The sequence below is a fragment of the Haliotis rubra genome, unplaced genomic scaffold (genome assembly GCF_003918875.1).
Source record: "Haliotis rubra isolate DU_JTF1 unplaced genomic scaffold, ASM391887v1 Scf150, whole genome shotgun sequence".
Lineage (NCBI taxonomy): Eukaryota > Metazoa > Mollusca > Gastropoda > Lepetellida > Haliotidae > Haliotis > Haliotis rubra.
The window spans coordinates 400,104-535,334 of NW_025765448.1; the positions used below are offsets into that span (position 1 = coordinate 400,104).

The following is a 135,231-nucleotide window of genomic DNA, read 5'->3' on the forward strand; positions in this document are numbered from 1 at the left end:
AAAGAAAGTTAAACTCCACGTCTGACAGATTCTCCTATTAATGAAGGTAATATTTGACAAGTTTACAAAATTATTGATGTTCAATTTTAACAGTCACATAAACATGGTTTGTGTGAAGTGCGACTGTTGGAAGATAGATGTGAGGAAGAAGGTAAAGATATTGCTGGTATAGAGAACTGTTATGTTGCTTTTAAGGTTACGCAGATATACTTTTGCGCTTCAGCCATTTTATCCAAGTTGGTGATTTAGGAAGCCGGCATGAAGTAATGGCAGGATGCCGTCGGGTTAACATCAAGATATTGTTCAATAATGAAAGGAAACCAGTCGACAATTCTGAAAAAGTCGGAATCAAAGGATTCTCCTTTCTTTAATTGACTAGATATGAGCATAGTCCATACAACACGAATCCATCCCTTAGAGAATAGAAAACAGTTCAAGGACTGACACTAAAAGTAATCTCCCTCCCTCACCATTCTCCTCTAGGTAAGGGTAAGTAGTTGGGGGTGGGGGGTGTTAAAAAAGGTTGGCGAACGACGTGACAAAGCCGGCTAGGGTGAACAGATTTTACGAGCGCATCAGTAGGTTGATTTGCATCACGACCAATAACTGGTTTCTTCCATGGGTTGGGTTTTCTATTTAAAGCCGTTCCCAGCAGTATTCCAGTTATATGGCTGCCGACTGTAAATAAATGAGTTTAGACCGGACTATTCAGTGACTGACATCATGAGCATCGATCTACACAACTGGATACGGTGACATGTGTCAACCAAGTCAGGAACCTGACTACCCGAACCCGATAGTCGCCTCTAACGACAAGCATAATGTTGCTGAAGATCAATTCTAACCCGGATCTTCACTGGTTGATAGCTCATGGGAGGTTTCTGAAGTACTGTGTTTGCAACCCATTATGTAAAACAAGTTATTAAGTAGAATTTGTGAACAGTTTGAAATACACTGGTACAACTTACAACACACCCAGTATATAAATGATGATTCTCACTCAGATTCTCACTCAGATTTTGATGCATTGCTGGCACCGATTCTCCACGGAGTTTTCGAAGACGGTTGTAACCTACCTGACAAGACTTTCCAACGTTCATAATCCCACCTCGTACTAGCGCTAGGTTGACACGCTGAAGGGGGGCTTCATGAGGTTAGTTTGATTTAGTGCCCGATTCCCATTAAATATCCGTTCTACTAGCCAACAAATACACGTCAATACAGACTTGCACACCGTCAAAAGTGTCACACTTCGAAGAGAATTGCATCCCTAAGCGCACCGGGATCGAGACTCGCATTGTGTGTTTGGTAGCATAACGCTAAAGGCTCATCTCTGTGTACTCTCCTCCCACTTTAAACTGAAGAGTCAGTTTTAACTGTACTATTAAATGTTCTAATCCCCACCCACTCTACTTACAACAGCAGTCCGCCCTGTTGGTGATGGTGATGGAGTTGAGGAGGGTGTTGCTGCCCAGGTCAATGTCCATGTAGGGCATTCTATCTCCGACAGCCGAAGCGAACGTAGTGTTGTCAGCGATGAAGTCGGTGCCAAATCCACCATCTACGGCAAACTGTGGACCGTAGGTTACGGAGCCGAAGGTGAAGGCTGATGAAGAAGAGACCTGTGACGGGAGGACGGGGATCACCACACCTGGGGACAAACAGTTACAAGTAAACCACTAGTCTGTCTCACAGCCCCTGAACCACATTGTTTTCCTTTCCGCCCAACCCTTTCTGCACTGCAAGACCTCTGTAGAAGAGTGAAGCAAGTCTAGATTTCACGGGGTTCTGATCCTCCGAGTTGACTGGTGAACCACCTTTATTACCTTGCACCCAAACCCCTTCTGCAATGCAAAAAATCTAAGTGAAGTAAGTCTTTATTTTACGAGGTTCAGATCCTCCGAGTTGACTGGGGATCCTGTTCAATTTAATTGGAATTAATTGTTTCTATCATAAATATATTTTTACAGAGGCTGAGCGTCAGTCTAGTATGCTGGGGTGACTAACATCCACACTTTCACAAAGACTTACGATTGCTTTGCAGAGCAGGGCTTTAGAAACAATTCTGCTATTCGAATTTTGCAATTATACATGTAGAAATTGCTGAGTAAAAACTATCTATCAGTATCTAGTATCTGTATGGAAAGACGAAATATCAGTTGCAATTACAGGAGATGAACACCTTAATTACGTACATAAATGGAAACACTTACAGATAACATTAAACATATCAACAGTCATATATAATGATAGTCTACAATTGTCATATACTGAACAAGATTAGAAACGCACCACACTACAATGCACCGACGATCCTCAGATATGATGGATACATTTCAGCCTGACGGGGCTATTTCGTATTATAAGGGTGGTGAGTTTCTAATGTTGTTCAGTATATACCCTCATTTAATGTCCACTGTTCATTTAAAGCTGTTTCGCTTGTTATAAAACCGTACATTTATCATCCAGTGTAGAATATGAATTTTCAATATGGCCACCAAATTTACAGTCTGGTCGGAATTTTGTGAGCATTGATTATAGTGACGCGCTACCTAAGATCATACGAAGTTTCGTTTTGTAATCTACGCCTTGAAGTTAGAAAGGAGATGTTGAACGTGTTAAATGTAACAGAGGACCGACAATAACAGCCTTCTGTCTTGCCCACCGAATGAGATGTTTGGAGATCAACACACTGATAGATATATGTTTTGTGAAATGTCGTCGAATTTGGAAAATCTTCGAATTTAAATATGTGCGCGACTTGTACCAGATATAACCGAGCCAGCTCTTATTCAAATCAACAATATGTTCATGTTGAATAGATAATATGCAGAAATGTATCTAAATTATACTTTATGTTGTAAAATAAGTCAGAAACATCGTTTGTATGTGTGCAAGTAAGGAAGGGAGCTTCTGTAAGCAATATTCCAGCGACATCAAGCCTTTCTCGGTGTGAACAGCGCATCCTTTAAACACACAGCTACCTCACCACAATATAAGTGTGTTAAACTTTAACATGTGCATTTTATCACACACAGCCAACCTCCCCATATGATAAAGACTACCATACAATGATTATCTTCAGCAAATGGAGAATGAGTTAGTGTGTGGGTGTGGATTTACGTCGCTTTTTGCACTATTCCAACAATATCACGGTGATGGACACCAGAAATGAGAATTGGAAAATCGTATCCCGGTCTGCGGCGAGACAAGCGAACACTTCAACCACAAGGCTACCTCGCCCTCCCCTTTATCAAACGGGAATTAGCGTTTGAAAAATAATTTACCACCAGGGCCTAGATTTTCGAAGCTCTCTTAGCGATAAGATAGTCGTAAGTGCCATACATTAACAGTAACTTACGACTATCTTAGCGCTAAGAGGGCTTCGAAAATCTAGGCCCAGCTGAGCATTATCTTAAGACGATACTTTTAATGCTGCATCTTCATCTAATGGAGATTCATGTGATATACATGTACATACCTTGTATCTCAGCCATCACAAAGAAACCCCGAACAGAGAAACCGGCAACATTGTAGAAGAACGAGTGAAAGCACGTCTGTCAGTTAGCATAACCACGGGTGAATCTATACTTATACTGACGTCTAATCTTAGTCCGGGATCTCCACGGAACGGATTACTCAAGGCTGAACGGGTGTAACCTCTATTTACCTGACTGATTCGTGTGATAGTCAGGTGAAATTAAGCTATTATGAATTATCCTAGTCCACGTTGCTCCAGGGATGCGACGGATTATATTTTAAGGTCACATTTTTATGACGGGTTAGATAAAAAAATGTTTACATGTACATTGTACACCCTTTTGTCGCACATATCTTCTCTGTTTGTTCTGAAACTAATCGTTGATAGTCATCGCAATGACCTTGTGCGTTCATCCATTAACCGTCTGTAGACATGGCAATTAAACGAAAAGTTATTCCAGTGAATGTTTTCCTCGCTTTTAGTACCGTATATCTGAACTCTAGTTGACGTGGATTTGTGATTCTTACTTTGATGACATATTAAATCTAGTCATGGTGGATGTTTGTTAGTTATATATGTTACTTGTGATGTGTAGTGCGTCCCCGGTACTTCCGTCAACTGCCATTTCCTCCTTCAAAACAGAAAAACCTTTCCAATAAATGTTTTTGATATGTTAATATTGCACCCTGAACGCCCATTTGACAAAGAAAATCTTGGCTTTAAACTTTATTATCAGGCCTGTATAGGTGCCGGTAAGAATTTAAACTGAGGAAAACGGGGAATTGTGGCGGACTTATTTCATTGATTCCTCTGCGGTAAGTTCTCAGTCAAGACAAGTAGACTTTCATCAATCGTAAAACTTAAACTAAAATCCGAAACAGCATTAATCAACATTTTAATGATTGAAACATGCTTTCCATGACCTGTGTAAAACAGCCGTAAAATATCTCGTACTGTCGCACGTGAACTTGAACAGAACAAAATAATTAAGTAATTAATAATCCACTAAAATATTGAGAAGTAGTTAGTCGTTTAATTTTACATCACCCCTCTCGTGAACACTATATTTAAAATCCTTACATAGTGACTATCCATGGGACGGAGGGACTACAGGTATAATGTCCCTGGGAGAGAGACTTTTCATTGAATGTAAGGACTAAGGGACTAGAATAGAATGCCCCATGGCACAGATTTTGTGGGGCAAATTCTATAGGAAAGTAAACACTGCTCATTATATTTTGACATAAATACTATAATGATTCTCTCTTCATCTTCATCGAAACACATTTGTAATTTGTTCACGAAGTGGCAAATGTGTACTAATTAGTGCTAGGGAGATTCATGGAATATCTGCCAATCGATCGATCTCGCTTGCGCCGGCGATTATGAATGAGCTGGGGAGACTAATCGATATTCATTAAAAAAAAAGGAAACGAACCATCACATTGAACTTCAGAAAGTATGTTTTATTGTTATGTTTGTTAAATCAAAACATAAACAACTGATGCAGTTTCCTGACTCGTAAAACTGACAAACTCTGCAAGTGTGTGAAAGCAGGAAATACATGGTTTGGTTCACAGCGGAACTGTATCAGAACCATGGATGTTAAGACTACAGATATCTGCCTTACTAGAGTTTGTGTTCGAAAAAAGGAAGCACGGCTAACAAACATAAATATATTCTCCGTGTAATAGCATTAATCTTGTTTCTGATCACTTGTCCCTATAAAGTGAGTGAGTTTAGTTTTACGCCGCACTCATCAATATTCCAGCCATATGGCGGCGGTCTTTAAATAATCGAGTCTAGACCAGACAATCCAGTGATCAACAGCATGAGCATCCATCTACGCAATTGGGATACGATGACATGTCAACCAAGTCAGCGAGCCTGACAACCCGATCCCGTTAGTCGCCTCTTATACGACAAAGCATTGGCTGCTGTCTGAAGATTGCTGGACTTCATGACATATGTGCACCTAACTTCGCCAAAATCCTGGATCCGCCCATCATGGGTTACTGAAAATCGATTCTAACCCGGATCTTCACGGGTGCCCCCTATTATGACTCCCCGTATAGGCGCACTTGATACATCATTATGAGAAGCCTCTCTCAAGGTATGTCCCTTTTTTTACAGCGTTTGTTTGGTTTTTGTTTCACGCTGCATGCATTCAGAAGAATTGAAGCCGCGTGACGGCGGACAGTACATCATGGAGTCTTGAGCGGCTAATCCAGTGATTGACACAATGAGAATCAATCCACGCACCTTGGATGCGATGACATGCAATATCAGGGCCTGATATCTCCTGATCCAATCAGTCGCCACCCAACACTACAAACACCGCTGTCGAATTACCGTTTGCCTGGAAGTAATAACTTGGTCACTCCGTATTCCTCCTTTAGTCGTCAATTCCGTTTTTGTCGAACCTTGGGTAAGTCGAAGTCGGTAGGTACCTACAAGTGAGTGTGAGTGAGTTAATATCTAACGTCACATCGGCAATGTTTCAGCCATATCGTGACGAAAACTATTTAATTTATATCAACATTAAAATATATATGTTTAGAATATAAAATATCTGTCATCGAAGAACAGTAAAACTACTAGAGTATCAGAGCTCTTGATTTAAAACTTGTACGCTATCATAAAGAGATATCACTATAAAAAACAATACAATACGAAAACGACCTGTAGATCACCAGCAACTGAAGGCTGATCACCATACTTAGGAACCATGGGGACTTATAGTGCTTTTGCTACCTGCATGGACCCTAGCTGGATTTATATCACCCCTTCAACCGCTGGCGATTGTAGTCGAATTTAGCCATAAGTTAAAAGCACAAAAATACTACGTTTAAAGAATCTGGTAAGTTGAGATTGACTTTAAATGTTTCGGGACTTACGTACCTTCTGAGGAGGACAATAATTTTACGGTACTTTAACCCCGTTGATGGTTTTTCTAAGTCATTAATATCGCATTCTAAGTTACTAATCTAAACTACCAATCATCAAAATACATCTATCTACAGAACATATTATTCACAATTCATCTATTAAATCAATTTCTTTAAAAAAAATATTAAATAAAAATTAACAGTGTTAAAAAGATCCTAAACTGTTTTCACATTGAAATATTTATCCCTTATGATGGAGAATTCAACACAGTCAAGCAGGATATGCTTGACAAATAGTCTAGGAAGCATAGTCTACAAAAGGCCTTACAAATATTAGACGACTATGCTTCCTTTTCCGGTCTGAGAATGAATGTAAACAAAACAAGAATCATTTGGATAGGATCTCTCCAAGGATCACCCAATATTTTGTGCAAAAAATGGAAACTTAACTGGTCCTAAGCTGATTTTGCTATTCTCGGTATTGTATTCTCTCCTGACCTAGCTGAGATGGTTGAAAAGAACTATAAAGACAAACTTAAAAAAATTAAAAGACAAATGCAAATATGGACAGCTCGAAACCTTACACCCCTCGGTAGGATTACAATCCTGAAATCATTAATTCTACCAACAATAAACCACTTATTTTCCGCCCTACCCAATCCATCAAATGACATTATTAATGACCTAGAAAAATTATGTTTCTCCTTTGTATGGTATAACAAACCTGATAAGATTAAACGTGATATCATAAAACAAAAATATGAGGATGTCGGTTTAAGAATGCCCGACATAAAACAGACTATCAATGCTCAAAAAAATTGCATGGCTTAAAAGAATATGTTTAAAAGACTCTAAATTGACTGCCATCTTTTTCTATAATGTTTCACAAAACATACCAGATATCCTGCTGAAGGGGGAAACATTATAAAACAAAGAGTTATAAATAAAAACAAACTGTTTTTAGAAAGACGCACTTTTACCATGGGGTTTCTATACGTCATTGAAAAATAAAAACGTTGTTCAGGGTAATGATATTTTATCGCAATGTTTATGGCACAATGAACAAATTCTCTTGGATAAAAAACACATTCGTGTACCAACACTACGCTAAAATAGGCATAACATATGTAAATGACTTGATAGATACTGATGGAACAATCTATACATATCAAAAGTTTTACGAGCAAACTAGAAACTACTTAAAAACGAACTTCTTAGAATATGCAAGCCTAGTAAGATCAGTCAAACAATATCATAAAACACACAACATATCATTTGGAGAAAAACTTGAATTACCATTTATTCCTTGTTACATACAGGACATCTTTAAAACTAAGAAAGGCTGTAGGACATATTATGATATAGTTCTTCCAATTTCAGACTCTGCTATGTATAGCTATAAAAAGAAATGGGAAGATGAACTTGAAACAGATATAAGTGAAAAAGAATGAAAATCCCATCAAAAGATTATATTTCGAGCTCACACAAACTCAGACTTTAGATGGTTCCAATATTCTCTAGTGCATAGAATCTTGTCTATAAACCTACTTTTGTTTAAGATGGGGTATGTAGAGGGTAAGTTATGCTCATTTTGTAAAAATGCACCAGAAAGCGGAATCCATCTCTTTTACGAATGTCCAAAATCTAAACACATATGGAATCAATTTTCCAATTGGATAAAAACAAAAACAGGTATCACATTGAATATCGATAAGAAGAAAATCCTATTTGGATTCTCTGATAAAAGGAACGATGTCCTTAATCTCCTGATAACAGTTGTCAAATTTACTCTTTTTAAAATACGAACATATACTTGTACACCAAGTTTCGATACGATCAGAAATAAAATAAGTAAAGTTTACAATATCGAGAGAACACATGCCATCTCTTCTTGTAATTTTATCAAATTTGTTGGATTTTGGTCTGATTGTCACCAATTGTTTGATCAATACTAACGGACAACCGACCCATTTCCCTACAATGTCATTTGTTATAATATGCTTGCCATACTCTGTATACAAACGCATGGTTATATTTGACTGTTACTTGATGTCACGGTTTTGTACCTAAAAAAATGATGAATGAAAAAAAAAAGGATATGCTTGACGGTGACTCTCTCATCACAAGGGAGGTACCTACAACTACGACAGAGGGGTGCTTGACTGTGTATGGATTCCAGGCTCGGGACCTGGAGGATTACTGTTGCTATACTAATTTGAGTGAGTTTAGTTTCAGGCCGCTTTTAGCAATATTCCAGCAATATCAGCAACACCAGAAATGGACTTCAAACATTGTACCCATGTGGGGAATCCGGTCTTCGCCATGACCAGCAAACCCTTTACCCACCAGGCTGCCCCGCCGTCCCACTATAATTTGAAGTAGACGTGGATAGTGCATGTGTTGCTGATGGTGTTTGTATACACGGATTTGTTGATGCTGATTGTGGGCTTAGTCTCAGTGAGTGAGTGAGTGAGTAAATAGCACAATATAAAAGCATCAGCCATATTGCAATTTTTGCAACAGCACTTATTTTTCTCCTGTGGAGGTCTCATTGATCCCTACAGCACTGAACCAAAACTATTCATTCATTCCAACATCTGAGGCAGACTTTGATGTGTTCAGCAGTACCTGTCTATGTTGTCCTGAAAATGTATATGGGTCAGGTAAATACTGTTCAACTGGGTGAAGAGTAAATTAGGACATAAATCTACTGTGTTTCGGAATTAAAGGAGCCTGTATGGCATTATGTCGTCATTGTGATTAAAACACTTTTCACCCAGCAGTGGATGGGTACCCAGTAGGGTGAGATGGTAATGTGACTGTCAGACTTCTAACATCTCTCACACAGCTTGGTTTTGTATATACCCCTTGGTGTTGAGACTGAAAACTGTGTGGACACTCAAAAGTTGACCAAGGTAATAATTCTCTGTGCACTTTGAACATAGACAAAAACACCATTTAAATGGATCATTACTGTTGTTGTTGTACTGACTGAGTTTGGTTTTACGCCGCTTTTAGCAATATTCCAGCAACATCACGGCAGGGGACACCAGAAATGGGCTTCACACATTTTACCCATGTGGGGATTCGAACCCGGGTTTTCGGCATGACGAGCCAACGCTTTAACCACTAGGCTACCCCACCGTTGTAAGGGTGGTGTTGTTTTGACTATTTCTATCATTATTCACAATGCTTTGAATCATAGGTCAGTCACATCACTGGTCATGTTGGAGCAGGTCATGCAGATCTTTATTCACATGCAGACTATTTCTACCATTATTCACAATGCTTTGAATCATAGGTCAGTCACATCACTGAGTCCATGTTGGAGCAGGTCATGCAGATCTTTATTCACATGCAGACTATTTTTACCATTATTCACAATGCTTTGAATCATAGGTCAGTCACATCACTGAGTCCATGTTGGAGCAGGTCATGCAGATCTTTATTCACATGCAGACTATTTTTACCATTATTCACAATGCTTTGAATCATAGGTCAGTCACATCACTGAGTCCATGTTGGAGCAGGTCATGCAGATCTTTATTCACATGCAGACTATACCATTATTCACAATGCTTTGAATCATAGGTCAGTCACATCACTGAGTCCATGTTGGAGCAGGTCATGCAGATCTTTATTCACATGCAGACTATATTTACCATTATTCACAATGCTTTGAATCATAGGTCAGTCACATCACTGAGTCCATGTTGGAGCAGGTCATGCAGATCTTTATTCACATGCAGACTATATTTACCATTATTCACAATGCTTTGAATCATAGGTCAGTCACATCACTGAGTCCATGTTGGAGCAGGTCATGCAGATCTTTATTCACATGCAGACTATATTTACCATTATTCACAATGCTTTGAATCATAGGTCAGTCACATCACTGAGTCAATGTCAGGTCATGCAGATCTTTATTCACATGCAGACTATTTTTACCACTCATAGGAGAGTCCATGTTGGAGCAGGTCATGCAGATCTTTGTTCACATGCAGACTTTTACCATTATTCACAATGCTTTGAATCACCATGTTCCATGCAGATCTTTGTTGGCACCATGTTCCTGCTAACATAAGCTGGCTGCTACTGACAAGCCTATGATGATGATCCTAACACTGCACAAAGGGGACAACTTTGTACCTGGTCCAGTAACTAGGCTGTTTGGCCCATGCTGAATTTGACATGGGGATACGAGACATGATACAAAGCTTACAGAAACTACAAACTACTGGACTTGTCAAGATCATTTATTTCCACAATCATCCAGTTATACATTCAAACATGAGTGAGACTGTTATGTTTAACATCACATTTGGAACAGTACTGTGTAACATCTTGCCATGTTAGCTTGACGTGGGGCACAAACTACGGCAGTTCCATGAGGTTTGGTTCAGATTGGGTACAGATTGGGTATTGCTTCAATAAACTGGGACACATATACAGGCCAAATGTGGGGTTAGAACTCAGCATCATGGGTTTCTGGCCAGTCTTGGGCACATATCTGCACTGCAAATTGTGTTGCCTTCAATACCCAAACACCCGTACTTTCAGACAGAACAAACACGCTCCAGTTAAAAAGTGGCTTCTGTAATCAGCCCATGATGTCAAAGTCATCTCTCTGTAAAACAAAACAAAATCATACATTAAAACATTTTCTTAAAATTATCATAAAGTGTAACATATATTTTTTCAGGTTCCTAGCATAATAGCAAAAGCTTCAAGACAATTCTGTTTTGTCTTTGTTTAATGCCGCACTCAGCAATATTCCAGCCATATGGCAGCATTCTGTAAATAAATCTACACGACTGGGATACGATGACATGTGTCTGACCACCGAGTCTGACTACCTGATCTCATCAGTCCTCTCTTACAAGCATGGGTTCTAACTCAGATCTTCATGGGTTTAACTGTAAAGTAGTTCACTCACGATATCGTTGTAGTCCAGGACGTGTTTCCTGATAGCGGAGGTGTCTGTCCATGTGATGAAATCCTCCATGTTCCTGCAACAGTGATGGAATCAGTGTAGCACTGTTTACATCACATGACAGCATGTTACTTACTGTAAGCGTCAATATCTACCACTGTCCCAGGTCCAGGACACTGTCTACCTACCAGCATGATGAAGAGCATGTCACTTACTGTAGCGTCAATATCTACCACTGTCCCAGGTCCAGGTCACTGTCTACCTACCAGCATGATGATGAACATGTCACTTACTGTAGCGTGAATATCTACCATGTCCAGGTCTTCTACTGTGATGCATGTCCATGTCCCAGGTCCAGGACACTGTCTACCTACCAGCATGATGATGAACATGTCACTTACTGTAGCGTCAATATCTACCACTGTCCCAGGTCCAGGACACTGTCTACCTACCAGCATGATGATGAGCATGTCACTTACTGTAGAGTCAATAGCTACCACTGTCCCAGGTCCACGTCACTGTCTACCTACCAGCATGATGATGAACATGTCACTTACTGTAGCGTCAATATCTACCACTGTCCCAGGTCCAGGTCACTGTCTACCTACCAGCATGATGATGAGCATGTCACTTACTGTAGCGTCAATATCTACCACTGTCCCAGGTCCAGGTCACTGTCTACCTACCAGCATGATGATGAGCATGTCACTTACTGTAGCGACAATATCTACCACTGTCCCAGGTCCAGGTCACTGTCTACCTACCAGCATGATGATGAACATGTCACTTACTGTAGCGTCAATATCTACCACTGTCCCAGGTCCAGGTCACTGTCTACCTACCAGCATGATGATGAACATGTCACTTACTGTAGCGTCAATATCTACCACTGTCCCAGGTCCAGGACACTGTCTACCTACCAGCATGATGATGAACATGTCACTTACTGTAGCGTCAATATCTACCACTGTCCCAGGTCCACGTCACTGTCTACCTACCAGCATGATGATGACACTGTAGCGCCAATATCTACCACTGTCCCAGGTCCAGGTCACTGTCTACCTACCAGCATGATGATGAACATGTCACTTACTGTAGCGTCAATATCTACCACTGTCCCAGGTCCAGGACACTGTCTACCTACCAGCATGATGATGAACATGTCACTTACTGTAGCGTCAATATCTACCACTGTCCCAGGTCCAGGTCACTGTCTACCTACCAGCATGATGATGAGCATGTCGCTATACACCAAGCATCACAATCAAACCAAATCTAGCTTCTGAACCAACAATCACTGGATGCTGCCGCACCTGGGTGAAACTAAACAGGTGTTGAATAATGCAATAACATTCTCGCCACATGCATAGTCTTTCTTCTTATAATATCCAGCTGTTTTAAGTTCGCAAAAAGAATTGTGATGTGTTGTAGAAGTTTACAGGTGATACTGAAGACCTTTTGATTACTGACAGTTTAGCTGGACAACATGCTCATCCCAGAGGGAATGTTTGCGCCAATAATTAGTGTCCTTATCCATAAATCCTTGATAGCATTATGAACAACGCCCAACATGACATAACCTTATTTTAAAAAATACTTAAACAATCAAAGAAGCTATCTTTGTGAAAATATCACGCAAATCTCAGAGAGTCATTTCATTTGAAGATGTCAACTTAACACTTGCTTGGCTCATATTAAGAAGAAAACCAAATTTATTTCCACTTCCATCAAAGGAGAGCAACAACAGTTGTTGGTGATAATGATCAAGAGACACTGAACTTACAAATAGATAAAGAATGCTTCAAGAGTTGGTTGTAGATAATAGTAGTAAGTACTGCTTTGAGTGAGTATGGTTTTATGACGCTTTTAGCAATATCACGGCAGGGACACCAGAAATGGACTTCACACACTGTACCCATGTGTGGAATCCAACCCACGTCTTCGGCATGAAGAGCTAACGCTTTAACCATAAGGCTACCCCATCGCCCCCAAATACTGTTTTTGAATTATCACACATCTCAAAAGAACAATTCTATATTTATGCCAAAATAAAGTAATCTTTAGATTATCATCAAAAAACATTTAACATAATGTTCAGGGGCAGTTTTTACACACAATTTATTTTTTTAAACTATAGGTCAATGGTATCAGTGTGCATGCCCTGTATGCATGGCCCTCTGATACACATGTACCCACCTGGTGACAAGAAAGGCAGGATCACTGATCACTTCTGGTCCGACACGGATGTCTGAACTGTGTTAAGGAACAAGCTGTTAACAGTTCAATGCTGTTACTCTCTTACTTCAAGTTCTCAACAACTTCTGCATGCAGGATGGTGGTTAGATTACTAGTCTGTCATACAGACCCTGAAACAAATATACCTCATACAGCCCATGCAAGTCTGCATGATGTGGCACTTTTAGATTTCCACAGTTTCAGGAATGAAAATGAAGAGTCTCTGGGCTCCTTTATATTATATTTTGTGAATATAATTTAGGAACCATTGTCTGTAAAATATGTCCATTTCAGAGACAAGATGTCAACCTCTGTCGTTACCACAAGACATTAAAATAAGGTAGCTGTTGTTGCCCTGCCTGGGGGTGAAGCTCCAAGTCAGTATACTTTTAATGAGTTGGGTCGGAGTGACCTGCCAAAGCTCACAATGACCCCAAACAATTGATCATGGCATTCATAGCATGTAACCTCATAAATCTGACAAAGAAACTCTTTGATACTCAGAAGGATACGTCCTTGTTCAATGAATGTTGTGGCTGCACGCAGATTCTCGGCCATGTGACTTCTCACCATCACAATCGGAAGTCGCCTCCTACAACAAAATAGAATAGTTTGAATAAATCCTTAAATGTATCAAACATCTATGAAAATGTGCTCAAGAGATCTCCAATGTACAACTGCAAGGATGGACTTCTTTGATGAATATTTCTCCAGAAATTGTTGAAATGTCTGAGCTTAGCAAAAAACACACTATAGACAAAAGCCACATCACACAAAACTATCTCAAGTCTATGTGAAAATACAATCATCCCCAGCATATGATCACCCCATCCTTTGGGATCACTAAAACAGTCGAAGGATTTTACAGTCAAAGGAGTATCATTGCATGAGTTACCTCCCCTGGACCATGGCTTCAACAGCAAGGGTAATTCTGTCCTGACCATTGTACACAATGTGAGAGAGTGAGTTGGACTTAACCTCATTTTGAACAGCATCTAAGTTACATCTTGGTGTTACATCCTGATCTGGAAGGACAGCTTGTGGCCCGAGTGGCAATGGAGGTCTTAGACGCAATCGCACAATATTTTCTCACCTACAAAATGCTGATGCAGTCACCTTCGACACAAGCTGCAAACTGCCTTTTGTTGGAATCAACCCCATGCTGTGTCTGTAAAAAGTAAACACAATACCATGAACATATTTCCACCATCGGCAGAAAAGTCCTTTTTCATCCTGAGGACATCAACTTACAGATAAAATGCAATTAAAGATAATGGTTTGATGAGCCAGTATTATCGAATCTAATGACCAGCAATTGGTGGTAAGGGACACAGTCTACCCTGAGTCCTCTACAGATCTCTTGAGTGAGTGAGTTTAGTTTTATGCGACCCTTAGCATATTCCAGCAATATCATGGCGGGGGACCCCAGAAATGGGCTTCAAACATTGTGCCCATGTGGGGAATCAAACTCGGATCTTCGGCGTGATGAGTATACCCTTTAACCACTAGGCTGGCCCACTGCCCTGTGGCAAATCATAAAATAGTCTTATGTCTGTGATTGTTGTTTATTTGTAATCAAATTATACACCTGTGATCAACTCATGTACCTTTGCTCTGGAATCAAGTAATATATATCTGTGATCAAGTTTTATATCTGTGATTGTCGTATCTGTAATTACAGAATATATCTGTGATCAAGTTTTATATCTGTGATTGTCGTATCTGTAATTACAGAATTTATCTGTGATCAAGTTTTATATCTGTGATTGTCGTAATCTGTAATTACAGAATATATCTGTGATCAAGTTTTATATCTGTGATTGTCGTATATCTGTAACTACAGAATATATCTGTGATCAAGTTTTATATCTGTGATTGTCGTATCTGTAATTACAGAATATATCTGTGATCAAGTTTTATATCTGTGATTGTCGTATCTGTAATTACAGAATATATCTGTGATCAAGTTTTATATCTGTGATTGTCGTATCTGTAATTACAGAATATATCTGTGATCAAGTTTTATATGTGATTGTCGTATCTGTAATTACAGAATATATCTGTGATCAAGTTTTATATGTGATTGTCGTATCTGTAATTACAGAATATATCTGTGATCAAGTTTTATATCTGTGATCAACTCAGGTACTTTTGATCACATTTTCTACCTGTATCATGATCAAATGTGAATCTAACTCAACACTGTGACTGTGTAAGATTGATATCTAGATAATCACCTCAGGACAGAGTCTGTCATACAGACCCTGGAACAAATATACCTAAGAAAGTCCAGGTCTTAATTACTACAGTTTCAGAAAATGAAGAAAGTCTCTGCCTCCTTTTCATTATATTTTATGATGATAATTTTGGAACTGTTTTTCAGTAAAATATGTTCATTTCAGAGTCTAGATGTGAGTCCACATAGGATACACAGTACTTGCTTGTAACTCCTAATTCTCCGTCAACTTACACGAGAGATTGTATCTCTGTGTGAATCGGATTCGCAGAGGACATTGCCACCTCTCATTTGGAACACTTCATTTAGAAACGCAAGTCTATTAGCCAGTAAAGTGAAGACAGATACGATCAGCTACACAACTACCATTAATGTAATCTGGTATTCTTCACTGCAGTGATTGCAAAACAGCTTGTATACTCTTGCTTCTTAATTCATGAAAGTTCTGTGGTATATTATAATGGGCTTATAATGGCATGATGACTAATGTTTAGTCTCTATAAATATATTTCTGATACATTTAGTTTGCAAAGGAGGAGCCCCAGTGAGATGTGGGAGTTTCAGAACTGAACTTCTACATTCAGGGCACAGAATTGTAGTGAGGGCTGGACGGAAGGAAAATAATATGGTTGATGGACTGCGATGATGGGTGACCAGACAGACTTATGGCACGTGAGTGAGTGAGTGAGTTTAGTTTCACACTGCTTTTAGCAATATTCCAGCAATATCCCAGCAGGGGACACCAGAAATGGGCTCCACAAATTGAACCCATGTGGTGAATCAAACCTGGGTCTCTGTCATGACAAGGAAATGCTTTTAGCACTAGGCTACCCCACCGCCCCTAAAAAACCTAAGATTTTTTATTTATGAAATTAGATCAGAGTAAATTTAAATTCTGTTAAGTTGATTCTTACAACAAGCAGTGTGTACTTATAATCAATAGTGCCCTTGAATGAGACAATCTTCACTGAGGATCATCAACAGATCTTTTGCAACATCATCATGAGGCACATCCAGAAACAGCCTGTCATGGTGACAATCTTGCGCAGGTTTGGTGACTATCACAGAGGCTCGTGTCAACTTATCTTGTTCGTCAGTGTATATACAAGACAGCTATATCACTGCAGCTTATCACCCATGGACAACTCTCTCCCTCCTCTGTCCAGACTTGTGAAGCAGAAACAGGATGATGCAACAAGTTTGGGAACAAAAACCGATAAACAAAGCCATTGAGGATCTAGGTTATCACGCCACCTTCATCAGGAGAGATGGCAGCTGAGTGTGTCAGGTGACAGTCATTGTGGCCAAGGATAAGACCGGTTCTAGATTGTTGACATGTGATGTAGTCATATATTGTTTTCTTTTTGAGTCATCGAACTCTCATATCAGCAATATCTCAGAGTGAGTGAGTTTAACACCACTTTTAGCAATATCACAGTGGGGGACACCAGAAATGGGCTTCACACATTATACCCATGAGGGGAATCAAACCCAGATCTTCGGCGTGACGAGGGGACACTTTAACCACTAGGCTACCCCACTGCCCCTAATATCTCAGAACAATATTTGAGAAGAAACATCAAGGAAGAACAATAACTATCACCATAGAAATATTGAGTGTAATAACACTTACTTTTCTTGGCTGCATTTTCGCGATTGAAGGTGTTGATTTTTCTGTGTGGAAGGAAGTACAGGGTGTTGGGGGCCTATTCTACCCTGAAACTCCCCATACGGAAGCTGACTCTGACCACAATCCATGGTGCCACTCAAGGGGTTAAAGTCCCCCTGACAGTGGAACATAAGTCCACATTAATTGAGGTATATAACATCAAGTAGTGCTAAAATTGCTCTGTTGTAGTTAACTTCTAATATTGGTTAGTCTTGCGTACAACCACTAGTGGCCAAAGTGATGCCATAAATCCTCCTGGGAATAATGCAGGAAGCAGAGGCACCCTGCTCCCCAGGAAAGTTCTAAGTCTTGCTTTGGGCACTGGTGGTCTATAGCCTAGTGTTAAATCTATACTAAATAATAGTCTGAGGAAGTAATAGTTTTAATACAGAATTGGTTTGTTTTATACTTAAACTGTGACACTGAACTTTCTGTTTTATTGTTATTCACAGACAGACTTTAACATCATTGAACTTGTTTTCATTGCTATATGGTTGCAATATTGCCTATGAGATTGAAAATTCAACCCATTCACACACAATCCACCTACAGAACCAGCATAGCTTGTGAGACACCTACTCTATATCACCACACAGTTAACACACATAGTGCTGTTATCACCTAGACACCTTCTCTATATCACCACACAGTTAACACGCATAGTGCTGTTATCATGTAGACACCTACTCTATATCACCACACAGTTAACACACATAGTGCTGTTATCACCTAGACACCTTCTCTATATCACCACACAGTTAACACGCATAGTGCTGTTATCACCTAGACACCTTCTCTATATCACCACACAGTTAACACACATCGTGCGTTATCACCTAATGCTGTTATCACCTAGACACCTACTCTATATCACCACACAGTTAACACACATCGTGCGTTATCACCTAGACACCTACTCTATATCACCACACAGTTAACACGCATAGTGCTGTTATCACCTAGACACCTAAGTAACTCTATATCACCACACAGTTAACACGCATAGTGCTGTTATCACCTAGACACCTACTCTATATCACCACACAGTTAACACGCATAGTACTGTTATCACCTAGACACCTACTCTATATCACCACACAGTTAACACACATAGTGCTGTTATCACCTAGACACCTACTCTATATCACCACACAGTTAACACGCATAGTGCTGTTATCACTTAGACACCTACTCTATATCACCACACAGTTAACACACATAGTGCTGTTATCACCTAGACACCTACTCTATATCACCACACAGTTAACACACATAGTGCTGTTATCACCTAGACACCTACTCTATATCACCACACAGTTAACACACATAGTGCTGTTATCACCTAGACACCTACTCTATATCACCACACAGTTAACACACATAGTGCTGTTATCACCTAGACACCTACTCTATATCACCACACAGTTAACACACATCACTTAGAGTGCTGTTATCACCTAGACACCTACTCTATATCACCACACAGTTAACACGCATAGTGCTGTTATCACCTAGACACCTTCTCTATATCACCACACAGTTAACACACATAGTGCTGTTATCACCTAGACACCTTCTCTATATCACCACACAGTTAACACGCATAGTGCTGTTATCACCTAGACACCTTCTCTATATCACCACACAGTTAACACACATAGTGCTGTTATCACCTAGACACCTTCTCTATATCACCACACAGTTAACACACATAGTGCTGTTATCACCTAGACACCTACTCTATATCACCACCCAGTTAACACGCATAGTGCTGTTATCACCTAGACACCTACTCTATATCACCACACAGTTAACACACATAGTGCTGTTATCACCTAGAACCCTTAAATCACAGACCAGGACTCCATGTTGTCAATAACTACACCTTGTATGTTCCTTGCCATGATATGGCACCACCCATAGATTTAGTCCCTTTGTACACAGATACATAAATACATAAATATATAGACAGCGGTTATCAAACTAAACATCTCTTTAATTGAAATGAGGTAGACATAGGTGAATAGATACTTCATCTTGTGAATAAATGTGTTAGCACAACAAAACCAACAGCCATGAACATTATTTTCGCATCATTGAATCAACATAGAAATCAATAGGGAAGTGATAAAATTACTAATGGCTGTCTTAGCACCGAAGATCCTTTTGGAAGTCATACCGACTCATATTGTCCGAACACTATGGACAGTTTACTAAGCAGATGAATGAATTATTTAGACTGGACATTCCCTGGAAGGGCAATGGCTGTGGCTAATGTGGCGTGATAGCACACTGTCAACAAGCAAATCTATTCATTGATAGTTTATCACATTTACAAGGCCGACACTTATGACAAGCAAGGAGAACCATATGCATGCCCTTCAACCTGATCCCCTACATAAAAGCATATAAACAGAACATTCAGGTTTATCTGCACAAGTAACCTACTTTTATCTACAGAGAGAGTGAGTGAGTATGGTTTTAGATAACTTTTAGCAATATTCCAGCAATATCACAGCGGGGAACACCAGAAATGGGCTTCACACATAGTACCCATGTGGGGAATCAAACCCCGGTCTTCAGAGCATGATGAGTGGGCGCATTAACCACAAGGCTACCCCACCTCCCCTTATCTTCATAACAGCGTTGACCTACATTGACCTAAACTGAACAGAAGTGACCCAAATTCACTCAAAGAATCGATCTAAATTTATCATAATAACAGAAGTAACTTTGATTATCTACAGAAGAGAAGTGATCTATATTTATCTACAGAAGTGACCTACATTAATCTACAGAAGTGACCTATATTAATCTACAAACAGAAGTGAACTACATTTATCTACAGAAGTGACCTATATTAATCTACAAACAGAAGTGAACTACATTTATCTACAGAAGTGACCTATATTAATCTACAAACAGAAGTGAACTACATTTTTCTACAAAAGTGACCTATATTAATCTACAAACAGAAGTGAACTACATTTATCTACAGAAGTGACCTATATTAATCTACAAACAGAAGTGAACTACATTTTTCTACAAAAGTGACCTATATTAATCTACAAACAGAAGTGAACTACATTTTTCTACAAAAGTGACCTATATTAATCTACAAACAAAAGTGAACTACATTTATCTACAGAAGTGACCTATATTATCTACAGAAGTGACCTATATTAATCTACAAACAGAAGTGAACTACATTCATCTACAGGTGACCTACATTATTCTACAGAAGTGACCTATATTAATCTACAAACAAAAGTGAACTACATTCATCTACAGGTGACCTACATTAATCTACAGAAGTGACCTATAATAATCTACAAACAGAAGTGTTCTACACTTCACCATCATCATCATCAGTCGCTATATGGCCGAAACAATACCAATGCCCCATTAAATTTTAACTCATCATCATCAGTGTAAGTTGTTTACTGGACAAGTCAACAAATACTCTGAGCATAGGGGTCCTTAACATATATCCATTTATACATGAAGACGATCTCAATTTATTTCAGCCAAAACAAATACATTGCGGAACAAACAAAGCCAAAGTTTCTTCCCATGATGTATTACAAGGCAGAAAGCAGCGGTGATATCCATGCTTGTGTTTGTATGTCTGAAGTAGCAGTCACTATCAGAGTCGTGTGTCTGAAGGGCAGTCACAGATATCACCATTGTTCTTGGTGACACCAGGTCAACCTCACCACACAGATAGCTGCTATCACTGATGAGCCCACCCATCCGAGCCACTGGAATAACACCTCACAATATAGAAATTAGGTATCTCAGTATCTCATTAACTTCTACTAAGAAGATGAAGAAGATCTCTTTGTCCCTGTGACAGCAATGTGATTGATAAGATTCACAGAAATCAAAATCAATATGCATTTTTATTTTCATAATTAAGCACTGATAAATATTCATGAATCATATATATTACTAGAACTGCTGCTACTGCTACTACTACTACTATTATTACTACTACTACTACTACTACTATGACGACGACGACAACCGCCTCCGTGGTGTAGTGGTTAGAATGTCCGCCCAGAGAGCGGAAGGTCGTGGGTTCGATCCCCGACCGCATCATACCAACAGACGTTAAAATATGGTACTTGTTGGTCCCTGCTTGGCGCTCGGCATTAATGGGTACAACAAGGACTGGTCGGCTCGGAGTCAGTATAATGTGTCTGAGTGGGGGGTATTCATGCTTCACTGCGGCATGGTATCTCAGTGGGCTAGCACTATAAAACCAGCTTTAGTCTGGGCTAGTACAAGCAGCTGCACACACACATACACACGCATGCACGTCGTCATATGAGCGAAATATTCTAAGGTAAAGCCAATTTCACCTCACCTCACCTACTACTACTACTACTACTACTACTACTACTACTACTACTACTACTACTACTACTACTACTACGATTCAGGAAATGTATGCTAATATGCGAACCTTGCCTTTAAAATGTGTCATTTGCCTCCCAAGTACACTGTGGTCAGGTTTGGTGTCTCCTGATCTATTAGATAAGGTCAGGAGTATGCATAGGTTCTCTACCACAGTCCTTCTGACACTCTGGGTAAAGCAGAAGGCTGCAGTGACGGTCAGTCTCTATATTTCTGGACAGTTCTTGGTGGGTGACTAGGCAGCAGTCCCTAGGAAAAGTCCCATTTGCTGTCTGGGCTGTGTGTAGAGAGGCAAAGGACCTGAGCTGATGATGTGCCTGTGATCAGGATCACCCAAACCCTCTTTGTTGCATTTATATATTAAAATCTGTATGTGCAGCATGCTACTTTATCATTACCCTGATTAATCTATTAGTGTTTGCTTGACTTTTCATTCTCAACTCCTATACAAACTCTGCCTGTGAGATGTTGAAGGTCAACAGTTCTTTACTATCACTCCCTTCTGGGTACCATTATTAACCACTGTGCCAAGTTCAAGAACTGGTGACAATCTTGCTTGTCCAACATATAAATATCCCTGTTCTCATACAATGAGCAATAGCAGTTAATAACACGACCTAAATTGAGAAAGACATCTCTTATCTATGCAACATAATTTCTTGAAAGCACTAACAATTTAGACTCACACCACTGACCTCCAATTAAATCCAAGATAAGATCTCACTCATCATTTCAGATCCTTCTCCATTACTTGGCCAGTAACAAGCTGCCTTGAGGCTCCTCATAGGGTTTTGATTTTAACAAATATGTTTGTAGATGAAGTAAATGTAAGAACAGTTAAATCTTTATCATAAGAGATTCAAGTAAAATGTTTTCAAAAGTCAAAATTGACATAAGTTAAAACTTTACTGTTTATCATAATTGAGGTATAATCTCGTAAAATTCATATCAAACTAGACCTAATGAAATTACAAAACTCCCCATCAGTGTTTGGTACTTGCAATAAAACATGAATTACAGTAATGAAACGGAACCAGTTCTCCCCATGTTTGTGTGACCCACTGACAATCAGAATTCTCACAGAAATGACTCCCCATTTTAGATTTCAGTTTGTGATGTATTTCCTCACAAAATATCATGTGTAAAGCCTGTTCACAACAATTTTTCTTTTGAAAATATACAGACTTTAAACACATGGTTCAAAATTTGACTGGTTTCAGACTTGTGACACGCCCTCTCAAGATCCTCCTTCAGTAACCTGGCATTAAAGGGGATGTATTCCAAGCAAAATCAGCAGTCCCAAGAAGTTCAATTCAAGTCATCCAAAAAACATCTTGTACGTCCAATTCAAACCTAATTATGCCTATCATCCTAACAACTAATCTCAAAGACACGGTTCATACAAGACACTATTTACACCATCAAGAACAAGAGTGGAAATTGACAAGTGACCATGGGGTCCCTCTTTAAGACACCTACTCCACACAATCTACCATCAGGGTCTTACACCAGATGCCAGCTTCATTTCCCCTCGCCTCCTAAATTAATTGATTCAATTTCTGAAAGATAAGATAAGGTGTTAATTATAGCGTTCTTCCACCTTTCCCATGGTGTCAAGTGTCCCATCAATATCAAGCCAAGGTGTGAACGGCTTCCTGCCTCAACAATGGACCGAAGCTTGTGGTATTTTTTCACTTTGACCACAGGGTAACAATAAGATTAAATCAGAGTTGTAAATCAAGATGAGATATATCAATGACGCCTGAATAATCTTCATCATGTCCCTGGGGACCACTGGAGACAGAAAACAAGAATAACACACGTTATGATTTATCTTTTAGTTCCCAAGAGCCCAAGAAGGCTTTCATAATCATGACTAACTAGTTACTTGTGTAAAATGGCTGTCAGCAGTGTCTAGCTAACTCAGAGACGAAAGTGACTGAATCTTGACTAGACAAAGCAGTGATTCATATTAGGAACAATGTCACAAGATGTTGAAGTAAAAATACATGCAAGCAAATAAGTTGGTTGGTCTGTTGTTTAATGCAGCACATATTCCAGCTATATGGCGGCAGTCTGTAAATAATTGAGTCTGGACCAGACAATCCTGTGATCAACAACATGGACATCGATCTACACGATTGGGATACAATGACATGACCAGTCTGACCAACTGATCCCGTTAGTCTCCTCTTGCGACAAAAGCAAGGATAGCTGAAGACCAGTTTTAACCCAGACCTTCACTGGTCAGCTGTTGGGGAAAAGGACATGCAAGCAACCAAGTCTGTAAATAATGGGGTCCGACAAACCAGTGGTCGATGTTATGAGCTATGTCATAACGTTTGGGGTAAAGGTCATGCTAGCAAACAAGTCTGTAAATAATGGGGTCTAACAAACCAGTGGTTGATGTTATGAGCTATGTCATAACGTTTGGGGTAAAGGTCATGCAAGCAACCAAGTCTGTAAATAATGGGGTCTAACTAACTAGTGGTTGATGTTATGAGCTATGTCACAAACGCTTGGGGTAAAGGACATGCAAGCAAACAAGCATGTAAATAATGGGGTCCTAACAAACTAGTGGTTGATGTTATGAGCTATGTCACAAACGTTTGGGGTAAAGGACATGCAAGCAACCAAGTCTGTAAATAATGGGGTCTAACAAACCAGTGGTTGATGTTATGAGCTATGTCATAACGTTTGGGGTAAAGGTCATGCAAGCAAACAAGTCTGTAAATAATGGGGTCTAACAAACCAGTGGTTGATGTTATGAGCTATGTCATAACGTTTGGGGTAAAGGTCATGCAAGCAACCAAGTCTGTAAATAATGGGGTCCGACAAACCAGTGGTTGATGTTATGAGCTATGTCATAACGTTTGGGGTAAAGGTCATGCTAGCAAACAAGCCTGTAAATAATGGGGTCCGACAAACCAGTGGTTGATGTTATGAGCTATGTCATAACGTTTGGGGTAAAGGTCATGCTAGCAAACAAGTCTGTAAATAATGGGGTCTAACAAAGCAATGGTTGATACTTTGAACAATCTCCCACAGTGGTGAGTTGTAATGACAGATAACAGCGGTGTTAGACAGCTGGAATTGTCAAACTGAGAGTCACATTGCCTCCACAGGATCCAAATTGCCCAAAGAATGGCAAGTATAGTTACACCTATATATTAATTATTGCTTCATCTGCCATTGTATCTACCATATCTACCATAGTATCTACTGCATCTACCACATCTACTGTATCTACCACATCTACATCTACCATTGTATCTATCATATCTACCATTTCTACCACATCTACCATATCTACCACCTCTATCTCTACCATATCTACCATGTCTACCTCTACCACATCTACCATTGTATCTACCATATCTACCACTACAAGGGTCAGTCATGTCCATAGGTTTTCTGAGACTTGTGAGATGTCAATATTTGAAAACAAGGCTATCGTGTTACGTACCTAATCACAGAAATATATCAATTATGTTGTTTCATTAAAGAGAAGCATGATATTAATCAGCTTTGTTTGATAATCACAGGCTTTGATGGAAGTACAATCATTTATTTGTCAAATTGCATAATGGATTCATTATGTATTTTTGTCGAAGGACGCAAGATACTGATCTCACACGTCTGTAGGGTATTTGTGTCAATGCATGTTATAAGTCAATCAAAACAACCAACTTGATTTGTTAAATTGCTAAACGGGACAATTTATGTTGATCTGCTGATATTTGATAACAAGTTATTGCATATAATTAATCGTAGAAACAAGCTTATAAATGGTGGCATGTTGGGTGTACATGGCATGATTGTTCTATGTGCGATATCGCAGAGAAAATGCAGCTGAATCATGAAAAGAGGAAGAGACTCTATAAAAGACCTTAAATAACCGGATAAGAGACCGCATCCTAATACCTTAACCATATCAGTGAACATGTGCCTGACCTCACAACACACCGCCTACACCATGTGTCCGACCACCGCCTACACCATGTGTCCGACCCCCACAACAACCATCTTAAACATGTGCCTGACCCCCACAACACACCACTTTCACCATGTGCCTGATCCCCACAACATACCACCTTCACCATATGCCGGACCCCCCAAACACCACCTTCACCATGTGCCTGAACCCCACAACACACCACATTCACCATGTATCTGACACCCACTGTACCACCTCACCATGAGCCTGACCCCACAACATACCACCTTTCACCATGTATCTGACCCCCACAACATACCACCTTCACCATGAGCCTGACCCCCACAACACACCACTTCCATGTGCCTGATCCCCACAACATACCACCTTCACCATGTGCCTTGGCCCAACAACACATCACCCTTTACCTCACCTCCCTGGACAAATAGCCTGTCCCCATGTGTTATCTGACCATATCTAACCGTCAGCAGCCGAAGCTGTTTGTAGTAATTAGCCAGAAGGAAAGGCAGGTCTTTGAGGTAAGCTGATGAGGTCCCGCCATGTGCTGTGTCAAAGCCACATAAATCCGGCCCCCTGAACCCTATCTCCATGGGAAGCTGACCATGCAGACACATTATAGCTCAAGACATCATTAACCTTTTAGATACTGCTGGGATAAGACTGGGTTCAATCATAAACGAAATGTTTCAAGTCCTGCACTAAGTTCAGGGTGTCTATGCCTCTGATGGTGTCAGAAAGGAATGGGATTATTAGACTGGTTGCCAAAAGGGTCAGTGTTGGAAGTTCTTGCAGGAACTCCTGACATTTGGCTAAAAAACAGATGACTGAAAGGGTTGTTGTCGGCACAGACACCACAGATCTGTACCCCAGGTACGTTTCTGCATTCAGAAAAGTACCATACCCAAAATCAGAATACAGAAACATACCATAGAATAATTCCATTCCAAACTGTGTCGTATTCTTCATCGGAACTGTGCTACTGTTGTATTAAATGCATTTGATTGCGTTATTTAAGAAGCGATCATGCACAGTAACAAATATTTCGCCACCTGCTAAATACCACCTGCAATCAGTTAAACGGGAACAACTACATACGGTTTCGTTTTTTGGTTGCGGAATATGGACTCATCCGCCATTAGGGTACTGGGTACGTTTCTGTATTTTGGCTTTATTTAGGGTACATTTCTGTACACAGTAGTACCTGTGCCGACAAGAAAAATGTTTATATCTATTTATGTGATATCGGAAATGAGAGTCTCGGGACCTGCCACATTGTCCTCCAAAACAGTTTCCTCTTTCAGTTCATTTTCCATAAATAATGTGAGTGAGTGAGTGAGTGAGTAAGGGAGTGAGTGAGTGAGGGAGAGAGCTAGCGAGGACAAACTTTATTTCAGCTGCATCATGGTGGGAAGAAAGCCCAAAGCGATGTAGGGTTTGATATTTGCCACTTCACACTTACACTGTCCAAAATCCCTGGAAGTGAAAAGTCAAGAAGGTCAAAGTTCCATCAACATGTCCTCACAGAGAGGGAATTAGCAAGGAGGTTCACTTGGAGAGATTACATTCCATACCCTCGTGTTTACAGGGGAAGTAGAATCTGAGTGTCCGTGACAGATGTAAAGATCTACTCCTGATGTCCTGATGTGTGGTGATGGCTGCGGTGGGAATGTTTTTGTTAGGGTCTTCTCAACATCTACATGTAACTGGAGATGGGTATTTAGTTCTGTGCATTTCTGAGTACTGATTTCAAATTCCATATCTAAAATACTACTGAGGTAAAAACCAATTGTGTGGATTACAGCGTGGACTATGTAACAACAAGGACAACACACTATAGAGCAAACAATAAACAATAATTATCCGAAATTGTGCTAATTGTTTCCTTGACGACAACTGGGAGAGCTACCGTGCAATATTTTGGCTTTAAACTGTCTTCAACCTTTAGAAACTGGGGAAGACCCAAGCAATATTTTGGCTTTAAACTGTCTTCAACCTTTAGAAACTGGGGAAGACCCAAGCAATATTTTGGCTTTAAACTGTCTTCAACCTTTAGAAACTGGGGAAGACCCAAGCAATAATAAGCTTTAAATCGCTACACATACGTGAATTATGGGACTTATTGGAGATCGTGCTAGGTTATGACCTGTGACAAAATGTCACTTGTCAGTGATTTGACTTGCATTACATGATGGCACAAAAAGATGGAAAAAAGTAATTTTATATATACGTTTGACAACTTGACAACATCAATGCAGTTGTTGATTTTATTCATTAGTTTATTCTATTTATTTAATCATTTCCTCAAAACATCGTTACTTTGCTCTTTGACAATGTTATTGTGGACCCGCTCCCGAAGCATGTGTCCGAGAATCGTTGTTTTCAATTACATTGCGAAAAATAGTTTATAATTTTAATTCTGCTGATAATATATGATCAATTGAAATTTAATAAGTGTTTCCAGACATTGTGAAATGTGATGGATTTAATATATGAATCATAAGTCAGGTAAGTTCCTAAAATTATGTCTCATTTTGACGTGACTACTGCCTGGCCCCTTAAGTGGCCTCCGGTGTCTGGGGACTCATAACGTTGTGGCCGCTTAAGCGGCCTGCGGTGTTGAAAGGGTTAAACTGTCTTCAACCTTTAGAAACTGGGGAAGACCCAAGCAATATTTTGGTTTTAACCTGTCTTCAACCTTTAGAAACTGGGAAGACCTAAGCAATATTTAGGAGATAAACCTACTGTGTGGGAAAATCAGAGTATATAATCTGAGATTATAATAGCTCTAAATTTAATTTAAAACCGAGGCAGCGTGGCGTGAGGTTTTAAATGAACAATTAGAGCTATTATAATTTCGCTATATACCTCTGATTTTCCCACACAGTAGGTTTATCTCCATTCTATGACAATTTTATGAACAATTTCAGGTGGAGCTCTTTCTTTGGTAACGAGTCAATCATTGAAGCCGCCTCGCATTCCAATCTCAAGTGGTATCGCCCTCAAGCGGGTGTTTGGTGGCAAAACCGTCAATGACTAACAAACTACAGATTCAGTAATAACAAATCACGTTTTGATTTTTCAATGCATCACTCACCAATCATTAACTGATAAGTTGGAAAACATATATCAAATAAGTTTAAAAGCTTGGTTCACATTTGAAAATTCCAATCGTAGACCCTTTCCCCACCAGAAAAGTGCGTGGTAGCAACCTCATGGCCTTGACCTTTTCTCCGAAGTCATTGTTTACATTTACGTGCAAATTTGGAAAGATGCGACAGGAGAGCCTCTGACAGTTTGTGCAAGGTTAACCTGATTGTATGACTGAGATAGTCTTTGATATCTAATTACTGGTACTGGGTACAAAATTTAAGAGTAGGGGCTTTTTGCTGTAACGAGGAAGTCCGTGTTGTACGAATTTAGAGCTGTTGAATTTTTCTGCCCTGTCAACTTGACGATTTCACGCGACCTCTACGTCTGCGCGACAGCTGTGGTGACTCTTACACACTCATGTGTGTACTTTGTGCTCAAATTCGATTCTACGGATATTATTTTCTCTACATTTTGGAAAGTGTTTTGTGACCTAGTGGCTTCAAAGTGTAGTGAATTCAAATTGAATCGGATTCGCTGGCATGTTCGCGAGTCTGTTGACAAAGAGCCAGATTTGTGGTGATATTTCCGAAAGGATGGATCAGGACACGAGGGTGTGCCTCTGGCATAAACACGGTAAGGTAATTAATTATACTTTAATAGACTACATTAGATCAAGCAGTGTAATGGATAAGAGGGATCATGACTAAGCTAAATAACTTTTTCAACGATATTATACATTTAGAAAAAAAATATGTTGGGCTAAACAGAACGGTTTGCAGATTCTGTAGATCTAATTGTGTTTTACTACCGCTAAATTTGAAACAGTACAAATTTCAAAATATCATTTTGTTTGATTGATAACCCAACTGTTTATTTATGTGGACGGAAGGCATTAAAATTTCTTCGCCTCGATGTTAATGCATCCTCCGTTACGGATCAAGATCAGTGGCGATATCGCTGACGAAAGCTGATAATAAATTTAACACGGAAATTTTGTAGCAGTCTATTGCTGGATCTATTCTGACATAACATAGAATCAACGTAAACATATTTGTTTTGCTGAATTTTTATTCGGAAAGCAGACGATGTTTTGATCTTGTTCGACTGAATATTTGTTTCCATGCTTTTCGAAGTACTTTTGTATGTATAAACACCTATTGCTGTGATTTCACGCAAGTAGTGAGTCGCGGCCCGCCATCGCTAAATCCATCTTTAAAGACATATGTGTAATTTCCGACAGTAAAATCGCCGTAATTTATCGATGCATCGGTAGGTTGTTTGGTGTCCGCCATGTTAGTGGGCAGACAAAAATAGTGCATTACCGTGAAATCATGTATGATTGCGCGACGGGAAAACAGAGACCTGTATAACGTGATTATATACCTCTGAATGACTTTAATTAACCAATCACAATCCAGTGTTTACTGAAGTCATGGTAGAATTTGGTTTTAACCTGTCTTCAACCTTTAGAAACTGGGGAGACCCATGCACAATGAAGGGCTAAAACCTAAGGCACGATAAAAATAATTAAAATACAAGTTTAAATTGTGTTTATAAACCGGTATTATATGAGTTTTTGGTACCAGGCCTGTTTGGTGTTGGTGCATGCATGTGGAATATTGAAGATTAGGAATGTAATACAAGATGTATATTTCACAACAAAATGCTTCCCATTTCCTTGTCTGGATGCAAAACAGTGTACTGAACAAAATGACATTGAGGTTTATATCTATATATATGGTACTGGAAATGAGACTCTCAGGGCTGCCACATTGTCCTTCAAAACAGTTTCCTCTTTCAGTTCAGATTCCATAAAATACTGTCGATATTGCGGTCACAAGCTGTCACTTTCTGTAATCACATCTCAGCATTTAGTTGACAAGGAAATATTGTATACACCTTATAACCTACAGAATATATAGCAGGGCTCCAGATAAGGGCCATATCGGCGTATGTACAGCTAAAAAATATGCACGATACGGTAGGGAATAATTTAGAAAACGTATCAGATACGCACCACAGCAATGGTGTACGGTCTTAGAATCATTTACAGACGTATTTATCTGAAACAAATCAATCTGATTTCAAGCAGTGTCCCATCTTTGATAGTGACACATTGGGGTTTCGCTTGTCATGTTCTGGGAATCCCCACTGCAAACATAACCGTGTACCGCAGTGAATCACCTCAGATAAATTTGATTGGTCAAAATTGTGCACGTAAACATGGCAGCACAGAAACAAAGACTGTGTCTCGATGACTTGTAAACAGTCTAGTAATCAAATTGTTGTACAAATAATGAACGAACTGCTTTCTACTGTAGTATCACTCATTCATCTTGTCGTAGTCATACAGGCAGTTCAAATTTCTAAACTACAATGAAAAAGATTTGGTGAATATGAAGAAAATCCAGCAAATGGTTCTTGAGATATCTCGCTGACAAGGGTAAAACGTTAAAGTCCCCTTGTGACCTTGAAATGAAGGTCAAGGTCACCAAACCTGACTGGGACCTTTCTTATACTGTGATGAACCTAAGTACCAAATATGAAAAGAATCTACTCAACGGTTCTTAAGATATTCCAATTCATATGGACGAACGGAGCCTAATACTATATCCCCCGCTTCGCGCTGAACGCACGGTGGGGGATAACAAGGATTACGAAGTTACTAGTATTAGACTTGAAATCAGATTTGCTTGTTCAGTGTCACTGAGACTTTAACAGTGAGCGAAACACTCATGTACTGATTCCAATTGTTGAAATGTGTGGTATGATTATAATGATGGTGGAGATGTTATTCACTCTTTCTTAACTTTGATTCCAGGACTGAGATGAATAGTTTATGGAATTAACGTTGTAGCATAAACCTCACTACAAATGCCATTTAACTTTAAACATTTCAGTCTTTCAATTTCAGTTAGAAATGACCAGTCCTTCTGACCACTGTAACATTTTGAATAAACATTTTTATAACAAAACCATGATAACACAAACAACAAAGTATTGTTTTATTGTATTGTATTGTTTATTGTATTGTATTGTTTTATTGTATTGTATTGTATTGTTTTATTGTATTGTATTGTATTGTATTGTATTGTATTGTTTTATTGTATTGTATTGTATTGTATTGTATTGTATTGTATTGTATTGTATTGTATTGTATTGTATTGTATTGTATTGTTTTATTTTACTTGTTCATTGACCTGTTTACGCAAGAGTAGCAATGTTGTGGTGCATATATTGAAACAAAACACAAGATTACTGATACTCCATTAAATTCCACTCAGTACTCTAAATGTACTAAGTTTTTCCAGTGCTCCTATATTGAACAAATAAGGAGTACATACACCTGATGTTGAAAAATGATCTGAAGCCCTGTATATAGTATATTGCGTATGACTATGGTATACACAATACATGGTATACATATATGGCAAGTAATAAAACATGTAAAATTATACACCGCTATAATGTGTACAGTATGTGTCACAGAGTGCATAATAATCTAGAGTGTACATACCACAAATATAACATACAGCCACAGCCTAAACAGTATCAGGTCGTGCTGGTTATCGCTCTTAAGAATCAAAGCGATAAACGGAGCTCAGTAATTGATCAATAATCAATTGTAATCTCTTCTTTGAGTGGCATTTTACATTTTAGAAATTGGAAAGAACAATATTGAACATGGTATGCAGGTATGGATAACAACTTAAAAGACTTAAAAGACGAAAGAAAAGTTGCTATCCATACAGTTTGTTCAATATTATCAATTGTAATCGCAAACCCCACCACACAACTCATGAGGGCAAAACGAGACACAATCATAACACTGTACAATCGAAACAGGCACCGATTAATAAACATAACATAACCTACTCTCTACAGTTTAATTCTCTGTTTAATGTTTTATGAATGTCGATTACTGTCCTGACCTCATCGATAATTGTTGACGAGACCGGGATCAATTGACTGACCGATTATTCAATCAACTGCTCCAGAACTTGTATCAGGCATATTGTACATACATATGTAACATACAGCCATAGCCTAAATTGTATAAGGTGAGGTTAGGTGAAATTGGGTTTTAACGTGGTGCTTGAGAATATTTCGCTCATATGACGTGCATGCGTGTGTGTGTGTATGTGCGGCTGCTTGTACTAGCCCAGACTGAAGCTGGGTTTATAGTGCTAGCCCACTGAGACACCATGCCGCAGTGAAGCATGAATACCCCACTCAGACACACTATACTGACTCCGAGCCGAACAGTCCTTGTTGTACCCATTAATGCCGAACGCCAGACAGGGACCAACAAGTACCATATTTTAATGTCTTTTGGTATGACGCGGTCGGGGATCGAACCCACGACCTTCCTCTCTCCAGGCGGACGCTCTAACAACTACACCACGGAGGCGGTCAAATTGTATAAGGCATACTGAGTGTACTATATAACTAGACTTGCACAAGTCTCTAAGGTAATAATTAATAGTTTAAACGAAAATTTCTAAAAAAATATAAACAACAGACTGGCATCCTAGTCCCCTTATTTAATACTCTTCCCTCTTTAAAGGATAGAATTACTATATACCCATGGGCTCAGCATTCAGTACAGCCTTGGAGCAGGGCTAGTATATAACATATGGTCTTCAATGTACAGAGAATACTGTAACTGTATATAGCAGTTGTTTACTGGATATCTTACATCTTACCCACACAATAGTGTTTAGTATTTAACATTCAGAATACAGCCAATATGACATTAGTGGTGTTCCGATTGATTGAAATAATCAAAGATTGATCGCAGCAATTAAACAACCAAGCAATTGATTATGTATTTTCACGACATAACACAACCAATTTGGAACACTTGTTCACATTAACGATATTTTTCACAAGGTTCTTTTTGTCTGTGTTGTTAAGTTTACATTTCATAAGCACTACAAGCTCATTCCGTGATTGAATTTATCTCAAAGACCCCAGGAATTTTATGTTCCTAATATGTCACTCGGCCTTCAAAGATGCAAGATGCATCATTTTAAGTTGGATGTGAAATTTGCAAATAAAAACAAAGAAGTGCATGTTTTTTCTTTATTTTTATGTGCATTAACAACCACAACAGGAAAATTTGATAAATGGCTCCAATCAATTATTTTAGAAAATTAAACAGTTGAACGAACCAATCATCAATCATCAATTTTGAGATTTTAACCAATTCCCAACACTATATGACATAGAGAAGTGGGCTGCAAATCCCTCTGTATATATAACCGAGATTCCAGCAGGTAACACCCAAGCCAGTGTAGAACAATGTAAACCAACACAGAACAAATGAAGGGCCAAGTAATCAACATCAAGAATCCATCAACCATCATTATGTGCCGTCTGTGCCAAACCTGTGTAAATATATATCATCAGAATGATGATAATCGCCAAACGTATCTCTGTTTATTGACAAACAACCAAACATCCACAAGCAAGGAACCTCCTTTGAACCATTCCCACGCGTCTTGCAAGTAGATCTGAATTCTTCCTCATACCACAGAGATGAAGCATCGCTACTTCCAGTATCGGTTACACCTGTAGCCACTGAGTAATCCACAGGTTTAGTCTGCGAGCTGTGAGAACTACGACCCTCGGTGATTGACTGCCACAATAATATTTATTTATACACAGAAATGGCCACAAAGACGCACTGTGTCAGAAGTAAAGTTAGGTTTTGCAAAACGTCTGTAACATTCATGGCGTGGCTGTGACATGACAGGTCCAACCTCAATGTCGTCTTTTTATTCTCTGCAATGTTATCAGAATCTTGAAGGTACATACAAAGCTATCTGTCGTCTGGTAAGGAGTAATTTTTAAAGGAAAAAATAACTAAACTGTTTACCTTTCATTTCAAACTGAAGAGGAATACAGGCCTCTTTTAGAATCGGGAATTCTTTTCTTGCCAGGATTCTTTACTCATGAGGAAGTTGCATTCCCTGGAGTACTTTATTTCAATATAGAGATTGAAAACTCAAGCAGATTCTCATAAACATGTGTCTGATAAGAAATATCATCCAAATCTGCAAATGATAACTATTAACACAAATTATTTGCTTGGGGTTACTTATTTCTGTAGTAGATGGTGGAAGAGTTATCAGAACATTATCGGAACATGATGTACTGCTGAAAAAACACAATGTGACACAAAACCTACCTGTCTTGGTTATTTACGCGTGATCCAACGTCTCACTTTACACACACATTAATATAAGTATAAACATGATCATAAATATCACAGATACTGGACCTCAAAATTCCCATTAGTGAGTGAGTGGGTTTGGTTTTACACCGCTTTTAGCAATATTCCAGAAATACCACGGTAGGGAACGCCAGAAATGGACTTCACAGATTGTACCCATGTGGGGAATCAAACCTGGGTCCTCGGCATGACAAGCAAGCGCATTAACCATTAGGCTACCCTATCGCCCCAAAAATTCCCATTCACAGAGCCACTGCCTCATGTCACAAGACATCATGACCACAGTGACTTGACTTGTCTGCAACCTAACTGTATTCTCAGCTTCCTGGGGAGTATACAACCCAAACAACCTGCAAGCTGCTGGAAGGTATGCCATATAGTCATACATATAGATACTAACTTTACAAATTGCTATTCAACAATTGCCTGAATGGTGGTGGGGAAAAAATATAATTCATTAAAAAAGCTAAACTTGCCAGACAGTACTACTACTTGCCCAATCTTACACTATTTTCTTGTGAAAAATACTAACTTACTTAAGTGGACTAAATATTAGCTTTCTTAGTTGTGTCCGGCTGTTAGAGGGATCTGTAGTAAGAAGGATGTTTGATGTTCAATCACCAAGATGATGTTTGCCAGTAAAATAACAGAGCCTGGAGCAGGCAATCCAGTGATTGATATAGTGAACGATCCACAACGTCAGATACATGACATGCCATCATCCAAGTCAGCAATTCTAACCATCCAATCCACGTACCTGACATAGACTATTGTACACCTATTCTAACCTAGAATGTCCAGGGCTTTCTGCATGTGCTTCACGTAGTGATCTTCTTGTTGTTTAACACAACACTGAGCAATGTTCCAGCTGTATGACAAGGGTATCTGGATAATCAAGTCTGGGCCAGACAATCCAGTGACTGACATCATGAACATCAATCTATGAAATTGAGAACTTCTACCATGCATGAACAAATCAGGAGCCTGACCACCTAATTCTAATAGTCTCCTCCTACAACAAGCATGGATTGCTGAAGACCATTTCTAACCCACAATTTCACAGGATGCTTTTCTTAGTAAAGAAGAGGGAACAAATATAGTTCTAGTAGGGGTGGGTATTGCAGAGAATTTTGATATTGCGATATATTGCGATGTGAAAGCACATATTGTGATATGTATTGCAATATAATGCAAGAACGTGTTTTTTTTAAACAAAATACTGCTTATAATCTAGTTAATGCTTGATTTATAAAGCAAAAACACAGCAAAATCACTACGCTTGATTAAGCTTTAAAAAAACCTTTTAATCATGACAAAAAATGGGAAAAAATGTGAATAATATTTGGCACAAATAAAACAAGGAAATATCCGAAGCTTTCTGAGTGTTACGAAGTTTTCCGAATGCATGTCAAAATACCTTTTTTCGATCAGTGTATCGCAATACCTATCGTTTTCACGTCTGATCCGGTTATATTGCGCAGCCCTAGATCTAAGTATCCAAATAAATGTCATCATTGTAGATGTGGACTGGGAAAACAAGGCTTACATGTTGTGAATTACCTACGTCTGTTTGTGTGTCACAGTAAGAAGTATGCCGTTATAAGCAAACACCATGCTACAACACGTCACCTAAACCAAAATGGCTTTTCTTTCCTACCTTTTTGTGCTTTTCCAACCTATATTTGAGATTACTAACAGGTGCAAGCAGTCTACGATGCATGTAAAATCACAACAGAACGGTGCATGCAACACAGATGCATAACACATTCTACCCTCTTTTATCTGACTGCCACAAAATGGAAGTTAAATATTGATGACCTTTCTGGTTTCACCCAAAACATGTCTTCCATAAGACAAGATGACGTATGTCAGAAAATTCAGATGTTCCTCAACTTCTTTTGCGTGGTATATCTGTACGAAGTCTCAAAAGCCCTGTTGCAGGAGAACTAGCAATGTTATCATGTATCACTTGCAGATCCTTGGTACAGTAGTAAAGTTTCAAATGACGATGCTGTCATGCTTCCTTGTACATGTTTTGTGTTAAGTACGGTAAAATACCACATGACTATCTCTTTATTGTCCACAGGAAGGATACAAAGACTATCTGTGCTCTAGGCCTCTTTTATACTACTTGGTTTACGGATCTGCCTACCCGAAATGTGAAGAAAGAGGGAAAAAAAATGTTTTTACAAATTTTGCCATTATATGCTGTCGACCTGATAAAAAACAAATAAAGTGAAAAAAATATTATTAAAAAAAGAAGAAATAGCAAATTATACCTTTCAAATATTGCGTGAAACAGAGTGGAACAGAGAGAACGGTAATGCCACCGGCTGCTCAGCTGGCATGCTGCACCTGCATTCAACTCTTTATTCCATTACGGAAGAGGCCACAGGCCTATAGTACAAAGTATGACAACAATAATGGCATACAATCACAATGTTTGCAAACGTTGTTTTCTATGTTCAAAAACATGGTGGATATACATACCAAGTTTTCGAATATAAATTGTATTATTAGAGTTCATTAACAAATTAAATCTAAACATGGTAGGATGTGAATAGTAATATTGTGGTAGATATTTTGTCCTTAAATCAGTATAGTAAGGACATACCAGCAAAGAGTGGAACTCATCTTCAATTACATTTAGTGCACAAAATTTTCACAATCTGTTTTCTCTTGGAATATTATAATATCTGCCCTTCTCAATCATAAGATCATGTGAAGAGCATCTAAATCTGGATAATGAGACGTGGAATTTTCTAAGATTAATATCGTGTAGGTATTGCTCTGTATGGAAAAAAGATTTTGTAAAAAGTGGATTTGGTCGACTGTATTAACCCCCTGGCTGCCGAGTTTTTTTTCCGGCGCACATTTTCATACGCTTTGAAAAGTGAACGTTGTGCGAGAATTGCTCTCGCGTGGTCCTGGATCTACGTAAGGCTATAAAATTACACAGAAATGTAGAATATTAAATTTCCTATCCGTTGGTATAAATATAAGTGCAACTGCCTTGGAGGTTTGAGAAATAGACCTTGCTAATTGTTGTCCAAATTGTTGTTATGCGTTAAAAAACAGTAAATTTCTCCGCTTTTTATCGCGCACTGATAAAAGCACTGTGCTACGAATTTTTTAATGGGGCATCTTTACGGAAAGTGTGAGCGAAGAAAATACAGCCTGATATCTGAGCGACATAAGTGTATATGAATTGGGTTTATGTGCTTGTGCATAGCGTTATCACGCTCAACATTAAAAATGACTCACAATAAATGTCAAAATTTATTTTTCTTCTATGGCGTCAAAGCGAAGACAGAGAGGTCATACCGCGATAATGATAAGGGGGCATAACTCCGTTATCGTAACACTAGGTCAATGTAACTCAGATCACTTGGAGAGAATTTGTTGTGGATACGGACGCTATATTTTCGTTATTTTATATTCATGGTGAACCACACTAATCCAATTCAAAGTTCCCCAATGTGAACGGATGCGCTTTGGTAGTTTCACAATTTATAAGAAAAGATGACAACGTATTACATGTGAAAGCACGTAATAGCGATTTGAATGGCCCTATCCGATATATAAGTTAGTTCTCAGATTCCCATATTCTCCAGTTTGTGTAGATGTAATTTGACTAATTTTGCATCGTTATTACCAGAGTACTAGCCATATCTTCAAATGTAACGAAATTGCTGAAAATAACATTTTAGTTGACGTCATCGCTTGTTTTATACATTTTGCGACGTCAGAAAAAGACGACATTGGTATGCTGATTAGTATATATCTCACTTAATTTCTATTAATTGTATCAAAGGTCTAGACTTCTATGTCAGAATTTTACACTCTTTAGACAAAACATAAAATGACTGATTTTTCCATTTAAATAGTGTCCTGAATATATCAACAATTAGACAGTTTGACAGCGTATCTTATTGTGAAAAACATGCACACCTGTTTGGCATCAATTTAACGTAAATAAAAATAATATTTCCCAACACCCGAATATTTTGTTTGGGATAAGAATTTTGTTTGTTTATGATTATGAAGCTATTTCTCTTCATACGTATGCAATGAAAGATGCATAAGGATAGCTTTTTATATATGGAACTATATATTAGAATATGGATACAAGATTTGTCCGAATTAACACATGAGATGGTATATATATTTTTCAACAATTTTCCTATAAGTAGTTAGAGTTTGATATCATGTCATCACAATATTATTTAATCGAATATGAATTGAATATATTATCGAAAACAATGATGGAGAATCATAAAACGTTTCCAACAAACGCGCACCTTGCCGATCTATATGCATCATTCTTTTCTCTATAAAACGACACAAAATTATGCAATGAACAAGACAATTCCTTTAAATATGTGTGCATATACATTTCATACCATATATAAATCATTGTCATTAATATTATCAGTTTTGCATATAAGGTTGAATTATATCACCGTTCATTAACCTGTTCATATGAAATTGCAATATTAGTCCAAATAAATTGAATATTGTACATCATAGGAACTAAAGTAGATGCAGTTATGGCCACGTTTGATCTTCTAACACTTGTGTAAAGGTTTAGAATATGGTGTATTGCAATAAATATGTCAATTTCTTATGTAAATATGATTCAAACAATCAAAAACTTTCAAAGAATAAAACACCGTAAACCCCATATGCACGTATGATATGATATTGAACAAGGCTAAATGTAGATACTGAAGTCAGTTTCATGAAAAGCATCCTAACTATCCGCAAAATATACATCATAATACTGACAGTGTAATCGGAAGGATATGGCGATTGTGTTTACTCTTGTTCGACCGACCTTCACCTCAAAGAAATTGCCTAATATGTAGAACAATGTTGACGTATGACATCACTACCGCTGACCGATTTCTTACAAAATGGCGGCTTTGCTGACAAGGGTACACAGGATTTTGCGAGGACCCTTCCACTGATTCAGGGATCGTTTGTACATAAATATGAGATGTAAGTAGTCAGAATGATTCTGACTATCTGTGTATTGTTATATGTTTTTATCGTTTTCACTATATGTAAGAGAAAAGGACAGAAATGCAGATAATTACCGTTGTCGTTCTCTGCGTGATTTAAAGCGTCAGTCATGGCGTCACGCTGCCGGAAACTTTGACAATTTCTTATGAATTATCAAATCATTGCATTGTATCCATTTATAATTTCCTATTTCTTGCTACGATACTCTTTCCATGTATATTCTAAAGGTATCGAGCCATTGCAAGCAATGAATAGGCGGATGAATGTTGAAAAATTTCAGAAAATGCTACGCCAGTGTAAAATCGGATTTGTCTTTGTTTACATTTCACACAAGCGCAGTCTTTCAAGCACAGCGTTAGTTTTCACATCCAATATGTTTAGATCTCATTTTATCTAGACAGTTAATATTGGTGACACAGACCAGTTTCAAATTGATTCTAAAATGTATGGGGAATTCAGTGATGCATTTTTGAAGCTGAATATGAGATATACATTGATGTAATAGGCGTCTCAATACCGGCCTTTGCTTGAAGCGTGATTTTGTAAACACTATCAATATATGCGGGAAAGCTCTCTACGGTGTTAGATGTAAGTGCATTTTGAAAACATCCCAACCGATTCTAGATTCATCGACAGCGTTTCAGAATTATAATTAGCGATTTCATGTAAAACTGATATCAGTGATCATGAATAGGTTATTTTTTAAATTCAATACTCCCAGGAATTACCCGATTTTCACATTTCAAAACATACAGCAAATAACGCTGTGAATCGCGATTTCATACTGTGTCAAAAATGTCGCAATTTTCGATGAAGCCTATTTTAAAAGGTCATTTTCAGCACTTGAGCTTTGTCTAAAATAATACTGGATGGTATCAAGAAACAGGAAATTTCCCTCAGAATTCGAAACTGTGAAGTGTATTTGTGTGCGTGGGATATTTTGATTTTTATTCGACTTCAAATTGAGGGTTGAAGGGGAAGGACATATATGTCCCTGTGGCATCCAGGGGGTTAAAGATGAATTCCAGGTCTGAATGTACATATCTTTTAATCTTTGCGACAAAGCATTATAAAATGACTTTGCTCAGGTAATCTATTGTGACAAATATACATCACTAAAACCACAATGATTTAGTAAATTTCTAACATTCGTTACCCAATTTGATTTTCCGTTGGTGTCGAACAAACACATCATGTTATAACATTTCTTGGGAAATCTTGATGCAGGCATATTCAAGAGTTTTACCCAGTATTTGATAACTTTTATCTGTGCTTCTAGATAAAGTGGGAAGCGACCGCATTCACCTGGCATATATGATATACTCGAGTGTGAAATTAACATCTCCATATTCCCTTTCTTTTTCTTTTTTCCCTCCCTATCAACCAAATACTTATTTTTACAAATCTGTAACCCAAGTAATGAAGACAGGAGTCACCAGAAGATGACATATCCCCCAGCGCCCACATATTTAGAAAGAACAAATCATCTGACAGTTAAAGTCCAGCTTGATTTTTTTTTTTAGACTAAGTCCAAATTGTTTCCATGGAAATCATGAAAAATATAAATGCCAAAAATCTGTAGTGAGTGAGTTAAAATTTAACGTCACATCGGCAATATTTCAGCCATATCGTGACGAGAACAATTAATTTTATACATAGTACCAAAAATCTGTAAATAGCAAAAGGCACCAGTTTCGAGTTGTGCTCCGGAAACGAAGACCACCCCTCCCTTTTGAGACTAAGTCCAAATCGTTTTCATGAAAACTGGGGAAATAGAAATGCCCAAAATCTGCAAATAGCAAAAGGCACCACTTTGGGATCTACCTCACATATCTGCCAAGTTTTTCGGAAAGATATTAAGAACTTTTTGAGTTGTGCTCCGGAAACGAAGCACACACACCCCTTTTGAGACTAAGTCCAAATCGTTTCCATGGAACACCGAGAAAATAATAAATCACAAAAATCTGTAAATAGCAAAAGACACCACTTTAGGTTCTGTTTGATAAATCTGCTAAGTTCTGTTGAAAGAGACCGCCTCCGTGGTGTAGTGGTTAGAGCGTCCGCCCGGAGAGCGGAAGGTCGCGGGTTCGATCCCCCAGTTCGAGTTGTGCTCAGGAAACGAAGCCCATCACTCCTTTTTGAGACTAAGTCCAACACGTTTCCATGGAAACCGAGAAAAATAAAAATGACAAAAGTCTGTAAATAACAAAAGGCACCACTTTGGGATCTGCCTCAACTATCTGCCAAGTTTTACTGAAAGGTAAACAGTTTTCGAGTTGTGCTCCAGAACGAAGCCCACCCCTCCTTATTCCCTATTGAGACTAAGTCTGAATCGTTTCCAAAAATCTGTAAATAGCAAAAGGCACCAGTTTAGGTTCTGTTTGATACATATACCAATTTTTGTTGAAAAATATTGAACGGTTTTGGAGTTATGTTCTTGAAACAAAATGATTACGGACAGACAGACAGACGAGGCGTCAACTATATCCCCCCGCAGTATATCATATTTTGATTTGGCATTTTGTATGAGGGAGTTATACATTGTGCACCAGTGTGTCAACTGTTATACATTGTACCTGAACTCAAAATAAGTGAAGGAAGGTTCATAACAGGAAGGCTATATGGTGCAATACCAAACAGACATGACAGATCAACTACAACGATAGGTAAAACTTGGAGACAGTGAGTGAGTTGAGTTTTACGCCACACTCAGCAATATTCCAGCTATATGGCGGCGGTCTGTAAATAATTGAGTCTGGGCCAGACAATCCAGTGATCAACAGCATGAGCATCGATCTACGCATTTGGGAACCAATGACATGTGTCAACCAAGTCAGCAAGCCTGACCACACGATCCCATTAGTTGCCTCTTACAACAAGCATGGGTTACTGAAGAACAATTCTAACCCGGAACTTCAAGGGTCTGAAAAACTTGGATTTTCTCTAACTTGTTTTGAATACCGTTTATGATGCCATGAAAAGCAAGTCATGCACTTTATATCAAATTTCTGGTGTCGTCATGGAAATCTTGTATATACTGCGGGAGTATTATTACATGACGTATTTCTCCTTATCGTATATATGTTTAGGTCTACAATCACGTGTATAATAAACCTTGTATGCTTGTTGCCACGTTTAGACTGTTTGGATAAACAATTTCTTAGAAATTTAAACATAAATTAAAAGTAAGTCTGAGAATATGTAAACTTTCCCTCTGATCAAACTGGGTCATTTCCGATAGTACAGGCACAGACCTGACATCTGAACCAGTAGAGTGTGTGGACGAAGAACATTCAGAAACTGAACAGAAAAGTTAATTTTTGTACAAACATTTTATGACTGTTTCAGTTAAAATTGTCAGTTGAGATACATGCAAATATCTCATTGCAATGAAATAAGAGAATATACAAACAGTTGGTACAAACATCTTACAAGTCCCAGGATGAAACTGTAGGTATACTGGCCAATGAACCCTGACAAGAGAACAGTTGGTACAAACATCTTACAAGTCCCAGGATGAAACTGTAGGTATACTGGCCGATGTACCCTGACAAGAGAACAGTTGGTACAAACATCTTACAAGTCCCAGGATGAAACTGTAGGTATACTGGCCGATGTACCCTGACAAGAGAACAGTTGGTGCAAACATCTTACAAGTCCCAGGATGAAACTGTAGGTATACTGGCCAGTGTACCCTGACAAGAGAACAGTTGGTACAAACATCTTACAAGTCCCAGGATGAAACTGTAGGTTTACTGGCCAATGCACCCTGACAAGAGAACAGTTGGTACAAACATCTTACAAGTCCCAGGATGAAACTGTAGGTATACTGGCCAGTGTACCCTGACAAGAGAACAGTTGGTACAAACATCTTACAAGTCCCAGGATGAAACTGTAGGTAAACTGGCCGATGCATCCTGACAAGAGAACAGTTGGTACAAACATCTTACAAGTCCCAGGATGAAACTGTAGGTATACTGGCCAGTGGACCCTGACAAGAGAACAGTTGGTACAAACATCTTACAAGTCCAAGGATGAAACTGTAGGTATACTGGCCAATGCACCCTGACAAGAGAACAGTTGGTACAAACATCTTACAAGTCCCAGGATGAAACAGTAGGTATACTGGCCAATGCACCCTGACAAGAGAACAGTTGGTACAAACATCTTACAAGACCCAGGATGAAACTGTAGGTATACTGGCCAATGCACCCTGACAAGAGAACAGTTGGTACAAACATCATACAAGTCCAAGGGTGAAACTGTAGGTATACTGGCCAATGCACCCTGACAAGAGAACGGTTGGTACAATCATCTTACAAGTCCCAGGATGAAACTGTAGGTATACTGGCCAATGCACCCTGACAAGAGAACAGTTGGTACAAACATCTTACAAGTCCCAGGATGAAACAGTAGGTATACTGGCCAATGCACCCTGACAAGAGAACAGTTGGTACAAACATCTTACAAGTCCAAGGATGAAACTGTAGGTATACTGGCCAATGCACCCTGACAAGAGAACAGTTGGTACAAACATCTTACAAGTCCCAGGATGAAACTGTAGGTATACTGGCCAATGAACCCTGACAAGAGAACAGTTGGTACAAACATCTTACAAGTCCCAGGATGAAACTGTAGGTATACTGGCCAATGAACCCTGACAAGAGAACAGTTGGTACAAACATCTTACAAGTCCAAGGATGAAACTGTAGGTATACTGGCCAATGCACCCTGACAAGAGAACAGTTGGTACAAACATCTTACAAGTCCCAGGATGAAACTGTAGGTATACTGGCCGATGCACCCTGACAAGAGAACAGTTGGTACAAACATCTTACAAGTCCCAGGATGAAACTGTAGGTGTACTGGCCAATGTGGCCTCTTATCAAAAGAAACAATAATTCCCAATAATCGTATGTTTTTGGTTGTTGCCCTGGTGACTGATATCATGAGCATCAGTCGACAAACAAATTATGATGACTAAATTAATGATCTTAATGATCTTGATTATATTCCCGTCTGCTCAGCCCTTTCTGCAATGCTAGATGAAGCAAGTCTAGATTTCCCAAACTTCTGAATCTTCCATCTCACTGGGGATCCTTTCCATTTAAAAGGGATTATTTGTTTCTACCAAAATTATATACAGTCCAATTCCGATGAGTCGAATGCTGGTGTCTCAAATATTATGCATAACTCGAAGTACTGGTGAGTTAAACGAATTCGTCTCATAAATACACACGATGACTCGAGAAGGAAATTTGGTCCCATGAGATTCAAACAACAGCAATCTTGTATGTATTATACATAAGCCGAAGTCAGTCAATGAGAAATTGATTGGTGTAGCAAACTGATCCAATTAACAAACCAGCTCGACTCACACCTTTCCGCCATTGACAGGTGAGTTCAAAAGTCAGATTAGTGATTTTACGGAAATCACTGTCTGTGCTCATCAGACTGGAACTGATAAGGTGCCCCTATTAGTGATATGGAAATCATTAGATAAACAAATGCTTAGGCGGAGGAATTAGGACTGGATCATCTTTTTTTCTACCCTCATCGACATACCTATGTCTTGAATACATCGATAAGTCGAATTTATTACTTGGTCCCCAGCGATTCGACTCATCGGGATTTGACTGTATATTCAAAAACGAAGCATTAGTCTAGCGGTACTATATTCTAACCCAGAATTCCCTTAAGGAACATTCTTCGTAAAGTACACAGATGTTTCATATGTGACAGGCAGGGTTCAAATATCCCAGTAAGGCAGGGCTGTGGTTTCACAACATCGACCACCAGGTTGTCAGGCTCAGACCAGTGTTTCTACAGCCTTTTATTATGTAAATCTTTGAAAGGCATTAAGAAGTGATACCTATAACCTTGACTCTCTGATGAAGGAGTTAGCATATACTGTGCAAGTGATAAATTTACATCCATTTTAAGTTTCTCCCTTTTGCTGTCATATAGCTGGAATATTACTGGGTGTGACATTAAACCAGAAACAAACAAATGAAACAAGTAACTAGTCAACAGGGCTGTTATGATTCACTTGAATATTTGGTGAATTGATCTGTCATGAATTCATGATTTTTGTCATGAATGTTCATGATTTTTGTAAAAAAGGAGTCTCTTTACTTTATTTGACCCTCATGTGGCCACTGGTCATTGTCATAACACTGTCAACATGGTCAAAACATGTCCAATATATATCTTGTTATAGTTTCACCGAATACAATAAATGACATCAACTGCAGACTTGTTATTGTATTTGTTACCCAGTATCTGTGATATGTCACATTGGCCTCATGGTGGAGTCCTTGCAGCCCAACAAGTCAACAACAACAATTTGATAGTCACTTGTTGCAGAAATGCTTGAGGCTCTGTCAGAGCTTAACTTACATCATCAACATCAACATGGTGAGAAAATGTGTTCCATTACAATTCCCGACAATCTTAAAGGTAAAGTCATCAATGCATTCTATCATAAATGCCCACATATTTTGAAGATAAAGTCATCAATGCATTCTATCATAGATGCTGACATATTTTGAAGGTAAAGTCATCAATGCATTCTATCATAGATGCTGACATATTTTGAAGGTAAAGTCATCAATGCATTCTATCATAGATGCCGACATATTTTGAAGGTAAAGTCATCAATGCATTCAATCATAGATGCCGACATATTTTGAAGGTAAAGTCATCAATGCATTCAATCATAGATGCCGACATATTTTGAAGGTAAAGTCATCAATGCATTCTATCATAGATGCCGACATATTTTGAAGGTAAAGTCATCAATGCATTCAATCATAGATGCCGACATATTTTGAAGGTAAAGTCATCAATGCATTCTATCATAGATGCCGACATATTTTGAAGGTAAAGTCATCAATGCTTTCTATCACAGGTGTCGACATATTTTGAAGGTAAAGTCATCAAAGCATTCTATCATAGATGCCGACATATTGTGGGGATCGAGCCTGGGTCTTCAACGCGACAAGCAAACGCCTTAACCACTAGGCTACCCAACTGCCCTTTCCTTTCTGTGAAGACATTTGTGTGATGAGGAAGAGACTAAAAAAATATTTAACTTAAACAAAAGTCCCAGGTCCCTCCCTGAAAACCTGTGAAGATCCGGGTTAGAATTGATCTTCAGCAACCCCTGATCTGGACAGCAACTAACGGGATCGGGTGGTCAGGCTCGCTGACTTGGTTGACACATGTCATCGTATCCCAATTGCATAGATCAATGCTCATGCTGTTGATCACTGGATTGTCTGGTCTAGACTCAATTATTTACAGACCGCTGCCATATAGCTGGTATATTGCTGAGTGCAGTCAAAAATTATCTGGCCGTCCCCAGTTTCACAAAGTAATCTTAGCACTAAGACTTGAGTAAGCCTGTTTTAAGACATTGGAGTTACAACCACCTCAGCCCTACAATCAGTTTGTGAAACAGGATCCTGGCTCATTAAAGTGGATACATTCTAAACTCAGTTTGATGTCATAAGCCACATGACATTTTCCTGTGATGTGCTTGATATTAAAGGTGTGTGCTTGATATAAAGGGGCATGTTTCTAATATTCATTATTTTATTACTCTTCTCTGAAGTTCATTTCTCAGAACTTTGGGCGTAGACCCTGATTAAGGTCTAAATTAACTTTAGATAAAGGCAGAGCACTGAATGACACCACCCATTCAAACATGTTAATATGTTCAAAAACAAACAATCTGCTTGATGTTTCCTCAGAAACTATCACCATGGTTGTAGGAACTGGACATTTTCCCACAATCCCCAGAACATTAAGTATAGCCTTATGAACTAGCACCAGAACTGCAGGTAGAGCTTTGTCAACTACAAAGTTTGAAATTAAATTATTCAGACAGAAACAAGAAATCACATTCAAACTAACAAGAAGCCTAAGTGAGACTGAAGTTACCTGTCAAAGATCTAGACTCACATCACTATTATTGCCACAATTTACAGTAAGGGCTGGACAGAAGCTAAACTAATGCTTAGTGAGACAGACTGTACAGAAGTGGAATTAATATGGTTCAGGGACTGTGAGACAGACTATACAGAAGTGGAATTAATATGGTTCAGGGACTGTGAGACAAACTATACAGATGTGGAATTAATATGGTTCAGGGACTGTGAGACAGACTATACAGAAGTGGAATTAATATGGTTCAGGGACTGTGAGACAGACTATACAGAAGTGGAATTAATATGGTTCAGGGACTGTGAGACAGACTGTACAGAAGGGGAATTAATATGGTTCAGGGACTGTGAGACAGACTATACAGAAGTGGAATTAATATGGTTCAGGGACTGTGAGACAGACTATACAGAAGTGGAATTAATATGGTTCAGGGACTGTGAGACAGACTGTACAGAAGTGGAATTAATATGGTTCAGGGACTGTGAGACAGACTATACAGAAGTGGAATTAATATGGTTCAGGGACTGTGAGACAGACAATACAGAAGTGGAATTAATATGGTTCAGGGACTGTGAGACAGACTATACAGAAGTGGAATTAATATGGTTCAGGGACTGTGAGATAAACCAGCTAATTACCCTGAAGTACAGCAATACTGAATTTAAGTCAGAGATTAGGACACAACAGAATAATCATCTTCATAGGACATATCTTTTTTTCATCATCATCATCATCATCATCTATAAAGGACTCCCTGACTTTCACATGCTAACCACAAGAATCAATAACAATGAGTTGGGCATGACTCATGTCATTCTGATTTTCAGTGAATGTTTCACACTTTCACCAACATTTTGCCTTTCACTTATTTCACTACTATTTTGCTTATGTAATCTGTTTTGATGGCTATTTTCAGGCACTGATGTTACATATTTTCACATTGTATTTGAAAACTGTATAACCATGACATGAATAAAAGCCTGGTATGACAAGTGAACAAGTAAACACAAAGCCCACTCCACCATCCCACTGTTCATCTGACAACAGTTCTCCTCCGTCTACACAATCTTATCAGTGAACATTATCTCCATCAAAGCACCATGAGGAAATATCTACTAAACCACAGTCTATAGATCTTTCCAGCAGCTGTTTTCAACACCATGCAAAGTGCCACAACTAAATATGTCCTTAACTCAGGCAAACTACCACCCATAACTGATTCACCATCCAGACTCTAGATCAAAACCAAACACTCAAATTTTCCCAACAAAGATATTAAGGAAATGGTTCTTCTTCACAAAGAATTTGAAATGGCCTGATGTTCTCCTGAATGTTGACAGGAACCCTGGACAGTGGAGAAGCGCCAATGTCAGGCAGATAATTGCTTCAGCATGCCTGGGTCTTCATCAAGCGTGCACACTGTCATGAAGGAGGTTTTGTACGATGCTGTTAAAACTTTGAGAACAAAACCACATGTAGATATATGACCATAAAAACATCATCTGAAGTTTTATCACTCAAACAAAAAAGCAGTAGAGCAGAGTGATAATTTTTTTTATTTTTTAAATCAACTCCTCATAATTTTAAACAATAAACGATAGAGCATTTCTCTCATACTTGTTTCTGAAAGAAAGTTTAAAAGAAATTTGAATTTGAGCCATATCAGCTTATTATGGGCGGAGAAGTACAGCAAATCCCAATCAACACTAATACATACAATAAGATAATTAACTTACATGAATGTAACCATACAGGTGTAGGTATTTATAACAACATTGATGAGTGGGTAAATACAAACACAAGTATTATGTGTAGAACACGAGCTTTATGCTTCAGGTTTACTGATATTTATAATCTTAAGTTTTTAGTCCTCTTCAAAACTGCAAAATTGGGTTTGATATCTCAAGCTATTGGTTTGCATCACACACAGTGATTTACTACCAAGTAAGTTAACATTTGAATGTCTTTTCCTAATTTATGAATGTGCGATATTTTGGTTATAATGATGTCTGTTGTCTCTGTTCAATACTGAGCAAAATAACTTAAGGATCAGGAATATTTTGGACGGTATGTTTATGAAACTTTGTGCTCAGTCTGAACAACAAAATCCACAAAAAATATTCATAATCTCCAACTTCTTTAGTTCAATGAATTTAACCTATAATCAGAGCATTGTAATATAACATCATAATCATTATGTATCTTTCAGACATTTACTGTCCAACCATTTTGAGTCAACCAGCCTGAAAGCAAAATCAAATCATGTGATGCATTGCATGCATTATATTATGTAATAATTCACTACGATATTTGAATCTATCACGATTTAGTTGGTTCTGAATGCATCTCTTAAGCATCAGAAAATAATACCATCATATTCAATGTACACTCCATATTTCCATCTGCACTGAATTTCAATAGTTAATCCTCAAAGCATGATTAACTTGAGCATAACAAATGATTTGTTGACATGCTATTTCTGATGACTTGAATAAGTGTGATCACTGGGGACCTTTCTATATGATAGCCACTGATTACCTCACAGTTCAACAAAGACCACGGTATCGCAAAGGGCATTATTACGACGGATGATTGTATTATTTTTCCATGACTGTGAACCAAAGTAGGCCTGATGAAGGCGTAAGAATATACTCCACAACGTCATGTCCCTCACAATAAAGAAGCTGACATTTAGAAATTTTCACGTTTTATGTGCATCACTTCTAACTGCATTTCAAAGACTTCGGAACAGGCTAATTCAATGTAATAACAAAACTCTTCAAAAGATCATACAAACTCATACATTATTAACACAAAAATGCATTGTTCCAAAGATGCAGATTGATTGATTGAGTTTATTTTTACGCCACACTCGGCAATATTCCAGCCATATGGTGGCGGTCTGTAAATAATCGAGTCTGGACCAGACAATCCAGTGATCCACATTATGAGCATCAATCTACAGTTATGATACGATGACGTGTCTACCAAGTCAGTGAGCCTGACCACCCGATCCCGTTAGTCAGCTTTTTTGACAAGCATGGGTTACTGAAGAACAATTCTAACCCGGATCTTCACGGGTCAACAATGCAGAGCTGTTCCAAGTCATCACTCCAGTTCCAGTCCCTCCATCGTCAGGATGACATGGGGAGGCAGCAGCAGCAGCTTCTGTTGTCTACAACCTGTGTACCTCCACAAGGTGAACTCCTGCTGACACAACAGCCATAAACACACCATCGCCGACAGCAACTGCAGCGCTTCACACAGTGTATCTCGAAATTTATCTCTCAAATTCTCTCCTGTAATTACCAATACATTTTAGAACACTGTTTCAACATTCATGTATATTTTATCATCTACTTTATTTATTCTTTATCTCTATTTTTCTGCATTCAATTTATGACTTTTTGAAGGAATAAAATTTGCATCAACGTTCTCTGCTGGTCAGTGTTTTTTCTGTGAATCTGGTCCTGGGATCCGGTTTTAAATGTCAAATATATCATTCTCATAGTCACCAGCTAATCCAGTCAGTCTTACCCAAAATAGCCATTTCTATTCGATGATAATTTATTCTGTCACTGATAAATTATTGAAAGAAGTGCCATTTCTTTAAACTACTTCATTGATTAGTCTCTCAGAATTGCCTAGATATGCCAGTCATAAAAAACATAAAGCAGATATCAAACGTACATCTCCTTTTTAAGGAATATTTCTGAACAAAAAAACATGGCTTAAAATACATAAGTAAATTAATTATTCACTGAAAGATACTTTAACAATATCATGTTAACAAGAGGACAAAGTCATCAATATCCCCCTCAATGGCAAAATACTCTTCATGATTATGTCTACGAGTTATGATTATGTCAAATATTTAGGTGTGTATATAGAAAAGTGGAAGGAGAGTATTGAAAGGTTTTTAAAGTTCTGCTCCAGAAAGGAGCACTATCACCAATTTCAGTCTAAGTCAAACTTGTTGCCATGGAAATGCCAAAAATATTTTATTCAGAAATTCAAAACTACCAAAAGGCACCAGTACACCACCAGACCAATCTATGTGCCAAGTTTGGTGAAGAAACATTGAACGGTTTTAGAGTTCTGCTCCGGAAAAGAGCACTACCACCAATTTCAGTCTAAGTCGAACTTGTTGCCATGGAAACGCCAAAAATATTTTATTCAGAATTCCAAAACTACCAAAAGGCACCAGTACACCACCAGATTTATCTATGTGCCAAGTTTGGTGAAGAAATAGTGAACGGTTTTAGAGTTCTGCTCCCGAATAAGAGCACTTCCACTAATTTCAGTCTAAGTCGAACTTGTTGCCATCGAAACGCCAAAAATATTTTATTCAGAATTTCAAAACTACCAAAAGGCACCAGTACACCACCAGATCTATCTATGTGCCAAGTTTGGTGAAGAAATATTGAACGGTTTTGCTCTGGAAAAGACAAATGTGCACGGACGGACGCACGCACGGACAGAGTCCATTTTAATAACCCCCGCAAAACGCGTTGCGCCGGGGAATAAAAAAATCACCCAGGTCATAAAATGACAGCACCCAATCCTAAAACATCAGCTGTTGTGACAAGTCCGAGAACGTGTAACAAATCTCAAGCCACTTTACAACCAAGGTTAATACAACCAATTTCATGAAACCTATAAAAACATGACAACCATGTATATATAACCAATATCACATGCCTGTGTACAACAAGACAACCAGGGCGATACAACAAATATCACATGCTCTATACACACCATGACATCACTGAAGGGCCCTAGGACTAGGACAAGCAGGTCCTATCAATCAATCATACAAGCTAAGTGAAAGAAAGTGAGTAAACTGAGACGTCTGCAGAGCGCAGCTTTACAATTCAAACGTCACTCAGGTTTCCTATAGGATGTTTTCTGCCCAGTTTTTCCTATTTCTCTGGTCTGCTCTTTGTGCTAGGTATCTCAAACATATGATGTAACTGAGTCCATCGACATTTCAACAATAAACAATAAGACAACCATAAAACTGCTAAAACATCACCATTATAATCATAACAGGAGCAGGCTTACTGAGCCCGGGTTATGCTGAGTCAGCGATATTCCACCACCAGACAGTTGAGACCCTCCTGTCACAGACAATGGGTTTATCTGGGTACAATCAGATACAAAGTCAACCATGATTCTATCTTATGATTATGTTCAATCTTATCATACAACAGATGAGAGTTACAACATTTTCGGAGAGCGAATATTGTTCAATGCTGTAAACAGCAAACCATTCGTCATATTAAGGCAGGCCGTAAATAATGAAATCTGCATAAGGCAAAGCAATGGTTTATTTAGTCTGTCATACAGACACTGAAACAAATATATCCAAAAAAGCCCATGCTTCATTGACAATGAAGTGTTGATTTCAGGGAAAAACCCTCCATAAAGACACTACAGATGACTTTAAAAATAAGACTTCACTTCAATATCACTACCTACAAGACACCACGAAACAACTCGTAAAGATCCTGATAGAATCTGCAACCCATGCTTCTGGTAAGAGGCGAATAACAATTTCAGGCCCACTGACTTGGTTGACCACATGCTATCGTGTCCCAGTTGCGTAGATGGATGCTCATGCTGTTGATCACTGGATTATTATTTTCAGCCCCCTGTGGTATAAATGGCATATTGCTGAGAGCAGCATTACACAACAACAAACAAAACCCCAGGAAACACTAAATGCACCACTTCAGCAATACTGGAAACACAAGCCAATTAGATCAAATGTGTACATTTTTGTAATTCTAACTTAACATGAAATTTCTACCTTTCCACATAATCATCCAGTCTGTCTTTTGAAAGCCTTACAGCAGAGATGCCTACATTCTCCTCCAAGAGAGCACCACCCAAAAGTTGGGTGAGAAAGACTGTCTGTGGATTACGCAACACAGTGACTCACAAGTCTATAGCTGAGCTGTACGAGAACAAGAAGTTTCTTTGTCAAACACGTCCTGCAGCCAAACTGTCAACAACCAAACAGTTTCTTTGTAATCGGGTTGAGTTTCCACTCTACCATACAGCCTTCTGAGGCATTTGTTCAGATGTGAGATATCGTTATTTTGTAAGTTTTTTTAAACTTTAAGGAAGACATAACACAGCTGGGAATTGAAATAAAACATGGCGATATATTTTCTATCAATATCCATCTCATTTCAAGGTTGTATATGTGCTAAAGAATGGCTCCAAATTACAGAGAGGGTGGTGAAAAAAATAACTTTGGTTTTTTCTCACTGTGACGAGGCCAAAACAAGTTAAAAGAATAAATGTAAACTGTTGATGGTGCATACAATAGATGAAGTATGTTTTAGCTTGACAAACAGGTGCTCTATTGGATATGTGGTTAGTAGGATGGGCATGTGTCTCGTTGGTGTGCTTAGCTTGACAAACAGGTGCTCTATTGGACATGTGGTTAGTAGGATGGGCATGTATCTAGTTGGTGTGCTTAGCGTGACAAACAGGTGCTCTATTGGATATGTGGTTAGTAGGATGGGCATGTATCTAGTTGGTGTGCTTAGCATGACAAACAGGTGCTCTATTGGATATGTGGTTAGTAGGATGGGCATGTGTCTCGTTGGTGTGCTTAGCTTGACAAACAGGTGCTCTATTGGACATGTGGTTAGTAGGATGGGCATGTATTTAGTTGGTGTGCTTAGCTTGACAAACAGGTGCTCTATTGGATATGTGGTTAGTAGGATGGGCATGTGTCTCGTTGGTGTGCTTAGCATGACAAACAGGTGCTCTATTGGATATGTGGTTAGTAGGATGGACATGTATTTAGTTGGTGTGCTTAGCTTGACAAACAGGTGCTCTATTGGATATGTGGTTAGTAGGATGGGCATGTGTCTAGTTGGTGTGCTTAGCGTGACAAACAGGTGCTCTATTGGATATGTGGTTAGTAGGATGGGCATGTATCTAGTTGGTGTGCTTAGCATGACAAACAGGTGCTCTATTGGATATGTGGTTAGTAGGATGGGCATGTGTCTCGTTGGTGTGCTTAGCTTGACAAACAGGTGCTCTATTGGACATGTGGTTAGTAGGATGGGCATGTATTTAGTTGGTGTGCTTAAGCGTGACAAACAGGTGCTCTATTGGATATGTGGTTAGTAGGATGGGCATGTGTCTGTTGGTGTGCTTAGCATGACAAACAGGTGCTCTATTGGATATGTGGTTAGTAGGATGGACATGTATTTAGTTGGTGTGCTTAGCTTGACAAACAGGTGCTCTATTGGATATGTGGTTAGTAGGATGGGCATGTGTCTAGTTGGTGTGCTTAAGCGTGACAAACAGGTGCTCTATTGGATATGTGGTTAGTAGGATGGGCATGTATCTAGTTGGTCTGCTTTAGGATGACAAACAGGTGCTCTATTGTATGTAGGATGGGCATGTGTCTGCTGTGCTTAGCTTGACAAACAGGTGCTCTATTGGACATGTGGTTAGTAGGATGGGCATGTGTCTAGTGACAAACAGGTGCTCTATTGGATATGTGGTTAGTAGGATGGGCATGTGACAAAACAGGTGCTCTGACAAACAGGTGCTCTATTGGATATGTGGTTAGTAGGACAAACAGGTGCTCTATTGGCATGTGGTTAGTAGGATGGGCATGTATCTAGTTGGTGCTTAAGCGTGACAAACAGGTGCTCTATTGGACATGTGGTTAGTAGGATGGGCATGTGTCTAGTTGGTGTGCTTAGCTTGACAAACAGGTGCTCTATTGGATATGTGGTTAGTAGGATGGGCATGTGTCTCGGTGTGCTCTTAGCAAACAGGTGCTCTATTGGACATGTGGTTAGTAGGATGGGCATGTATCTAGTTGGTGTGCTTAGCATGACAAACAGGTGCTCTATTGGACATGTGGTTAGTAGGATGGGCATGTATCTAGTTGGTGTGCTTAGCATGACAAACAGGTGCTCTATTGGACATGTGGTTAGTAGGATGGGCATGTATCTAGTTGGTGTGCTTAGCTTGACAAACAGGTGCTCTATTGGACATGTGGTTAGTAGGATGGGCATGTATCTAGTTGGTGTGCTTAGCTTGACAAACAGGTGCTCTATTGGACATGTGGTTAGTATGATGGGCATGTGTCTCGGTGTCCTTAGCGTGACAAACAGGTGCTCTATTGGACATGTGGTTAGTAGGATGGGCATGTATCTAGTTGGTGTGCTTAGCATGACAAACAGGTGCTCTATTGGATATGTGGTTAGTAGGATGGGCATGTATCTAGTTGGTGTGCTTAGCATGACAAACAGGTGCTCTATTGGATATGTGGTTAGTTGGATGGGCATGTATCTAGTTGGTGTGCTTAGCGTGACAAACAGGTGCTATATTGGACATGTGGTAAGTTGGATCGGCATGTGTCTCGTTGGTGTGCTTAGCTTGACAAACAGGTGCTCTATTGGATATGTGGTTAGTAGGATGGGCATGTGTCTCGGTGTGCTTAGCGTGACAAACAGGTGCTCTAATGGACATGTGGTTAGTAGGATGGGCATGTATCTAGTTGGTGTGCTTAGCATGACAAACATGTGCTCTGTTGGATATGTGGTTAGTAGGATGGGCATGTATCTAGTTGGTGTGCTTAGCTTGACAAACAGGTGCTCTATTGGACATGTGGTTAGTAGGATGGGCATGTGTCTAGTTGGTGTGCTTAGCATGACAAACAGGTGCTCTATTGGATATGTGGTTAGTAGGATGGGCATGTATTTAGTTGGTGTGCTTAGTGTGACAAACAGGTGCTCTATTGGATATGTGGTTAGTAGGATGGGCATGTGTCTAGTTGGTGTGCTTAGCGTGACAAACAGGTGCTCTATTGGATATGTGGTTAGGAGGATGGGCATGTATCTAGTTGGTGTGCTTAGCGTGACAAACAGGTGCTATATTGGACATGTGGTTAGTAGGATGGGCATGTGTCTAGTTGGTGTGCTTAGCTTGACAAACAGGTGCTCTATTGGATATGTGGTTAGTAGGATGGGCATGTGTCTCGGTGTGCTCAGCTTGACAAACAGGTGCTCTATTGGACATGTGGTTAGTAGGATGGGCATGTGTCTCGGTGTGCTCAGCGTGACAAACAGGTGCTCTATTGGACATGTGGTTAGTAGGATGGGCATGTTATTAGTTGGTGTGCTTAGCATGACAAACAGGTGCTCTATTGGACATGTGGTTAGTAGGATGGGCATGTATCTAGTTGGTGTGCTTAGCATGACAAACAGGTGCTCTATTGGACATGTGGTTAGTAGGATGGGCATGTATTTAGTTGGTGTGCTTAGCTTGACAAACAGGTGCCCTATTGGACATGTGGTTAGTAGGACGGGCATGTATCTAGTTGGTGTGCTTAGCTTTACAAACAGGTGCTCTATTGGACATGTGGTTAGTAGGATGGGCATGTATCTAGTTGGTGTGCTTAGCATTACAAACAGGTGCTCTATTGGATATGTGGTTAGTAGGATGGGCATGTGTCTCGTTGGTGTGCTTAGCATGACAAACAGGTGCTCTATTGGATATGTGGTTAGTAGGATGGGCATGTATTTAGTTGGTGTGCTTAGCTTGACAAACAGGTGCTCTATTGGATATGTGGTTAGTAGGATGGGCATGTGTCTAGTTGGTGTGCTTAGCGTGACAAACAGGTGCTCTATTGGATATGTGGTTAGTAGGATGGGCATGTATTAGTTGGTGTGCTTAGCTTGACAAACAGGTGCTCTATTGGACAGGTTAGTAGGATGGGCATGTATCTAGTTGGTGTGCTTAGCGTGACAAACAGGTGCTCTATTTGACATGTGGTTAGTTGGATGGGCATGTATCTAGTTGGTGTGCTTAGCGTGACAAACAGGTGCTCTATTGGACATGTGGTTAGTAGGATGGGCATTTGTCTCGTTGGTGTGCTTAGCTTGACAAACAGGTGCTCTATTGGATATGTGGTTAGTAGGATGGGCATGTGTCTCGGTGTGCTTAGCGTGACAAACAGGTGCTCCATTGGACATGTGGTTAGTAGGATGGGCATGTATCTAGTTGGTGTGCTTAGCGTGAAAAACAGGTGCTCTATTGGACATCTGGTTAGTAGGATGGGCATGTATCTAGTTGGTGTGCTTAGCTTGACAAACAGGTGCTCTATTGGATATGTGGTTAGTAGGATGGGCATGTATTTAGTTGGTGTGCTTAGCTTGACAAACAGGTGCTCTATTGGATATGTGGTTAGTAGGATGGGCATTTGTCTAGTTGGTGTGCTTAGCATGACAAACAGGTGCTCCATTGTACATGTGGCTAGTCTGAAATGACATGGCTTTCCATTGTTCTAAAATTTGTGAAAACAGATACACATCTAAAACATCAACAATTATTTTCGGAGGGAATCCAGGACTCAAACTGGGGTACATAAACTGGGCCATGCTGTTGGTTGCTACCATACACAGCAAACTGGAGTGAATGAGTGGGCTTCACACATTGTACCCATGTGCTGACCCAAACTTGGGTCTTCGGCATAACGAGCAAACTCTTTAACCACAAGACTCAGCCCACTGTCCGATCAAACCTGAACCTCTTACTAGTCTTTGAAGATTGGGGCACATATACCCCGTACACAGAAGAAAATAAGGGCGCAAAATGTTCATTTGTACAAGTGGTATACATCTTACTGTATTTACCCTCAAGAAGTTCTTTTCCCGGTTTGGCTGGCTGGCAATTGTGCTCCTTTTGTAAAAGACATAAATCAACTGAAGCTGCAGCAAACGATCACAAAAAATTTCCCAAATAACAGAAAATCAATTGCCATGAATCTTTAAGAACCTTCATTGTCTTCTTATTTTGCTGAGATTTATCTCAAATATGGCATTAACTATTCATCAAACTCGGAAATACACATTACAGATATATCCTTGAGTGGTTTCATGGGAATTGAAACAGCTGACTTATTTCTGACCAACCTAAGATTATCGGTACCCGATTTCTCTGTCGATGAAAATCAACACTGAAAGAACATTAGCTTATCTTGAAAACATAATGTTACCTTTGCAAGCATATAGTTTACATTATGTATGAACATTTAGTATCTCCTTGCCTCCAGTGGCCTGTTTTACACAGTGATCGTAGTGCAACACTGGGTTCCTACCGGTATTCGCTAGACATCTTTTCAATTGCCCAAAACCTAAATTTATTTTCTACATGGTTTTTGGGGGGGGATTTGGGACTTCATTTAAAGTTGCAGCAGTTATTATTACACATACCAAGCTGGAATTTTCACATAAAAGTCTGGAAACCAAGAAATGAAAAATATTGTCAGTGTGTGGAATTACTCCTATGAAAATCATTAAAAATGTGAAAATTAAACAATCTAATACCCACAGTTTAGCCAGAGCCGGTAAATAATCGAGTCTGGACCAGATAATCCTGTGATTAAGAGCATGAGCATCGATCTATGCAATTGCGATACGATGGCATGTGTCAACCAGGTCAGAGAGCCTGACAACCCAATCCCGTTAGTCGCATCTTACGACAAGCATGGGTTGCAGAAGACCAATTCTAACCCGGATCTTCACAGGATAGGTTCATTGGGTAATATTTCAGAAATATAACAACTGGCACAGATAATACATTTACATTATACAAGTAACTGTCAACCATATAATAATAGCAATATATCACAGATATTCTTCAAAACATATTTTAAGAAAATAAACTTTAAAAACCCCAAAACTGTTGAGGATTTATAAGTTCATTAAAATCATGAGTTCACACACCCAAAATATTTATTATGCCAGAATTCTTTTCAATTATACGTATTACGCAATCCATTGCCTTTGAAACAAGGAAACAATTCCTTCTGCCTGAAATTGATCCTCCAGAAAGACCTCAAGTCCTTCATGTATTTGTCAACAGAATGGTGACCAAGCATTATGGCAGATGCCTGTCAAAAAACTGTCAAGTTATGCACAGGGCTCATACAGCCTCTCTTCCACACAAAGAGAACTTGGTCATTCTGGAGAAAAACGTGTTGACAAGTTATGTAACAGCTACCATGTGCTGATCACGTCATCTGCTTGTGGGAGTGCAATTAGAAAACATTCTGGAGCTTCAGAATGAGAAACTGTAACTGTTCTCAAGCAACTGCTGTCGATAAATAATTATTCAATGATAAACACTGAAGCTCAGCTGAACACAAACATAGCCAGGAAAATGTTAAACTAACATCTTGTCTCTGAAATAATATTTCACAGAAAAAAAATACATTATCTACAAAAAATATTGTAAAGAGCCCTGTTCCCTTCCAGACAATACAGTAATATAGATTTGCCAACAATCGAATGAGTGAGTGAGTGAGTGAGTGAGTGGAGTGAGTGAGTGAGTGAGTGAGTGAGTGAGTGAGTGAGTGAGTGAGTTAGTTTGAGCAATAGGCACAGCCATTAGACCACCCTGCAACAACTAGGCTATGTAGGATATATTGTTTCATGGTCTGTGTGACAGATCTAGACATGTGTGTGGAAGTACAGTCCTCTCTTGGTTATACTGCGATCATGGTCATAAAAATCATCTTATTTTGAAACTTATACCTGTAAATTAAACAGACAGATCTAAATGGAGCAAACAAGCTTAATTTCCTGGAATTTAGGTAATCTAGAATGGCCAAATCATTCACTTGAACTGATCAGTTGTCTTAATGCATTCCTTGGGTCTCAAAGACTATTTGCACTTACATTGTTAAAACTTAGTTAGCTGAACTTAAGTCAAACTTTGCTGAGCATTATGTTTTTGTCTGAAGTATTCCTAACCCGAGAGTGAAGTAACTTATGTTCAGACTTGAGTATGTGATAATTAGTAGTTGTAAGTCAGCTACCTAACCAACACATGGCTTGGGAGGAGATTGAGAGGGCAATGTGATACCACTAATGTCACTTGGAATCTCTTTCATCATGGCCACTTACCACATCAACAAATCCAGCTAGAGTTACATCCCTTCCCGGGAAGAAGAGCTCTTTTGTTTGGGAGACAGACTTGGAGGCAACAGCCATGCCTGATGTTGTCAACATTATCATCAAAATAAACAAAAGAAAGGAACTGTTTCACTAATCACAAACTTTGATTTCAACAGTTGTCACTGACAAGCTGAAATTTGTGAATTTTGTCAGACTAGACAAGGAGCAATGGCTGTGTTCTTTGTACTCAAGATACTTCATGAAAACTGAAATACATAAAAATGTATATTGTAAAGGATTGCTCATTTTTGAACCATGGGTCCTCCAAAATCAAAGAGCCTTGAACACTCAATCCATTTTGTGACCTATTTCAGCAATTAAGGTTAGTAAGGATCAGACAATCCTGTGATTGATAGATTAGGCAATAGACTAACGCTTAGTTTCTGAATACAGAGCAGTTTGACTGTAACAAATAAAGACATTTAACTTGAAAAGGAGCCACAGGGGAAAATCCTCTCTCTCTAGATTTCCTCAGATTGTTAATCTCCCACCTCTACAGTCACTGGCCCGACTGGCTAGTGAATTTTCATGGGTTCATTTTGTAAATATATCACTCTCTCTGACTTGTTAAGTTATAATACACATTTATTATTATGCCAGATTATGACCTGATAAAAATTTCATCATATTAGCAGCTTAATGATGACTTATTTAAGATATTTGAGCATAAACAATATTCTGACATTTCAGAAATTCTGACATGTGTTTTCTTATTTGTTTTTGATGGTATTTTACCATTTAGTAATCTTTTGCTCAGTTTTTTTACATTCAAATTTCGGGTTAGTGAATTATTTTGTTGGCTAGTTTCTTTCAGGCATTGCTTGCCTGACTGGCTAGCAAACTTTGGAAACTATTTGGCACACTGACGACCACTAGTCCTTTAACCCCTTGAGAGCAGCATCTACTCTTGACACCAAATACCCGTAAGATCCGGGTTAGAATTGGACTTCAGTAACCCATGCTTGTCATAAGAGGCCACTAACTGGCTTGGGTGGTCAGGCTCGCTGACTTGGTTGACACATGTCATCGTATCCCAATTGCGTAGATCGATGCTCATGCTGTTGATCACTGGATTGTCCGGTCCAGACTCGATTATTTACAGACTACCGTCATTTGGTTGGAATATTGCTGAGTGCAGCATTAAACAACACACCAACCTTACACCAAATGCTACGACAATTACAAAGGAGGCTGTTTAACCTGACCACGGTCATGTTCGAGCTGATTATATATACAATTACCCTTGAAAATGTTTAAGGTTAAAACACATGAAAATCACAAATAGTTCACGAAGGTCTTGAGACAGCAGAGAAGCCCATAAAGTTTACTTTTTAAAAACATGTTTCTCAAAATGGCAGCCATGCATAAACACCCCAGTATAGTAAGTTGTCAATATTTACACAGAAGCTAATCTGAACCAGCAGTTCATCAAAGGAATCTGACATTTTCATTGAGGGATGTTCTTTAAATGGGGCTCACACTGTACAACACATGCTGTACTCTATAGTTCAACACAAACAGTGCAGCTCCCATCAATAAACTAACGCCAGGAGGTACCACACTTGTATGTGGATGGAAAACACTGCAGATGGGCTGTGACTTGACCTTGGATCTTTGAGGTCAGGGGGTCATGGAACGAAAAGCTTCGAAAGCTTAAATCTGACCAATATCATTTGACACCTGTGTAAAGTCAACATAAATTAATTGTATGATTTTCATCCCCACCCAACTCATCACTAAACACCACGCCTCACGTTATTGTATTGTCCCAAACAACCTGGAGATGAAAAAATTCCCCAACTTACTTGACAATACACCACGTATGAAATCCTACCAAACCTCCTGCCTCAAGCACATCGCACTAACGGAACACAGATGCAGAGGACAATGTGTTAAAAAAGGAAATAATAAATATGATAATACAGAGCCTCCAATTTTAGCAAATGTAGAAGAAATCTAATGCTCGATTTATTTGGCCAAAGACACTTTGAACAAACATTCAATTTCCAAGCAAATTATCATTATTTACCACATTAACCAAATGATGAAAATTTGTCTGAGCTCCTCAATATCATTACATGCTTGTACGAGAATGTGAGCGGTTGAGTATAGTCTGTCTTACACTCCCTGAACCACATTATTTTCCCTACTGCCAAGCCCTCTCTGCAGTACTAAAGTCGTAAATAAAGCAAGTCTAGATTTCCTCAGGTTCTGAATCTCTGGTCTCCCTGAGGCTACTTTTCAATTTAAATGGGCTTGTTTGTTACTATCAAAATTATATATATTCAGAGACTAAGCATTAGTCTAGGTTGAGTAGTACAGTGGTTGAGTGAGTGGTTGAGTGGTTGAGTGAGTCAATCAGTCAGTCAGTCAGGGAGTTTGGTTTATTGCCACTTTGATCAGTTTAACAGTTATATCTCAGTACGTCACCAATATGACCAAAGTCAAGCAGGTGTTTGATCATCAGTGTTAAATCCACCAAACAGAAACTACAGATATCACACAACATAATCACGGCAAATTGAGGATTCTAACCCCTCCTCCTTGGTTTCTGGCGCCACTGAAAGGCACAGTCATCAAACTGAGGTGGCTTTGCCGACTGAGCCACCATTTCCCCTCCAGAAACCACAGAAGCTTGTCCTATGGACACTAGCCCCAGATGATCAAACACTCAATAAGTAGAGTCAACCCTTGGCGAAGAGCTTGCTGCCAATTAAAGTTAAGCTGCTAATCTATTCATCATATCTGCCCACTTACAACACACAGACAGCCGGCACCTGAAGTCAACCAGGCGTCCCTAAGACATCTGTAATGATGATCACAAGAAAATGACGACCTCTAACATAAACAGGAAAGATAGGAAGACAGACAAGGGATAACTTTATATCTGAACCCTCAGATGTGAGGGCACTTGGGGTGCAGATCTAGTTACACGGAAGATGATAACAGCCCTTTTATTATTCATTCATATCACAGGGATGTCATATTACTCCAACATACAAGAGTACCTTTTCATGATGACTAATCATTATTTGATCATGATATGTTATTATCATCATCACCATTTACCCATTGTTTGATCATAATAAAGTAAACTATGTTTAAAACTAAGACTGACTGACTGAGTTTGGTTTTACGCTGCTTTAAGCAATATTCCAGCAATATCACGGTGGGGGACACCAGAAATGGGCTTCACTCATTGTACCCATGTGGGGATTCGAAACCTGGGTCTTCGGCGTGACGAGCCAACGCTTTAACCACTAGACTACCCCACCGCCCCTTAAAACTAAGAAGCTTATCATTACATCATTATTGGTTAAAGGCATATCATGAATAGTTCATTGTCATAACATTATTAGTTCTCAGGGAAATATCATTAGTTCTTGAAATACAATGTACCATGAATGGTCCATGATATACCATTATTGCTGATGGAGAATTGTTTATTCAGACCTATCACAGTTTATTTGTTCAGAATATGTTTTCATATTACATCTACTGAAAAACTGAACACAGGTGCTCAAGAAGCCATCTGTCAAGCAGATAGTTAAACCTCATAATTAAAACCAAATTTCAAAAGTCAGATAACATACAAAGTACTCATCTACCTAGACAAACTATAACTCCATCTCCTGTCTGCTGCCATGAATTAGTTTCATCCTCAAGTGACAGTTAAGTTTGAGAAATTGATGGAGATGGACACGGATAAGTATATAAGCACCCTGACACATGGCCACACAAAGACAGCTTGTAGACAGCATGCCGGTTCCCTCCCCTCCTCCCTGCAGGCCACAGTGTACTGGAGTCTACAGGAAGCAAGGTCAGGCCAGGAGTGACACACGCCATATCGGCAACAAACCACATGTGTGGACTGGGGAGCAGGGATGCTAGTGTCATATATCAGGTGGTACATATCCATATCACCCCCTCCTCCTCCAATATCCCCTCCCTGTTTCCCATCCTCTCTTATGTTCATCAGCCAGCTCTTAACCCCCACCCATCTTCAGAGCATGTGGTGACAGCTCTTTCAAGTAATGGAGCACTTAATGGAAGTGTGTAAGTTACTGAAGCACTACACTAATGTTTAGTCTCTGAATATATATAATTTTGATAGTAACAAACAAGCCCATTTAAATTGAAAAGGAGCCTCAGGGAGACCAGAGAGACAGACTAATGATGGATGTAGATTGTCCTAACATCTGATAGTATAAACTAAAGGACAGTCTGCTGATGAAGGATGACCTCCCCAAATCACCCCTATCAACACCATATCCTCTTCCCACCACCACAACCACACTATTAACCCCTACATACATTTTTCCATCTTGTGTCGGTAATTAGGTACCTTTACAGATATATGTGTAACCCTTACTTTCTTACTTCTTACTTCCTACTCCTGCAGGGGTACAAACAGGTCATTTACCAAAGTTTTCAAACATAAGAGCATGGCAAACTGATCTCCATCCTGAAGTAAGGGCCAATCAGTGTTGTCGAATGTACTGTCTTCCATGTCATAGCTGGAGCTGTAATCGCTCACCCAACATCCCCCCCTCCTCAGATTCAATGTCACCACGTTCCTACCAGGCAATAAACACATATTTCTTCCCCTGATACATGAGAAACAGTTCTTGTGCCTGACACGTGGTTCCCTATGCCCCCTCCTCCCCCCTCCCTTACCCTATTTTCTCTCTTCCAGCTACCTCGTCCCGCTCTGTCATCTGACACCCAAAATGTCATCCCTCTCTGTCCCCTGGATCTGCCCCTAAGGATCTACCACCACTTACTCTCCTCCAGAGTTCGGCACCAAGACATGGAAACTGGTACTTTTAGGAAAACAAACCAATTTATTGACTTATAAAGCAAATGCATTGTGGAAGGAAAGGCTATGCTATGAGTAAGTCAATATCCTGCTGAATCTCCACCCACCCACCCACCCTGGCAACAGGCCATGACCACCCTCCGTCTAATCCATGCCCACCCACCCCAGCCAAAGACCATACCCTTAGCCTGTCTCCCAGTCCCTGAACCACATTATTTTCCCTTCAACCCAGCCCTCCCTGCAATGCTAAAGCCCTAAATGAAGACGATATTTCCTCAGGTTCAATCAAAACTATACATATTCAGAGACTTAGCAAAATTCTAATCATACCCTCTTTTCTTTCAATGTCTTCATAGTAACCACCCAACCAATGACAACCATCTTCCTCTGAATTTCTGTGCACACTCCCTACCCCCACTGCTCCCTCCCTCCCCTGACTCCCCAGGCCTCCCCCATGTCACATAAGCTATTCCACTTGTGTCAGGCGTGTGGTGGCCTTCTTGGATTTCAACATTTAAACTTGATGAACAAAGGGCAAGAAAGAACCTTCCCCCAGAGAGGAACAGATGCAGGGGAATGTCAGGCCCCGAACACATTGACCTGCATCTCAGTGTACATACGTACATGGTATATCTCTGTCACAGAAAATGGAAGTCCATTTTAAGAACTTTTTCATATTTCGTGTTTGAAACCTGTCACACATGACTTTAGGCGTTATTGTAATCTCAAACTGGTTTACCAATTCTATCATCTGAAAATTATACATGATATTACAGTTGTGAAATCTTAAAACATAATATTACTATTGTAAGATCTAAGCATCATATCTTTATTAGATATCTTATGACATGATATCACTACTAGAGACTTACGACTGGTGACTTCAGGTTTCACAATTGTAATATCATGTCTTTTGGTATCACAATTGTGATATGTCCTTTGATATCACAATTGTGATATCATGTCTAGGTTTCACAATTGTGTTCTCTAGAGCTGGTTATCGTTACATTTTGTCAGATCGATAATCGCTAGTGTCAGATCGATAATCGATCAATTATAATCGTTTGGACGGTCATTTCATAGTCAAATACCTACGCTAGCGAACTAACTTCCGGGATGTTGTCAGCACGTGTCAATTGTTAACGCTAGCAAGTTACTTACATTTGCAGCGTCTTTGGATCATCAAGTATCCTATCGTCTTGCGTTTCCGATCGTTATATGTTTTTGATCGGCCATTACAATTCCCATTTATTGCGCGAAAATGAGAGAAAATCATGAGAAGCATCCCGAATGACAACAAGCGGATCCCCGCTTTCGTTCTGACATGATATGCTACGAATCAAGTTTCCATGCGTAGGCAACAGTATAAAAAAAACCCACAAGACATTAATTTTAACTCAGGGATCCTTAATGCAATATCTACCTCATAATCAAATGCACAAAAATCCTAAATCTTTACTCCAAAGATGCCATTAATGTTTCGTCTGCTTAGTTGACCTCCCACCATACAAGATCATGCTACTAGTCATGTGACCTCGCTGGTAGATATATTTTCATGGCATGCCATTTCTTTTTAAAACTTTTTGTTTATGTTGAAGAGTGAACAAAGACTTTTCCTTAAGGTTGAAACACAAAATTTATTCTGGAAAGTATTATAATCAACCAGTCTGTATCGAAAGTTTAAGAGAATTCATGAAACTGAAAATAGCTCTATTTTACCCGCCTTACGTAAGTCACGTGTTTGTATGCAAATGCAACTCAAGGAATTAGAAAGTAGTTAACTTGTAACATCGGGGGTCGTATTGTGACGTTTTGTTGCATGATTGGATGAATGAGTTTTGCACAGTTTGCTCATGAATATTAAATAATTTCTATAAACCACTTTACAACTCATAGTATTTCAATGACGAAATAGGACACCCCAATCTAAATATATCTAGCATTGTAATTGGCTAACAGGGGAGGCATGTGCACTTGTGTAGTACACAGCTTCCGTTTAAGAGGTAAACAAGCAATGACAACCAGAGTGTTCAGTATAAGAAAACATGACAAGGTACAATAAACGTTTTAATGATCTGCAGTTTATTTATAATTGACAATTGTTTACTTTGACTTAGATCGAACGATTAACCGATCCTACGATTAATCGCTCCAGCACTAGTGTTCTCATGTCTTTTTGGTTTCACATTGTGATATCATGTCTTTGGTTTCACAGTTGTGATATGTCTTTTGGTTTCATAATTGTGATATCATGTCATTTGGTTTCACAATTATGATGTCATGTGACTTTTGGTTTCACAATTGTGATCTGTCTTTTTGGTTTTTTGCAATTATGATATCATGTCTTTTCGTTTCACAGTTGTGATATCATGTCTTTTGCTTTCACAATTGTGATATCATGTCTTCTGGTATCACAATTGTGATATCGTGTCTTTTGTTTTCACAATTGTTATATGTCTTAGATTCACAGTTGTGATGTCATGTCTCCAGGTTTCACATTGTGATATCATGTCTCCAGGTTTCACTATTGTGATATTATGTCTCCAGGTTTCACAATTGTGATATGTCTCCAGGTTTCACTATTGTGATATCATGTCTCCATGTTTCACAATTGCGATATCATGTCTCCAGGTTTCACTTTTGTAATATGGACCGCCTCCGTGGTGTAGTGGTTAGAGCCTCCGCCCGGAGAGTAGAAGGTCGCAGGTTCAATCCCCGACTGCATCATACCAAAAGACGTTAAAATATGGTACTTGTTGGTCCCTGCCTGGCGCTCGGCATTAATGGGTACAACAAGGACTGGTCGTCTCGGAGTCAGTATAATGTGTCTGAGTCACCGTGGTATTCATGCTTCACTGCGGCATGGTATCTCAGTGGGCTAGCACTATAAAACCAGCTTCAGTCTGGGCTAGTACAAGCAGCCGCACATACACATACACACGCATGCACGTCGTCATATGAGCGAAATATTCTCAACCACGACTTAAAACCCAATTTCACCTCACCTCACTTTTGTAATATGTCTCTAGGTTTCACAATTGCAATGTCATCTTTAGGTTTCACAATTGTAATATGTATCTAAGTTTCACAATTATAATATCATCTTTAGGTTTCACATGAGTGATATCAGGTCTCACAACAGAGATATCCTTCCCCATTTCTATCGTCAGAGCTTGACAACAGATCTAGCCAGACCTATGCCGTTACATATTTGCTTTCTTTACCATAGATTTGGATGTGTGGACTCACAGCAGCATTAATATCTGCCTAAATCTTACAACGTTAATATCATGGCTAAGTGCAGACATTTGGAGTTGTTATATACAGAGCCATGGCACTGATGCTCAACAGGTTATTTTACAGTGAACTTTAGGGGCGATGGAGTAGCCTAGTGGTTAAAGTGTCCACTCATCACGCAGAAGACCCAGGTTCGATTCCCCTCAAAGGTATAATGTGTGAAGCTCATTTCTGGTGTTCCCTGCCATGATATTGCTGGCATATTGCCATAAGGGACGTGAACACTCACTCAACCACTCACTCACTCAACCACTCAATCAACCACTCACTCACTCATGTCCTTATCCATGGAGTCAGATCGGTGCAACTGTTACCTGTCTGTGTCCAGTGGTCAGTTTAAGGAGACACTATGATCTCATTGCAAATGTCTTCAAAAGTTTATAAAACATTTTATAATTTGGTACATGTGCTTTTGAAAAACAATCAACTTTTTCAACAAAGACAACATAAGAGAACATTATGTGCAGAAGATGGAGTCATAAATAATAAAAATAATCATAATCATCCGAATTTATTGTAGCTCAAACAGTTTGAATTTCTTGAAAACTGGATTTATTTCAAATTTATGGCATTTCTTTTTAAAATGACAGGATTAGACATTGCAATGGTACATATCAAACCTACTTATCAACTCTTGGAGAATTTGTTTTCTTACAATTTATTGTGTAACACATCCTTTATGAGGTCGTTTTCTGGCCAGATTCTTTATGAAATTATTGAGATGTTTTCAGAATTTCTAACATTTTCAAGAACAGATCTGAGTTTAAGATGCAAGACATACTTCAAAATTTCATATTAGCTGATCTGGATAAGTCGTATGTTGAAAAACAATTAATCGACAATTGGGTGGAACATGACTGACAGCCTGGAGTGCCATCTAGAGTAGTGTGAGTGAGTTTAGTTTTACGCAACTTTTAGCAATGTTCCAGCAATATCATGGCGGGGACACCACAAATAGGCTTCAGCATTGTATCAATGGTCAAACCCGGGCCTTCTGCTTCATGAGTGAACACTTTAACCACTAGGCTACCCCACCGCCCTGACTGGCATCTACACATATGGACATTTCAGTCATTGGGAGCTGAGAGAAAAGAGTGTCTTTCAGTGTTTTGTGGTGTTTTTAGAGATATTCCACAGGTAGAAGTACCAGAACTACCCCAATGCAGGGCAACCTGACCATTCTTGGAATATCATGGGAGTGCCTGTCTCATACTGGTCATTCAAGACATGGTCATCCAGTGTCAAATAATCTCAGCAGACATGTACTGCCGGCACCAAGTTCAGATTAGAATCTCCACATGCAGGGGGAATGATAAAACAAAGAATTCCCACAATAGGAAGGAAAGGACACCAAACTTGTAACAAAAAGCCTCCCTGTTCCCATGAACAGTTCAACATAGCACAGATTGGTCCAACATGGCTGGAATTCGATGGCGCCAAAAACGGTCTACCGCTTTGACACTGCCCAATCAAATCTTACAAATTATACAGAGAATGTGACAAACTTTCTAGATGAAATGCAAGTGTGAAAAGAAAATGTTAAAACCATCTGTCTACACTATCAAATCTCCTCATTTGTGAAATTTCGAAAGCTGAACTCGGAGCATGTGGTCAGATGACCCCAGTGACCTCTAGGGTCTGGAGGTCAGGGGATACAGAAGCTCACGTGTCTAATAACTGCTCATCATCAACAAAGGGAACATGGATCAAAAATTACCTTTTAATCTGGCCGTGTGTGAAATTGATTAAGTGAGTGGATTTAATACTGAGAATGAATTGAGTTAAAGTATTGCAGGTTTATCTCCCTTCAACTGAGAGTGCTAAGCTTATAAATGAGCATCTGTTCAGCAGAAAACATAATGAGACCTGTTAATGGTGTCATATTACCTGTACGGTTGGTCAGGTTTTATATTTTTTGTTAGATGCTTCACAAAATGAATTTTCTAAACACAACTTCCAGATTGTACTGCTTTAAAACTTAAAGAATGAAAATATGCTGTCAGGTAACTCCATGACAGACAAACAATTCAGAAATGATACACAAAAATTTATTGTTTTCTTTTGTTAGAAAACAATTCTTTGTGAATTATTCACCATTTCTTTCACAGGTGAAGAAATCGTTATTTTTGTTTTCCCCTAATTTTAAAACATGGTGATACATTTTTTAATAAAATTTGCATTTTTTCTTGTCAGTCATTTTCACAATCCAACTAAAAAAACATATAAGACCTAATTAAATAATTTGTCCATAAAATACATATAGATACATACATATTTAGCTAACACTCAAAGAATAGTCATTGTGAGAATTGAATCCTGCCAGTAGATCACATTTCCTGCTTCCGACTCTAAATGGACTTAAATTCCAAATCCATCGTTCCAATGTTTCACCTGGGACATCATACCAGTATCTATCAACATGACAGTTAATTCTCTCTATGACCAGACCAGCTAAAAGGTCTTGTGTTAAGGACGACCCAAACTAAATTTTTTAAGACCAGCTCATGTTTAAATAACAGAAAAAAACTCCAAAGCTGCATATCTGAAAAATTATACTCTAAATTATACTGGTAGCTATTTATTTGTTGTGTTGAACGTCAGAAACATGATTTGTTGAAAGGAAGAAAGCCCATGTGTCAATCATATGAACCTGTCCCATAGTTTGGAGATTATTTGTGAAGCAACTATTTATTTATTTAATAATGCATACCCTATGGGCCTAAAAAGACCTTGGCATTGACCTTTTGAATGAGGCTTGAGTCAAGACTTGCCAATGAAATTTCCAACAGGGAAATTAGCCAACATAAGAAAAGAATTTGCTCCCATGTAAGATACTTTTTCTTTAATTTATCTTCATCCCACAGGTATATTAATACAAGGATCCAGAATATTAGAAATTATACTGATCCATACAAAGTCAAAAATGCAGACTAAAATTCTGTGCATGTTTAATTCAGGCAACACCAAGTAAATAATGATATTATACTGATCACTGCCCTAGATTTTCTTTCTCACGATCAGCGTTCTTTTTCTTTCTCAGAAATACCATTCTTCTATCTGTTGTCCTGAGGATCTGGTGAATAATTAGAATGATCGTTAACACTTTATTACTAATTAGCTTGTGAGTGGATGGTCGGTAGCAGTGGCCCAAGTCATGCTATCCACACCGTGTCATCAATTGCCGCCAATCACTACCAGTAATTGATACTGCATTGTCGCAGATGTAGAATGGCAGGCTGAGACGTTTTTCTCAATCTTGCTTTCTCATGTGAAAATAAAATAATCCTTTTTGACAATAATGCAATAATATTAGACTTTGATCATTAATGATGGTCAAAAAGATTAATATTCTGTAAAGCTGTCAATTTCGTGAGTGACAGCTGATATGGACAACTCCTCATTGTTTGCAGTTATTGTGGTGAAATAGCTGCTGCACGTGAGAATTATCGAAAGCTATTGATATGATTTATTGTAGTTTCCTTGAAGTAAAATAGGTTTGGTTTTTGATATATAACTCATCTAATTTGTCCCCAGTCAGATCTGAGGAATTTAATGAAGTTATTTGACAAGTGTATTTGAAGTCACTCACAAAGAAATATGAAAAACAGATGTCTGGACATTTGAGTGTGTTGGAACCAGTGACCTGTTCCTGGCAGAGGCTCTATCCGCTATACCACAGAGGTAGGTGGTCTGCTGAGCTAAAACCTCATTCAGTATTTTATAATATTTTATATCTTTCATTTGTTTCTTTCTACTGGCAACAGTTTTCAAATTAACTAAAGCAGCCTATTGATAATGAGGTCTAGGCCAGTCAAACCAGTGATTGATATTATGACATCCTGCACTGTGAGGGTACAAGGTATTGCACTGTACAAAGTTTGACCACCTCACCTCTTATGACTAAAAACAGATATCAGTGTTCAATTCAACTATTTTAGGGTAGGCTGCAGATAGTCTGGACCACATAATCCAGCAATTGACATGATGAGGAACAATGTACATGACTGGAACACAATGACATGTATCAGTTAGCCTGACCAGCCCTCAAAGATGACTGGCTGCAGATAGTGCCACCCTGGAGCCACATCAGGAGAACCCAAGTACTACACATCATGACACCCCAAGTACTACACATCAGGACACCCCAACTACTACACATCAGGACACCCCAACTACTACACATCATGACACCCCAACTACTACACATCATGACACCCCAACTACAACACATCAGGAGACCCCAACTACTACACATCAGAAGAACCCAACTACTACACATCAGGAGAACCCAAGTACTACGCATCATGACACCCCAACTACTACACATCAGGAGACCCCAACTACTACACATCAGAAGAACCCAACTACAACACATCAGGAGACCCCAACTACAACACATCAGAAGAACCCAACTACTACACATCAGGAGAACCCAAGTACTACGCATCATGACACCCCCCCCAACTACTACACATCAGGAGACCCCAACTACTACACACCAGGACACCCCAACTACTACACATCATGACACCCAAACTACAACACATCAGGACACCCCCACTACTACACATCAGGACACCCCAACTACTACACACCATGACACCCCAACTACAACTACTACACACCATGACACCCCAACTACTACACACCAGGACACCCCAACTACTACACATCAGGACACCCCAACTACTACACACCAGGACACCCCAACTACAACACACCAGGACACCCCAACTACTACACACCAGGACACCCCAACTACTACACATCAGGACACCCCAACTACTACACACCAGGACACCCCAACTACTACACACCAGGACACCCCAACTACTACACACCAGGACACCCCAACTACTACACATCAGGACACCCCAACTACTACACATCAGGACACCCCAACTACTACACATCATGACACCCCAACTACTACACACCAGGACACCCCAACTACTACACATCATGACACCCCAACTACTACACATCAGGACACCCCAACTACTACACATCAGGACACCCCAACTACTACACATCAGGACACCCTAACTACTACACACATCAGGACACCTCAAGTACTACACATCAGGACAACCCAACTACTACACATCAGGACACCCCAACTACTACACATCAGGAGACCTCAACTACTACACATCAGGACACCCCAACTACTACACATCAGGACACCCCAACTACTACACACCAGGACACCCCAACTACTACACATCAGGAGACCCCAACTACTACACATCAGGACACCCCAACTACTACACATCAGGAGACCCCAACTACTACATATCATGTCACCCCAACTACTACACATCAGGACACCCCAACTACTACACATCAGGACACCCCAACTACTACACATCAGGACACCCCAACTACTACACATCAGGACACCTCAACTACTACACACCAGGACACCCCAACTACTACACATCAGGACAACCCAACTACTACACATCAGGACACCCCAACTACTACACATCAGGAGACCTCAACTACTACACACCAGGACACCCCAACTACTACACATCAGGAGACCTCAACTACTACACATCAGGACACCCCAACTACTACACATCAGGACACCCCAACTACTACACATCAGGAGACCCCAACTACTACACATCAGGACACCCCAACTACAACACATCAGGACACCCCAACTACAACACATCAGGACACCCCAACTACAACACATCAGGACACCCCAACTACTACACATCAGGACACCCCAACTACTACACATCAGGAGACCTCAACTACTACACATCAGGACACCCCAACTACTACACACCAGGACACCCCAACTACTACACATCAGGACACCCCAACTACTACACATCAGGACACCCCAACTACTACACATCAGGACACCCCAACTACTACACATCAGGACACCCCAACTACTACACATCAGGACACCCCAACTACTACACATCAGGACACCCCGACTACTACACATCAGGACACCCCAACTACTACACACCAGGACACCCCAACTACTACACATCAGGACACCCCAACTACTACACACCAGGACACCCCAACTACTACACATCAGGACACCCCAACTACTACACATCAGGACACCCCAACTACTACACATCAGGACACCCCAACTACTACACATCTGGACACCCCAACTACAACTACTACACATCAGGACACCCCAACTACTACACATCAGGACACCCCAACTACTACACATCAGGACACCCCAACTACAACACACCAGGACACCCCAACTTCTACACACCAGGACACCCCAACTACTACACATCAGGACACCCCAACTACTACACATCAGGACACCCCAACTACTACACATCAGGACACCCCAACTACTACACACCAGGACACCCCAACTACTACACATCAGGACACCCCAACTACTACACATCAGGACACCCCAACTACTACACACCAGGACACCCCAACTACTACACACCAGGACACCCCAACTACTACACATCAGGACACCCCAACTACTACACATCAGGAGACCTCAACTACTACACATCAGGACACCCCATCTACTACACATCAGGACACCCCAACTACTACACATCAGGAGACCACAACTACTACACATCAGGACACCCCAACTACTACACACCAGGACACCCCAACTACTACACATCAGGACACCCCAACTACTACACATCAGGACACCCCAACTACTACACATCAGGACACCCCAACTACTACACATCAGGACACCCCAACTACTACACATCAGGACACCCCAACTACTACACATCAGGACACCCCAAGTACACAACATTTTGAAACCCCGTCAGTTGGTGGAATGGTGCTGTTTGCAGTGTTAAACCATTACATCATTTTTCATTTCATTTTCTAAGCAAAAGACTTACTAAAGGCCATGAATAACTATTTTTGTGGTGCCATGGAAGGTCATACTAAAAATGTATTTAACATCAGGGATCAAAGCATATTTGAGGGGAAATTTGTATAAAAGAGTGTCTTAGTCTTCACCACCAAAAACATATAGAAAAAAAGTAGTAGCTACACCGAAACGTCGCTGATATTGATATTAAACAAGATGTATATCAATAGAACTCTCCTCGTTGTTCATCACACCAACTTCTAAATGCCACTCAAAGAAAAACTGTTCACTGACATATTTTGTTCCGAACAGCATCCATTTCTTGATCCAATCTGTATGTCGTTATCAAACGTCATTGCTTGATATTTCCAAATAGATCTCATGAACATCAGAAATGCACTATCATATCCATCTTTCCACAAGGTCACACACACCCTGCTGTACTGCTTACTGAGTAGCAGTGCTTATATGTGAGATCGCAAATCATTCACAGAAACTTGATATCTACCTTGTCGTGAGTGATAATTCTAATGTTCCCACAACATAATATAAGAAATTCTTTATTACTATTGAATACCGCAATGTCAACCAAAAGCGGTCAGCTCGCCACTTTGAAACCATCCTGGCACAAATGACAGACATATTTAAGCAAGGGCACATGGGCTTGTAGTCATACAGGTTTCAGCTTCTTTATTTAATCATTTTTACAGAGTTGTCAACACAACAAAACCCCTCAGGTGAGCTGAAATTCAGTGAAAGGTCACATGCAACATAAAACTCAACTTTGCAGATTCTGATACCTTTCTGTATGGACTTACAGATACAAATCATCAAAAAATGCAAATTCAACTTATAAAGTTGAAAAATAACATGATGAAAAAAAACCCACAAAATCGAGGTTCAAACGATTGATTCACTAAATTCACCCCAGCTTGGGGTGAAAAGTGGTTTCAACAACTGTGCTGCACTGCGCTGGGCTGCGCTCATAGCGCATGCGCAGTGAATAGGTTCGCGCAGCTTGGAAGCGGGATGTCCGAATTATAAGGTCGTGAGCAGGAGTAGTCTAATCAAAACAAATAGAAAATAATCTACTCATTACATAAAAGAACCTTGTTAGGATCTAGATCTACTAAGCTATGTGTCAACCAGTGAGGCGTTCGACATTTCAAGACGGAAAACCTTCGCTGGCGGTGTACTCGGTGAGGGCTTTGATGTGAGCTATTTTTCTAATGTTTTGTTGATATTTCACAGCTTTTCATATGTTATGACAGTAGATTACCGATTTAACTGTACCGGTATATATAATTTCATTTGTCTATTTCACCACACGTTCTTCTTACCGAGTCACTTTCTCAGTTTGATACTTAAAAGCAATGTCATTATTTAGCATTGACAGAATTTCTAACTGTGATATAGATATGTCTTTGTCACAGACATAACTCAATGTCTGTTTTATTGACACCTATGTGTTTGCCTGCCTGTCTGCTAATGACAATATTCAATACACAACTTCGATCACTGATCACATGCAAATTTGAACTAAACACCTATCAGGCTATACACCATAAACAAAATGAATTGATTTATGGCTCGTGCACCCGAGTTCGGTCTCTGTCACATTATGTAATTACAGACAGGCAGGTGTGATACTTGTACACATGACATGTTATGATGTCTGTTGATTGCAAAATGTTATACACAAAAAATGAGCATGTATTTACAAAACCCAACATCTCTATTTACACACACACAATGATCTAATTCTAACCCAGATCTTCACGGGTCTGTTAAGTTGAGAACATAGTGGTTTCATTTCAGTTCATACTCTTCAGACAGGGTTTTACCATGACTTACAAAAGTATTAATCCAGGGAACCCTCGTCAATACATTTTACTGGTCCTTGAAAGGAAGCCCCAATGAGTCGGGAGATTCCTGAGGGAATCTAGACTTGCTTCATTTAGTGTTTAAGCATTGCTGGGAGGGCTACACAGTAGGAAATATAATGTGGTTCAGAGACTACTCTGGGTGCAGCGTTTTGGGTTTTGCGTCCATTTTCTACTTTTGTGCGCACTGGATGCACATTTGTGCATCGTGTAAGGTCCTGCTCAGAGATAAAAAAGATCCATGAAGAAGGTGAGGACAGCTAACAGATGCCGTCCAAACGTCATGCCATTAGCTCACCTGACCTTTGGTCAATAAAATCAGCTGCAGATGCGGAGTAATATTTAATGCAGAACCAAAATTAGTTCTATTTGCGACAGATAACACCATGGTATTTATTTTGCTCTGAATGAATTTCCATATCTTGATATGGAGAGTTGATAACACAAATGTCATAAATATGGTTTATTCATGAAACTTGAATTTTCACTTGCAACACAGCAATATTAATTTAGAAATACTCATTTGATTATTCTCCAAATTTTAACAATCCATCATATACAATACATATTCATAGGCGTAACTTTCTTGGGTTATTGAATGAGAAGCCAGTTCTTTTTTTTTTCAATAAAATCTTTTAATTTATCATATTTTATATTTCATGAAATAGAATTTCATCTGATACATTCTTCTTGCAACATTTTGACATTTCCACTAAGAGTACTTCAAAAGTCACGAACAGTATGAAAAAGCGAGAAATAACACAATTACTTTTTCTCAACGGAATAAGAACCAAGAATATTGGCCGATTGTTCACATGAGAAAAAGATCAAAGTTGCATCTTAATGGATTAGATTTGTAGGAGGAAAAAATAGAACCTGTGAGGTTGTTGATCATTGTGACAAGAGCTGGCTGCAAGTTAGTTGAAGGGAGTCACTTTCTGTTGTCAATAACATTAGTCAGACAATTGCCCCCTCCACCACAATAAAGTCATTAACACTTTCAATGAAATTTGTCTGGCTCAAGATTTGATACTTGTCTGCAGCTCAAAGTGTGCAAGTGATTTTTGTGTGATACTTTTTCCCAGCATACATTTTTATGTCTTCACAAGGAATTTCTTTGTGTATGTCGAGATTTAATGGATTAGATAAATAAGGAGTCTGTCTTGAACAATGGAGATATTGGGGTCTGACTATCATGATTTCTATACATCGGCTTGTGTTGACTGTAGAGCTACACATGACTTGTACAAGAGCAGTCTCATTAGAAGGCTCTTAAATATACCACTCAAAGGAGGTTGAACAAATTGTTTCTTATTACCGTAGTTAATGTGTCATCTGGGTTGGTGGGCGGTGGATAAGTGAGTGGTTGAGTGGTTGGGTGGGTCGGTGGGTAAGTGGGTGGTTGAGTGAGTTGTTGAGAGGTTGAGTGAGTGAGTGAGCGTGGAAGGGGGTTTAATGGAAGTGGAATAGGTGGATCAACAGATAGGTGGAACAAACAACGCTAGGTGGTTGACTGGCTTGCTTATTAGATATGTTGATGTGTGATAGTTGGTTGGTTGGTTGGTTGGTTGGTTGGTTGGTTGGTTGGAAGAGTGTGTTGTCAGGTGTATTGATGTTTAACTTTGGTTGCACTCAGCAATATTCCTGCTCTAGATATCAACGAAGTCAGTGAGCTTGACAACCAATCCTATCACCTCTAAGAACAAGCATTTGACGAACTGTTACTGAACTTGGATTTTCGCAGGTCATCAGACAGTTGGTTGGGAAATGGAGGGTGATTCATCAGATTGTTGGTTGGGTAGATGGTTAAGTGGATTGCTTGGTTCATATGTTGAAAACTGGAATTAAAGACAGTTGCTTGGTTGGTTGTGATTTGGATTTTTGGATGTGATGTGGTTTGGTTGTTTAGTTGTGGTTTGGCTGTTTGGTTGGTTGGTTGTGGTTCAATTGGATGGATGGTTGGTTGGTTGGTTGTGGTTCAATTGGATGGATGGTTGGTTGGTTGGTTGTGGTTAAGTTGGTTGGATGGTTGGTTGTGGTTTAGGTGGTTGGTTGGTTGCACGAGTGGGTTGGTGTTGGAGTTGGTGGGTGACTGATGTATATTGAAAAATGTCCAGATAGACAAGTCCGTCCACATCAATCACATCATAGTTTGAGCTGAACGTTTGGCTATCAATGACTGCTAATCTCTTTGAAATCCACCCACCCTGTAATCAAGCTATCTGGACACAATGTGGACAATGGCCACTTTACACTGACCGGCCATTAGCCTAACAGTAAGAGACAGATAATGAACCTGCAACTAACAAGGGGTCAGTTTGTCAGGGTCACAGGTCACTGGGCAGAGGTCACCACGTGCCCTAGCGGGTATTCACAAACTGGACAGTGAGTGACTGAAGAAAATGGACCCTCATTTCAATCAAGGAAGCATCTGTCACTTCAGAGAGAATCTTTCAACAGAATGGACATTGAACAGATTGGAATTGACAATAGTAAAACTGATTTCATGGGAAGTCACAAACAGGCCACAAGTTTTATAGCATGGCCTCCGATCCAGACAATAATGTAAAGCATGTACCAGGGAAGTTGCAAATCATTCCAGATTCTTTTTAAAGAAAAAGGCCAATACACAAAATTATTTTCTTGTTAATTCAAATACCTACAACCCATAAGAAAAGGTTGATATATATATCATTTCACAATTAGTCCTTTTTTGGTCTAATTGCAACAACATATCTAAAAAACAACTTACATGATGATTAAATCATCTGAAAGACTTGTAAAACCCAAATGAATGAAGACAGAACTGATTTTAATGTATATATTCCTGATGTTGGCGATCTGTTGAGATCAAGATGTGCAATTAGCCTCAGATCATAATGTTTCAGGGGATTGTTATTCTTCTGATTAACATGATTAAGAACACAATTTCATTAAATATCCCCCAAAATATTCATAGATAAACATTTTCTCATTTTAAGTTTAAACTTCATTATTTCTCAGCATATTTCAAAGTCATTACATGAAAGGGAAATTCATATAAATTTAGTTGACTTCATGTTTAGTTGCAGTAAGTCAATATTTTGGTAATTTAGTTTATTATCCTCTACGAACCAATCCCCAACTAATTTATTTCAGTATAGTATGAAATCAAATCGGAACCAGGAATTCCTCAACATTTTATGCTTTTCACTTGAAAAATGTGCACAAGACTTAAGACTCCTGTATCTGTTTTTACCAAAATACCAGAAACTAAAATATATTCTTAAACAAAAAGTATCTCAGACAACTAAGACAGGAGACCAACACCTCCTCAGATCTACAGAGCATTCTTCCGTGAACTCCATCAAATGCTATATTTTTCAAGACACTGGTTGTTTACGCCTCAAATCCCATGAGCTCAGAGCTTCCAGTCTGGTACTACAATGTAATTATATTACTGTCTTTCTACAGGAATAAGATTCTGAAAGTATTTGAAACAAATAACACAAAAGTTAAAAAAAGGAAACGCTTCATCAATAAATTTTAAAATCAGAAAACTCTGAGTTTTCAATTCAAAAGATGAATTTATTATAGTACTTAGAGTAGCCGCAAAACTACTAACGAATAAACCTTTGTCAGTTGATGCCAAAGTGAATTACTCGCATCTCAGCAACACATAAAAATTACAAAGGAAAAATTAGTCTCATTGTCGTTAACAATTTATTAACTCGCCACATTTTATCCCGTCTCGCCGGGGCTGCTTCCCGTGGGATAATCCAGCGAAATAAAAATCCAGCACAGATTTGGGAACTTTAACCCCGGAGCAGCACGCCGAGCAAACAACATAGAGATTTATCATAGACTAATTACGAAATGAACAATGTCTGCGTCTTCGATTGTCTGGTCCTCAGAACAAGAAAACAACTTTTTCTAATTCACCTCAAATCTTGTTGGTCAGCACTGAGTAGCACAAATTTAATTCTTGTAATAAAAAACTGTCCCTTGAGGCGGCTACACGAGACTACATGCTCCCCCGCCATCAGGGCGTTTCTTTGCCAACTTGCTGACAGATACCCCTGGATGCCCAACTGATGGTAGTATTTCCTACAAATGTTCAAGTCAGACATTTAACGTAATTATAACAAATTGGCAGAAATACCAATACCCCAAGAGATAGGCATCTGACCAGCGTTGTCGTCAGAAAGAGGCTATAATTTGTCAATCAACGTGCTCCTTTGGAAAAACCAGCGTTGAGATATCTCAGCCTGAACAGATGGTGAAGAGACTGATGAATTAATTATAACCAATTTGATCTAAACTTGCTTCTTTTCTCTTCATGGAAGTATTTGGTCTGGTATTTTTTGGTAATTAGCTGGGATATGGGATACTTTATTATAGAAACCCTTTCAACAGAAGCAGAGATTGGCTCATCAATTGGCACGTTTCATACTATTTTCCTAATCCTATAAATTAGCTTCTTTTTCATTTTGGTCTAAGAATAGAATATTTTTACACCAACATACTGATGTTACAGCCCCAATGAGTTATAAGAATACCATAACAGTATTGAATTTCTAACATTTTACAAGTCCTAACATTAGACGTGTTCTCATGATAAATGAAAATGGATAATATTTTTGCAATCCGATGTATCTGATGGTTGAAAATCCAAGATAGATCTACTGTACCCTGTTCTGATATTCAAAAATCAATAACTGAGCAACTGAGTGAGTGAGTGAGTTTAGTTTTACACCACTTTTAGCAATATTCCAGCAATATCACGTCGGGGGGACACCAGAAATGGGCTTTATTCATTGTATCCAAGTGGGGAATCGAACCTGGGCCTTCAGCATGGTGAGTGAACACTTGAACCACTAGGCTACCCCACCACCCTTAAAAAAATACATAATGATCTACTGATATCTGATATCAACTGTTTACTGTAAAAACATCTGTCTGATTTGTAACTAATTACACATAAACATATTCTTTCTCAAAATATAATTTATGGAGGAAGATCTTTAAGAAATTAAATCATGTTAAGAACAGTTGTTTCACATACAGTATCTTATCAAAGCCGATCTTCCAAATCATATCCTTCATGAATTCCAAAGAAACAATGTAATGAAATTTTCTAGGAGTACTTTCTCATCTCACCATAACTTACAACTCTTAACTCAAAACTTATACAATTCAATGTCATCAAAAGATAAAAAATACTGTAGAAAACATCCCAAAAATATTTTGATTATTTATTTATTTTTTATTTCTAACTCCAAATGAAGTCTAAATATCAGACTTGTGTCAATGGAGGCTGGAACGCCTAATCACGTCAGCTGAGAGTGTCGCATTTTCCAGGAACATCCAGGAAGCAGGGATGTCAACAGATTTGGGCTGGTGTTCTGTCGAAAAGTCAGAAAATAAATACGAGATAATTACAATGAGAGGCGTCAAACTGCAGGCTATTTACCCGGTCTGTTGGCCACTGTTCCGATCCAATCGGACAAGTACGATGTTCGTATTTAAACTACGACATCATAACAGGGTGGCAAAACTCACAGCGGTCAATGTTGGTTGGACAAACATGTCAACAGTTCCGTTTAGCCAGTAGCTCAGGTTTTTCTCCTTCCAACCCTGATGTGCATTTTTGTCAGCCATGTTGTACCAACAATGGAGAATTTTTGGAGATTTTTGCCATAATGAAAACATGGGTATTTTTCTAGAGCAAACAACCTCTCCCTTTCAAGACCTGGTTCCGTCTGTCCTATCACTCAGACACAACCCACTCTGAACCAACAGGGTGGATTGTACAAGTCACAGCAGCTTGACAGATTTGGTAAACAGATGAATTACTTCAATTAAAAGAACTACTTTCATGTATGTTTATATATCCATACCAAAATGTTAGCTTGAGATATGTTGCTTGTGCAAAGGTCAACTTTGGAAGTTAAGACTTTCACAAAAATACAGCATGAAAGCATCAACGTCAGCTATGCTTATTCAGAGTCAACTGAATTTGAAGAGAGTATGAAGAGAAAGAGTGAGTGAGTGAGTGAGTGAGTGAGAGTGATACAGTTCTCAAACAATTTCCAATTTGGTGAGCCCCACAAGCATGGGTATGGTACTGAGAAACCTTCAACCACCATAATCAGGGCAAAGTGGGATTTGAACCCATGATCTCAGGTTTTAGAAGTGTCCAAAGGAGGCAACTCTGCACTTCAGACATCTGGGCAACTTGGGTTCCAGTGGACTGTTTGATGTGAGAGGTCAGAATGACATGAGTGTAATGATATTTCATTGTTTGAGCAACAAACATTCAGTATCTGAGCAGTGAGTGCATTTATGCTATCCTAATATTAAACACACATGATGATATGAGTGCACTGATGTCTTATCAGATGGAGTGACATGTTATATATAGCGACTGATGTGTAATATAGAGGATTGATGTCTTATAAAAGATTGATGAGTTATATACATAGATTGACATGTTATATATAGCGACTGATGTGCAATATAAAGGATTGATGTCTTATAAAAGATTGATGAGTTATATACATAGATTGACATGTTATATATAGCGACTGATGTGCAATATAAAGGATTGATGTCTTATAAAAGATTGATGAGTTATATACATAGATTGACATGTTATATGTAGCGACTGATGTGCAATATAAAGGATTGATGTCTTATAAAAGATTGATGAGTTATATACATAGATTGACATGTTATATATAGCGACTGATGTGCAATATAAAGGATTGATGTCTTATAAAAGATTGATGAGTTATATACATAGAATGACATGTTAGACACATAGACCTGTATGATATACACATAGACCAATGCAATATACACATAGACCTGTATGATATACACATAGCCCTGTATGATATACACATAGACCTGTATGATATACACATAGACCAATATGATATACACATAGACCTGTATGATATACACATAGACCTGTATGATATACACATAGCCCTGTATGATATACACATAGCCCTGTATGATATACACATAGACCTGTATGATATACACATAGACCTGTATGATATACACATAGACCTGTATGATATACACATAGACCAATGCAATATACACAAGTCCTTAGGGTCAATGGTTAAGTCAAGTTGACCACCTCACAAAACTGCCATGATTAACCTTCCGTCCAAATACATTACGCCTTACAATAATGAAGCACAAACACAAACAAACTTAACTCCTTCACAGAAGATTCAAGTAAACAGAGCCTGAAGATTAAAACTTGAAACAAAGGCGCCATTTGTTAGCCAATCAGAATTGATTTTGCCACAATCTGTGCAGCTGTATTTGAAGAGGTCAAAGGTGACATGAATGCTTAAGCAGGGGTACTCTTTGACAAATTCCTAGACAAACAGTCCCCACACCGTTCACACACCCTCGGTTGTGTGCAAACTGTCATGTCAGTGGAAGTCACTCAGATGAATAGCTGAGGCAAAAAATTCTCGGAACCATTACTTTCTTTGAAATCAAAATCTCCTGCTTTCTTACAAAATATGATTTCCTAATTTCCATGTTTTAAGTGTTTTTTCAAAGGATTTAACAATAAAAACTCCAGCTTAACATTTACATTTTAACTAAAGCTCTCCTAGTATGCTGAATTTACATAAGTGTGGCTCCTTAAGCTTCTCACCAAATAATTTGTATTTTAACTCACAGAGCAAGAAACAATAGTAAACAGTTCTTGTGTATGTCAAAGTTATAAATATACATTTTTTTTGGGTCTGAAAGCATTAATTATCATAGAGAATTTATCTTGAGGAATAAAATCTCTTTGTTCCTCCCAGGGGCAACATTTGATAATAATGAAGTGATGAAAGTCTCAACATCAGAAAAATGATGAAATTGAGGACTTTAAATGACTACCCAAAATATTTTATAATATTTATATAACTTTCTCTGATCATCAAGAATAAATAATTCAATTTCTCCTGTACAATCGGACACTTTCAGCAATGTCTTCTCTCCCATCCCCCCACATAACTTCAAGCAATATAATGTTGAAATTCTCATGTATTTCTCTGATGAATTCTCTAAATATTTCATACCACAAGGAAAAACCAGGAAGCTTTTACAAATTTTGTAAAATCCATTAGACTTCACCAAATGGATTCTCATAATCTGGAAAATATTTCTCTAACATACTCTGAATTTTTTAAATTTAAAAAGCTTTTGACCCTGTTGAAACCTTCTGTATCATAACCAGTGTAAATTTAATATGTTTTTAATCAAAGAAATCTGTTCAAGCCTACATCAGCATCAAATTTAGCAGTCAGAATCAAAACATGATTTATTATGTTATACCAAGCAACATAGATTAATTATTATTTGATGAGCAGCAATGAGTACAGAACTCTCTTTGACAAAAAATGATGACTTTCTAATCTGAAATATGGTTTATCTGTATAGCCACTGAGTGGTTTAACAGAACATTGTGATATGTGTTGTGTTCATTCCGACTGCAGTTTCCCATCAAAGAAAACGCTGCATCCACAGGGGGCATCTCAAGAATATTTAGGCAACATTGAAACTTCCCATTAGTTCACCGAACTTGCAAGGGATATTGGTCGACATTTATGTTTACACTTTTTCCTTGGTGTTCTAAGAACAACAAGATGGTGTGGGAAGAGGGATGCTAAATGTGGTTTAATGTCACATTCAAGATTATTGCTCTCTTGAAGGGGTGAGTGAGTGGGTGAGTGTGGTTTTACGACGTTTTTAGCAATATTCTAGCAATATCTTGGCGGGGGAATACAAGAAATGGGCTTCACATATTGTACCCATGTAGGGAATCCAACCCGGTCTTCAGCGTGACAAGCGAACACTTTAACCACTAGGCTACCCCACTGCCCATTGTTACAAATAAGCGTAAACAACACAAAACAAAACGCCCCAAAAGGTCCACACAAATATAGGTAAGATTAACATATTAAAAAATCAAATCATATTCAAATAAGTTTTCTTTCAGAACTACATGTGTTAAATCAACTCACAGAGCTCCATGAAAAACAGCAATCACGGCAAAAAGTTTACAAAAATTGCAAAAGTCTCACGCCCTTCAATTTTGCATTTTTCCATTTCGGTAAGTGTCTCCAGCATGTTAACACATTACGAATGTGCGGAATCCATCCAACACAGCATCCCTGGAGCATGTCCATGTACAGCAGAAAGTGTTGGGACGACCCCCGCATGACTCAACAGGTTATGAAGCCAGTACAACATACCTGGACGATGTGTCAAGGTAATAGACAATATTCACTACTATTTCAAACTCACGTTATTTTTACACAGTTTCTTTAATTTAATATAGCAACTTATGTTCTAAACCTGTGAGAGAAAACAAGCTGTTTGACAGTTATTGGGTAACAAATGAGAAACAAATATTTCTGAAACTGTTGGGTATTTTTTGGCTTGGCTTGAAAAATGTTTTATTTCGATGCCAATAGTAAATATACATCAGCACTATTTTCCAACAATTTCTTTAATTTAATATAGCAACTTGCATTCTGTCATGAGAGAAAAATGCTATTTGCCAGTTATTTGGTACCAAATGAGAAAACAACAGTTTTCATATATACTGAGGGAAACAAATAAGGGAACACATGAAAGCACAAGTGTTCCTTTATTCTTTTCTGTGGATGAGAATATGAGAATAAATAGGGGAACACTGCGATGAAGCGGTGTTCCCTTATTTGTTTCCCTCAGTATATGTTGTTTTTACAGCTTGGCTTGAAAAAGCTTATACATGTATTTGTGTGACAACAGCAAACATATAACGTCCAGGACAGAGAATAACCCTTCCGAATTATCAGTGGGAACAAATTAAAAGGTGACAGAGAAAAGAAAATTATTTGTGGATCACTGAAAATCAGTGGTGACACCAGGTGTTCTAGATATTCTCACTGAGCGTTTTGTGACAGTTTGGATTAATGCAGTTTTATCAATATTCCAGATATATCACTGAGATACCAAGAATGGACTGGTCACTTTGTACCCATGGAATCAAACTTGGAGCTAGGCCCTTGTGAGGAAACACTTTCACCACTCAGGCAACCTACCACTACAATAGCACAAGAGTGAGTGAGTATGGTTTTACGCCGCTTTTAACAATATTCCAGCAATACACCTGGGGGACACCAGAAATGGGCTTCACACATTGTACCCATGTGGGGAATCGCAATAGCACAAGAACCTTAATCAGGATGTAATGACAGTACTTCCACATCTAAATAACACTATCCTGAGGCAAGATCGCTAAGTCACTATAAAGTTCAGCTCGAAGCACCACCTGTGGTTATTAAGAGTTTGGACCTTTCTATGTCCCTCATACTGTCCAATCTTTTCCACATCTCCTATCTATTGCATTTGTTTACAAAACAAGGCAGCACCCAATCAGATTGATAACATCAATAACCAAGATCTATATCGTAATAAAACAGGCCTAACCTTGTGAAGTGCATCAAATCACTTGAGCATGTTAATCGAAAACATGAAAATGTTTGGAAATGTTGTCAATGCCCAGTTGGGTATACACATGCTCTGCAAATCCTGTAATCCACCGAAAAGTGCAAGGCACTGCCATGTTGTTTTTGTCACACAATGTTGGATTAAGAGGAATGTTTTAGCATACGGTGTTAGCATCTACACCAAAACATAGCATCTATTCCAATAAAGAAGTTGTCTATCCCTAAAATTGTTGTCCTCTTTATCATACCAGCTTCTAAAAGCTGCTCAAAGAAATGTTGGATTACACATTCCACACATTCAACTAGTCCATCAAAAATATTACTCAGAAATTCCAGCTAGTTTGGCAATGGCAGATAGTGAAAGATATAGTCAGTTAACTCCCTTGTCTCAAGAACAGACTTAATATCGGTTAGCGCGCCAAATGAATGAGTGAAATTTACCAAAGTAAGCATTTACACCAGCTTAACGTTTTGAAACTGTCACCAGAATCTAAAATTTCCAAATCTTCCAAAGGGCCAAATGATCATCTTCATTAGAATGGCCATTTCAGATATGATTGGAGGTGAGGTGAGGTGAAATTGGGTTTAACGTCGTACTTGAGAATATTTCGCTCATATGACGACGTGCATGCGTGTGTATGTGTATGTGCGGCTTCTTGTACTAGCCGAGACTGAAGCTGGTTTTATAGTGCTAGCCCACTGAGATACCATGCCGCAGTGAAGCATGAATACCCCACTCAGACACATTATACTGACTCCGAGCCGACCAGTCCTTGTTGTACCCATTAATGCCGAGCGCCAGGCAGGGATCAACAAGTACCATATTTTAACGTCTTTGGGTATGACGCGGTCGGGGATCGAACCCGCGACCTTCCGCTCTCCGGGCGGACGCTCTAACCACTACACCACGGAGGCGGTCAGATATGATTGGAAAGCCAGATGTGCCTTTTGATTGAATATAACAATTGACTTCTTTGAGTGGCATTTACAGAGCTGGAAGTCAGATAGAACAAGTATATATGGATGACAACTTCTTCTATTCTAGAGCATGACATTTCGATACAGGTTCTAGTATCGTTTTCAAGTATAGATGATATAATATAGCAAATGCAATACCCATCTTGATTTTTGATAGTCTTGACAGACAGTGACGACAGAAACATACAAAGAGTTCTTTGATTCTGGTTACAACATATTCATAATTTCACATGTACACCAAACTATGATATAGTGTACCACCCCCTCACGAAACGTGGTCCTTAATGTTTATTAATAGAACGTTTAATCCCTGTTACGTGCAACAAGCTTAACTACAAACGCAAGGTAATGACCGAATCTGAAATCCCTCCCAAACTATACCCATTTCAACCCAACATTATTTAAACTATGAACAATAAGTCAAATGATGGATCCAAAAAAAGATCACTGAAAAGATATAACATAGACTTTCATGTCTGTATTTGTTGGAGGTGAAAATAGACGAGACCTAGGTTATAACGACACAACATCGGCAGTCCGCTGTAACATTCCCACACACACAGCAGGAACCCCCCAGCCAAACAGCATAGCCATGTTCAGCTTTAACGGGCCTAATCCTATCAAAGCCACTCTGCTCATTTATCACCCAATATTGAAATCATATCTCTTACACCAACAAAAGGTTACCGTCACAGTAGTCGAAGGCTTATATCTACATTGTGTTGGGAAAATATGTTCATATTACTTTGTACAACAGATGATTCATTGTGTAATAATGGCTTCGTACTTACCCCGCCCCATGGGGATTCCGGGAGGGAACCGATCCAGGTGACTAATGATGGTCCCAATGTGGAGATTCCGGGTTGAAAATGTCTCAGAAAAACATTATTGTCTTCCTGAAGGGATTCCTCAGGGAAAAAGCTCCTTAGTGTGTGGGGATTGTCTTCCTGTGGGGATTGTCTTCCTGTGGGGATTGTCTTCCTGTGTTGCTTCCAGGGCTGAACAGGTCTCAGAGATCCCATGATTGACTTTGCATGTGGATTCTGGGGCAGAGTAGGTCTCAAGCATCCCATAATTGACTTAGCATGAGGATTCTGGGGAAGAATAGGCCTCTAGCATCCCATGATTGACTTTGCATGTGGATTCTGGGGCAGAGTAGGTCTCAAGCATCCCATGATTGACTTAGCATGAGGATTCTGGGGAAGAATAGGCCTCTAGCATCCCATGATTGACTTCGCATGAGGATTCTGGGGAAGAATAGGCCTCTAGCATCCCATGATTGACTTCGCATGTAGATTCTGGGGCAGAATAGGCCTCTAGCATCCCATGATTGACTTAGCATGAGGATTCTGGGGAAGAATAGGCCTCTAGCATCCCATGATTGACTTCGCATGTAGATTCTGGGGCAGAATAGGCCTCTAGCATCCACTAATTGACTTCCCAAGTTGATTCTGGGGCAGAATAGGCCTCAAGCATCCCATAATTGACTTCCCAAGTTGATTCTGGGGCAGAATAGGCCTCAAGCATCCCATAATTGACTTTGCATGTGGATTCTGGGGCAGAATAGGCCTCAAGCATCCCATAATTGACTTCCCATGAGGATATCAGCGTTGAATAGGCCTCAAGCAGTGTGCGAAATAGCCACTGGCCCACTAGCCCATCAGGCCTACCATACAAACGGTGAACAAATCATCAAAACTGAACTCATATACACCAAAACAGAACAAAAATCACCAAAACTGCAACAATATCATCTAAAACCGAAACAAAACATCTGTAATGGAAGACTAATCATTTGAAATGGAAACAAAACTCGCGTATCAGCTACAAGAGCTCGCGAGAACGGTCGTCGAACGTACAAAACAGCATTCATAGCATCCCAACACGGCAGTCATAGCATCCCGAAACGGCATACAGTTCGTCAAAGATGGCGGCGAGGGGAGACGAATAGGCTTTGGTACATAATGTTTTTCGTCACTATGAGTCTAATCTTGAAAATTTGATATCGGGATGTAGTGCATAAACCCCCTATTGTAGTAAGCTTCAAACCTATGTCCATACTTCTAAGTGTCAGGCTTGCAATTCTGCACAATGTGGTCCCTCGTACGACCGAATAGGATTTCTTGTCAACATGCCATGGTCCTGTTTCTCTTCAGTTTTGTAAATAAAGTATTCATAGCATCACATTCAACATTACTATATTTTAGTGATTTAAAAAGTTTACAAAAACTTCGTTCATTCTCAGTGAATTGCATATCTAAGTGATAATTTTTAAAGTGTACGAGTGCAAACTCAATCCACTGACTAGGGCAGGGATTTCTGTTTGAAGTCCACAGGAGGCGACTTCTTGAGACTTACAATAACAAAGACGGACACATTTTTGTACCTCAAGTTGAGCTTTATTTTTTGTTAAATGATGTAAAATGTTTGGGATTGCATGGAATAGTTTGAAGTACATGGAAAAGATAAAAAAAATTTTTTTTTTTTTATTCCAGCATAATGGGTACAAACACATGGGTATGAACAGGCATAGATGGAAAAGATAAAATTGCAGAATGATAAAATCTTCCTGACACACAATACACAGTTGAAATTATAAGCAAGTTCATGTTTCCTTCTCTGATGAGAACGCAATGTAACCCGATTTTTGAACTTCTCTTTATATGGCATACACTCAAACGTTGGAATTTTCGGAAGGTTCGGTATCACAGAGATATCTGAAAGAAATATATTCACTGAATGACTTCATAAAAGTAAGATGAAACTAGAAGATCTTCGTCTGAGAACCTTACCATACGTGCAGTGTGAAGCGGTGGCATACAAACATACAAACTAAGAAGAATGTCAGATGACGAGAGGACTGACACGTCTCTCTCAGGAATCTGTGAATACGAGTTTGAGAAATTAAAAAAAAGGCAATTTGGGTAGTCAAAGTAGAAATTATCACTTAGATATGCAATTCACTGAGAATGAACGAAGTTTTTGTAAACTTTTTAAATCACTAAAATATAGTAATGTTGAATGTGATGCTATGAATACTTTATTTACAAAACTTAAGAGAAACAGGACCACGGCATGTTGACAAGAAATCCTATTCGGTCGAACGAGGGACCACATTGTGCAGAATTGCAAGCCTGACACTTAGAAGTATGGACATAGGTTTGAAGCTTACTACAATAGGGGGTTTATGCACTACATCCAATAACAAATTTTCAAGATTAGACTCATAGTGACGAAAAACATTATGTACCAAAGCCTATTCGTCTCCCCTCGCCGCCATCTTTGACGATTTGTATGCCGTTTCGGGATGCTTTGACTGCCGTGTTGGGATGCTATGAATGCTGTTTTGTACGCTCGGCGACCGTTCTCGCACGCTCTTGTAGCTGTTACGTGAGTTTTGTTTCCATTTCAAACGATTAGTCTTCCACTACAGATGTATTGTTTCGGTTTTAGAGGATATTGTTGCAGGCTTGGTGATTTTTGTTCTGTTTTGGTGTATATGAGTTCAGTTTTGATGATTTGTTCACCGTTTGTATGGTAGGCCTGCCCATGGCTCGTAAAAACCAAGTCAGGCCAGTAAATCTCCACAGTCACTGGCCCAACTGACTTTTCATAGGGTTATTTTGTAAATATATAACTCTCTCCAACTTGTTAAGCAGGGGCGGATACAGCTTTTTGAGAAAGGGGAGGGTTGCACTCTCTTGGGAAGGTGGGGGTGCACACTTCATTTTCACGAGAGTTTCAATGGTCATTTAATAAACTTTAACGACAAAAAGAGGGGTGCACACCCCTGCACCCCCCTTCTGGTTCCACCTATGTTAAGCTATAATACACTTTTAAGTCATGCAATATTATGGCCTGATAAAAATGTTCCTCATATTTGCAGCTTAATGATGAAACCTGTATCATGCTGACAATATCTTATTTTTATCTATTTTTGTAATCTTTTGCTTAGTTCCTACATTCAAATTCGGGCTATTGAATTATTTTGTGGGCTAGTAACTTTCAGGCATAGTTAGACCAACTGGCTAGAAAAATTTGGAAACTATTTCGCACACTGCTCAAGCATACTATAATTGACTTCCCATTTGGATTCTGAGGCAGAATAGGTCCCTAGCATGAAATGATTGTCTTCCTATGTGGATTCCAATGCAGAAAAGATTGCACACATGATTGTCTTCTGGTTTGGACGCCAGGGCAGTAAAGGTCCCAGACATGCCATGATTGACTTCCAGTGCGAAATCGCTAGCAGAATAGATGATCAGATCTTGCGGATTGCCTTCCCGTATGGATTTCAGGCAGAATACCCAGTATCTCATGACTGTCTTCCAAAGTAGATTCAGAGCCAGAATAGGTCCCAGACATCCATGATTGACTTTTGGAATGGACAGGTCATAGTACCTCATGATTGTTTTCCCACATAAAGTTTAGGGCAGAATTGGTCCGTGGAATCCCATGAGTGACCTCTTGTGTCAAATCCAGGGCAAAATAACAGCCTTGCTGTGCTTCAGTTTATAGTAAGAAAGTCGTTTCATCTGATCACTAAAATCTTTTCTGCAAAAGATTCAACAATTCCACTGCAAAAAGTTCTGAATTGCAACAAATTATCACCATGTGAATTAACTTCCCAAAGTAGGGATCTTGAACTTTACATCTCAGCAACTTCTATACCTTTCTACATCAACCTGGATGACTTCAATTTTATTCCCATTTCTACATCAACCATGATGACTTTTTATTCCCATTTATATTTCCATTTCACTTATCTTGCTAATTTTCAAACTGCAGCGTCTCCACATTCAAACAGGGCTTGCGTAGCACTCCTCCATCTTTGAAATAAAAAAAAAGATAAATTTTCAAATTGGCTGTCTCTAGTAACCTCATACTTAAAGTTAATACACGGAGCAAATTTGACGTATCTCATAAGCTGACCCTGTCCTCTTGATGCAGAATCAGATCCCTGCCACTCGGAGATTCCTGGTATGAAGTGCTTATGTTACGGATTTGTAACATTTGTTTGAAGGAGATAATCTTTAATGTAGCATGTTTAACACCCGAGAGGTTGCTGGCGGAGGGCAAAATAAACAGACAGTTTTTCAAGCAAGACAAAGTATCCGTGCACGGCTTTAGTTGTTGTGACCCTGGTCACCACCTTGATGTAATGTATGTGGGAAACTGGGTGGGATTCAAACACGTTACCACAAATTATGAAACTTGACGTGATCCTGTATATAATTAGTGAGCCTGTTGACATGAAAGAACATGAAATATGGATCATGTGAAGTATCGTGAGTGTGTTCTTGTCGGAGTGTGACAGTGCACTCTGACATATTCCAGTTTGATGATGACAGCATGTTGATAGACAATACAGTGACTGAGATTTTGTGTCACTCGCCATATCAGGCTTCCTGTCATCAAGTCTGACCACACAATCCACTGTGTACGGATCACCCTGACGTGAATACACAATGCCATTTAGAAAGTGGTCAAATGTAAGACATGTTATATTTGGGATTATAGTCCGTTTGGCTCAAAATCGGACCAATGAATTGCAATTTAACTCAATAACTACTAAACATATAATAATCAATGAAACACTGATCATAATCAAAACATCAGCCCAACTCTGTGATTTCTTTGTAGAATTTGTGTCCAACAAATAAATAAGTTGTTTAACAAACTATCATTAAAATTTTGACAAAGTTTGCCATTTGTTACGAGGGAGGAGTGCAAAGAGAGGAATTCTAGTACTTTTGTTGGGTTGAGTCCCATCCGCACTGGCTGAGCAGGTTAGGCGGAGGCAATTAGGTGCCTGACTCTGAGGGTGTGGGTTCGGAATCCCAGACTGGAATCAACACAACAAGAGTACTAGAATCTGTACTTTACGAAGACAGTGTTATCCCAAATATAACATATGTTACACCATGACATGCTATCAACCAAGTGACCAAGTCTGACAATCTGGGGCTACTTTCACAAAGCACTAAGGTGACCGTAAGTCTCTAAGGTAACCTTAGTGCAATGTTAAAGAATGGGAGTTCAGGTTAAACTTAATAAAGGTTGCTTCGTGAAAGGAGCCCCTGATCTATTACGTCATCTGCTAAGACCAACACTTGTTGCTGGCAACCTATTCTAACCCAGAATCTCCACAAACACTGTCAGCACAATGATTAACGTACAATGAATGGTTAGTTTGTTGACAACGCCTCAATCAGCAATATTCCAGCAATATAGTGGTGGTCTGTAAATAATTGAGCCTGGACCAGACAATCCAGTGATCAACAGCATGAGCATCAATTTACACAACTGGGATATGATGACATGTGTCAACCAAGTCAGCGAGCCTGACCACCCAACCTCGTAAGTCACCTCTTACAACAAACATGAGTTGCTGAAGACCAATTCTAACCCGGATCTTCATGGGTTAATTCATAACTTATAAGTTGTTTACAAAACATACTTATCCGATAGACTGGCAGTATCAGCTAAGCTGCTTACACCCACTGGATGAATCTGATCCACCTGAGAACAGCCTGTACATACACTGATACTGTCAAGTAATATTTCAGGTGTTTTAAGAAGCCTCTGACGGCTAGAAACATTGCAAATACTCACTGCATATTGGTTTGTTGAGAGAACAAGTTCCAGCCTCTGTTAACAATTTACCATAGTCATTAACTTTCATGGCCTACAAGATTCATAAAAAGAACATTAAACTGTGTATGTTTCAGCAATAAATAATTTAGAAATGCAAATCAGATTCAAACAGCTCACAATGAATGGTAAAACAATTTTCTGTTATAGTTTACTGAGTGTGACTGGAAGTGACTGACAAAGATGTAAAACCAAATGTTCATCCCCCACCTCTTGTCCTGCCTGTGTTCAACTTGACCTGCCAAGTCCTCAGCTCATTGCTCTCACACAACCCAAAATACTGGTTAAATTAAATCTTAAACAAAAAAGATTACTTCATAAAATCTACGACAAACAAAGAAAATATATTTGTCATGATCTAAAAAAGACAAAACCAAAATACTTCTAAGAGTGAATGTCTGATGATTGGTAAACAAAACATTAGCAGTCTTGCAGGTATTTACAGAGAATATTCCCAGTGAGTAAATATGGCTTTTATGCCCCTTTTAACAATACACATGAACCATCATGGTGAATGACAACAGAAATGTGCTTCACCAATTGAGCACATGTGATGAATCAAACCCTAGGCTCTGGAACGACTGCCCCACACTTTCACCACAATGCTACCCCACCGCACCAAGTATTCTAAAAGACATTGATCAATAATTTTCTTCTTAATGATAAATTTCAAGTTAAAAAAATAAGCAATTTCCTAAAATTTACTACAGTATTTTAATCGGGTCAGTGAAGTAATCAAATTCCAAATCAAGTTGTCATATATTCTTTTGTCTGCCCATCACACAGCGGCTATGATATCACCACGGTCAAACCCTGATCAATTCCGTTCAAACTGACCTCTTTGTTTGGTAACCTGAATATGACAAGCTTTGACTGACATTCGTTGATTGCAAAGAAAAAGACAACTTCAAATAAGGTCAAAACCCAATCACGTGTGAAATTGTTTCAGTCAATAACCCTCTGAAGATGAAGAAGTAGAAAAAGGAAGCACACACAACGATGAATAGAACTTTTCCTTGTGGTCATTTTTAATCATTGGACACCAGTGGACGAAACAGTGATATTCTAATGTATCATAAAAATGTCAATACAGTAAATTGAATCAGAGCTTAATGGACAGGCTTTCGGAAAAGGATGATTTATGGGCTACATACAATTGACTGCACCTTTGTATGTAAACGGAACAAAGCAGTGTCAGCCATTATGCTAATCAGGATAATAGTATAACAATATGGCATATTCTGTAAACAGAATCCTAGTCTTTCTGACAGCTACAGACAACAGCAAACAACAGCTGCTGTTCTTGTCATAAAAAATGTATTTGCCCTTTGATTTTAGTGGCCGTTGCTGAAGTAGAGAGGAGTAACTGCAAAGATCCAAGCATGTTTTTACAAGTCAGACAAACTTACTTTTCACTGTACAGTTCAGATACCATATTACATCGGCATTACTTATTTACGTTAATAATTGTTTGAGTGAAGATGTTTTTGACATAGACCACTGTATCTCTTTAAGCAAACAGACTTAATTGCAACAGTGTCTTTATTATATTTATTTTTGGTAATGCCACACTCTTCTATATTTAAGCTAAATGACAAGAACCTGAAAATATTCCGATCTTGACACGGCAATCCAGTGATTGACATCATGAGCATCAGAACATGCATCATCAAAGCCAGGAAGCCAGACAATACCTCTTGTCAGTCACTTCTCACAATCATGAGATGCTGAAGACGAAACCAAACCCATGATCGTCACTGATGTATTGTAAGCCATTCTATTGAGGTCAAGGTCACAAAAGACACTTCATACTATCCATATCAAGTTGTCATATTTAACTTAAAGAATCTTGGACCAATTGGAAGATACTTAACAACCTCAACATCAATCCCACATGAACATGCATGAAGTTCACCTGGAAGTCATCTTTTAACGACCAATAACAACAAGTACTGCTTGTTGAGGACTATCAACTACAACAATGTCCTGTCAAAATACAGTTTAATAGATCTCTCACATCTGACTTTTTACTTGATTTGAAATGGGAATGAGAATGGTTAGGAGTAAATTCTTCATCAGGAATGTATGGCCTCTGAGAAAGTTGACAAAGCGGCACAAGTTTCTTCATAACTACTATTTTTATTATAAATATTGAAAATTGGATGGTCAGCTGGCACAAGACTTACCTAAAGACCTCTCTAATCCAACAATACTTTGCATAAACTGATTAACTGGCATTCCATAAGTTAGTAACTGAGTGTGTGAGTGAGTGTGGATGGTTTTTCGCTGCTTTTAGCAACATTCCAGCCAATATCACGGGGGGCGGGGGGCGGGGGACACCAGGAATGTGGTGAGTAAGCGTAAGGGTAAGATACATTTATGGATGGTATCTTTATTCTATTATGATGCGACATTTCTGTATAGATTGTTATACCGTATGAAGCAAGAGTGAAGTACAGAACAGTAGAGGAGTTCCAAACATTTGGTTGGTTGGTTGGTTGGTTGTTTAATGCCGCACTCAACAATATTCCAGTTATATAGCAGCAGTCTGTAACTAATCAAGTCTGGACCAGACAATCCAGTGATCAACAACATGAGCAACAATCTATGCAACTGGGATACGATGACATGTGTCAACCAAGTCAGCAAGCCTGACCACTCGATCAGCATTTCAACTAAAATATACAGTGAGTGGGACTGAAAAGTGTTTGCTACATGTGCCAGTTTGTCTGAAATATTCTCAGCATAAACATAGTTTGCTATACTTATTAATACCAAAGCTACAGATCATTTAAGAATACAGAAGTTGTCATCAATAAAAGTATTTTTCCATTAACACTTCTTCAACATGATATGATTATTTACAGTTGCCAACACACAGTGGAGGATAAAGACTTCAACACCATGTTCATGTGTAGCTAAATATACAAAGCCATCATAATTGTTTCTCAATGGCTTGGACTGACTGACTGACAGTTTGGTTTTACACCGCTTTTAGCAATATTCCAGCAACATCACGGCGGGGGACACCAGAAATGGGCTTCACACATTGTGCCCATGTGGGGATTCTAACCCGGGTCTTCGACGTGACGAGCCAACGCTTTAACCATTAGGCTACCCCACCGCCCCTCAATGGCTTGGAATTCATCCCAGATCTTCTCATTACATAAACTCCTAGCCTGAATCAAGCTACAGCCTGGTAGGATATGATTATTGATGTACCCTGGTCCACCATCTGTAAGACGGAGGGTTGTTCATTATTGGTATCACTGTGGACACACATAACATCACTCACCAGAGCTTACAGCTGAGAACACTGTAAATAGACAGACAAACTGACATGACAAATGCCACTGTTAATGTTTATCATAAAGATTCTGTACTAAAATCGTTCCTAGCACTGCCTGCATACTTTATGCTACACATTTGTACAGAACACACATCAGGATTTACAGCCCTGTATGAAACTAGTCCATACACGCAGTATGCCAAATCCACTTGTAAATGTTGCCATTTTCAGAACAATATGTTCAACAAGGCAGCAACCACAGCGGAATATTACCTCGTATAAACCGTCGAAACTAATGAGAATCATGCGGAGAAATTAATTTCTCTTGCTCTTTTATGTAACCCCACACGCTTGTGATGTAGCTGTATCCAATCAATAATCTCTACACATAATCCGCTCTTAATAAAGTGGCACACGCCGAAATAAAACACACTCTAAATAAACATGGCAAATACTATAGGAAACCTTAATATGTGAAAAGTCGGGTTGCAGAGGCGAGCTTTGACTGACTGGCTAATTAGAATAACAATAGCAGGAACTGCGGATGGGGGACAATATCGGCAGGAATAGTTGACTGTTGGGATTTATTCTTCATCAGATGATCAACTGAAAATCAACATGGTTTAACAAGTACCCGATTATATTTCCTAATTGTGAATGAATATTGATCTCCTGAAAAATTAACATCTACTAAAGAATAAATCAATCAATGCTTGCATAAAATTAATGGATAAACTACACATACCTTCTGTCATGATTTGAACCAATGATTAGCGGTACGTTGATAGCATCCAAAAATATACATTTGACTGAGTTGTGAAGTTTTGACACATCGACTCGAAAGTATCATGACCAATATTACAGGTCTCTAATTTGTCAGAGTAACAAACTTAACGGACAAATAAAAACAACCACACATTTCATCTTGCAAAGTAGTCCTGCAAAGGTTAAGATTTGAAATGATGAATTTGTTTCTATCATCAATGGGAAAAACAGCAATCCTTCACAAAAGTGTTTTTCTGTCTTGACAGAAAGCAGGATGTCCTCCCAAAAGAAGTGAACTGTACATGAAATAAGAGTATCATCAACAAACTGCTATTTCGACCTGTAACCGCAATTGATATCTGTAGAGATATATACAGTGAGTGAGTGAGTGAGGATGGTTTTTAACGCCGCTTTTAGCAATATTCCAGCAATATCACGACACCAGAAATGGGCTTCACACATTGTGTCCATGTGGGGAATCGAACCGGGTCTTTGGCATGACAAGCAAATGCATTAACCACTAGGCTAACCCACCAACCCCACCCCCACCCCAAAGAAATTTACAGGAACACGACAAAGCTGGAACTCACAGTTTCTCCAACAGCTGGGACATGGCTTCGGCTCGGAACAGATCCTTGGCATCGAGTTCCCGTATCTGCTTGGCCAACTCCCGTATGTGATAGGCAAGTTTCTTGTACCTGAAACACAGAAAGTCCCATTCTAAACATGGAGGAATAATACTGTTACCAAGGTAACAGAGAATTGGTCAGTTTCTGTCACAGTATGTATTTTGAACCACCAACATGTTATATTGTTGTTGTTTGACTCTGCACTCCACAATATTCCAGCTATATGACTGAAGTCTGTAAACAATCGAGTCTGGACCAGACAATCCTGTGACTGACATCATGAGAATTAATGTACTACACAGTGACATGCATCAACCTGACAACATGATGAACGTTTGCCACATCTCACGATAAGCATGGGTGGCTGAAGATCATTTACCAGGTAGGCTCAGTCTCTAATCCATATTCCTTTTCTTCTGCCAAGTCCTTTCTATGAAGCTAAAGTGAGTGAGTGAGTCTAGTTTTACACCACACTCAGCAATATTCCAGCTATATGGCGGCGGTCTGTAAACAATCGAGTCTGGACTAGACAATCCAGTGATCAACAGCATGAGCATCGATCTGCGCAATTGGGAACCGATGACATGGGTCAACCAAGTCAGCGAGCCTGACCACCTGATCCTGTTAGTCGCCTCTTACGACAAGCATAGTCGCCTTTTATGGCAAGCATGGGTTGCTGAAGACCTATTCTACCCCAGATCTTTAGGGGTCTGAAGCTAAAGTGAGTGAGTAAGCTGGGTTTTATGCCACTTTTAGCAATATTCCAGCAATATCACAGCAAGGGACAACAAAAATGGGCTTCACACATTGTACCCATGTGGGAAATCGAACCCAGGCCTTCAGTGTGACGAACAAACGCTTTAACCACTAGGCTACCCCACCGCCCCCTCAGGGTCTAAGGCTGGAAATAAGACTGGAATGAATTATGCAAAAAATAGAAAATGACTGTTGAAGTGCTGCTTTACTGTAATATTCATCCATATCAAACTGGCCTGAAAAATATCAAGACTGGACCAGACAAGCCAGTGACTGAAGCATGACCATGGATTTAAACCATCAGAGCAGAATAGCATACAGTCAATTGAAACAGAAACTGCCCACCCCATCCATGCTTTCTAACACACACTGGGTGCTGGGAACCTATAATATGCTGACAACACCACATTGTCTTCCATATGACTGTAGCTGATCTGTCAGTCATCTAGACTGATCATGGTTCCGTACCACAATGAAGTAGATGACCAAGGTTTTACATAACGCGTGATTCCTACGTATTTGACGCAACAATTTTGTTAACGACTCTCAAAATACTATCATACGAGTCAAGCTTGACGCAAGTTTTATAGGTGGCCCTCAGTCACAATTCAATTCAATAAACACGATTTGATAAGCAAGACATGATATTGTTCGATTATAGTTTGACTTTTACAGAGCTGTCAGATTGTTCCAGAGAACTCAGAGGAGACAGTAATCCTGGCTGTTTTTATTGAACAATGCTGTAGTTTCATTTGGTGGTGTAACATACAGTTACCTACTGAGAATGATTAACACAAAGAAATATTAAATTTTCGTGACTCCCAAATATTGAAAATGACTCCAAAAAATAAATATTCTGAGTCACCATGACTCCCATTTTTAAAAGTCTGTGTAAAACCCTGGATGACTGCATTACAGAGAAACAACACAACTAAACGAAGGCAGTATACTACTCACACTTTGCTAAGGATCACAAAAAATTCCCAACTTTACTTAAACATAGATTTGTAATTTGAAATTGTATCCATTTAAAACTAGATAAATAATAATATGGTGACCACTCTTTAGGCAAACAGTCACTTTAATCTAACCTTATGCACTTGATATATGAATAACCATAAAAATGGTTTTCATGGCACCAGTCAACCATTCTGCAACCCGTATCTTCAGCGTGACAAGCAAATATGTTAAGCACTAGGCCACTCCCCATGACTGAAAGACCATACTACAATACTTCATCACTTTAGTGGGGCCAGATTTTTGCTGATCATCAATCAACAATTTTTCAAGCTAAAAATATTCAGTCCAAAGGTCATGTGTAGTTAGGCACAGTCATTAAATACACACAATCACATACAGGCACAGGACACACCCCTGCACGGTGAGAAGCAGCTAATGAGATCATGGGGGTTATGAAGATGTAATGTCTGGCATAGGCACGGTGAGAAGCAGCTAATGAGATCATGGGACTTGAACTGTTATGACTTGAACTCCCAGCTATCTCCTATAATCTGACTATCTCTTGATACTCAGAATGGACTTGAACTCCCAGCCATCTCCTATAATCTGACTTGAATCCAGATAGCCATCTCTTTATAATCTGATTCTAACACCCAGCCATTTCCTATCGGGACTTGAACTCCCAGGGGCCATGGTGGTCATAATCTGACTTGAACACCCAGCCATCTCCTATAATCTGAACTCCCCTCTTATAATCTGAACCCCACTCTATAATCTGACTTTGAACTCCCAGTCATTCCTCACTAATCTGACTTGAACTCCCAGCCATCTCTTATAATCTGACTTGAACACCCAGCCATCTCCTATAATCTGACTTGAACTCCCAGCCATCTCTTATAATCTGACTTGAACACCCAGCCTTCTCCTATAATCTGACTTGAACTCCCAGCCATCTCCTATAATCTGACTTGAACTCCCAGCCATCTCCTATAATCTGACTTGAACACCCAGCCATCTCCTATAATCTGATAATCTGACTTGAACACCCAGCCATCTCCTATAATCTGACTTGAACACCCAGCTTCCCCTGACTTGAACCCCCCATCTCTAATCTGATCCGCCACTGTCTGGGGTCCTATAATGCAACACCCAGACACTGACTTGAACACCCAGCCATCTCCTATAATCTGACTTGAACACCCAGCTATCTCCTATAATCTGACTTGAACTCCCAGCTATCTCCTATAATCTGACTTGAACACCCAGCCATCTCCTATAATCTGACTTGAACTCCCAGCCATCTCCTATAATCTGACTTGAGCTATCTCCTATAATCTGACTTGAACTCCCATCTTTCTCCTATAATCTGACTTGAACTCCCATCTCCTATAATCTGACTTGAACACCCAGCTATCTCCTATAATCTGACTTGAACACCCAGCTATCTCCTATAATCTGACTTGAACTCCCAGCTATCTCCTATAATCTGACTTGAACTCCCAGCTATCTCCTATAATCTGACTTGAACTCCCAGCTATCTCCTATAATCTGACTTGAACTCCCATCTTTCTCCCCAGAACTCCCAGATTTCTCCTACTCTCCCCAGCTAAGCTTTCTCCTATAATCTGACTTGAACCCCCAGCTTTCTCCTATAATCAGACTTGCACTCCCAACTATTTCCTATAATCTGAGACTCGTGAAGATCCAGGGTTAGAATTGATCTTCAAAAACCCATGCTTGTCGTAAGAAGCAACTAACAGGATTGGGTGGTCAGGCTCGCTGACACATGTCATCGTATCCCAATTGCGTAGATCAATGCTCATGCTGTTGATCACTGGATTGTCTGGTCCTGACTTGATTATTTACAGACCGCCGCCATATAGCTGGAATATTGCTGAGTGCGGTGTAAAACTAATATCAATCAATCAGTCCCATCGCCTGACCCTTCAAACCATACAACAGGAACATTCAACCACTTGAACAGCTTTATTCATACCCAATGACAGGAACATTCATATCTCACAAAGAATAATCAAATCCTTAAATTATTCAAACCCTGCAACATGACTATTCCACCTCAACATTGACCATATTTAAATCTATTAAGGATATTCAACCCCAACTACAAGAAAACCTAAACAGGGTCACATCGAACGATAGCAACAATCGAGCGCATCATTTTCAAAGAAGAAGATAACCAACCCATGATGATCTGAAACTGGTCCCTACACACTTGTATTCCATGGTGGGGGACACCAGAAATGGGCTAATCCCATGTGGGAATCCAGGCTGACTGAGTTTGGTTTTCGCGCTTTTAGCAATATTCCAGCAACATCACGCGTGGACGACTGACTGACTGAGTTTGGTTTGACTGACACCGCTTTTAGCAATATTCCAGTAACATCACAGCGGGGGACACCAGAAATGGGCTTCACACATTGTACCCATGTGGGATTGAACCCAGCGTGACGACTGACTGACTGAGTTTGGTTTTACGCCGCTGATGAGCCAGCAACATCACAGCCGGGGACACCAGAAATGGGCTTCACACATTGTACCCATGTGGGGATTCGAACCCGGGTCGTCGGCGTGACGAGCCAACGCTTTAACCAGTAGGCTGCCCCAGCGCCCCTTCGGCGAGACAAGCAAACCACCACCCCAACTGGTCTTCAGCAACCCAGGTGTCTAACATGATTGGCTGGTAAAGATGTTGACTTAAGTGATGCATGTCAGTTTATCCCAACTGCACTGATCTATGCTCATAATGTCAATCACTGGATTGTGTCATCCTGAATTGATTATTCTCAGGCAACCGTAAAATAGTTGGAATTTTGTTGGTCACAAATCTTGTTGATCACAAAAAATATACAAATTGTATAAAAAAGATACTGCTACAATCTGCAAGAAAGGGACAACCAACACAATACAGATACAAAACACTATCACCTTCACCCAGCACCTTCACACAGCACACTCATCACCAGGGAGCAGTAGGGATGTGGACATGGTTTCTGGTGAGGCTCAAACGATAATGGCTGCCTGCAACAGAATCATGACCGCCTCCACCACCACAGGTACAGCAGCAGCTGTGTCATAACCAACACCATCGCAACACAACATCTGTGAGTCACTCACAGGTTCGTGAGAACAAGAATGCTCCCATGAATCAGGACGCTTGCTACCTGTACAGGTCGTTTGAGTGAGTGAGTGAGTGAGTGAGTGAGTGAGTGAGTGTGTGTGTGAGTGAGGGAGGGAAGGAGCAAGTGAATCTTTGAGCTAGGATTCTTGCCAACTTTTCATGGTATTTATTTAAAACCTCAATTTCTATTAAGCCCAGGTCAAAACAATAAAATTCACTGAAAAAAATATAATTAATAGGAAGACATTCATTATCTACCTATTTTTAAACCCTGCAACTTAGTTGGAAAACTACTGAAAATACTTGGCATATACACATATTTGTGCTTCATGGATTGGTGAATAAAAAAAGATTTACTGTCAGATTGGGAATCAGAATGCACCTTACTTTTTGGCCTTACACCAACCAAGGAAAAAAACTTATCAAATCTTCGCACACAAGGCAATGGGTACAACACACTTGGTGGACGGCGCCACCGTTTGACATGAATCAGGCAGTAAACTATCACTGAGTGCAGACATTATGTCATTAATCCTCGTATTGGCAACATCTACCTTCTGTTTCATAAATAAAGGTAATATCCCGACCTGTTGTCAGTTGTCAGATGTCGACAGCTCCACCATGCATCGGTGGTGCTAAGCAATGATAGGCCTAATTTCCTCGGGTTACTGTAGAGACAGGAACTCAATGGCAGTAAATCTGTGCTCATTCAAGAAGTGTACTCCCAGACAGTCTTTGGTTCCAGCCACCTAGACTTGCACAAGTCTCTTGAGGTAATAATCAATAGTTTATATGATAATTTAAAAAAATATAAATATCCCTCTAACAGACTGGCATCCTTGACCTTATCTTGATTTGCCTCTTTAAAGACAGAATTACTTTACACCCATGGGCTTAGCTTTCAGTACAGCCAAGTCTACCAGCCACCATATAGTGTTCAGATATGAGGTAGACATTGTAACCAGACCAGACTAAAACACACAGGGTTCTCATACAACACCAAGAATCCAACAAATCAAATATAAACTGATTTGTTATAACTGACAGCTGACAAAGGGGTTATATTATGAACACTATGTTTGTATTTTGTTTAGTGCTTAATGCCAAACTCAGCAATATTCTTGCTATGTCACGACAGTCTGCAAATAATCAATAATAAATATGTTTTTCAACTTTTGAACATGTTTCAACTTTGGTTACTACCACTTGATCTGACATCAATTTCTGTTTGTTGTGAATGGTGTTAATACACAGATCGCTCAAGATGTCAATCACTGGATTGTCAGGTCCAGGCTGGATTATTTATAGACTGCACAGTGATGGACATTGTATGTATTATATTGTAATGATCACTGGATTGTCAGGTCCAGACATGATATTTACAGACTGCCACCATAGAGCTGGAATAATGGTTAGTGCAGTGTTGAGCAACAACTCAACAACAACAAAAACAAAACACAATTTACCAAAACAGTAACCGCCTCCGTGGTGTAGTGGTTAGAGCGTCTGCCCGGAGAGCGGGAGGTCGCGGGTTCGATCCCCGACCGCGTCATACCAAAAAGACGTTAAAATATGGTACTTGTTGGTCTCGCCTGGCACTCGGCATTAATGGTTACAACAAGGACTGGTCGGCTCGGAGTCAGTATAATGTGTCTGAGTGGGGTATTCATGCTCCACTGCGGCATGGTATCTCAGTGGGCTAGCACTATAAAACCAGCTTCAGTCTGGGCTAGTACAAGCAGCCGCACATACACATACACACGCATGCACGTCGTCATTTGAGCGAAATATTCTCAAGTACGACGTTAAACCCAATTTCACCTCACCTCACCAAAATAGTAAACATCTAAAGCCTGTCTCGCCACAGGTTCTCCTCCCAGTCAGGCTGTAATACCATGATGGAACTTAAACACTGCTCAAAGTGCGGCATAAACAACAACCAACCAACCATTCCTGAAACATGGGAAATATATGCTTGATTGGCATTTTAGAAGATGCTTTTTGATGAACATAAAGAATTTTCTGGATTTCATTTTCTTTTATTCATTGGTACAACATTCCGGGGCATGTTAATTCATATGGCAATGAATCTCACTTACAATCAAATAGATTTCACCAAGCGCAAGCTCACCGAAGCCATCCACATCAAAAGCCATAAGCCCACCATCAACCGTGACCATCCATCCGCTTATGATGCACTCCTCCACCAAGCCCAATCTACTGTATAAACTCTACTGTATAAACATCTCATTACTTGTACATCATTGGCTTCCATGTCTTTCCTTTGTCTAACTCACTGGCTTCATCAGCTTACTGCCTAGCCAATCATGTTAATTATGGTGTTGCTTTGTTACATTGTTTCATTCAGTATATATATACCCCCCTTTTCATGTTCCGATGCCTACGTTAAACCCACAATCATCACCATGTACCATTTATGCTTGACAACGGTACAAGAATCTGTATCGAAACGTCACACTCACGAATAAAAGAAGTTGTTATCCATAAAGTTTGTTCTATATCGTACTTTCCAACTTCTAAAATGCCACTCAAAGAAGTCAATTAACAAGCCTACAGCACAGAGAGAAATTTTTATTTGTTAAAGACTGGTGTTCACATTCCTATGATCAAAGCTGAAATACCAGGAAGTGAAACTGTAAGTTATCGTAACATGATGGATCATGGATTATTCCCGAAGGCTATTAAAGAAAAATAGGGGAAAGATTTCAGTTGGAAAAAAAGAATTGGTTAATAATAATGATAATAATAATTGTGAATTTATACTGGCCTTTTCCATGTTCAAGGCACATGCTCAAAGCGCTAACACACAATCTAATTATTATTACCCTGGATAACTTGTCCCACCAGGTACCCATTTTCTGCTGGATGAACAGTGGCAAGTTGAACAAATCCACTTGCTGAATGTGAGACCCCACATTCCTAGAAACTCTCAGGAGTCAAACTGCCAAACACTGTCACCCATTCAAGGACTCTCCATGCCCAACCTTGCTTAACGTCAACTGATTTGTGACCTGAGCTCTATGCACAGGACCACACACCACCATCTGGTTCCTTTACTACTGAATTCAAAATGTGTGTGCATAAAATATGATACAAACCAACTACGTCACTGTATTTCAAGTTTTAGGGACAACAGAGAACTCAACTATTGGCATCACCAACAGGTCTTCCAATCATTTTTTGAACAGTTGAGGATTTCACCTGTTTAGTAACGGTAGGTTTCTTTGGGTATTCAGTATATTTAGTCAAGCAGGTCTTTACTTAGGCGGTTTCCACTGTATTTACTAATCCCTTTTGTCCAGTCTATTTTGGCATCTTTCAACAATTGAGTAGATCTTTTTCAATATAATTCTGACTAAAAGGTGGTTTCAGCTAGTGACTTCTAATTTTCACAGATAAACTGCCTCATAACACCATCTAACTGTAAATAACTAGTTCGCTAAACTGTTGTACACTCTACATTAACACTGAAACAGAACAGAACCTGGCCAAACAGAGCTGATAGACAAGTGTCTGATTGTACCTTGTCCTGTTACTTGCCCACATGCCTTTGCCATTGGGACACTGTCAGTTTTTCATCATAGAGAAACATTTTCTGAACAGAAAACGTTCCACCTTTAAGTTCTGACCAGGTCAGCGTTGGCAAAATTGTCTACGAATTTTTTAGATAATATTGGCAACTAGTTAGAAAATAGGAATGGTACTGGCAAACCATTAAACAAAATCAGGAAGAAACGAGAACGCTGAATCCACTGTGCCACCCGACCAACATCCGCCGAAAATTAATCAATCAAACAAAATAACAAATGAATTAGAGCTTTAAAGTTAGTAACAGCAGCTCACATTAAATGTATGGGCACAAGTCTGTGTGTAGTACAGTAATGGCATACTACACGGCTATCCTGTAGTTTGCGTGTCATAGTAACGAAAAACATGACGTTTCTGGCTCTGTTGTTGTGATCGAAAACAGAACAAAATCCATGTCATTAGGAATATTTGGCTGATAACTTACTTTGTGTAATCTTCACGCTTCTGAATATGATATTTCCTCAATGCCTTGACTTCAGAAACATTATTGTCGATTTCCCAGGAAATGAAATCGACCTTTTTCAGTAATTTCTTTTCATGGTACTTCAGTTTACGAACCATCTTTGCACGTGTTCCTCAAACACAGGAAGTCAATAATGTAAGGGACATAACTCCTCTCATAACACAGTTCAAGCCGCTACAGAATATATTTATATTTCTTCTGTGGCAGAGACGATATATCGATATCGGTGTATGGTCTCTGTCTATGGTAATTAAAACAAAACTGTTGCGTATTGTCTTTTACTAAATGAATTAAATGAAGATGGGAGAATCATAAATATTAAGGAATTTATTTTGTTTTAAAATAACATGAATAAAATCATATAACCCCCTGTTAATATTGTAATGTTCTCTCTCACTCACTCACTCACTCACACACACGCATGCACGCACCCACATTGACACAAATGCGCGCGCGCGTACACACGCGCATATATTTACTAACACACACATATTGTTCATTTGTTCCACAGATTTATTTTTTTAAACATCCCACGTGTCAAGGCAAAATGACAAAGGCATACTCCACGCGTAAAAAACTAGAGATGCACGTGGTTTATGTCGGGACACACTATGGAACGGAATAATGACATTGTTATCTCACACAATAAAACATAGAAGCATGAACTGGCTAATGCACAAAGAGATTGTTCATTTTGCTTGTCGATTTACATTTGTCAATAACAAACCTGCCAATCATTCCATCCGAGGCGCGTGGCGCAACCAGGATCTCGACTGGAATCAATATCTCTACATAAACGACACCAAAAATAATTTTATGACCTGGGATTATTGTTACTTGAAAATAGGGATAATTAAGTGTGATATTCTATGAGAAGAATGGACAAATTAGAACACTGTATAGAGATTTACGACTTCCAAGAAACCGTTTTGGTACCATTTGCGTTTGACGACCCAATCTGCTTGAAAAGGAACTAAGAGCTATTACGTGTGTGGTTCGATGTTGAACGACTCGTCTATTATTTAGTTCTATTCAATGTCTACATTTATCTAACACATTTACCGCTCTGTTCAGCGTGTGAATTGTGAACCGGTATATGAACATGCCCTTTTGTAAATTTCATGTAATGAAATTATTGTGTGATAAAATCATGACGATGCTTTTATATACGAATATAAAGCGGTTATTTTTTCTTGCACAGTTAAGTGTTTTTAACAACATGTAACGCACGCGGCTACCAGCAGCTGTATGTTGACAAAGCCGAGAGGTGAGGTGAGGTGAAATTGGGTTTTACGTCGTGCTTGAGAATATTTCGCTCATATGACGATGTGCATGCGTGTGTATGTGTAATTGCGGCTGCTTGTACTAGCCCAGACTGAAGCTGGTTTTATAGTGCTAGCCCACTGAGATACCATGCCGCACTGAAGCATGAATACCCCACTCAGACACATTATACTGACTCCGAGCCGACCAGTCCTTGTTGTAACCATTAATGCCAGGAAGGGACCAACAAGTACCATATTTTAACGTCTTTTGGTATGACGCGGTCGGGGATCGAACCCGGGACCTTCCGCTCTCCGGGCGGACGCTCTAACCACAACAACACGGATGCGGTTACACAAAGCCGAGAGAGTTAAATTAGGACAATGGCCCGGCACTCGTTCCCCATCCCCGCTTGTCCGGGACCTGTGAAGATCCGTGTTAGAATTGATCTTCAGTAACCCAATACTTGTCGAAAGAGGGGACTAACGGGATCGGGTGGTCAGGCTCGCTGACTTGGTTGACACTGACATCGGTTCCCAATTGCGTAAATCGATGTTCGATCACCGGTTTGTCTAGTCCAGACTCGATTATATACAGAATGACGCCATACAGCTGGAATGTTGCTGAGTGCTGCGTTAAACAACAAACCGACCACAACCAATCGTTTGTCGGGGGTGGCACATCTCGATTTCGTCATAATATGTACCCAGGATCCAATCGGTTCATTGGAGTGAGTGAAAGAGTAAGGTTTACGCTGCTTTTAGCAATATTCCTGCAATATCAAGGCGGAGACTCCAGAAATAGACTTCACACATTGTACCCAAGTGGGGAATCAAACCCGGGTCCGGCGTAACGAGCTAACGCTTTAACTGCTAGGCTACCCCACCGCCCCTACGCCACTCAGAGAATTTATTGACAGCGGTAGAACCCGTTATTTTCAACGTACCCCGCATTACAAGGAGTAACATTTCAATGTACCCCGCAGTCAATGGCAACTCATTTGCTACTTCGTGGTAGTAATTCTTTATCTCGAATAACATTGAATCACGTATGATGTACGGAAATTACCGATGTTTTGCGAATGCAAATCGATGGAAGGGAGATAACTTTAAATCTGTTTTTCTTGTCGTCTGCAAAATCTAGCGATGGCTACAAAAAGATTTGTACCCGTGCTTCAAACAGTTCAAAATTAACATTAAGGTGTTCGGTAAGATAAATTCGTTGTTCACTGGTCACGAGGGGCCTATGGGTTGATGTACCCTCGATGTTTGTTTATAAACATAAACAAACATCGAGGGTGCATCAACCCATGTCCCCCTCGTGACCAGTGAACAACTTATAATGTCCTTAATGCTGAACTCAAGACAGTTCTTTGGCATGACGTGGTTGTGGATGGAACCACCATTTGGATGTACAGAGCTGCGCCCTTTGGGCATGCCAGATATAAACCTATGATGCTTTTGGAATAGAAGCGACAAAACCCTTTCCACATCCATAAGACATCTCTGCCAAACCCAGAGTCGATTGTACAATTGTGACTATATCATGAGTTTATACTTGTTTCAGCAGTATTACAGCCGTGCGATGTTGTTTGTAAACAAATCGAGTCTGAACCAGACAATTCAGTGATTGTCACCATGCGATACGATGACAGAGCATGTGTTCATGAAACTATGTGAAATAGTGATGATACCGGGTGTTCGCGGAAAGGTGAGAGTATCCTGCCCCACCGGTGGCAGCCGTCCTAACGTATAGTAATTTGTCCAACTGAAATAATCCGGCGACGTGTGGTATAAAGTCAAAATAGGGAATGGCATTGGACATCATTTCTGTCACTGATGCATCAAATTTGGAAATTTCATCCACATGTCTACCATAAAACGTCTTGAAAGCTTTACTGAGGCCTTGAATGTTACGTGATAAAAATGGTCCGTACCAGCGCTTTATTTGCAAGATTTCTATATTCTTAAAAGTTAAAAATATGTAAATATTGTTGAGTGAGCGAAAAACTTCGAAGATGAAATCTAGAAACGAGGAAGTCCTTGACCCAAGATCACATTTTACATCTTTATCACAGAAAATGAGGTTGGTTCAAAGAGTCGTTCAGAACCTCCTCTAAAAACCATTTTGACATTTTAACCTTAGTTTTTCAATTATGATCCGATTAGTATTTGTCTTCAGCAAACCATGTTTGTCGTAAGAGGCGATCAACAGGATCGGGTGGTCAGAATCGCTGATTCTCAATATCTCACTAGGCATTGTTTGTTTGTTTGTTCCAAGCTGACTGAGTGATACACATTTCTCTGTTTGAGAAGAGGTCCACAACTACGTGACTTCATGTCAACGCATTATAGCTAATGAATAAGATGACGTCATCATTTGTTCATGACGCAACAGAAGGTGGTTTACGACGCCGTTCCAACAGTACATTGGAAGTAAATGGGAAGGGCAGCATTTGTATTGTGTGTGTGTGTGTGTGTGTGTGTGTGTGTGTGTGTGTGTGTGTGTGTGTGTGTGTGTGTGTGTGTGTGTGTGTGTTTTCTCATCGCCCGACCGACCCATCCAATTTTATTTTTTTCATTTCAACACCGAACCTAAAACCTCTCGTCATTTAAAATGTATATCTTCTAATAAGTCTCTGCCACAAGTCCACAGAACGCGAGAAATTGTAATAAGAATTACAATAAATGAGAATCAAGAACATTATTCAGATAATTTTGTTGGTTTTTTGTTTGTTTGTTTGGCTTTTTTGTTCTCCAGACCGACCGACCCATGTTCAGAATTTGGTGGCTACGTGAAACACATAAAAAATGATTCCCTAAGAGACGCATTTGTGCTTTATTAACTGAGCGAAAAAGGATTTGAGGGAGTCTCACTCCTCTTGCAGCGCCTGCCCATATTCAGAAAACAACGCACCCGTCTCCCTATCTCTCAGGCGTGTTCAATACAGGAAAGCTTTGGGCCTTTGCTGACCGCAATTCCGTGCTGCTGAAGGTGAGAGTTGACCCTTCGTGCATGGTGGGTGTTATCGTGGATCGTACTCTTCCTTGCACAACATGGAGTGGGATTCGGTCTGTTGTAGTGGTGTCGCCCTGTTGAAACCGATACTCCGCCAAATCTGTTAGGAGGTTGATTTTGGTTTGACGTTTGACGACTACACATATCATGGAAGTGAAATCGGGACTCGTTTGAAAACATGACACGTGACCACCTGTTTCGACGTCGAGTACACCACTGAAGTCGAGCATTGAGACGAGCTACATGAAGATGTTAGTCTGACCCATAACTTGTCCCCAAGGAGCCTGATAAAAGTTTGCAGCAATATGAAATCGATTTGATATAGCCGGATTTCGGGTCTATCTATCCTGTCCTCTTGCGTTGAGTTGATCACTGGGTTGTCTAGTCCAGACTCGAATATTTACAGACTGCCGATATACATGTATAGCTGGAATATTGCTGAGTGCGGCGTTAAACTAAACTCACTCACCCACTCTTGCGTTGACCCTGGACGCCTAAACAGTCAATGTTTAGGTTTCGTTGGTACCTGTTCCGAAATCTGTTGATCAGACTCTGAAACGTTAAACGTATTGGCCACCGCACGCTTTCTGCAAGTATCGAGCAGGCCAGTAGCCCTTATATGCTCCGTAGGTTGGTGAGTGTGTGACTGAGTGAGTATGGTTTTACGCCGCCTTTAGCAATATTCCATTAGTATCACGGCGGCGGACACCAGAAATGGACTTCACACATAGTACTCGTGTGGAGATTCGAACCCGGGTCTTCGGCGTGACGAGCAAACGCTTTAACCACTAGGCTACACCACCTCCACGCTGCATCGTTGGGTCATACAGAGACAATGAATGAGTTCAAGTAAAACACAAACGTATGATATGCAGAATCGATAACATTGCCAGAAATAATGGTTCACAGAGAATCATCGACCTAGCTTGAAAGTCTTCATGTCAGGAATGACACCCGAAGAACGTGAGCGGCAATGCTGCTTACGGCACGTGCACACCCACGGATGTGTTTTGGTGTTTGGTTTAACAGACATTAAGGTTCTGGTACCATACGCCTGTCGTCTGCACTTATCTTTGTTCTAATGCTAGGCATTAACATTTAAATTTCATGATCCCCCATAAAGATTATTATTCGAGCACGTGTTTCAAAGATTTTACGAGAGTCAGAATTCCTGTATTTCCCGAGCGAGAGCAACGATATTGTGTATGAATTCTTACACGAGTTTCGCAAAATCAGAATAACATACACGCGAGTGTACCAGTTTATTTGTAGCCCGAAATTTAATCATAATCGTTCTGAGCTCCTCTCTGAGAAAATATCTCTAATCACGACAAACCACAATTGTCAAATGACGTCAACAGTATTGGTGATCGTTCTAGTGTGACGTCATTCCAACCACACATCACTGGTACCCGGATCCCTTAGCGCCCGTCAACTTGCGCCAAAGCTATATATGGCGATATGAGAGACGGGGCCCAGTTTACGTCAAGACAAGTTCACGTCAACACGGTGAGGTGAGGTGTAAAATATTCACTGGTGCGAATGAAATTATATATGTTACACGGGCGATAAACGCAGTTATTCCAACAAAGGTCTTACACAAAAATAAATGTTAAACCGTATGATTACATAAGAAGTATCGATTTTTCATAAGATAACCTTGACATTAACGCTTTAGTATACCGGGTATCGATTACCGGATATAAGATCGTAAGTTGCAAACTGATTTGTGGCCTTCGAACTTTGACAGTGTTAAGCCTATTTTTATTAGTTTGAAGGAAGTTTTTACGTTTTATTTGTGAGCGACGTCACTCAAATGTTCTCCAGGGTTTTTTAATTAGACTGAATGCGGTTGTTCCGATAAACCTGTTGTCGATTTGAACATTAAGTTGCAACATAAACTGGATGGGAAAGCCAGCCCACAGTGTCGTGCGAGGATGTTTAAATACCTGATACAACTCATCCACACGACCTTGGGAGTGACACGCCAAGCTTCAGAGTGAGCATGAATCTTGGATTAGAACCTGCGATCAGCGTATCCTGGTTCCTAGAGAACCTGGTTTGTCTATTGTTAGACTAACGCTTAGTCTCTGAATATATATAATTTTGCTTGTAACAAATAAACCCATTTAAATTGAAAAGGAGCCCCAGGGAGACCAGAAAGTCAGATCCCCTGAACATGGAGAAATCTAGACTTGCTTCGTTTTGGGCTTTAGCACTGGAAGGAAGGGCTAGACAGTAGGGGAAATAATATGGTTCAGGGACTGTGAGATACACTAATATATTGTTAAACGCCAAACCCAGAAACAACCCATCTCTAGGAAACCCCATGGGGGAAAATCTCTGCTGAGAATTGTTCTGTTACTGAATCTATATTGGGACCAATGATTCTGTGCTGGGACATATATTCTGGTCTTCAATCTACATGGGGACTAGGGACCAGGTGTGCTGGGGCCTAGTCTTCTCCCGAATCTTCCATGGGAACCAGTCATTGTGTGCTAAAACCTACTCTTTTCCCGAATGTTCCATGGGAACCAGTCATTATGTGCTAAAACCTACTCTTTTCCCGAATCTTCCATGGGAACCAGTCATTGTGTGCTAAAACCTACTCTTTTCCCGACTCTTCCATGGAACCAGTCATTGTGTGCTAAAACCTACTCTTTTCCCGAATCTTCCATGGGAACCAGTCATTGTGTGCTGAAACCTACTCTTTTCCCGAATCTTCCATGGGAACCAGTCATTGTGTGCTAAAACCTACTCTTCTCCCGAATCTTCCATGGGAACCAGTCATTGTGTGCTAAAACCTACTCTTCTCCCGAATCTCACATGTGAACCAGTCATTGTGTGCTAAAACCAACTCTTTTCCCAAATCTTCCATGGGAACCAGTCATTGTGTGCTAAAACCTACTCTTCTCCCGACTCTTCAATGGGAACCAGTCATTGTGTGCTAAAACCTACTCTTTTCCCAAATCTTCCATGGGAACCAGTCATTGTGTGCTGAAACCTACTCTTTTCCCGAATCTTCCATGGGAACCAGTCATTGTGTGCTGAAACCTACTCTTTTCCCGAATCTTCCATGGGAACCAGTCATTGTGTGCTAAAACCTAATCTCTTCCCGAATCTTCCATGGGAACCAGTCATTGTGTGCTAAAACCTACTTTTTCCCGAATCTTCCATGGGAACAAGTCATTGTGTGCTAAAACCTACTCTTTTCCCGACTCTTCCATGGGAACCAGTCATTGTGTGCTAAAACCTACTCTTTTCCCGACTCTTCCATGGGAACCAGTCATTGTGTGCTAAAACCTACTCTTTTCCCAAATCTTCCATGGGAACCAGTCATTGTGAGCTGAAACCTACTCTTCTCCCGAATCTTCCATGGGAACCAGTCATTGTGTGCTAAAACCTACTCTTTTCCCAAATCTTCCATGGGAACCAGTCATTGTGTGCTGAAACCTACTCTTTTCCCGACTCTTCCATGGGAACCAGTCATTGTGTGCTAAAACCTACTCTTTTCCCAAATCTTCCATGGGAACCAGTCATTGTGTGCTGAAACCTACTCTTTTCCCGAATCTTCCATGGGAACCAGTCATTGTGTGCTAAAACCTAATCTCTTCCCGAATCTTCCATGGGAACCAGTCATTGTGTGCTAAAACCTACTTTTTTCCCGAATCTGCCATGGGAACCAGTTATTGTGTGCTAAAACCTACTCTTTTCCCGACTCTTCCATGGGAACCAGTCATTGTGTGCTAAAACCTACTCTTTTCCCGACTCTTCCATGGGAACCAGTCATTGTGTGCTAAAACCTACTCTTTTCCCAAATCTTCCATGGGAACCAGTCATTGTGAGCTGAAACCTACTCTTCTCCCGAATCTTCCATGGGAACCAGTCATTGTGTGCTAAAACCTACTCTTTTCCCAAATCTTCCATGGGAACCAGTCATTGTGTACTAAAACCTACTCTTTTCCCGACTCTTCCAAGGGAACCAGTCATTGTGTGCTAAAACCTACTCTTTTCCCAAATCTTCCATTGGAACCAGTCATTGTGTGCTAAAACCTACTCTTCTCCCGAATCTCCATATAAACCAATCACTGTCTGCTGAAAACCTTCTCTGTGCCCGAATCTTCTCGAGGTACAACCGTTGTCCGTTGGGAACTCGTCTGCCCCGGAATCTTCATGAGTACCAGTTACTATGTGCTAGGCCTACTTTGTACCCCGAATCTCCACGGAGAGTGAGTGAGTATAGTTTTACGCCGCTTTTAGCAATATTCCAGCAATATCACGGCAGGCGGGCTCCAGAAATGGGCTTCACACATTGTAACTGTGGGGAATCGAATCCGGGTCTAACAAACGAATGCTTTAACCACTAGGCTACCCCACCGCCCCATCTCCACGGACAGCAGTCACTTTGTACTTCAATCTATTCTGACCATATGATTACCCACAAGACGTTTGGGATATTAAACAAATCACCATAATCCCTTTTAACAAAGGCATATCCAATGACCAGAGTGGCAGTTATACCGCTATCACTGTTTTGATATTGAGACTCGACCAGAGAAACCAACGGTTTCAAGTCTTGAACATCGCCATCATGTGATGTACATATACAGACAGCCTGCTCAGACATTGTGACCATTCGATCACCATTTATAGAATTATTGGCAGCCTGCCAGCCTTTCACGTGTCTTTTCTAATAACACTGAAACCTCTTTAATTTGAATTTCATTTATTTGATGTGCATCACTGGAGACACTGAATCTGCATGGTCCTCAGTGTATCTGCATAGCTTGATCTTTGTCGTTGTTCCGACGAATTGGAATAATACGCGATACATACACGCATGTTTGATGGCCGTCAGGGCTTCGTTTAAATGAGGTTACGCAACTGAGGCAGCACAAATAGATACCGATTCATCCTAAACGAGATCTCATGAGAAAACCCGTGACCGTATACCAATGGGTCATCCGGGGAATTACGCCATGTCACCGAATCAGGCCAATATTGCGCAGAAGCGTTTTTTACCTAATCCCGCTTATCATTCCTGTCGATAACTGGCCGTTAGTGTTCATTTATCCCAACACAACCGAGTCAATCTGCCCTCAATTGCCGCCGAGTGAGTTTCTCTGTAATTCACCCACCTGTAATTAACGAGACTCTCGCAGAGGTGCCGCGATCATTACGTGACGTGGCTATTTTTCTACAGTCGGGCATCAGTGTATTTCGTTGGTGTAATGACCGTTATTTGGTCATGTGGCATCATTTTGTCCGTGCGGTACAATAGCTGAGCGGCATCGAGAGCACCACGGTGGAAGGTTCGTCTGTAGGAATGGAATTCATGGGTTAAGATAAAAGGCTTTGACTGGCGTTTATTTTGTTGATGCGATCGCTGGCCTAATGGAATGAAATAAGTGAAGGGATGGGGACGAGGCTGAATCAGACGACAACCGCAAATGCTGACTAAAGCATTACTGGTGCTCGTGATCAGTGTTGGGACAGAGTGGAGTATTAAAAGGACGTATTTATCCGTAACGTATTTAAACTGGCACATTTAACAAATCACAGTTTGAAGTATATCAACAGTAGGACGCACTGACTGTGAAAAAATACGCCTTCGAGCAAATTGCATGTACAGTCAGCCATGTGTTCAGACAAATGTCTCGCTAGATGTTCGTCATCAGGTTTGTTTAAGTGGTGAGCGAAAGTGAAAATGGCGGTATTGACGTGTGGGATATTATTCCACGTATGTGGTGACATGAGTGTGTGTGCGTGTGCGTGTGCGTGTGCGTGTATCTGCTTGAACTGTTCAGGAATGGTGCTGTCTGTACGTGCTAGGTCACTGATACATCAATGTTTGTTATGCATGGTGTGAGTGATGCTTTACGCCGCTTTTAGGAATATTCCAGCAAAATCACGACGGGGGACACCAGAAATGGGCTTCAAACATTACCCAATTGGGTAATCGAACCCTGGTCTTCGACGTGACGAGCGAGCGCTTTAACCACTAGGCTTCACAATATACTCGTTTCAAGAAGGGTCCTTCCCCAGTCATAAAACCCTTCTATGGCGGTCATAAAAGTTCTGAATCTCTTTGCGTGGATTCGAACCACGGACCTGATCCGAAGTCGGACGCAAGCTGTACAAGATAAGGAGACATGAACAGTGTGTGATAAGACCACCAAACAACCTCACCAATACCCAGAGGCCATCGTGTAGTCTGTTTACATTATCAGAGTCAGAAAGGCGCGTTCTTATATATCTGTACTGGATGGTGCATTGCTGGCGCACTTGATATTAATTGATCTGGAAGTGTTGAGGCAATGACACAAAGGCCTGTATCCTTACCGCAACACAGACACAATATCTTTACCAAGATCCTGGATCCGCTTCTAAAACGGATACACATAATAGCATAAGAGAGTTGCATTTACTGCTGTTCTCAAAGGAAATGTTTCATTTCAATTTGATAAGTCACTGAGTGCAATACGTATTTTGTACATCATATAATCCACGTAGCTTATTGACAGCTTGGTTTTGACATTGATAAGTAAGCAATCTGTTATCTAGGTGTTTGTGGGTCGGATCCTTTGATCTGAGCAAATACCCTCGAAATGTGAATAGAATTAATGTCTTATATGAACTGCACTTTCAATAAAACGTCAAGGGTAGCTCACGGGTACACTATCCACATTTCGATGCGAATTCCGTGTCCAATTTTCAATAAACCCACTCTTTTCCGCGAAGTGTGGCTCCACGTGAAAACATGGGTGCTCTAGGTTCACCACGCCTCCCAATCTTAAGCTTGAATTACTATACTATGGGCATGTTTGGGAATATTTAAGAAGATAAAGGCGGCTGTATAAGCTATTAGTATGGCCTCGACTGGAGAAAACGGGACAACGTATCTGACAGTTAGCAAATCGTGATACTTATACCCTTGACAGAACAGGAAAATTATACGTCACACTTTAAACTTGCCTCCAATGCATTAAACTTGCTGGATTAACTCCGTACAGGCGTGATCAGCCTTATAAGTGAGGTATAACAGCTGCACTCTGAGATTGGGGGAACTTTATGACGTCCATGACAAAGTATAGTGGTTCTGTATTATGGGCTTCATCACTTCACGCATTTCCAAATGCTGGCTTATTAATTTTTGTTTCGCGTTATGTTTGGATTCAGCTCGGTAACGACATAGAACGTTTTTCATTGCCACTTTGTCCCTTTGTAGCCCATTGGTTAAAGCGTTCGCACGTCACGCCGAAAACTCGGGTTCGATTCCCCACATGGGTACGGTGTCTGAAGCCTATTTCTAGTGTCCCCCGCCGTCTTATTGCTGGAATATTGCAAAAAGTGGCGTAAAACTAAACTCACTGAGTCACCTTTTACGGGACATGGCGTGTTTTGAACATAGCTCTGTGTTTCCAGACATCCATACTGTATAGCCATCATTACGTGAAGGTTCACAATCCGAAGATCTCAAAACAATAGTCACTTCCTTTCTAGTTATGATAACTAGTAATTCTGAGAGGAAGTTTAATGCTCAGATCTTACTGTTCATTAAGAGGTTTCAAATTACAATGCCATTCCTCTGATTAAAACATCGGATTTGTCTGGAAATCCTCATTTGATTGTCTGTGTGTTTGTTGTTTAACTCGACCTACACCAATATTCCAGCTATATGGCAACGGTCTGTAAATAATCGAGTCTGGTCCACACAATCCAGTGATCAACAGCATGAGCATCGATCTACCTAGCTGGGATACGACATGTCATCCACGTCAGCGAGCCTGACCACCCGATCCCGTTAGTCGCCTCTTACGACAAGCATGGGTTACTGAAGACCAGTTCTAACCCGGACCATCATGGATTCCTCTCTTTGACAGCACGCACCAGATTAGAAGTGAAGACTCACATATTGATCCGATTCTTTTTCAGTGTGTGTGTTTCTCTAGGTCCTTGTTACGATGGAGTGAGTGAGTTTGGTTTAACGCCGCTTTTAACAATATTCCAGCAACATCCCGGCGGGGGACACCAGAAATGGGTTTCACACATTTTACCCAAGTGGGGAATCGAACCCAGGCATTCGGCGTGGCGAGCGAACGCTTTAAACACTGGGCTACCCCACCGTCCCTGTTACGATGGAAGCATCACAGAGCAAGAATATTTACTTCGATCTCTGGTGGCGGTGGGCTAGCCTAGTGGTTATTCAGTCGTCAAGCTGAAGACCCAGGTTCGATTCCCCACTTGGGAACATTGTTTGTATCTTATTTCTGGTGTCCTCCGCCGTGATATTGCTGGAATATTGCTAAAACGGCGTAAAACCATAGACACTCACTCACCCATCCATCTAAGTCCGTGATACGTCACGTAAAACAACGGTCTCTTTCAGTCTGTGACTACTATTTTACGCCACAGCAGGAAATATTCCAACCTGTTCTGAACAGCCGACATACTAACATAAACATTATCTATATCCCTATTGCAGGGGTTAGGTATTAGTCTCTTTGCCTCTCAGACGAGGCTGAAATATTATCCTCCGAGCTATGTTTTTAATCCAGAAAGGAACCCAAGAGAATTAAAATATCTCCAGTCACGTAATTTCATGTAGCCCTGCGGACCAACGAAAGGTGGAGAGTGGAATGAGGGTGATTGTTTTATTAGATATATGCTCTAGGGGTGTGTGTAGGAGAGATGGTCGAGTCAACCAGCCTGACGATCCTATCCATATTTGTCGAATCCTAAAATGCATACTGAGTCCCCGGGACAGATACATATCAAAATGTCAGTCAATGATGAGAGAGACAGCGTTCCAGTTTAACACTAAGATCTAATTCGGCGTCTAGGCCTAAACCGGAAGTGCACAACAACCACGGTGATTAACGAAGGGGCAAGGAAAAGTCCAGAAACGTTGTGTCTACAATAAAGAACTTGACATCCATAATAGTTTTGTCTTAAACCACGGTATAGATAGCAGCATGTCGATTCGTCACAAGACTGCAAGTGTGCACGTAACTACAGGGTCCACAGGTGAAGTCTATTAAATGCAGTGCAAATGGATGCAATCCTTTATGCAATCCTTTGGTTGTGTTTTTGTATATGCATTAATTTCCCCACTGATGTTATCATTTTCCCTGGTTATTATATAATTAGAGTTTATGGTATATATTCTGAATATATCCATCCCGAATGCGTGTAAGATCAAATTGTTTGTGTCTTAGGAGGTGCTCTAAAGTCAAACTGTAACTGAATGCCTTGCCCATTAATTCAGATTTTGGAAGTGCAGGGCGAGGGGTTGATGAGTGTGTTGGTGGGTCCTCGGCTGAAAGCTTAGTTAAATATCTTCCTCATTTTAAGATCGTTGCTGATAACTCTGTGTTTTAACTACCTATATAAATGTGTTTAGTTTCGTAATACGAACACTTGTGGCACTATTTAGTGTATAAAGTTCATGAAAGGGGTTAATTTGTGAAGTCCTTTTTTCAGAAATTAGTTTTGTGACTGGAGTGCTATACATTTAGCATCGTGGGGCATGGGGCAGTTTGCTTGTTTGCATACTTGTTGATTTGTTTGTTTGTCTCTTAAGGCCACACTGCAATATTCCCGTTATACGACCGGTGTCTGTTAACAATGAAATCTGGACCAGACGATCCAGTGACTGACATAAGCGTCCGTCTATGCAAGTGGGATACGATGACATGCATCAAGCAAGTCAGCGATGCTGACCACCCTCTAACAACAAGCACGGGTTACCTTTCAGAGGCTACACCACACAGACATACTGAATATATATAGGCTTACATGCAGTATGGAGTTGAGGACATCTCCAAAGCTACCCGGGATACGTGGAATGGTGACTCTGTCGCAGGTCTGTTAAACACATAATGATATACCAACCAACCAATGGCTTTGAACAGTAGCGTATATTAATCGAGTCTGGACCAGACAATCCAGTGATCAACAGCATGAGCATCGACGTACGCAAATGGGAGCTAACCACCCGATCATGTTAGTCACCCCTTACGACAAGCATGGGTTACTGAAGATCAATATACTAACCCGGACCTTCACGGGTCTTTTCAACATAAAAAATAACATTAACTTTCGGTGTTGGGAGATGAGAAAAACAACATTTGATTGGAACTCAACTGACATATTAAGAATTCACTCCAATTTAAAAAACAACAACCCGGAAACATAAGAACGGTCAACCTTGGTTCGTATCCCAATTGGCTCCGAATGTTCACTAGGTTTGTCGGCACCATATTTATGCTCGTGGCTCCTGTAGAATGGTAAACGTATAAAACATGCTTCCCGGCTTCAGTAAGCTGACACGTGGTGGTATACTGTTCAACTGAGATGATCGTAACTCACTCACCCACTCACTCACTTTATTTATCACAGCAATTCTCGATACCCTTTAAGAATGGATTCTCAGTTTTTAATGTATTTTTTCCACAAAGATTACGTATACCGTCTTGAAATAACGCATTCACGCGAGTAAGCACCGTTGTGAATGCTTCACTGTTAAACTGCCCTGTTCAGAAAATGATAGCGTCTCAAAAGCTGCGTGTTGTGCGTCTTTACCCTATCCAGTTCCCTCTACCTCACGCCCACCGCCATTAACACTTTAACCTTCTCTGCCCACCCATGCAGGGATGGTGTCTGTGTTACTCGAGGTTGTTTATGTGTTTGTTTGTTGATCAACGCCACACTCACAAATATTCCAGCTGTATGACGGTGACTTATGCATTAACCAAGGCTGGAGTGGATAATCCAGTGATTGACACTATGAGCATCGGTGCACGCAAAATGGTATCATGACACGTTCATAAATTACTAACTCTCCTGTTCACTACTAACTGTTGTGTTTACTGATGACTGGAATCCTCACAACTAACTGTTCACACATAGCTCCCTGCTAACTGTCGTAGTCACTGCTTACTGCATCATTTCTGCTAACTGACACTTTAATTACTAATTAATACCCTCATTACTAACTGCCACGGTCAGTGCCAATTATAGTATGAATACTAATGGTCGAGAACACTGTCAACTGTTGAGGCTCGTTCATCACTAACTGTCGAAAGACTAACATGTAATCTCTGAAACGAACACATATTACAGGAAAAACGGTTCCTAAAATATGTTCATTAAATATAATTAAAAGGAGCCCAGAGACTTTCTTTACTTGCAGAAACTGTGGTAATCTAGACTTGCCACATATTCTAGACTTGCATGGGTCGTATTGGGTACTTTTGTTTCAGGATTGAATGACAGACTGAACGGTCAAGCACACCGCCAGCTGTCGAGTTGACTGCCATGTTGGTAGGCTGGTATTTGATGACACTTTGCCTACACAGTACTTGAGAATACAAGCTTAACTATTAACAATTAATCACATCGTGATGTCGGTTTCTGTAATCAGTGAATAGATCGTAGATGAATAATGGAACACAGATACAGATACAATCTACCGTAATCTTTCTTAAGGGATCGGTTCTCCCCTGCAGGCGGATTTTCTCGCCGACAAAGATGCGTTCGTCACGTGTATTGTCTGCAGCGCCAGCTATCGGCTGCTCTCGTTAAAACATCTTAACGCTACCCTTAGTACATTCTTGAGCGAGACGTTTGGAAAACATCCTTTATTTAATCAAGATAAATTTAAAGGCATACAAGCTGTAATAGAAAAACTATTCGTACCTTTGGGGTACGTTGACCGTACTTCCGGAATCATCAGATTCAGCGGCGATTATGGCTGATATAATTTCTCCATAATGTTGAGTGAGTGAGTGGGTATGGTGTTTCGCCGCTTTTAGCAATATTCCAGCTATATCATGGCGGGGGACACCAGGACAGGCTTCATATTTTGTACCCATGTGGGGAATCGAACCTGGGTGACGAGAGGACGCTTTAACCATTAGACTACCTCACCGCCCCTCGATATTGCTGGAATATTGCTAAATGCAGCGTAAAACTAAACTCATTCACTCGCAAATGTGACCTGAGACTGCTGGTTGTATTGAAGGTTGGATACAAACGAGTGAGTGAGCATGGTTTTACGCCGCTTTTAGCAATATTTCATCAATGTCACGGTTGGGGACACCAGAAATGGGCTTCACACATTATGACGAGCGGACACTTTAATCATTAGGCTACCCCACCGCCCCGGATACAAACGATGTTGCATATTTCATAACATGCTCGACTCTTTAAAGTTTCTTGAGTAATAAAGAAAATTCCGAATTTCCCCATTTTTGAACAGATATTTCCTACTATCAGTTTAAGTTTTGAAAAGCTGAAATCGCCCAGGAAATCGAAAACATGTGTCTTTCCCTGGGACTATAGTGTACAATATGTGCTCCCCTCTTTTGTTAAGGATCACACACTTTCTCCCCACACGTCCCATCGTGATTCTGTGACACACATTGTAACCACCACATGCTTGCCTTACCATTCCGATTCTGTGACACTTTCTCTCCACTACATGCAAGCCTTACCATTCCGATTCTGTGACACTTTCTCTCCACTACATGCAAGCCTTACCATTCCGATTCTGTGACACTTTCTCTCCACTACATTCAAGCCTTACCATTCCGATTCTGTGACACTTTCTCTCCACTACATGCAAGCCTTACCATTCCGATTCTGTGACACTTTCTCTCCACTACATGCAAGCCTTACCATTCCGATTCTGTGACACTTTCTCTCCACTACATGCTTGCCTTACCATTCCGATCCTGTGACACTTTCTCTCCACTACATTCAAGCCTTACCATTCCGATTCTGTGACACCTTCTCTCCACTACATGCAAGCCTTACCATTCCGATTCTGTGACACCTTCTCTCCACTACATGCAAGCCTTACCATTCCGATTCTGTGACACTTTCTCTCCACTACATGCAAGCCTTACCATTCCGATTCTGTGACACTTTCTCTCCACTACATGCAAGCCTTACCATTCCGATTCTGTGACACTTTCTCTCCACTACATGCAAGCCTTACCATTCCGATTCAGTGACACTTTCTTTCCACTACATGCAAGCCTTACCATTCCGATTCTGTGACACTTTCTCTCAACTACATGCTTGTCACCCCATTCCGATTCTGTGACACTCTCTCCACTACATGCATGTCTCCCCATTCCGATTCTGTGACACTTTCTCTCAACTACCTGCATGTCTTCCCATTCAAGTGTGACACACTTTCTCCCCACTACATACTTGCGATTCACTAACACAATTTATCCCAACTATACACGTGTGTTTTCCCATTTCGGTTCGGGACAACAACTATCACTTGTACCACTATGTCAATTTCTTGCATTGTGTTGTGGAGTCCTGTAGGGACTGTTGTAAAACTGAATTCCTACCTTAAGCCATGACCTGGTAGCATGAATGAGGCACTTCACTCCGGTGACGTTGATCGATGCCCGACGTCAACACACACGACAACGAAGAAGATGATGTTATATCATCGTGGGATTGCTCCACACAGGCACGTCCGCCAGCCCGCAAACACTTTGGTACAAGTGAAGACGCTGAAGGTGTACAACCCAACCCCATTCAAGCAGAGTGCAGGGCTGAATGAGTGAGTGAGTGAGTAGTTAAAGCTTAACGTCATGTCGTCAATATTTCAACCATACCATGGCTATATGGATGGGTGACAGGTTTCGGCAACTGGCCTTAAAGAGGAAGAGGAAACGCTCTAACCACCTGGCTACCATGCAGTACCATGAGCTGAGTGAGTGAGTTTGGTAAGACGCTACTATGAGGAATATTTAAACATCATCACGACAGATACAACATAAATGGGATTAACAATTTAACCATTTGAGGAATCGAACTCGAACTCGAAATCAAAACTACTGCTGCCTTATTCACGAAGACCCAGGGACAGTGGGTCACGCCGAGAACAAGGGTTCGATTCACAAAGTGGTAAATGTTTGAGTGAGTGAGTTTTTCGCCGCACTCAGCAATATTCCAGCTAAAAGGCGGCGATCTGTAAATAAGTCTGGACCAGACAATCCAGTGATCATCAGCATGGGCATTGATCTACACAATTGGGAACCGATGGCATGTGTCAACCAAGTTAGCGAGCCTGACCACCCGATCCCGTTAGTCGCCTTTTACGACAGTCATGGGTTGCTGAAGACCCATTTCTCAATCCTAGAGAGAGAGAGAGAGAGAGAGAGAGAGAGAGAGAGAGAGAGAACTCTCGCGAAAACGGGGGAAATTGAAGTGTGCACCCCAACTTTCTCAAGAGTGTGCACCCCTCCTTTCCCCTGGGTATTGTTGGCGTTAAACTAGGGGATTACCGAGAGTGCTAACTGGGCTCGGTGGTCAGGCTCGGTGACCATCTGGTTGTTGTATGTCATGTTGCATGTGATCGGAGAACCATGCTCATGGTGCCAATCACTGGATAATCTGTTCCAGGCTCGATTACTTTCAGACCATTGTGAAAACTGCTGAGCGCGGCAAGCAAGCAAGCAAACAAACAAACAAAGATGTACATTTGTTGCAAAGAAAAGCTTCCTTCGGGTTCAATACCACAGAAACAATGTTGACGGGCAAAACTTTCTGTCGCCCAGTTATGACCAAAGGATTCATTTTACTAGATCATGTAACGTATACTTAATCTCTCAATCTGTCTACAGTTTTTAATTGTGTCACATCTTTTCGTGTCATGTTTTATTGATCAATTTAAAAGCGTTTTTGACTTCAGTCTCCAACATGGTACACAGAAAAAAATGTCAACAGCAGATTCTAGTCATAAATGGAGCCCAAGATTTACAGCCCTATTGAACGCACTGATCTCACACAAAGGCAGGTGAAGGACCCGGATCGGTCACACGTGACTTGTGTTTGGGTCTCGCCCATTGTGTCAGCGGGGCCAAAGCAAACCCTGTTGAACCGGGAGGAACAAAAGATGGATCGCCGACGAAAAGAAGACGAAGCGATCCATTAAGAGTGACATTCAGTCCCAAAAATAGATTTATCTTATTTAAAAATGATATCAAGATTAATTTTAAAATGATTCCAGAACAATTCTTAATTTAAGAATAGACACGTTCAATCGGACTTGCCAAATTATCTAGACTTGAGTTTGTCTATCTTTTTCATATATTTTTTTCTGGGAAACGGACCAAGGTTAAGTTGTGCTCAGTGTCGTCGAGGATATGAAATTGAATTAAAGAAATCAAAGTAGGAAAACTCCTAAATGATGTTTCCGTACTCATTTCAGTGAAACATGAAAAAACGTGTTGTTTAATTTTGATGACAGTTTCCGTTCTCTTAAGCACTATCACAAACTCACATTTATACACATTTGTTATTACATGATTTCTATTTGGCGTAAATCGACATACATATGATTCTAAAACAAATAAATTAGAATAAATAGGATCATACTTAATTGACACTATATTGAGTTAATAATTTATATTTGGGTAGAAATACATCAGACAATTCTCAATTATCTCCCATGAACACACAGGGACCGGGTTCAGGCATGCGTGCCACGATGCAGACATTACAAATGATGCATGGATGTTAAGATCAGAACTACTCTAATAAACCGACGAGCAAAAGAAATTGTACTTCACAGTGGAATTCATCCTGTTAGATTTGCAATTTAAACAGTCTTAACTTAGCTATTATAACCAAATAAAGGAGTGAGTATGGTTTTACGCCGCTTTTAGCAATATTCCAGCAATATCACGGCGGGGGACACCAGAAATAGGCTTCACACATTGTACCCATGTGGGGAATTGAACCCGGATCTTCGGCTTGACGAGCAAACGCTTTAACCCCCAAACACCACCACCCCCCACCCCCAACCTCCACACACACACACACACACACACACGCACACCAGAGAAAGGCATGGTTCTAGATTGTAATTGTTTCAGAATATGATTTGAATTTAATCTTGTAATTTTAAGAAATGTGTAGTTTTCTGCGTCCTTTGTTTACCCTGTTATGTTGTGTTTGTTTTGATTTGTTTTAACAGCATCCAGCAATACAACAGTCAGTCTGATAATGTCTGAGCCTGCCACGACAGGCATGACTGACTGAAGACCAACTGTTGTTACATAGATCTTCACGGGTATTTAGAAGAATTATGATTATTTTGTAAACTCTTCTTTCGTGTTTTCTGGTAATTTTTCATTGTACAACATAAATATGTTGTAAAGGAATTAAAGCTATATAAGATTTTGCTCACCAATGAAAGCCCAGCAGATAGATTTTGATATTTAAAAAAATACATAAGAGGTGTTTTGGGGGAATTTACTTCATGTTTTGCATCATAAAAGAGATTAAATTTGCGTCCCCAATTTGTTTTGGATTTATTGTCCATAAACAAGACGTAAAAATGCCGTAAATGAAATATTTATATGAGATAACACATGCCTACCACTACAATGGAGATGCCAAAAAAACTTTGTGATATATTCATTTTTAATGAGTTTTACATTGCGTTTGTAGATATGTGTGTATGTCTTGCATGTGCGTGCACCCAGTGCACATCTGTCCGACTTCATACACTATTGGGTAGCCGGGTGGTTAAAGTGTTAGCTCGTCATGCCGAGGACACGGGTTCCATTCCTCACATGGGTACAATGTGTGAAGCCCATTATAGTGTTTTAGTTTTTAGCAACACACACCTTCCCCATTCGTCAATATTTCAACCATGCCATAGCTATATGATGGGTGACACGTATTGGCAGCTTGTAATGAGTTTTACGTCGCACTCAGCAATATTCCAGCTATATGGTGGCGGTCTGTAAATAATCGAGTCTGGACCAGGCAATCCAGTGATCATCAGCATGGGCATCGATCTACACAACTGAGATACGATGACATGTGTCAACCAGGTCAGCGAGCCTGACCACCTGATCCCGTTTAATAATCTTAAGGATTAATGCTGTGTATGTGTATTAATCTTGAACAAGACGTTAATCCCAATTTCCATCCACCTCACTCTTACTTTTAAAGGGGTGGTGGGGTAGCCCAGTGGATAAAGCTCTCGCTCGTCGATTCCCCACATGGTTATAATGTATGAAGCCCATTTCTGGTGTTCTGGTGATATTGCTGAAATATTGCCAAAAGCGGCGTAAAACTAAACTCACTCACTAGCTATACTTACTACTTTTAAACCACTGATTTACCTGACTCTTTCATGTAAAGATCAGCGTGGTGTGAATAGAAGATAGCACAACATTTACTTGCGTTCCTTCCAACGCCATGATAAGTCGAATATATGTGACACGACATATCGTAGAGGTTCTTCTGTGATGTACAACCACCTTGTCACGAAAGCCCTGGGTTGGAGCCCACATTCATAAAGCCTCTCACACTCATTTACACACATTTTCATACATTACACACATTTACACCTGAAAAGGACGTGCAGTTCCCTGCTAACAACAGATGCCTACATTGCAAGTGGCATTCAACGTTACGTTGTAAACCTATACAGATGAAGCTGCAAGCATCTCCGTCTCTGTACCGACATCGTCTACATTATGGATGAAGTGTAACACGAGAGCCATATCTCAGCTCCTAATCGTAAACCATATAGTCAAATCTGATGAAGGATGTAATGATTTATATATACATTCCTGTATTAAATATACATTTGTGAAATCCAAATCAAAGACAATTTGAAATGCTGGGTTGTGAGCGGGAGTGAATGAATTAGTACGGATTTACGCCGCTTTTGGCAATATTCTTGCATTATATGGGGGAATACCAGAAACTCGCTTCACTTATTGTACCAATGTAGAGAGTCGAACCCTGGCCTTAAAGGTGAAGAGGAAACGCTCTAACCACCTGGCTACCATGCAGTACCATGAGCTGAGTGAGTGAGTTTGGTAAGACGCTACTATGAGAAATATTTAGACATCATCACGACAGATACGCCAAATGGGATTAACAATTTAACCATTTGAGGAATCGAACTCGAAATCAAAACTACTGCTGCCTTATTCACGAAGATCCAGGGACGGTGGGGCAGCCTAGTGCGTTCGCTCGTCACGCCGAGAACAAGGGTTCGATTCACAAAAGTGGTAAATGTTTGAGTGAGTGAGTGCGTTTAGTTTTACGCCGCACTCAGCAATATTCCAGCTATATGACGGCGGTCTGTAAATAATCGAGTCTGGACCAGGCAATCCAGTGATCAACTGCATAAGCATCGATCTACGCAATTGAGATACGATGACATGTGTCAAACAAGTCAGTGAGCCTGACCACCCGATCCCGTTAGTCGCCTCTTACGACAGTTATGGGTTACTGAAGACCATTTCTAAGCCGGGTCTTCACAGGTATGTAACCATGGAGACCTGACAGTCTTCAGACGTATAGCTGACACATTGTGATGAAATACAACGATGTTAAAGCGGCGATAAGCCCAACTCATTCACTCACTCACAAATGAGTCTTGTTTAACCGCTGTTCACATTCACCCCGTAAGGACACACATAGGTAGACTCTAAGTCTCTAAGGTAATAATTAATAGTTTAAATGATATTCTCTAAAAAATATAAATATCTAACAGACTGGCGTCCTTAACTAGACATCCCTCATTAAATGATAAAATTACTAAACATCCGTAGGCTAAGCCTTCTGTTCAGCCTTGGAGCACTGCTAACACTTACTGGGTGGGGCACAACGTAATGGGATGGTCAGGCTTGGTGACCTGATCAACTGATCCACGTCGCATCCAGCAGAGCTGGACGATGCTCAGATTACTCCATCACCAGTTTGTCTGATCCAGACTCATATTAACAGGCCACCGTGACATAGCATCTATATTCCCTACTGCCACACAATCTCATCTCTACAAAGAATATGGATATCGGTGAAGATTTTCAAGTTTTTAGCGGGGTATAGTTTTTTCGCAAACTTTATTTTAACAGCATTTAACCCCCATTTGTCTACTCTGACGGGTGTGTGAGTGTACCAACACTTCACAAAATGTAAATCCTCCCGTGTAAACAAGCCCGGATCAAGATGCAGGAACGTCATACAGGCCTACTGGCCCAGGCTAATGAGTAGGCGTGATCGTGTACGGCGAGGTAATTCCCTTTGTATACACATAACCTTCCCACTGGTTCTCGTGTGGTAAATAGGGTACGATCTAAAAAATACCATGTTCAAACTCAGAAATCCTTAATGCCGCTCTCCTTCCTTTAAGAATGTGATTTGCTCATTGTTGCATCACAAATGTTACTTACTTTTCAACTCAATCACTTTTTGAGTTTCCGTGGGAACTCTACTTAACAGTACTTGATATTCTTTTATGCACATTTGTGTCTCGCAAGTCTTATAAGGTTAAACTTTTACCTATGTTACGGTTAGTTTTACCAATCTTACGGTTAGTTTTATCCATGTTACGGCTAGTTTTATCCATGTTATAGTCATGATTTCATCATGATTCCTCTTGAGCTACACAGACAATGGATGACATCACGAACAATGTACTAAGAACGATTCACACAGTCTGTCAGTCAGATCTTCGTGTAGGCCTAATGGTTAAGCGTCTGCAAGTCAGGCTGAAGACCCAGATTCGATGCCCCACATGGTACAATGTACGATGCACAATTGTGGTATCTCCCGCAGTAATATTGCTGTGATATTGCTAAAAGCGGCGCAAAACCATACTGACTCCTGGTACCCCGGGGTGGCGGGGTAGCCTGGTGGTTAAAGCGTTTGTTCGTCACGCTAAAGACCCGGGTTGAATTGCTCACATGGGTTCAATGTGTGAAGCCCAATTCTGGTGTCCCCCCGCCATGATATTGCTGGAAAACTGCTAAAGCGGCGTAAAACTAAACTCACTCAATCCCGAGGGGCTGGTGGATAGGGCTTCTGTGAGGAGAGCGGAATGACGTTGGGTCGAGTTTCGTGTCACACAGGACACGATAATAAAACAATACGTTTGTAGCAAAGATTATTGATTACATTCAGTTTTGGTGTAACTTGTAAAAGCTACAGGGCTTACCAGCGACTGTAATACATTAATACCAACAAAGCATTCGGCACACACAATAAAATGAAAAGCATCTAGTTGCGTTTTGAGCTAGCATGTGATAAAGTTGATGTAGAGTGGCCCTTGTTCACAAATGGTGGGATGATTTAATCATGAACACATGGTATGTTCCTTGAGTGAGTTTAGTTTTACGCCGCTTTTTGCAATATTGTAGCAATATGACGGCGGGGGACACCCATGTGGGAACTCGAACCCGGGGTCTTCGCCATTTTGACACCAAACTACTCTTAAGTCCCTTAGAATTGTACTCCGACGTCGTCACTTGTTGACGTCAGCTGCGAAGAATAAACTACGAGCTTGGGCTGGGACGGGTCCAAGTTTCCTACCCGGGTACCCTACCCTCTAAAACCCGACCCGACCCGGGTACCCGTTATTTGATGCGGATGCCTGCGTTCCTGACTCTTTTACATGCAAACAAGAAACCATTTTGCAACCTATAGTACACGTAGCATGCTTAGTTGTCGACAGTTGATATCTAGTGAGTTTTTGTGCAAGTTTTGTCCACAATATCAAATATAAGACAACAATCTCGTTGTTAATAAAATAACAACAAACACATTCAATAAATTTTACATTTATAAGTCACCTGATCAAAGCGGGTCCGGGTGATGTGATGGGTACCCGGGTCCAACTTTTTACCCACCCGTCGCGGGTATACTTGTTACCCGTCCCAGCCTTACTACGAGCGAGCAGTAATTAGTAATTATCATTGATTGTCCCAAGCCATTAAATAGATTATGTGATAGTCTTCATATTGCATAGTCCTTTTCAGAAAATGTTAAAGTCTTCTGTGACATCATAATAAAAGGACGACGTCTTCTTCGGGTCTTTTCAACAACGATACTGCTTCACGTGAAGGTCCGGGTTGGAGTTGGTCTATACAGTAACCCATGCTTGTCGTAAGAGGCGACTAACGGGATCGGGTTGTCAGACTTGGCTCACACCTGTCATCGTTTGGGCGGTGGGGTAGCCTAGTGGTTAAAGCGTTCACTCGTCACGCCGAAGACCAGGATTCGATTCCCCACATGGGTACTATGTGTGAAGTCCATTTCTAGTGTCCCCCGCCGTGATATTGATGGAATATTGCTAAAAGCGGGGTAAAACTAAACTCACTGACTCATGTCATCGTATCCCAATTGCGCAGAACGATGCTCAATGCTGTTGATCACTGGATTGTCTGGTCC

General features: G+C 39.9%; 2 protein-coding genes and 1 long non-coding RNA gene across 3 annotated transcripts in view; 1 reads left to right on the forward strand and 2 right to left on the reverse strand.

Moving 5' to 3' along the window:
* Positions 1-3,497, reverse strand: part of LOC124270232 (fucolectin-like) — a 5,311-nt gene extending 1,814 nt beyond the window's left edge. Inside the window, exons 1-2 of the mRNA XM_046705270.1 lie at positions 3,482-3,497; positions 1,418-1,651 (exon numbers count right to left, since the gene is read on the reverse strand). Of these exons, the coding sequence (XP_046561226.1) occupies positions 1,418-1,651; positions 3,482-3,497 (250 nt within the window). The remainder of the gene's footprint in view (positions 1-1,417; positions 1,652-3,481) is intronic.
* A 7,118-nt stretch (positions 3,498-10,615) lies between these two features.
* On the reverse strand, positions 10,616-109,863 carry LOC124270257 (U3 small nucleolar ribonucleoprotein protein IMP3-like). Its single transcript, XM_046705294.1, has 7 exons — positions 109,681-109,863; positions 100,754-100,861; positions 14,634-14,708; positions 14,053-14,132; positions 13,502-13,553; positions 11,309-11,381; positions 10,616-10,999 (listed from the first exon to the last, which is right to left on the reverse strand). Exons 1-7 carry the CDS (start codon positions 109,815-109,817, stop codon positions 10,973-10,975), a joined length of 552 nt encoding a protein of 183 aa, XP_046561250.1. The 5' UTR covers positions 109,818-109,863; the 3' UTR covers positions 10,616-10,972.
* Positions 87,650-113,846, forward strand: LOC124270258. Its single transcript, XR_006896708.1, has 3 exons — positions 87,650-87,724; positions 95,242-95,244; positions 113,833-113,846. It is a non-coding gene; the product is annotated as an uncharacterized LOC124270258 (long non-coding RNA).
* The last annotated feature ends 21,385 nt before the right edge of the window (positions 113,847-135,231 follow it).

Bases quoted from the DNA above. Each gene is read 5' to 3' on its own strand.
- LOC124270257 (XM_046705294.1), bottom strand. From the start codon at position 109,817: ATGGTTCGTAAACTGAAGTACCATGAAAAGAAATTACTGAAAAAGGTC. The intron at 13,554-14,052 runs GTATCCTTCTGA...AACACAGTTCAG, and splicing joins AACATTCATTGAACAAGGAC to ACATCCGTGTCGGACCAGAA. The intron at 11,000-11,308 runs GTGAGTGAACTA...TTTGTTTTACAG, and splicing joins TCCTGGACTACAACGATATC to AGAGATGACTTTGACATCAT.